This window comes from Plecotus auritus (assembly GCF_963455305.1).
Source record: "Plecotus auritus genome assembly, chromosome: 6".
Classification (NCBI taxonomy): Eukaryota; Metazoa; Chordata; class Mammalia; order Chiroptera; family Vespertilionidae; genus Plecotus; species Plecotus auritus.
In genome coordinates this window covers 168283119-168394886 of record NC_137773.1, presented here as the reverse complement: position 1 = coordinate 168394886, position 111768 = coordinate 168283119, and the positions used below count along the sequence as shown (strand labels likewise).

Below are 111768 nucleotides of genomic sequence, written 5' to 3'. Positions count from 1 at the left end.
TAAGAAATGTCACAACCCAGGTCTCTATCTCTGAGTGCAAATTAGGAAAAGGATGGTTTGGGAGGTCAGAGGCTTCCAGACCCTCTTCTGTCTGGCACAGCATTGGCAGGAACACAGATCACCTGGGGCCACAACCAAGAGGCTGAACTCAAGGTGTGCCCTGGAGGCAGGACTGGGATTGGCAACAGGGCAGACTCTTTCTGCTGTGTCTGCAGGAGATGGCCCGGCCCCAGGCTAGGGATGTGCTCAGCTAGACACACGCAGAACAGCCCTCCAGGCCCATCTGCAGAGGAAGCAGACGTAAGGGTAGGTATGCCCAGAAAAGGAAGTTCAAACCATCTATTATTAACATTCATTCATTCATTCGTGCCAGAATTGGTGGGGGCCATGAGGGACACAGAAGAGGGGTTCATCTTTGCCATCAGGAGCACATGGCACAAGGGGACACAGGTAGACACTCCTATCAGGCCACCTGGGAAAAGCAAGGCAGGTGGGACCCAGAGGAGGAAAGACCAGCCAGTTCCCATCATGAGGGTTCCAGAAGAGTTTGAAGAAGAGCCTTTGACCTGGGTGCCTGAAGGAAGGAGTAGTGTTTCTACAGAAAGAGTATTCAGGCAGAAGAAATAGCCGAGGAAATAGCCAAGGAAATGCTTGGAGCACAGACTCAGTGACCAGTGACCGATTACCTGGGCATGAGGGACAACCAAAGGTCACGCTGAGCTTTCTGGCCCAGAACTCTTGCTGGAAAGATTAACATCATCTCCTCTACTACTCTGAGCTCCATCTCCTCTACCCTGGACGGCTCCTCATGCAGATCCTACGGGCACCTAAATGCAAATAGGACTCATCCACTTCCTCCAGCCCTGCATCTTCTCTCATATTCCTACCACTTTCCACCAGATCCATCAAATGAAGAGCCTCAGGGTCATCCTCAAGTCCTCTGGCCAGCTAGTCCTGTGTGTGCAATGGGCACTTGATGGTCAATATTGGGAGAACAAATGAATGAGTGAGGAGGAAGAGGGACAGGAAGTAGGCAAAGGCTCCTGCTTGCTGCGTGTCAAGATTGAAAAACAGCGAGGCCAGGGCTGGCTAGGCCAGGCTTCCCAGAGCCTGTGTACATGCAGGAGCTGGACCAGATCTTTTTTCTTTTTTTTAAATTTCTTTATTGATGAAGGTATTACATCTGTGTCCTTATTCCCCCATTACCCCCACCTCCCATTCATGCCCCCATGGACCAGATCTTGAAGAGCCTTTAGGGAGGTAGGATACAGGTTTCCAAGTGCTGAGACAGTGGTATGGTGTAAATATACAGTACAGAGAAGGTGGCCATGGGACAAACAACCACATAATGACAGGAGCTGGTTAACAGGCAGGTGGGGAATGCTCACTCTCTCCCCCCACTCCCTCTCCACCCCTGAAATTCACCCTTTGACCCTCTATCACCTCAAGGACTGGCCCACGCTAAGCCGTCCCAACTGATGGGCAGTAAGCCCCGCACCCTGCCTGATATGGAGGCCTCTAGCTTCCAACCCCAGGAGGAGTTGGGAAGGAAGGGTGGGATCTGGGCAGAACCGGTTCCAGGTAGAACAAAGGAGATCTGCCACTGACCCCTGACCCCTATCCAGTGATCCCTATTGTTACTGATCATTTCTTTGCTGACCACCCTGAAGAGAGTGAAAAAGAATAAGGAAGAGATGGACAGAGGGCTCCCTGCTTCTTGACCAATGTGATAACCATGATTTCCAAAGCAAGGCCTTCACATTGGCTCCCATGCATAGAGCCAAAGGTGCTGGAGAGTCTTTGGGTGTGCCTGTGGGTAGGGGGAGTGGGTGCCATCAGGAGAGAGCTCAGCTGATGGGCAGCAGGAAGGAAAACGGTGGCTTTATTAACTAATATGTCTAGTTGCCAAATGTTGCCTCATTTATGAAGAACCCATAGAGACAAAGAGCTTCTATCTCCTTGGACAGCTCTTCCTCCTCCTCCCCCTCTGCCCCTACCCCTCCTAATCATATCCCAGGCTTCCCATTTGCCAGACTTCAGTTCTCTTGGCCAGGGTAGCACTCCACACCCCTGGCGGAAATCTGATCTCCATGGGCATCTAATCACCACAGCCACTGAGATGAGAATGTGCAGCAGGCATGGCCCAGGGGGGCTTCCGGGATGGTGCCAGCCAAAGGCACCCTGCATGGTGGTGTGTCTGGCACAGGGCCAGCCATGCAAATTTCTTCCCAGAAGGAATGAGGTCCTTGTTCAGGGAAATCCCCAGGTGGAAGCACTGGCCCTGGGCCCCTTTAGCTGCCCCTCCCCTGCGGCTGCATTCTGGCAGGAAGGGGGCCTGCTCTGCTGCCTTCAGCATCCCTGCCTGCTCCCTATGGGAAGGTCAGTGGCCTTCAGTGAGAAGGAGCTTGAGCTGGGTCCTCAGAGGGGCAAGGAGCCACCCTCTTCCTCTGTTTCCATGGATGAGGCTGGTGCACTGACCCAGGGCATCCTGTCCACTCATCTTTAAGTTCCTGTGTGTTCACTGGCTGGTGTGGCTCAGTTGGCTGGGTATCGTACCACACACCAGAAGGTTGCCAGTTTGATCCCCGGGAGGGGGTGTGTAGGAGGCAGCTGATTGATGTTTCACTTTCACATCGATGTTTCTCTCTCTCTCTCTCTCTCTCTCTCTCTCTCTCTCTCTCTCTCTCTCCCTCCCTCCCTCCCTCCCTTCCTCTCTCTCTAAAAATCAATTTAAATTTTTTTTTTTTTTAAAGAAAGTGACTAGGTGGGTGAGGGCCTGTGCTGGGGGGTGGGAGCAGGCAGGGAGAGGTCAATGTGGGGGAAAAGAAGACATGTGTGATACTTTCAACAATAAAGAATTGAAATTTTTTTTAAAAGAAAGTGAGAGGAGGGGCAAAGAAGGGGAGCAGGTGCCCCCTTTTCTTGATCCACCAAGCAGATTTTGATCCTGAGCAAAGTCTTTCTCCAAAGAGTATTCATTTCAAGAAAAATCCATTTGGGAAGAAACTCTAAACGTTTGGCCACCTGGTTGACCCTCTTGAACAGAGACTTGAAGTCCCTGGAGCATTTGGTGTTTGTAGGGGATTAGGAGGAAGCTGAGGGGGTGGGGGCAATGGCTCTGAATCAATAGTGCTGTTGCCCAATGTTGCCCCATTTGTAAGGGAAACTCAGCAATCAAAGAGCTTTTCTCTGCTTGTCCTTCCTGCCCCTTCTTCATGTCTTCCTCTTCCCTCTCTGAACCCCTGACCCTCATTATGGCCCTCTCCTCAGCCCTGTCTGGCAAGGGTAGGCCCAGGCTCTCAGTCGCTATAGGTCAATATCTTTGTGTCCTTTCCAATTGCCCTTCTCCTTCACTCACGACATGCAGTCTAGTTCCCAAACATACTAGTGCTATCTTCCTTCATCCTGCCTCTTGTGCCCACACATCCCTTTTCTTCCCATGGTCATGAGATGGCCTTGGGCCCCTGATCACTCTCTCTGCCTCTTGTCTCTTTCACTGCAGACCATCCCTCGGGGAATCTTTCAAGACCCCAGGCTAACAGTGGCTCCAAGGCACTGCTCTGTTCCCCTCCTCTCTTCTCCTACACTCTGTCCTTGAGGAATTTCATCCTCCTCCCTCCTCTGGAATAAACTAAGGCTTTCCCAATAAGCCAGATCCACACACCGACCACCATTCACTCTAGTCTGGTTTCTGTTTGATTTTATTATAGACTGTGTTTATAGAATTACTATTCAATTAGAATATTGCCTATTGAAAAAAAAAAGAAAAGGGGGAAAGAAAAGAAAAGAGGAGCTTGAGTTCCTCCCAAGACTCTAAAACCATGACTTTGAATAAGCACCCAGCTAGGCCAGGCCAACTTATTTGAGAAATGCAGATGTAAGTGTGTGTGTTTGGTGGGGAGGGGGAGAAGAACCATTGTTCTTTGGGTAAACTCCCTGTGAGAAAAGTTCACTTTCTTCTTGTTCTCCCTCCCACATCTCTCCTTGTCTTCTCACCCCTGCTGTCCTGAACCACGTGGCTCTTTTGATCTGGCTACAGACAACTGACCATTATGGATCACCTAACTCAAGCTGCCCAAATAATATTTTTTCAAAAAATTTCTAAATGAGTCTCATACAGAGAAGTGTAAAAACATCCACGTACAATTCAATTAAGTTATCTCAAATAAAACACTCATCTAACCACCACCAGGTTACAAAAGGAAACATTGCCAAGGTCCAGAAAGCCTCTGCTCAAACCAGCACCCTCTCCCATCCCCAAAATTAACTACTATCCTAATCTCTAAAGCTATAGTTAATTCTTATAAAGGGAATTATACAATATGTATTCTTTGTATCTGATTTCTTTCATTCTACATGTTTGCCAGATCATCTACTTTTTTCATCTTCTGACTTCTATTTCATTTTCTTATAATTTATATGATCAGAAATACAATCTATTTTTTATATTATCCTTATATCTGGCAACCTCATTAAATTCACTTATTAATTCTAATTATTGGGGAATTTCCACAAACAGTAATGAGAGCTTCATTACTTCCCCCCCCACCCCCATCACTTTGTATGAAAGAGACTTTGAGTACAATGTTGAATAGATGTGGAGACAATGGCATCCAGGTTGGAAAGCTTTCAACATTTCCCGCACTAAATATTTGTAAATTAAGGCATTTCCCTTCTATTCTAGTTTTTAACATAAATGAATGCTGAATTTCAGCATCTATTGAGCTAGTCATTTGATTTTTCTCTTTTGTGATAAATTGCACTGATTTAGTTCTGAATGCCAAACCAACTATATACATTGAGTGGCCAGATTATTATGATCTCTGAATGCATAATAATCTGGCCACTCAGTGTGTGTGTGTGTGTGTGTGTGTGTGTGTGTGTATTAGAGGCCCGGTGCATGAATTCATGCATGGGTGGGGTCTGGCCAGCCTGGCGGGGGGCAGGGGGGGGCGGCAATGGGCAGTTGGCCGGCCTGCCTGCTGGTCGAACTCCTGGTAGAGGAGACAATTTGCACATTAGCCTTTTATTATATCGGATATACACTGAGTGGCCAGATTATTATGCGTTCAGAGATAATAATAATCTGGCCACTCAGTGTGTGTGTGTGTGTGTGTGTGTGTGTGTGTGTGTGTATAAATAAAATAGATAGATAGATACTATATATATACTATATATACTAGTATATATATATATATCCCAGTCTGGTAATATTCAGCTTTTAAAAGTAAACTTTTTGTTGAAATGAAACTTACATAACATAACAAATGCACACATCATAAGTATACAGTCTGATGGATTTTAAAAATCTGAACACCTCTCTAGACAACAGCTCCCAATTCAAGGAACAGAATAGCACCAGCCCCCAAAAGCCCTACACAGGCCTCTTTCCAGTCACTACCCCAAGGGGTGACCACTATACTAACATATCACACAATGTGTTAGTTTTGAGTATTTAAGGTTTTTTTGCCACCTCTACTCCTTCCTTTACTCCACAACATCTCTCTCCCACCTCTAAGGTTCTCTGGGCTGCAGGGGGAGCCTTCCCAGAACCCATGTGGCCACTTGGTCACTTCCCCGAGAGCTGAAGGTCACAGTGTTAGTGACTAAGGACAGGTGATGGGCTTTGCCTATCAGCAGGCATTGGCAGGGGCCATGGAGCGTGCACATGAACTCCAACGGAGGCTGAAGCTTTGCTCTGTACAGTCATGTCTACTGCAGAGCCTGCCTCTGCGCGTTTCACAACTCAGACTTATTTGTAGCTGGTTATTGACCACACCGTGGCCTCTCGGTGAGAAAAGGAGCAGGAAATGTTTACCCTGGCTGCAGGAGAACAATGGGCACGTTCACAAGCCTCAGAAGGGTTTGTGTGCATTTTGCACAATATTTATTATTGTACAGATCACTATGTTGCCCACAAATGTCAGCGCACCAAATAATTCATTGAGATTGGATTTGAGCAGTGACATGTAAGACGTGACAATCAAACCTGTGAGAGATCGAGCTGGTTCTTGCCATCATCCCCTGGCTGTCGGGGGACCGAGAGGAGGCTATGAAAGCAGAAGATGATTCGTAGGATGAGGAACTGGTCGGCAAAGCCTGGGACCTGGTAGATGAAGCAGAACCCGACGGCTATTTGGAAATGAAGGAAAGTGTCAGGGAAGTGAGCAATTTCCAGGACATTTAGAAATACTCTGGCTTGAGGTTGCTCCTATGAAATAATTTGACCCCCAAAATCAGATGGTCTCAGAGCTGAATGTTTCCTTTGATGCCACTTTACAAGTGAGGTCTCCAAGCCCAAAGGGGGCAGGTGGCCTACTCAGACCTGCCCTGGGAGGGCTACCCAGAATCAGCCTCTTTGTCAAGTTGGGGGTGGGGGTGTCACTCCAGTTGAAACCATCCTCATGGGGGGCTGGCTTTAGCTCAGATGTTCCTTCAAGTCAAGCCTTCGTTTACTATCCACTCTTGCTTGCAAGGGTTCTTCGAGACCTGTGGGAACCGTCTATAAACTAACCAATGAGAATGCACCAAATGCTACTACCTGCTCCGACTGGCTGGATCATCCCACAGATAGATTCCTGAACAGAAGGGGACAGACACAAGGAGCACCTCCCACCTGACTACCTGACCTGACCTGACTACCTGACCGCATTTATAGGGAGCTCAAGAGCAGGTCCAATAAGCCTATGATGTCACCAGATAGGAGAGAGGTAACTTTGGGGATGGGGGCAGGAGAGTGATAGACGGGGCAAAAGTGGTGCTTCAGGGAGCTGGTACCATGGCGTTTTTCTTTCTTTCTTTTTTTAAATTGATTTCAGAGAGGAAGAAAGAGGGAGCGAGAGATAGAAACATCAATGATGAGAAAGAATTATTGACCAGCTGCCTCCTGCATGCCCCCTACTGGGATTGAGCCTGCAACCCAAGCATATACCCTGACCGGGAAACCAGGACCTCCTGGTTCATAGATCAACGCTCAACCACTGAGCCATGCCAGCTGGGCAACATAGGGTTTTTCTTGACTCGGGTGGTGACTGAATAAAGGTTCATTTTGTGATGACTCACCTAGCCCTGCAAGTCTTAACCCACATTCTGCATGTATGTTACTCTCCAGTAAAAAGTTTGTTTTAAAAGGCACCGCATGGAGGCATGCATATGACTGCAGCTCTCTGGGTAGTCTCCTCAGCACCCAACATGCTGTTCTTGCTTGGGAGGTATCAGAAATGCTTCTCTGGGGGGCAACCCGCAGAACAAAGCTTTTCTGGAAAAACAACCTCCCTCAAACACCAACCCTTGTCAGTGGCTGAAGAGAGAAGGGAGGAGAGGGGGGGATGAGTATTTGTAAATGGACGAAAGTTATGGCACCCCAGTCGACAGTAGGCCCCACGGGCTGTTCCCTCCTGGCCATACCCCACCACTGCCCCCTTAGAAAAGGAAGGGACTGTGGTGTCCCTGCTGGGAAGTATATGTCCCTACTGGGAAGGCAGTGCCCAGAAAGGCCTGGAATGTTCTGCCCCAGAATGTCCTGCCAATGTTCCCACACTTGCACCACGCCCTGTGACTTGAGGGCCCCACCACATGGCTGCCCATCAGCATTAGCTGTGGTCAATGGAGCAGGGACAACAAAGGAGCCGCAGGAGGGATAAGGAAACAAATGAAAACTTGGGTTTTCAGCCAGTGCTGATAACTAAGCTGTGCTATCTGTTGCGTGTCGCATCCCCACCTCGCCCACCCCCATCCAGGCAGGGCAAGAGCCCACCACCCTGGGGCAGAGAGGCCAATTCTCCACACCCTGGGGTCTGTGGAGTGAGCTCAGACTGGAGCTCATGCCCTGTGGGCCTGGCCCCTGAGGCCGCTTCCTCCCTGGCCCGCCTCCAGCCCCCCCAAGCCTCTGCCAGCTCCCCGAGGAGCAACCCTTCTTCCTTTCCTTTTGTTGATTAAATTCTGGATCGGCTCAGACCTCAGGCCAGGGTCCAGCTGAAAACAGGGGATCAGGGGAGCTGGCATCAGAAAGTTCAGGGTGCAACCTGGCTGAACCAGGGCAAGTGGCCTAAAGGTGGTGTGAGGTCTGCTGGCTGGGCTCCAGGCCTAGTTCTCCTGGGCTCTGCTGTGCTCTGGGCTCAGACCAGCCCTGAGGGCAATACTGCCCCTCGGAGGGGAAGCAGAGCTCCCTGCTAGGGAGTAACGGTGGGCAGGGACGGGGATTCTGGGACAAAGAAGCAAACTGTGGTGCAGAATGCCCACCCCCAGGTCCCGTGTCAGCTGCTGGTGGCAATGGCGAACCGTGTGCTTGATTAATGTCAATCCTGGGGATGCTGAGGTCACAGGCCGAGGTTGGCAGAGGTTGTGACTCTGAGGACACTTGACTCCTAGAAAGAGTATGGGGCCTCCTCTAAGGGAAGTTTGTAGGAGGTGCCTGTCACCTAGAAGGCCCTCCGGCCACATGCTCGCTCCCCTGGGCACAGCCCTCACTCTGCACAGCCCTCTCCTGCTGACTAGCTCCTCTGCTTCCTCCAGGTATTGGCCATCACACAAATAGTCACTACCGTTTGCTATGCGTAGAAACCAACGACTAGTCAGGACCATTGTCAGTGGGGCCAAGGCCTCTGATAAAGTTGGGTGTGTGCTGTGGCCCCTCTGTGCAAATGTGTGACGTGGGTTCCAGTCCACGTGCTGGGCTCACATCTCCCTGAACCAAAAGCAGTTGGGTTTTTATAGTGAAGACAGGGAAGCTGAGCAAGGACATCATTTCATTGGCTGTAGCTGCAGCAGTTGCCTTATTTAGGAAAGCCCAGTGGGCTGTTTGTGATTGGCTGCTCAGGAGTTTCATTTTCTCAGTTCCACACATGAACTCTGGCTTAGCTTGGGTTGGCTAGACTACCAAGGCGTTAGAGCCCCTCTGCTACTTGCCTCTTTAATTACCTCAACAGAAGACTGAAAAAAAATACATATAGTTTGATTCTATTCATGGAAATACATATAGTTTGATTCTATTCATGGAATATTTTTTAAAGACAAAATTAAAATGTAGGTTAGAGTTGCCTACACAGGTGGTAATTATTACAGTAGAGTTAGCAGAGTGGCTGCTTCTTCTAGAGGAGAGAGTTTGATAGGAAGGGACACTTGGGAGGGGGGCTTCTAGAATAATGACGATATTCCATTTTTTAATTTGTGGTATTTGATTTATAACTATTCATTATGCTGAGTATATGTGTTTTATCCACTATTATGTCTGTATGCTGCATGAAACAGTTTTGAAAAAAAGAAAGTCAGGTCTTAAAAGCCAGAAGAGACATGGGATGCAGAGGTGGCCCCTTGCACTTGGGGACAGACCTGTGAGGCAAACAGATACAGACAAATGCACAGGGAAACTCATTCCAGCCACGAGAGCAGCCTACCTTGTCCTTCACTGGCCAAGCAAGGATTGCCAGGCACCGGGAAGCATCAGTAACAGAAAGAAAAAAATTAACGGAACTACCACCTCCAGAGAAAGCAGAGCTGTAGGATAAAGAAGAAAATTATTTTTAACATTGTAATTAGTATCTTCAGAGAGATTTAAGAGTAAGTTTCATTCAAAGACTACTTTGGTTAAAAGGTTAATATTGAATTGGGATTAAGTTCAGCTTAAAAATCTCATTATTCTAATTATAAATGTACCAAATTTCAAGAAATTATTTTAAAGAGATTTTTTATAACTTCACAAAACTCCCTTTAAAATATTTGAAATTGTTGCATTAATAAATGTATCTATATTGATTTTCTTTATAAGTATTCATGTATTTACCAGACTCAAAAAACCTTCCAATTACTTATGTAACTCCTTATTTACCAAAGGTTAAATTTAACCAATTAAACTTATAAATAACACGTATGCTAAATATTCCAATATTGTTTGTAAACAATAAACGTTCAGTTTAAGAAGACAAATCTAAATAAATTCTTCAATCATAACTTTTAAAATGAATCCACTAAAAGAAACACAGACTCAAAGGTTGAGCTGCCTGAACCTGGGCAGCCTTGGCCTCTCACCTTCCTCCCCGAACACGAGCTTCAGCACTCACTCCACCTTCTCCAGCACCCAACTCCCGGGCCCGGGCTCCCTGCAGTCACACAGCCACTGGCCCGGCCCCGATGGCCAGCAGCGTGGCCAACACCTACGCAGGCGCCAGGGACTCAGGCTCCAGGATCTCCATGTCCCACTTCAGAGCAGCTGGGAGTCCCCAGGCTTGGCTGTGGGGGTGGCCCAGGGTCTAGCAGGCATAAGGGGCATCTAGAGCAAGAAGGAGACTAGGCAAGGCCTGAATGACTACCTGGCCTCCTGCCTGGAGAGGATGAGGAGCCTGGATGCTGGTGATCAGAGACTGGAGAGTAAAATCCAGAACACCTGGAGGTGAGACCCTGGATCAGAGACATTCATAGTTGTGATGGCAAACAGGTTTGATGTCATGTGTGAACTCAGCTGATTGGCAGAGTACTGAGTTGCAAAGTGTTTCAGTAAGTTGTTTTCATTGAAGGGCCTCACATGTTCACCCTCGGTGAATTCACATGTGTGATGTTTGAACACTTCTAAAGAATGTAACAACATCCACAAAACCTAACTAAAGACGATCCCAAATGAAGTCAGGAGGAAACGGTTCTACAAGAGATGGTGTGAATCTCCCCAGCCCTGAGTTCCAAGTTTGGCCCAGGTTCTGACAGAAGCAGAATGCGTGCAGGTTGCCATTTCTGCCCTGGTATCTGTACCGTCACCATGAGGTGATGTTCACATGTGTGGTGTTTGAACACGTCTAAAGAATGTAACATCCACAAAACCTAACTAAAGAGGATCCCAAATGAAGGCAGGAGGAAACTGTTATAAAAGGGGGACGGGAGGAATGCGGATGCAGCTGCACCCACCCACCCTCCGTGGAAAGTGTGTGTTAGGCACGACTATTCCATTTGCCTTTGACATTTCACATTTGGGTGAAGCCCAGTTTTGAAATGCAGTGGCCTCCGAGTGTACTGGCTGGGAGTGTTCACCCATGCATCACATCTCTGGACTGTTTGCGGAAACGATGCCAGGCAAGCTAAGCAAACAGCAATCTGAAATGTGTCCATGTGTTTGGCCCCAAAGGCAGTTGAGAGAAAGGTTGGTCCTGAAATGTATTTTCAAGAGTGTCAACAATGTGGACAGTAAAACCAACATGGAGTACTGAATAAAGGGACTAATTACACATGACCTAAACGTTCAACAGTGGAGAAAGGGGTTAAATGATAGCATATGCATAGGATCAAGTATTACGCAGCAATTAAAAAGTTTAAAGGAAATTTTGATGGCCAACAATGTAACAGACATATAAATGTAGGCATGTATGCGCGCGCGCACACACACACACTTCTTCCATATAGCTATTCATTCTTATTAGAAAAAATACTCCATTATTAAATGCACCAAAGTAACAGTGGTAATAGTTTTTAAATCTTTTAAAAATTTTTATTGAATTTATTGGAGTGACATTGGTTAATAAAATTACATAAGTGTACAATTCTATAACACAGTGGGTAATATTTTGGTGGGGGATTCTGGAGGATTTTTTAAATATATATCCTCCAAATCATCTACAATGAGCCCAAATTTCTTCCTCTCTCTCTAAAAATCAATTAAAAGTATATATATATATATTTATATATATTTTATTGATTTTTTACAGAGAGGAAGGGAGAGGGATAGAGTTAGAAACATCGATGAGAGAGAAACATCGATCAGCTGCCTCCTGCACGCCCCCTACTGGGGATGTGCCCCGCAACCAAGGTACATGCCCTTGACCGGAATCAAACCTGGGACCCTTGAGTCCGCAGGCCGACGCTCTATCCACTGAGCCAAACCGGTTAGGGCTAAAAATATATTTTTTAAAAATGTCCCAAACAGGGGGAATGGCTGGGGAGAGGGGGTCAATTGGGAAAAAGAAGACAAATGTAAAACTTTAGACAATAATAAAAAAAAAAAAGTCCCAGACAGATCTGAGACCCCAGCACTGAGCACAATGTAAGGCTTTCTCCTTTTTGCTGGAAAAGTAACAGGAGAGAGTATCACCACTATTCTTAGTCATGCCTGCACTGAGGAAAATGAGCAACTTCTGTTCATTCCTGACCCGCTCCGTGTCTAAAATCCAGCTTGTGCGCTTTCTCTGGGGTTGGCAAACCACAGCCCGCAAGGCAAATCCAGCCTGCCGCCGGTTTTTGTAAATAGTTTTATTGGAATACAGATAATGCTCATTCATTTATGTATTATCTGTGACTACTTTTGTACTGCAGTGACAGAGGTGAGAGGTTGTCACAGAAACTGTATGGCCTATAAAGCTGAAACCATTTACAATCTGGCCCTTTACAAAGAAAAGTTTGCTGACCTCTGCACTCTTTGATATGCTCGTCTCAAGAAATGGGCTAGGGAGAAATTGTTGGAAGTTGTAAATGGATTTCACTAAGGGTCGACAATCCACCCTAGGGAAAGACATTATGTCTGTTGTCAGAAATTCTTCAGTGGGACAAAATTTCACTCTTAAGAAAATCTTGATTTAAAAAGAAAGGAAAGTCCTGGCTGGTTTGGCTCAGCGGATAGAGCGTTGTTGGCCTGCGGACTGAAGGGTCCCAGGTTCGATTCCAGTCAAGGGCACATGCCTGGGTTGTGAGCTTGATCCCCAGTGGGGGGCGTGGAGGAGGCAACCATCCATGATACTCTTTCATCATTGGTATTTCTATCTCTCTCTCCCTTCCTCTCTAAAATCAATAAAATATATATTTAAGAAAGAAGAAAGAAAAAGAGGGAAGGAGCAAAGGAAGGAAAGGAGGGAGGGAGGGAGGGAGGGAGGGAGGGAGGGAGGGAGGGAGGGAGGGAGGGAGGGAAAAGACCCTCTTCCCTTGCTGGAACAATAGCCCTCCAAGCAGTCAGCTGTGGGCTATGGGAAGACCCCTGGTCATCCACCCACTCAAGCCCCCTACTCTTTATCACAATACGATACACAGCAAGGCTAAGGTCCAACCAGGGGTCCTCAAACTTTTTAAACAGGGGGCCAGTTCACTGTCCCTCAGACCGTTGGAGGGCCGGACTATAGTTTAAAAAAAAAACTATAAACAAATTCCTATGCGCACTGCAGGCCCGGGACGAGTCGGCTGCTAAGCAGGACAGGCAGCGGCACCCGGCGGGCCGGATAAATGTCCTCGGTGGGCCGCATGTGGCCCGCGGGCCATAGTTTGAGGACGTCTGGTCCAAACTGTCTGGAAACAGATTCCACCCTGAGGCAGAGGTTAGATAATGCCTAGAAACTGAACACTGTATTTGCTAGAATATCAAGAGTGTGTGAAACCCTCTGAACAGTTCCATCTCTTGGTGTCCAGAAATGTCTCTCACTAAGTTTAAAAAACTCAAGAGTATGGCCTAGTCCAGGAAGAGAAAGCGTCTCCAGGTTGGTAGACGCATACCATCTAGAGCATACCATCCGTGGCCACGCTAATTTTGAACATAAAAAAACTTTCCAAATACTCATCTTGACAAATAGTTCATTATATTCACCCAGATAGAAAATAAGGTCTTAACTATTTTGAAGTAGATTTTAACATAGAAAAAAAAAAGCATAATCAGAACATTTTATATAGTAAATAAACTTTATTTATCTGTTCTTCCGAGATGACATTGCCAACAGTCACAGGTTTGCATACAATAGTTAAGTGTTGACTATTTACAATTTACAGTAGTATTTTTTCCTCTGAAAAATATAAGTACAAAAGCTAAGTAAACAATGAGGTACTGCAGTTTGGATTTCTCGTATGTCATAACTTAAAGAACTAGTCTTCAGTAAATTTCAACAAATCAATCTGGATAAAATAGTAAATTAAATGCTCTAATTTATCAGAAAAAAAAACAACACTAAGTTTCACCTCAAAATGTATTGCACAAGTCTTTTTTAAAAATCACTCTAAAAATAAATAGAAAAGGCAAGCAGTTCTTTTAAAAGAGAGACAAAAAGAATGAGAGAAAGGAACATTTAGTGAGCCCATAAATCAGGTTAAGTTATTTTTAAATTTTTAAACAACACAAAACTCTTCCCAGGAGAAAAAAGAAGAAAGAAAAAACTACCACCATTTCCCACTGATACAACCTATTTTAAAGGCTAAATGTGGGCCAATGTCAGATTTTTCTTGGTCTTTTGGCTACAGGAAGAGCCCTGAAAAACAGCTTTTCTCAAAGAGCAGCAATGTGCAGCCTTCCAACCTTGCCCAACACGATTCTCCTCATTTCTTCAAGATGAAGACCGAAGCCATGACTGGAAAAGGAAAAGGAAATGAGGATAAAGAAAAACACACCTTTAAAGGCAACCCTTTGGGAGATTAGTTGTTTCAAGTTAAACTTAAATTATATTCTATGGCCTGGGATTGAAGTAGAAATTTTCTAAGAATTAAGTCCTACAGAAATCTTCTAAAAATCAATGTCCTTGGAATGATCTGACCTAGAGTCAGCAATCCTGACAAACAGTGTTTGTAAGTGACACTGAAGCTGTAGCCTTTCACCATATATTGAATGCCACCAGGTCATAGATAGATAAAGCTGAGTCACCATGCTGACTCAGCAGTCTCTCTGGGCTGCAGCAATTCAGACTGCATTACAGAGGAGAGAGTCCCTCCCTTGCCCCAATGTGTGGTTTTCCTACATACTGCAGTTCTCAGGGGTGGCATGCGTGGTAGCGAAGGACAAACAGCATTTGGTGTAAAAGCTATGCCTCACCTGAAATTAACAAACTTAACTTTAAAAATGGAAAATGTTATGAGAAATAATGCCAAACCTTCCTAATAAGTTGTCTTAAAATGCTAAAATCTCATAGTCAGATCAAATATGAGGTTTAAAAAAAGCCATAAAAATAAATTACCGAATAAGACTAAGTAAATGAGACAAACTTTCATATATATTTACTAAAAAGAGAAACTTTTAAAGTCTTCTCAATTTGTAAATGAACAATATAATCCACCACTTATGATGTACTTCAAATAGCTTCATATTCTTTATAAAACTAGCTCAATTATCATGTTGGCCCTAGAAATCTAGACAAGAAAAAAAAACCTCCTACTTAAATTCCTATGTCAGTTATTATTTCAAAACCTCACTTGAGCTGTTGCAGGAAAAAATTCATGGATGACCCAAAAATGAATGTCAATATCACGAAAGACAAAATGGCTAGGAGGAGTTCTCTAATTTAAAGGAGAGACTAGAAAAACATGACAATAAATGGCAATATGCAATCTCTGAATGGATCCTGAAATTTAAGAAATTATGGAAGACACTGGAAAAATGTAAGTATTACTATATACTAGATAACAGTATTATGTTAATATTAAATTTCCTGAGAGTGATTATTGTACTATGAGTATGTAAGAAAAGCCTTTGTTCTTAAAAATATTTGCTAAAATGTTTAGTTTATGTTTGCAAGCAACTGTCAAATGTTACAGAGGGGAAATACACATGGCGAGAAAGAGTGAGAATGAGAGCAAGTGAAAAAATTTGGCAAAATGTTAGTAATTGGTGAATACAGATGAGGGTATATAAGTGTTTATTATACCATTTTGCAAATCAAACTAAAAGTTGAGGAGACAATCAATCAATAGAATCATTTCCAGTGATTAATGACAGTACTTAAATGCAATAATGTAATAAGCATGATGAGATATTTATATTATTAAAAAAGGAAAATTTGCCCTAGCAGGTTTGGCTCAGTGTATAGAGTGTCAGCCTGTGGACTGAAGGGCCCAGGGTTCGATTCCGGTCAAGGGCACATGCCCAGGTGGTGGGCTCAAACCCCAGTGGGGGGCGTGCAGGAGGCAGCTGATCAAGGATTCACGCTCATCATTGATGTTTCTACCTCTCTCTCCCTCTCCATTCCTCTCTGAAATCAATACATATACATATATATATATACATTATAGTATACAGTATATACATATACATATACATATACATATATATATATATGTATATATATATATATATATATATATATATATGTTTTAAGGAAAATTTAAGACTTACTGAATTTGATATGGGATTTACATAACCAAGATAATTCTAGGTAATCACTAAAGCAAGTTAATTGATATATATTAAAATCAAAATGAGCCTCAAATGTAGGCAAAAAGAATTTTTAAAGCTATACAGTTTTTTTAAATGCTGCATATTAGAATTTTAAACCTTGATACTGTTAGCTGAATACTAGCCAAATTAACAATCATAGGAAGTCTTTAATTGTAATTAAGTTTATTAATTGTGATCAGGTTATTTGTGATTTGTGAAAATTCTAGCTAAGTTTGAGGTAAAAATGTTCTCTAAATTTTTAGGGGCTGCTAAATCAAGCTAATTGCATAAATAATATGTGGAGGTAACTGAAGGGGTGTTGAAATAGTGAAGACAGTTAACTGCTTTGAAGTATTTTAGATGCCTCCATTTCACTATAACAACATGAAATCTATATAATAAAAGCCTAAGCGACCATTACAGTGGAAAGACCAGAATGACTGGTCGCTATGATGCTCATTGACCACCAGGGCGCAGATGCTCAACATAGGAGCTGCTCCCTAGCAGTCAATGCGCTCCCACGGGGGGAGCACCGCTCAGCCAGAAACTGGGCTCATGGCTAGCAAGCACAGCAGCGGTGACAAGAGCCTCTCCTACCTCTGCAGCAGCGCTAAGGAGCAGCGAGCAGTAAGGAGCGAGGGGTCGCAGACTGCGAGAGGGCGCAGGCTGGTCTGAGAGACCACCCCCCAACCCCCGTGCACAAATTTCATGCACTGGGCCTCTAGTTAGAAATAGCCATCTTCAATTAAAGCAGGCTGCCTAAGGGTCTCCACAGGACAAATGTGTTATTTTGTTGATCCCAGGAAGTAATAAAACTGCATTTATTTTTAAATCAACTTTACTAATTTTCATTATTTCAGACTAGCCTTGACTCTAAGTAAGCTTTACAATATTTTAAATTCTGGATTTGTGAAATATATCACTTCACTTTTACCTAGAAAATGATTTTTCATTTCTTTCTTACAATCTTTATTGGCTTCAAAGAACATTCTTGGGAATTAAAAAACTAAAATGAATATAGAATGCGTAAGTACTTTTTTTGGATTCTTTAACAAAATTTCAAAAGAGCAATTCTGAAACTTTCAAGTACTATTTAAAGAACTTAAACTCCCTAAAATTATATAATCTTACTGGTGGAGGTGATTGTTAATCTATTAAACAGAATTAATGGAAAACACCTGTAATTAACCCATAGCAAAATCATATATTCATTAAACAAAAAAGCAAAAGAATTCCAGAGAAATGGTTAGTATCATGCAACACAGAAGACACAAGACATTATTCTTCACTCACCACATGCTAACTAAGCACAGACTGATGGTTTACTCAGAAGATACCACTGCGAGGTGAAGTATACTACAAAGCCAGGGAGAAAAAAAGCTTACTGGGTTAGTTTTAAGATTTAATATAAAACATAGGTTATATGTGCATATGAGCTTCAAATGATTAAACAGATTCTACTTAAATTTTTCTCAAATCTCCTCAAATCAAGGACGTATAGGCAAAGTATAAGGAATCTGTAATACATACCTCCCTCCTATTCTAAATATAACACTACGTAGCTGAGATTTTTACTTGTAACTTTAATTTAAAAATTTAAACAACATAATTAAAAATGTACTTCCCACTTTAAGTACATATTGACATGCTACATTAATTAGAGTATAATTACTTGTTTTATAAAAAGGTGTATTTCATAATTTCATTAAAGTACACATTCAAATTTTGATTTACATAATCTCAATTGACCATCAAAAGGTTATGGGGAAATGTTGATAAATATGACTACAGTATATCTATGTCAAATTGTCATTTCAAATGTATGTCAATTTTATCACTGAGTAGTTCTCTTGTAATTCAACAGTACATCAGGAATAGTTTTAGGAAAGATGACCCATCCCAAATTTCCATTTAAAGGAACCCAATTTCAGCCCTTGCTGGTATTGCTCAGTGGATAGAGCGTCGGCCTGTGGACTGAAGGGTCCCAGGTTCAATTCCAGTAAAGGGCACATGCCCGGGCTGTGGGCTCAATCCATAGTGGGGAGGCATGCAGGAGGCAGCTGATCAATGATTCTCTCTCATGATTGATGTTTCTATCTCTCTCTCCCTCTCCATTCCTCTCTGAAATCAATAAAAATATTTTTTAAAAAAAGGGACCCAATTTCAAACATAGTTTTAATGCAGCAACCTTCTGCAGTAAATTTTATGTCCTGTTTTAAGATGGTCATAATCCAAAATTATTAACTAGCTTCCTGATTTGCTTTTAAAGAGCATCAGGAAAAGACAGGTGTTGTTTATAAAATCGGAGTCTATTCTTGGATAATGTGACCAACCTTAGAAGTACCACTTTACTTATTTATTTATATCTAATGTGAAGTTAGTAAAAAGTAGTAGCAAAATCAAAAGGCAAACTAGAAAATATTTTCAACACACACAACACAATAAGGTTAATATACTATTGGAAAACTTGCAAAATATATGTATATGGATGTTCCCCTGTGTCTATGCCGTAAGGATTGAAAAACTGGACACCACCTAAGTGTCCATGAATAGGAAACTGGTGAATTAAATTGTAGGACATCCATATAATCATAAAACCAGCCATTAAAAAGAATGAGGTAGAACTATTTATAATGAGGTGGCATAATATAAAAATAGAGTAAGTGAAAAAAGCAAGCTGCTGCCTACTCTCATTTTTATGAAATAATTAAGTGATGAAGGAATAATTATTAACATATTAATAAAACTTAGAAAATCTGGGACAGTCACCACACTATAAACAACAATAGTCTTGGCATGGTGAAAAGCTGGGGGGGGCTGAAGATCATGAAGGTCTCCCCTCCTGTGTAATTGTTTACAATGTGTTTTGACAATGATAACTTATTACATAATTATTTTAAAAATCAAGAGTCAAAACAACTTTTAAGATTATAAATCAATATTTTACATGTGCAATCTCTTTCACTATGCATCAGTTTTATGGGTTAGAACCAGAACAAATTACTGACCACTACTGAAAGGGAGATTTGGGCTTAAGATAAGCAAGAACTTTTCTAAGACACACACAGTCTGTCTAGATAAGGTGGAATGCTTTGAGAGATAATTACTTATTGGTTTAGTCCTTATTTCTGGAGATACTCAAATATAAGCTAACCCATCACTAAGGAGAAGATCTTTTCTTGCTTCGGTGAGGAGAGAAGAAAAAAGAAGTGCAGTACTGAGATCATGAAACAGGGCAAAAAGAGTTAGGCATGGAGAATTTTGCATAACTTATGAAGTGTGTGTTTGTTCCAATTTAATCACAGCTGACTTCACACAAGGGTTTCTAATAATTTCGTTATCTACATTTCTCTTGCAGGATATGTCACAAGCTCAAAAATGCTTAAATTCACGCAACCAGTGTGGTTCAGTAGTTGAGTGTCAACCTATGAACCATGAGGTCATGGTTCGATTCCCAATTTTGGGCTCGATCCCCAGTATGGGGTGTGCAGGAGGCAGCCGATTGATGATTCTCTCTCATCACTGATATTTTTCTCTCTCTCTTCCTCTCCCTTCCTCTCTTTGAAATCAGTAAAAACATATTTTTTTAAATGCTTAAATTCTTTCACTCATAATTACTATATATTTGAAAATCAACTAAAATAGAATAAAGAACTGCAATCTGTAAAACATCATTATATACTTAATGGTTATACCAGAAAAATGCCTTTTCTATCCTTCCTATAAATAGCCCAAATTCTGGAAATCCAATATAGCATATATGGGCGTCAACCTCATATTTGCTATTAAATAAGACAGTTCTTTCCTTGAAGACACCCATTCACATATCTGCCCTAACTTAAACTTTTTTATTGTGGATTCACTCTCATTTTTCAGACTATAGTATAATAAAAATAAATTTCTTTCTTTTACCAACTCAAAGTCTTTGTAAATAAGACAGAATAGAAAATAAGTAGACTAGAGTCCCGGTGCACGAAATTCATGCACGGGTAGGGTCCCTAGGCCTGGCCAGAAATCAGGGCCGATCTGTGGGGCAACCGGCGGGAAGATTGGGGGCCCCCGCTGGCAACCGCCTTGGCTGGCCTGGGGCCTGCAGGCTTGGGGCAGCTCCTGTGTTGAGCATCTGCCCTGGTGGTCAGTGCACATCACAGCGACCAGTCGTTCTGCCAGTTGTTCTGCCGTTCAGTCAATTTGCATATTAGGCTTTTATTATATAGGATAAGACAAAGTCATCTTCTATGAGTTACCTATTTTTAAAGCTTACCACTAGTCGAGCATCTTCTCTTTCCAAAATTTTCTGAGTCTGATCATCAGGGAACTTCAGTACAGTGGTTATAACTTTTGCCATGGTCTACAAGAAAAGCAAGAGATGATGACTAATAGACGTTAGAGCAGAAGTCTTGGCCCATTCTGACATGTCTGCTGGTGAGATTCTTAAGTGCTCTCAATGGAAGCCACGACCAAAGAAGTATGATGTGAAGGTATCAATCAAGGAAATAACAGCCAACACTAGAACTTCAATTTAAAAGGACTCCTCACAATGTCTGGCTGACATTATTTTAAGAAGATACAATTATAATAGCATGAAGCTATATAAAGTTCTAATGCTCTTGGCCCTTTGTCTTATTAATCTACAACTTTATTACTCATTCATTTTATGAGGCTTTTTATTTGTAGAAATCTATCTATTAAGTGATGTATTGCCAATACATATGCTCTAAATAATCAGAATTAGATACTCCCAAGTTCAGCTTTAACTAAATCACATCATATATCTCATAAAAATGGGCTACTGCATGAACATGAACATGCTTAGTAGGTATTTTAAAACATGCAGCACATCAACCTAATAGAAATACAAATTACATTTTAAATAAACACAAGATGTTTTGTTTGGTAGAAAACATGACGAATCAAACAGTACACATGGTGGCTTGCAAAACAAGATAATAAATTGTGCAGATCTAAATAAATATACCGTAATTCAGACTGTCACCCATAAGCTCGTGGAAAATTCTCCTCAAAGGTTGAAATTCCCTATTTTGTATCAAGATGAGATGTTTTGAGGGAGACAGAGAGGAAAGAAGATACCACTTATGAAATAAGTAGGACAACAAGTTTAGACCTTACATACAGATTCAGGTGCTAGTGCTCTCCTGAGGATTCCTACAGAGAAGGGAGGATCACCCAGAGAACTGACTCTAACATTCCTTGCTTATTGCTACACAGACTAAGTGTGTGGTGGTGGGGGTTGGGGGGTGGGAGGGTGGTTGGGGGTGGAGGAGATAGACTAGATTTCAGAGGAAAAGATGATGTAATAGAGTTAACCAAAAATTTTGGGAACTCACATCATTACAAAAAAAATATATAATTATTTCCAGGAAGGAAAGAAACTAACATTTTAAAACTTCCTATTATGTGCTAAAGCCTAAGCAAGGCACTTTACATATTTCTAATACTTATTTCAAGTAAGAGGTCAGCTAATAACACAAACCTCAACACAGCAAGATTTTAGTTTCAGCCTCCTTCTTTCTTTTTATTTTTTGCCTCTGCCATTTTTGATTAAAAAAAAAAATATACCACTTAAAACAACTTAGTTTTTGGAGAATTCCAAAGGCGTTTTACAAAAACCCTCATCCTTTAAATTATATTGGTAAACTGAAGTCTAGAAACGAAGCATAAATGTGGCAGGAAATGGCAAGAGAAATATTAAGTAGTAACTATTTCAATATTATTTTTATTAACACTCTGAAGCAATTTTAAATGTTTTCTGGTATATTAACTATGAAGGCTGTTTTTAAGAAATAATAAAAATTTAAAATTCAGGAATTTAGAGTTCCAAGAATTTCTTTAATTTCAATAGCTTATGAAGTTCAAAGTACCCAAAAGTCCATTTATATTCATTATGAAACCACATATACAAGGATACACAAGCATGTCTGTCAAAAAAACAAAAAAGCTTTGGCTAGTGTCTCTTCACATTTCTAGGTAATGGGAAATGGGAAATCCACCTCTACATTTGTCAGCAATTTCCTCAGAATATGCAGCTGATCATCCAGTAAAGGCTTCAAGCTCTTCCCTTCAAGCCAGAAAACACTAATGGAGAAGCCCGCCTCTCTGCCATACCTCGGGAAAGAAGCCAGACTGTCTATTCTCTGTACAGTATCCTCAGGCCCTGGGAGTAAAGTTCAAATGAGCCACCTGGTTTGGAAGTGGCCTCTAGTCAGGTTTGCTTTAGGGAGAGACTTCAATAAAAGTTAGGATGAGAAACAATTTCTATTGAAAAGGAGAACAGGTTGAATTTTAGTATCAGTAGTAGCACAAAGGATCAAACCCAAGAAAATGAAAGTACAACAACAGAAGAAAGAAAGGGAGCATACTTAACTTCACACTGTAAGTGTCTGACATGTGGTCTTAAAAAATCATCTGCCTCATGAAACTAACTAGAGACACTGTGTGCAAAGGCAAATGAAGAAATACGTGGGGTGACAGATCCTGCTAGACAAGAAACAACTGCAAATGAGAATCAAATTGCAGAGGCCAATAGGATTCGGGTTTATTCTAAAGCCATAATCTGGTCTCCATTTCCAATACGTTATTAATGTGTAAAAATTAGAAAAATCAGCCAAAAAGATGTCTAAGACAACTTTGATCTTGTCAACCCCTACTCAAAAAATTTCCAGGGCTACCCCCCAATATCTCCAGGTAAAATCTGAAAGCATTCTAGGCCCTCCACACTGGGCAGCCTTAAGCAGATCACTTCCACCTCACAGATCCAGTGTTTTAGTTGGACCAGACTACATGTCTTCTAAAACCCACCCTCAATTTCCTGCCTTGGACATCCTGTCTAGGCTTTCCCTCCTATCTGAGCTCATCTATCAAAATCTAAGCCCCGTTTAGAGCCCAGTAGGCACACCTGCTTCTCCATGACATTTTCCTTGGCCTTCCCACCCTGTGCTTATCTCATTCTGCATCACATTATGCTTCGCTGAGAACAGCTCCCCTTTCCTACGACTGAAGGTGCCTGACTTACAATGATTCGACCTAAATTTTTCAACCTTATGATGGTGCAAAAGCAATATGCATAATAAATAACATCAAATATTCAACACTTTATTATAAAATACTTTGTGTTAGATGATTTTGCCCAAATGTAGGCTAATGTAAATGCTCTAAGCATGTTGCTATGACATTCAGTAGGTTAGATGTCTTAAATGCATTTTAGACATGGTATTTTTGACTTGTGACAGTTTATCAGGAAGTAACCATAAGTCAATGAGCATCTGTATATGGTAATCTCCTTAAAGTTAGGGATGTCATCAAATTTCACCTCCCTATCCATCCTGGCAATAAACAAAGGGCCACAGGTAATAAGTGCTGAATAAATATGCAGTAAATTAAGTCGAAAATCTACTACCAATTTTCAATATTTATCTCTAAAATGTGAATGCAGAATGATAGACTACTCAGCACTTTTAGTGACTAGAAAAATGCCTTGCACGCTGAAGATTAAGAGTAGAGAGAGTACTCCTGGACAGGGATTCCCAGCCAGGTACTAGTTGGGGCAGCCTATACCTTGAGGACATCCCTCTCAGCTGTCTCCCAAGTCACAATCTAAAACTACCTGCAAAGCCTTGAAAACACAAGCTTAGACATGGCTGAACTGGCCCTGCCCCAAAATATGCCTTATGTCTGTGCTGGGTCTCTCTTCCGAAGGACTTAAATGCTATAGAGATTTCATCCCACATATATTCGCAACCTCCAAAAGAGACAGGCTGGGGCCGACAGTCTCTTCATTCCACAGACCAAGAAAAGGTTAAATAATTTATTTAGCCACAACACTGGGATCATAGCTTTAAATTCACAAATGAACCAAAGTTGCTAAAGTTCTGAGAAACTTTTTTTTTTTAAAGACATGCCTTTCCCCTTTTCCTGCAATAATAACAAGACAACATAAACTGTCTACCTCACCTCAAACACAGGCTACTATCCAATAAAGACTTAATAAGAGAAAGTTATATTTCATTAGCTTTGTTTTAATAAGTTTAGGAGAAAATTGGTTTTAGCTACCCTTTGAATTAAAAAGGAGTCCTTAGGAAACAGAGACACTGAATCACTATGAATTAATATAAACCTCCTGTGATACATTTCAGACTCACAATAGTTATTATTTTACTTTGAAACTATTTGATACAATGAAATGAGATTTCTATAGGTATCAAGGACTCAAAGGACTTCCAGCCCTATGTAACTCCTAGTGTTTAGCTGAATCTACAATCCATAAATTTATAATATTATTTTAAGAGTTTTTCTTATGCCCTTACATTTCAGGTTTTTAAATATATTTCAAATCAATCCCTGCACTGGCTTAGCAACCTATGACTCAGTAATCCCACAGACCTATAAATTAAAACACTGATTGCTTCAAAGAAAAGAAAACTCGTTGTTCCATTCTCGGCCAAGGTATATAGACAATGTAAAAGTTCATGTAAGTAAAAACTTGAAACAATATCAGAAAAAGAAATTGCTTTAAATGGAAAATTTTGTTTGAGAAAAGACTCATAAACTTTCCTAAATGGATTCAATTCAATTCAAGATATATTTACCAAAAGTCCAATATAAGGTTATTTTAAATGCATTATAGAGGAAATAAATACGCTCAAAGACCTTACAATAAATTTAACATTCTAAAAAACAAATTAGCCGAGCATTATTACTCATATGATATGGTAATTTTTAAATGATCAATATTCCTTATATGAAGGAATCATTTTTTACAGTGACTAATGTAAAATATTTGTAAATATCCCTAAGCAGTCAGTCTTAATTATGATCATTTCCAATTCTTCTACACTATCCTTAAGTTACCCTGAAAATGAAATCTGTTATTCTAACTTTAAGATCCTAAGTCAAAAATAAAAATAGCCACATGTTTGACAAAGTATTAAGTTAATGAAATCTTAAGTTTTAGTATTTAACATCATCCAACAGTATTTTTAAAATTAATATCATATAAAAATAAGAAATATAAGCAAAATCTTCCAATTAACTTCCGTAAATTAAGAGCAATAACACAGGTACCTGTCACCTACTATTAGCATGTATGTTCTGTTAATAGTAAACATATGGAATTAATATGCATATTAAAAATGTATTTCCTTTTAAATTAAACTACATGCCAAATCACTAGATATGATTTATACCTTAGTCTCTCGACCCATCATATACTCAAAAAGCACTTTTCGCAAATACTCAAACTCAGTAGGTTCTCCAAAGAGTGAGACATCAGTACGGTACAAATTGCCACCTGTCAAATAAAAAACAGGTCAAATTGTAAAGACAAAACTAGATAAACTCAGAAAACAGACAAACTAAAAAAAACAACAACACACAATTGAACAAAGAGATGCACATTCTTGTATTAATTATATTGTACTAGAGGCCTGGTGCACGAAATTCGTGCACGGGGGTGTGTGTCCCTCAGCCCAGCCTGCACCCTCTCCAATCTGGGATCCCTCTCACAATGCAGGACTGCTGGCTCCCAACTGCTCGCCTTCCTGCCTTCCTGATTGCCCCTAACTGCTTCTGCATGCCAGCCTGATCACACCCTAACGACTCCCCTGTCAGCTTGATTGATGCCTAACTGCTCCCCTGCCAGCCTGTTTGCCCCTAACTGCCTTCCCCTGCAGGCCTGGTCACCCCTAACTGCCCTCCCCTGCAGGCCCGGTACCCCCCAACTGCTCTCCCCTGCAGGCCTGAGTCCCCCACAACTGTCCTTCCCTGCAGACCCAGTCACCCCCAACTTCCCTCCTCTGCCGGCCGGGTCACCCCTAACTGCCCTCCCCTGCAGGCTTGATCGCCCCCAACTGCCCTCCCTTGCAGGCCTGGTCCCTCCCAACTACCCTCCCCTGCTGGCCTGATAGCCCACAATTGCCCTCCCTTGCAGGCCTGGTCCCTCCCAACTGCCCTCCCCTGCTGGCCATCTTGTGGTGGCCATCTTGTGTCCACGTGGGGGCAGGATCTTTGACCACATTGGGGCAGCCACCTTGTGTGTTGGAGTGATGGTCAGTTTGCATATTACTCTTTTATTAGATAGGATAGAGGCCTGGTGCATGGGTGGGGGCCAGCTGGTTTGCCCTGAAGGGTGTCCCGGATCAGGGTGGGGGTTCCCTTGGAGCATGGGGTGGCCTGGGCGAGGGGCCTGTGGTGGTTTGTAGGCCGGCCACGCCCCCTGGCGACCCAAGCAGAGGCCCTGGTATCTGGGGTTTATTTATCTTCTACAATTGAAACTTTGTAGCCTGGAGCAGAGCCAAGCCTTTTGCTTGCTCCATGGCAGCAGCCATTTCTATTGGGATTTATGTATCTTCTATAATTGAAACTTTGTAGCCTTAAGCAAGGCCTGGGCCAGCCAGGGTGTGCGGAAAGCTTTGCTTCCTCCATCGCCGGGGGCAACCCTAGCCTCCTGCTCTTTCCAGCTCTGTGGTTGCCGCCATTTCTGTTTGGGTTTATGTATCTTCTATCATTGAAACTTTGTAGCCTTGAGTGGAGGCCTAGGCCGGCAAGGGCAGGTGGAAAGCTTGGCTTCCTCCATTGCCGGGGAAACCAAAGCCTCCCTCCTGCTCTCTGTGGCCGTAGCCATCTTGGTTGGGTTTATTTGCATATTCACTCCTGATTGGCTGGTGGGCGTGGCTTGGGTGTGGCTTGTGGTGTAGCAGAGTGATGGTTAATTTGCATATTACTCTTTTATTAGATAGGACTGCATGGTATTGTATTGTGTATACATGAAGCATTTCAATTGGTATTCTTCCCTTGTAAGAGAAAACAAAAATTATTATAGCAACCTTATTTCTCACATTTTTCCTCTTCCATCTCCTCCTCCTCTTTCTTTTGGTATGACAACTTTAAAAGACTATACAAAGATTCCTTAAATCTGAAGTATTATGTGTTGGCTTCAGCTATTCTACAATGATGATTAAATTTTAAAATTAACAATCACTTTTATTTTATTAAAAGTTTAGTATCTCAGAATAGTATTCTAGTTTTCCTAGTATCCCAAACCAAAAAGCACTAAGTTTAAATCAAGTTGTCAAAACTGTTTTTGAAACACAGGATAAATAAAATAACTTGAAAATGCATGAAACATTAATGCCATTATAATGATTTTCAAATATTTTGATTCAACATCTTAAAAAGACTGCCATAAAAAGTTATAGTTCATTTGTTAAGCTCTAGTTCAACCTAAAAGTAAAGAATAGATACAGTTCATACAAACGTTAATCTAATAAATTCATAATTATGCATTATGTGAAGTCTATACTTGCATCAACTTCCAGTAGTATGACACACTAGATAGTCTGAAAAGCACTCTGCTACAAGGAACATCTAAATGCTGCATGAAAACATTCTAAGATCACAGGAAAGCCCTACAGGGCTAGAGGAACACAGGAAAATAAAACCACAGAATTAATGGGAAGGCAAATGGGAATCTGGGGATGCCTGGACAGTAAAAGACCACGTTAAGAGTTTTATCAAGAAGCCAAAGACTAGGGAAAATGTTCTGATGCTTTAATATATAACAGTGGTACCCTTGGAAAAGAAAAGTGAGATAGGCGATTAAAGAGCAGCACAGGGCGCCTTAGAGGTACGGCAATGTTCTAGATGGCAGATTCCTAGGTGTTAACTAGTCTTCCTACTTGATATTTACATCGCATGTATGTGTATGTTTGGAATACTTCATTTTTTAAATTAAATTTATTGGGGTGACATTGGTTAACAGGATCATATAGGATTCAAGTGTACATTTCTATGACACAAGATCTGTATATTTGCACTGTGTGCCAACCACCCACAGTCAAACCATCTTCCATTACTATACATTAGGCCCCTCACCTCCCCACCATCCCTTCATTTTTTAGAAGTATGTATTTTTAGAAGACCCAATTCACTCAAACCACACTTTACCCAAGAACCAAATAATGATAATACACTATTTTCTCTTCAAAAAATAATGTGTTTCATCCTTCTAGACCAGTGATTTTCAACCTTTTTTATCTCATGGCATATATAAACTAATTCCTAAAATTCTGCAGCACATGCAGAGGCAAGATTTTTTAAAGGAAAGAAAAGGGGAAAAAATAGATACAGAAGCAAAGAAGCATTGAACAGACTGTCAAACTACAGCAGGAAGGCAGAGGAGGTTTTTTTTTGGTGGGGGGGAGCTGTAAGAGATCAACTGAAGGACTTCTACGCATGCATATAAGCATAACCAATGGATAAAAGACACTGGGGGGGGCAGGTAAAGGCATGTACTGGGGGGAAGGGGAGGGTGGGGGGAGGTCAATGGGGGAAAAAAGAGACATATGTACTACTATTTTTAATACTTCAAACAATTAAAAAAATAAAATAAAATAAAATAAAATTCTGCAGCACAGAATTTTTGCCAATCTGACCCCCAAAAAAAGGGTATAATTTTGATTCATTCACACTGGACAGCTATTGTTGTGTTGGCTGTTGTCATTTTTTTATTCGACAGACTAAGGGAAAAGAGGTAAGTGCTCCTGACTAAATAGTCAGGTACTGCATGTTTTAAAAATTCTTGCAGCACATGGGTTGAAAATTGCTGCTCTAGATCAACAAAATGCAAGAGTTCACAATGTTTTGCACTTTTCAGTAAATAACTGATTTTATTGTTTTAAACGTTAGATTACTTATTTATATCTATTTTCCTGGAGAAGCAATTAATACTTTTTCCTGCATGGTGGGTGTTCATTTTGCTCTTACTCTTCAAAGACCCAGCATGGTGAAGAAATGACTGTGCATATTCAACTAGAATACCTGGGTTATTGAGAGGATTAAATGAGTTGATACACAAAACTTATTTTATAACAGTGCTTGGCACTTAGTGTTATACCTATATGTGTTGCTTATTAAATAAACTATGTATGATCATTTTATAACTTCAACTGAGAAAAAAAATTATGTATGAAATCCTTAAGTTGAAACTACCAAAGAGAAGCAGTCCTGTTTCTCTGCACTGCTGAGCACTGACTCAACAACTCTATGCTGAAAATCACATATGTTGACCTAACTGTAGCAACTAATCTTTGCAGCAGGAGTCTTCTCTGCAATGAACTATAGGAAACTTCCAAGCTGATTTTCCCTTGTTTTTAAAAAGCATTTTGGAAAGAATCCAAAGCAAATCCTTATTTAATTTAATTAAAAATTGTGTTGTAGCTCCTTAAATCCTGGTTTAAAATTTAGTAATTACATCTTTATTGTAATAGTAAAAAACAGAAGCATGTAAAATATATAACTGTGTATGCCTGCATGCAGTGGATTAGATAAATGTTTGCACACATACAGAAGTCTGGAAAAATATACATAAATTGTCAACTGGGTCCATTTGGAGAATGGAAAATAAAGTAGGAACTTGCAGTTTTACTTATACACTAAATTTGAATTTTTAAACAACAAATATGCATTAATTTTGTTTTAGACTCTGCTATTCTTTCCTTAAAACCAGCTATTATTGGTGAATCACAAAAGTAAATATATTCATTGTAAAAAATTAGATTAGCAAAGACAAAAATAAAAATCATCAATAAATCTACCAACAACGTGATAACATCATTTGAGAGAGATCATTCTTACCTTTGTAAGGTGTCCCCACAGTTGTTGCACATATGTTCTTTTCATATTTCTTCAAACGGTCTTCTAAATTGTGAATCTAAAAATAACAAATATTTTAATCACATCATAAAATTCACATGGAGACCATATGTAAAAAAAAAAAAAAAAAAAAAGACTGCTGTATCCACTAGGTTTTTTTATCCCAAAAACAGAATATAGAGAGATAAAATACAAATGGTTTCTTAGATATGACACCAAAAGCATAGACAACAAATATATATATATATATATATATATATATATATATATATATATATATATATACTAATAAAAGGGTAATATGCTAATTAGACTGAACAACTTCCGGATGACTTTCTAGATGTCCTTTCGGACAAAGCCATGGTGGCGGGGCCGAGGCAGAGGTGGTTAGGGGCGATCAGGCCAGCAGGGGAGAGCAGTTAGGACGATCAGGCTGGCAGGGGAGAGCAGTAAGGGGTACCAGGCCCGCAGGCAGGAGCGCGGTTAGGAGCCAGCGGTCCCAGATTGCGAGAGGGATGTCCGACTGCCGGTTTAGGCCTGATCACTGGGGGATCGGGCCTAAACCGGCAGTCGGACATCTCCCAAGGCGTCCCCAATTAGAAAGGATGCAGGCTGGGCTGAGGGAACCCTCCCTCCCCGCCCCCCCCCATGCACAAATTTCGTGCGCCGGGCCACTATATATATATATATATATATATATATGTGTGTGTGTGTGTGTATATATATATATATATATATATATATATATATATCTCCTATATAATAAAAGGCTAATATACAAATAGACTGAATGATGAAAAAACTGGAACCGAACAACCAGTTGCTATGATGTGCGCTGACCACCAGGTGTCATATACAGAACATGGCGGGTGTTGGCTGCAGCGGGATGGTGGAAAAGGTGAGCAGGGGCGCCAGACCAAGGCGGGGTGCCGGCTGCTATCATTGGGGCGAGCCTCTGGTGGTTACTGAAAATTCTTTGCTCCCATGTACCGCAGTCCCACCTGGCACTCACACCTATTGCCGGCGCTGGCCCCGCTCGCACCCGCAGCCAGTGCCAGAGTCTCTGCTTGCACCCGCTGCCGGTGCCCAGCACTGGTCCTGATCACTAGGCGCCATCAGTGGGTGCAAGCAGCGGCTGCTGGCCCTGATCGCCCCTGAGGGCTTCTCCACCTCCCTCTGCTCCTGAGGGGCAATCAGGGCAGCCGCCGCCGCTCGCACCCACTGACGATGCCGGCCCCACTTGCACCCACTGCTGGCACCGGACCCAATCACTCCACTCTGTCAGCGGGTGCGAGCGGGGTCGGCACTGTCAGCGTGTGGGAGCATTGGAGGCAGGAGAGTGGCTGCTGGCAGACAGGGGTGCGGAGGATGGGCCGAGACCCGCCCCTGAGCCTACTGCAGCCTTGTGGCCCACAGTTCTTTCAAGGTGCACGAATTCATGCACTGGGCCCCTAGTATATATACACACACACACATATATATATACATATATATATATATGTATATATATATTGGACTTGAACAAAAGTAAAACTTTTGTGCCTCAAAGAACCTCATCAAGAAAGTGAAAAGACATTCTACAAAATGGGAGAAAATATTTGCAAATCATGTACCTGATAAGGGACTTGTATCCAGAATATATAAAGAACACTTAAAACTCAACAACAACAAATACAAATAACCCAACTGAAAAATGAGCTAAGGGCTTGAATAGACTTTGCTCTAAAGAAGATACACAACAGATGATTAGATACTCAACACTATTAGAAAAATGCCAATTTTTTGTTGTTGTTAAGCCTCACTTTAAGATAATTTTTCCATTGGTTTTTAGAGAGGGAGAGAGAGAGAAACATCGATATGAGAGAGACACATCAATTGGCTGCCTTCTGCAGGGGCCCTGGTGGGGGCTCAGGGATGGAATCTGCAACCCTTCAGTGCATGGGCTGAAGGGTTGCAGATTAAAACCATAATGAGATACCAATTCATACTAGGAGGGCTATAATAAAAAAAAACTGGTTGGTGAGAATGTGGAGAAATTAGAGTCCTTATACTTCATTGGTGGGAAAGTAAAATAGTTTGGTGCAGTGGTCGGCAAACTGCGGCTCGCGAGCCAAATGCGGCTTTTTGGCCCCTTGAGTCTGGCTCTTCCACAAAATACCACAACCTGGGCGAGTCTATTGTGAAGAAGTGGCGTTAGAAGAAGTTTAAGTTTAAAAAATTTGGCTCTCAAAAGAAATTTCAATCATTGTACTGTTGATATTTGGCTCTGTTGACTAATGAGTTTGCCGACTACTGGTTTGGTGGTTCTTCAAAAGTTAAACATAGAATTACCATATGATCTAGCAATTCCACTCCTGAGAATATACCCCAAAGAATTGGGAACAGGTGTTCAAATAAAAATTGTACACAATGTTCCTAGTACCAATATTCACAACAGCCAAAAGGTAAAACCACCCAAATATCCATTAGCTGATGATAAAGAAAATGTGGAATATTCATACAACAGAATATTACTCATTCATAAAAAGGAATGTAGTACTGATACATGCTACAGCATGGATGAATCTTAAAAACATCACGCTAACTTGCCCTAACCGGTTTGGCTCAGTGGATAGAGCATCAGCCTGCGGACTGAAGGGATCCAGGTTCGATTCTGGTCAAGGGCATGTACCTTGGTTGCGGGCACATCTCCAGTGGGAGGTGTGCAAGAGGCAGCTGATCGATGTTTCTCTCTCATCGATGTTTCTAACTCTCTATCCCTCTCCCTTCCTCTCTGTAAAAAATCAATAAAATATATTAAAAAAAAAAAAAAAAAAAAACATCACGCTAACTGAAAAAAGCCCGATAAAAAAGACCACGTATTATATGATTTTATTTATAGTAAATAGAACAGGCAAACCCATAGACCCAGAAAGCATATTAGAGGTTGCCGGGGCCTGAGGGAGAAGGTACTGAAGAGTGACTGCTCAATGGATAAGAGTCTTCTTTTTGGGGTGATGAAATGAATGGTGTTGTGAATGAACTAAATGTCAATGAATCATGTGCTTTTAAAAATGGTTCAAATGGCCCTGGTCACTTTTTCTCAGTGTTTGGAGCAGCAGCCCTTGGACCAAAGGGTTGTGGATTCAATATCTGGCCAAGGGCATGTATCTCTGACACAGATTCCCTACCCCTTGTTGGGGCAAGTGCGGGAGGCAACCAATCGATGTGTCTCTCTCACATTGATGTTTGTCTTTCTATCCCCGTATTATCCTCCCACCTCTCTTTCCCCCTCCTTCTTCCTTTCTACTCTCTAGAAGTCAATGGAAAAAAATATCCTCAGGTCAGGATTTTTTTAAAAATGGTTCAAATAGTCAATTCTGTTATATGTATTTTATCACTATAAAAATAATTAATATAAAAACTGTTATGTTAGGACAGTTTGAAGATTTGAGGATGGTAAAGAAGAGACGTTTAAAGCAATAACCTTGAGAATAGATGAGAAAAGTTACAGCACTAAGAATTAGAAAAAAATAAAGTAAAACTGGAACTTAGTCCTCAAATAGCATTGTTTCATTTAACTTCTTGTTATAGTATTGATGAAGAAAAAATTCAATTCCTGACAGGGCCCACTGTCTGTGTGGAGTATATATATATTCTCCATATCTGTGTGGGTTTTCTACAGGTACTTAGGTTTCCTCCCACATCCCAAAGATGTGCACAGCAGGACTGTCTACATTGTCCCCGTCTGAGTAAGGATGGGTGTGGGTGTGAGTGTGTCCTGCGATGGAAGGGCATGCCTCAGGTTGGTTCCCACATTGGGCCCTGAACTGCAAGGACAGGCTCCGGCCACACACAACCGTGAACTGCAATAAGAGGGTTGGAAAAGAATTTTACTTGTTTTTATTAATCTATCTTAAATATATATATATAACTCACATTTATTTCAATTTTCACTATTTGAAGTATTTTGGGTCTTTAGAAGTTTGGTAATATTTTTGTGATCAGAAATATGCCACAGCAACTTAACTCTTATTTAATCAGCCTATGGTAAAACTGATTTCACTAAATGTCATTTTGCTTAAAGTTGCACGAGAACCCACTGAAAATGTTAAGTGATGACTTATTATACCTATCTTTATAAATTTAAAAAATGTATATTATGAAAATTTTCAAACATATTCAATATAGGAAGCACAGTACAATTAATACCCATATATCCATCCATCACCTAGTTCCAATAATTATCAAGATTTTTATATGTTCAAATTTTAAGAAAACTGGAATATCCTTAGAGATTTAGCCTTCAAACTTAGCCTGCTGACCTGACTCACTATTCCTCCAGTTTGGAAAAAGACCACTAAAGATCATGCTCCACAAACGTGATACATCACATAAACAAATTGAGAGATAAAAACCACATAGTCATATCAATTGATGCAGAAAAAGCATTTGACAAAATCCAACACCCTTTCTTGATAAAAACTTTCAACAAGGTGGGAATAGAAGGATCATACCTCAACATAATAAAAGCCATATATGATAAACCCACAGCTAACATCATACTCAATGGACAAAAACTAAAACCATTTCCCCTAAGAACAGGAACAAGACAGGGATGCCCACTCTCACCACTCCTGTTTGACATAGTACTGGAAGAATTAGCCATTGCAATTACACAAGAAGAAGAAATAAAAGGCATCCAAATTGGAAAAGAAGAAGTAAAGCTGTCCTTATTTGCAGATGACATGATATTGTACATTAAAAACCCGAAAGACTCCATCAAAAAACTAACAAACTTAATAAATGAATTCGGCAATGTAGCAGGATACAAAATTAACGCCAAGAAATCTATGGCATTTCTATACACCAATAGTGAACTTACAGAAAGAGAGACTAAAAAAGCAATCCCATTTACCATCGCACCAAAAAAATTAAGATACCTAAGAATAAACTTAACTAAGGAGGTAAAAGACCTATACGCGGAAAACTACAGGACACTGAAAAAAGAGATAGAGGAAGACGTAGACAGATGGAAGAACATACCATGTTCATGGATTGGGAGAATCAACATCATTAAAATGTCCATACTACCCAAAGCAATCTATAGATTCAATGCACTCTCCATTAAAATACCAACGGCGTATTTCACAGATCTAGAAAGAACTCTCTAAAAATTCATCTGGAATAAAAAAAGACCCCGAATTGCCACAGCAATCTTGAGAAAGAAGAACAAAGTAGGTGGGATCTCAATACCAGATTTCAAGCTGTATTACAAAGCCACTGTTCTCAAAACTGCCTGGTACTGGCACAAGAACAGACATATTGATCAATGGAATAGAATAGAGAACCCAGAAATCAACCCAAATCACTATGCTCAATTAATATTCGACAAAGGAGGCATGAACATACAATGGAGTCAAGACAGTCTCTTCAATAAATGGTGTTGGGAAAATTGGACAGATACATGCAAAAAAATGAAACTAGACCACCAACTTACACCATACACAAAAATAAACTCAAAATGGATCAAGGACTTAAAACATATGATGAGTAACCATAAAAATACTAGAGGAATCCACAGGCAGAAAAATCTCTGACATATGCCGAAGGAATTTCTTCACTGATACCACTCCTAGGGCAATGGAAACTAAAGAGAAAATAAACAAATGGGACTACATCAAAATAAAAAGCTTTTGCACAGCAAAGGAGACCATCAATAAAACAACAAGAAAGTCCACTGCATGGGAGAACATATTTGCCAATTATATCAACGATAAGAGTTTAATTTCCAACATTTACAGGGAACTCATGCAGCTTAACAAAAAGAAGATAAACACCCAATCAAAAAATGGGCAACTGATCTAAATAGACACTTTTCGAAAGAAGACAGAAGGAAGGCCAAGAGACATATGAAAACATGCTCAAAGTCACTAATCATCAGAGAGATGCAAGTCAAAACAACAATGCGGTACCATCTCACACCTGTAAGAATGGCTATTATCAACAAATCAACAAATGACAAGTGCTGGCGAGGATGCGGAGGAGAAAAAGGAACCCTCGTGCACTGCTGGTGGGAATGCAGACTGGTACAGCCACTGTGGAGAACAGTATGGCGTTTCCTCAAAAAACTAAAAATGGAACTCCCATTTGACCCAGTGATCCCACTTCTAGGAATATATCCCAAGAAACTAGAAACACGAATCAGAAAGGAAATATGCACCCCTATGTTCATAGCAGCACAATTCACCATAGCTAAGATTTGGAAACAGCCTAAGTGCCCATCAGCAGATGAGTGGATTAAAAAACTGTGGTACATCTACGCAATGGAATACTATGCTGTGGTAAAAAAGGAGTTCTTACCATTTGCAACAGCATGGATGGAGATGGAGAGCATTATGCTTAGTGAAATAAGGCAGGCAGAGAAAGATAAATATCACATGATCTCACTCATTTATGGAATATAATGAACAACATAAACTGATGAACAAAAACAGATCCAGAGACAGAGAAACATCAATCAGAACATCAAACCTCAGGGAAGGTAGGGGAGGGTGGGGGTAAGGGAGAGAGATCAACCAAAGGAGTTACATGCATGCATGTAAGCCTAATCAATGGACACAGACAACAGGGGGGTGGGGGCATGAATGGGAGGTGGGGGGTAATGGGGGAGTAAGGACACATATGTAATACCTTAATCAATAAAGAAATTTAAAAAAAAAGATCATGCACCACAGATACACATATATTGGTGTTTCTATGTTCTGTGCATACTTCTAGGTGTATACACATGGTCCTATTTAACTCAAATTACTGGATAACCTGTGGACAAATCATAGTAAGTCAAGATAATCTAGCTACTAGAAAAAAAGTCATAAAGATTGATGTCAGTGTGTTTTCCCTCTGATAAAAGCAAAAATAACTTTTTCAGAACTTAAGTTATTACAAATTAAACACAAATTTGTATCCGAAATGTTAAGCATTAGAAATAAGATGCAAATGTTCTTGTTTAGGTATATACAATCATGAATTTAGAGAGATATCCTCTATAAATGTAAAACAAAATTGCAAAGCCAACTATTAAGTCAGTTCTTTTTTAATTAGTTAAAAGAGATCCAAGTACATACTAACATAAATTAAGGAAGGTAGTTCAAATAAAAGGTACCAATTAGACCTGTACCTGTTCTCTGAACTCCTGCTCTTTCAACTTTGAGTCGCTGATCAGACTAGTCTTCTGTGCTAGTTGTGTCTGAAAGAACAAAAAAATCATATGTGAAATGCATATGGGTTTCATCACTGTCCAGACACTTTTCTGAACTGCTTGGGAATTTTAAAAAATTAAAAATAATCTCTTCATGTTTTAACTTAAAACACAGAATGCTACTGAAAATGCACTACCTTCAGTGAAATTCAATGAAGATTTAGTCTTACCTGTAGCTCCAATATTGTTGCCTGAAAATGGAAAAGAAAAAATGAGTGTATACAATGACATTTTTAAGAAACAATAAAATAGAGTAATATGAAATTACAAGGAAAAAAGAATTCAATGTTATAGGCTTAAGAGAGTGGTCAGATTTGAAATGAGATTACCTGATACATTTGCTTTTAAACCTGGTCTATTTTGCTATACAAATTATTATATTGTCAATATACATAAACATTGGTAAACACAAGAAAAAAACTGAAAAGTCACTCATGGAACTTCTAACAATGATTACTACTTAGCAGGGGAGGTGTATTATCTGACTCTTTAACAACAAGAATATATTCATGTATTTGTTTATATAATTTGTAAAAATTAAACATATTACATCTATCTGAAGCATAGAGGCTCTTTAGGAAACATCTAAACAACTATTTATGGGAATCCACTCTGAGCTATAATCACAAATTATTTTTCGTTGAACTCAGTACTGATATGCAATTCAAGATATCACAGAAACAACAAAAGATGCTCGAGAAGAGGATAAAAATTTATGAAGAATAAAATAAAAAAGGTATTTCTTAGAGTAGGAATAAAAATTAAGGCTATTTTATCTGCTTTCTTATGACACAAGGTAAAGAACTCAGAAAACCTGAATATTAATCTCATAATCTTTCCATATTCTATGGCATCCCAACACAAATCAAACTGTAACATGAATACTTATTTTGATACCAAAGAAAAGAACATGTATTCTTCTCATAAGAAATAATATTTTATAGCACCTGGTTTATTCACATCATGATCAAATAGGAAAAAAAAAAACTAAAACAACTTAGTAGCTATTAAAGAAACAGAGAAAAGCACATTTAGCTTGCTCAGTGCTAATAAGATATAGGTATCAAATGGCTCAAAATAGCAAAGCCTTTTATCCAGGCTTCTTCTTTCCAGTTTGGGAAAGTTATCCATGTAAATGGTTTCTGGAAAATTGTTACCTGGTAACTAACATTCTGTAATGAATTATCTATAACTCTCAACGATGAAGACATGAATAGCGCCTACCTACTTTCTCAAGGCCCTCATGACAGTGCTATGAAAAGACCACACTGGATGAGGGAGAATATTTTCAGAAGTAGAATGGTACACTGACAGGATTCTCAAACTCAAGCTTACATGCCCTATAAGTGTACACTTATTGGGGTGCACAATGGGACAGGAAGCCACAGGGTAAATATGGCTCATCTTTCATAGAATCAACTTAACTTAAAGACAGGGATTGCCCAGCCAGAGTGGCTCAGTTGGTTGACCATCGTCTGGTAAACCAAAAGGTTGCAGGTTCAATTCCTGGTCAGGGCACATGCCTGGGTTGTGGGCTCAATCTCATGGTCAGGGCGTGTGCATGAGGCAGCAGATCAATGTTTCTCTCTTTCCCTCTCCCTTCCTCTCTCTAAGCATGTCCTCAGGAGAGGTTTTTTTAAAAAAAGATTGGAATTATAAAAATGCCTTGATACACAGTAACAGATCTCTTTGAATTCAGTCCAATATTTCAAAATAATCCTATTACATTTGTATCTGACCAAATAACCAAGGAGAAAAATAGGAAGTGTTTTGTTTTTTTTTGTAGAAATCACCCAAGGATATATTTTTATTGCTATTTAGAGAAACAGAAACATCAATGTGAGAAAGAAACAGCAATCAGTTGCCTCCCATACACACCCCAATGGGTATGTGTCCTGACCGGGAATTGAATCTGACATCTTTTTGGTGTACCAGAAGATACTCCAAACAACTGAGCCATTCAGCCAGGGCAGGAATTGTTTTTCTTAGTGGAAAATAACTAAAAAAATTTCTAAGTGACTACAAAGCTATATTATAGAGTAGCATTAAAATTCACATGAATTTTTAACACAAAAAATATAAACACTTAAAATTATCACACTTTCTATAGAGCATTTCAGCTATGCCTCTGGACTGTGGGGTTCACTTTCCTCTGTTGTTTTTTCCACGGAACAGGCTGAGAAGTACTAGTATAACCAAAATGGCTAGGCTTTAAAGTCTGGCAGGTTGAGTTTAAATTCCCAATACAACATTGATTGTGTGAGCTTGGACATTTTATTTAACCCCTTGAGCCTTAGTTTCACTGTCTATAAAATAAAGGCCAGGTTTTTGTTAGGATTAAATGAGGTAGGTATGTGTGTTAGTAAGGGAGTAAAAAACTGGAAATGACATTTTCATGAAATGTGTGACGCCAAGTCCTGTTCCTCTCACTTTATCATTGCCAGGGTTTTCTTCCTGCTGCAGCCTTTGCTGGTATTTCTTCTGCAGCTCCTCAAGTTGAGTCTGCAGGTCCAGTACTTTTGCAGTCATTTCTTCTTCACGAGCCTTTAGAATTAAAAAATGTGTTAATAAACATTAAAAAGAACACAGAGAGACAACACGGTATAGAGAAAACTACCTCTGTAGGAAAAAACAAAACAAAACACCTAAACATTTTTTGAGTCACATCTGTGCTAAAAGAACATTTGGAATTGCAATATTGTCAAATTTAATGACGACAGGACAAATGTCTGCTAAGTAAGAGTCTAAACAGGAAAAACAGCCGTAAATAGGTCTCTGACTTAACAGATGCTGACTTGCCAGAACCAAGGAATAGTCTCAAAAACAAATAAAACTAGATAGGCCCCATGGCACAAAATAAGGCAATGAACCACCATGGGATACACGGAAAATCTAATTTTAAATACCACTTGTCATGAATTTAGACCACCTGAAAAAGAACGAACCCCTTCTCTCAACAGAAGCAAAGCAGGGAATCTCCTTTAACATCTCCCCAGAGGCACACTTTAACCTAGTCACCATCCCTAAAATGCCACTAACCAGAAACTGTTGTATATACTTCATTGCCCACAGCCTTGGGTTTCTGTTTTTATTCTGCCATTGCGTATCCTGTGTGGATGGCTTAGCCTTATTTGAAAGGATCATCTCTTAGCTACTTATTCAGTTAGGCCCAGATTTTAATATGACAATTAGCTATGCCTGACATTTCCCTTGACAGTTATGGGATACCAATTTAAAGCAAGCCTGCTAAGAATTACAAAATAATCCTTAATGTGTTATTTCTAACTTAAGAAACAGTTCTGTATATTTCCTTTGTAAAAGCTTTCTAGTCTCCTTGAAGGACAAAAAGAACAGTTTGCTTGCTTTGAAATAAAAACAAGAAAAACTAGTTGGACTGAATATTTTTGCACATAAATGGAAATTATGTTTTAAAGACTAGTTATTATGCCAAAGCAAAATCACTAAAATACAATCACTGTCAAAAAGAAACCAGATTTGTAGCCAATGCAGCTTTAGGAGCTACTTCCTCCCAGTGAAATTGCTCTGAGGTTGGACTAAGCCATTAGGTAAGCTCCTTTACTTGGGCATACTCAACCCCTCCTTTGAGAGGTCACCACCTCTCTTCCCAAATAAACTCTTCCCTGCCCTACCACGTGTCACCTCCTTCAAATTTACCCAGTGTCTAGGATGAGCCAAGCATTTGGCTAGGGCCTCAAGACTAGAGATGAATAATAAAATCCCTGCCCACAAGATACTTATAGTCTAGGGGAGAGGACAGATACATTAACATATTTACACATGTATATATGACAAAAATCAGGTTATAAGTGAAATAATAAATACAGGTAAGTACCAAAGAAAACAGATGCAGTTAATTCCATTTAAGGGGCTTGCAAAAAAACTATAAGTGAAAAGTATATTTTATGCAGAAAAATATATATTATGCAGAAAACCATATTTTAAAAAGATAATTTTGGGTGGGAAAGAAAAATAAGAATGTTTCAGTTTGCATAATGAAACACTAAAATATTACACAAGAAACTAATGGTTATCTGTGGAGAAAGAAGGGGACAGGACATGGAAAACAGAGAATAGGAATAGGAACAATTTTCATTATAGACCATTCTCCAACTTTACTGTTTTATATTATTTTGATCTTTTTGATTTTTTAATACATTCCATTCAAAATTTTTTTCTAAGTGAAACCATTTTCAAGCTGTTTTGAAAAGTAAAAGGAGAGATGATAACAGCTGCAATAACACATGAAGTTTGGGAGCGTGCTCTTCAGGCACACAGAAAAGCATCAGCTTGAAATATGAACAAGCTAATGCCCAGTGCGGCTGGAACACAGACTGAACTGGAGGAGGTCTCACTGGAACAAGGGGAAGCCAATGGAGGCATTCAGGAGGGAAGTGATATGCTCACATGTTTGTTTCAAGATAGAAAATAATGCTGACAGGAAGAGACGAATATCTTAGGGAAAAAAGATCAGCAGCAAGATCCGGTGGGACATTAATATAGCAGACCAGACCATATGAAAGATGGCAGCCCAGATCGAGGCAGTAGCCATGGACTTCAGAGGAGAGGAACACGCAATGTAACTCAACGAAAAACTCCATCCTAAGAGCCTGCTTATGTTGAATACTGTGCTGGAGACACACAATTAAAGGGAGAAAGAAGATTTCTTTGCCTAGTAAGTCAGAGAACATAAGCAGATTTCATATCCTAAAGGTGTATGAAAATACACATACATGTGAGGGGCTGAGGAAGGTAGAAGGTGTGAATCAAGGATGACAAAAGTTCCTAGTTCCTTCACAGGGGAGAAGGAATGCTAAGAATGTTATCTAGATAGTAAAGGCAGGAAAATGAAAATGTTTCTGTGCTCCAGTTTGCTATTAACAAATCACAGAATTATTTTCATGGTGGCAAAAATACAGCATTTTATAATGTCATCATTAAGATTAATCATCAATCTGGATAATAGCTCTTGGGGGGGGGGGGCGGACAGCACTATGTAATACATACAAATCCCATATAAAACTCTAATTCCAGAAATTTCTAAATGGAAACAATGATAACAGAATAGTCTCAGAATCAAAGCAATATGATATTTGCTGAGAATTATTAATATCCTCTTCTAGTAATGTTTATATTTTTACAAAGAAATTCTCCAAGACAGAGTATGTCATTGGGTGTTTAGATGAGGACTATCTGTTTAATCTCCAAGTCAACCCTAGTAGACCTTGCAGTTGAAAGTCTGGGGCCACACTGTCCAATACAATAGCTACTAAATACCTTAGAACTGTGGCCAAAGGCACCTGAAATGTGCTAGTCCAAACTGAGGTGGATGGTAAATGTGAAAACATATTGATATCAAAATTTAATTCATATGTAATTTTTATACTGATTATATGTTGACAAGATAACATTTTTATATAATTAGTTAAAATATTAAAATTAAATTCACCTACTTATTTAATGTGGCTACTAAAACGTCTAATTACATATGTGGCTCATATTTGTGGCTTGCATTATATTTCCAATGGACAGTGCTGGTCTAAGACACAGGAAGGGACTTGAGGGAGACTGAACCCAATTCATTTGCCACCCTCCACTTCCTGCCCAATTGCTTTGCTACTCTAAGCCCAAAGCTTGAAGAACCATTCCCTTAATTTTCTGTAGTAAACAGCAGATTTTCAAGGATTAACCATACCAAAAGCTAACTTCTCTCCCTGCTCCCTCTTCCCTCATCCCTCTACCTACACATTTGTTATGACCTAGGAAAATCTACCTTCTGCTACTCCACACATCCAGAAACAGAGAAGTTCACAAAAGGGACTCTATAGCTGTGGTACAGTTTACCCCCTGCAAAGTGCTCTATGAAAGTATAAGAAAATGTGAAATTATTCCTATCTTTTCATAATGAGATCTAAAGCTCAAAAAGTATAAAAAGGTGGCATTTATATGCATGTGTCATACCCTAGAATTCCAGCCTTTTCAATTACATTTAAAATTATTAGAATCTATTCCTGGCTGAGACTTCTATTGCTGCCATAATCAGTTGAGGCATGATTCTCTGATTTATGCATTCTTAATCATCAAATGGTTCATCAAATAAGGCTTGTAGTAACTAAATAATCTGCAACCCAAAGAATAATAATTTACATTGTTTTACATTTTAAAATGTTCTGGAGTCCCTCACTAGCATTCATAGCTTATCTTCACACACAAAAATAACAATGATAATCCACCATTAGTGGAGTAAGTACATTGAAGTATTCTTTCACTATATATAAAAAAATCTGGCTGATGCATTCCATTTTCCCCCCATCTTTTTCATCCCTTGCAACCAACAAAACAAAACAAAATAAAACAAAAAAAACATGTAAATTGGGTAGGGATGAAATAAAGCTAACTGGTTCCTCTGGAAAGATCCCAGCCTAGCTAAGTAGCCACACTAAAACATACATTTACACTTTATCCAAGCACAAGCTCTCATTGCTTAGTCTAGTTCTCTCGCAATTTAGCCTGACTTTGGGAGAAAGACAACTAAGAGAATAAATTCTTTCCTTTAGTAACTCTATTGCTCCAATACCTGCCAACGGGGCTGTACTTTCTAGTTACCAGAATCTGATCAGGAACTACAGTCTTGGCAGAAATCAATTAGACTCCTTATAAATCTGCATACAGTGTAGAAACACAAATTTGGATAATATTAAAACAAGAAAACAGCCCTAGCTGGTATGGCTCAGTGGATAGAGCGTCAGCCTGCGAACTGAAAGGTCCCAGGTTCGATTCCAGTCAAAGGCACATGCCCGGGTTGTGGGCTCGATCCCCAGTGGGGGACTTGCAGGAGGCAGCCTATCCATGATTCTCTCTCATCATGGATGTTTCTATCTCTCTCTCTCCCTCTTCCTTCCTCTCTGAAATCAATAAAAATATATTAAAAAACAAACAAACAAGAAAACAAATAACAAACCTCTACATTAAACACACATACACACAACAGGAAATCTGACAGCCCAAGCCCAATCTTCTTTAGCACTACCATGAAATATCTTACAGCTAAATTTCAAAATAGAGAAAATAAGGTACATCAAGGATTTCTTCGTATCTTTTAGCTGTTCTTTTTAGATCATCTTCTTTGTCGGCAATTTTTTTATATAACTGATTTGTCTCTTCTTGATGGTTTTCCAAAAGTTCAGCCTCCACTTCCTGGGCTTTATCTAATAAATAAAAAATGGACACACACAAGCAAACACATTAGGTAAGAATTAATATCTATGTCCCAATTTTAGTAAGAATCCATGTTCCAAATAAAATTTTATAAAAATCAACTGATCAATGTGCCCCTCTCATAGAGCAGATGTGTCTTTACAAGGCAATTAATTTGCTAATGCTTCCAGGTTCATTTACCTGCTCCTCCTCTCAGTAAGGCAAGCCACGGCCAGGCAATGAAAGTTCCCATTACAGAACTAAATTGGGCAAGAATAATTTTTCTCCAATTTAATTACTTAAAGCACTTAGCACAATGTGAAAAGGCTGAGCTTAAATTACAGTCTCTGCTGATACTGATTTGTTCTTTATTGAATTTAAATTTTTCCTTACCAATGGTTTCTTTTAGAGTTGTTTCCAGCTCCTGTTCCTTTTGTGCCAGCTGTGTATGGAACTCCCTCATCAGCTGTTTCAATGTGGAATTGTGCTTCAATTCAAGATCTTCCTGCTCCTGCCTGGACAACAAAAGTAGAAGGTTAACTAATGCCATGCAAAAAAATAAGCTGTAAAGAGTTATCCAGTCTTCATAACAGTGCATACAATCTGATCTCAGTAGGGCACACATGAGTGTGAGAGTCTGTGTATGCATGTGTCAGTATGTGTGTCAGTATGTGAGTGCAAATGTGTGTATGAGTGTGCGAGTGTGTCTAGACACAGTAAACTTTGGAAGGATATGTAAACTACGATTATCTCTACAGAATGGTTGTGGAAATATGAAATTTTTTCTGTTCCACTTAAAATTCCTTGGGTGTGTACCTAATAACCTTGATCTTACAGGAAAAAATAAAGTTTTTCCCCCTAAATGGACATGGAGAAACACTGCCTCTGCCTGGAATTGTTCTTATTTCTCCTCAGTATTTAACTTATTTGATTTATTAATACTTCAGATAGGTGAAACTTAACTGTATTAGGCACAAAAAGGGGGCTTAATTAAGAAGGACTGCCTTAAAAATGTTCATGTTTTAATAAAAACTTACTTGATTTTCTCTTCCATTTCTTGTTCATATTCTTTCCTTGTTATATCCAATTCTTGCTGATGCTCCTTCCGCAACATTCGAAGATCTTTCTGCAACTTCACAATCTCCTTGCTCAGCTTCTGCTTCTCCTGCTCTGCCGCTGCTAATTTAAACTCCAGGTCATTGTGCTCAGTCTCCATGTTACTAAGCGATTTGGGTTGAACCACATGAGATTTGGACTTTTCTTCAGCACTTTCTTCCAAAATTTCTGTGGCTTTATTTTTTCCATCCCTCTGTTGTTGTGAAGCCTGTAGTTTTTCATATTTTGATGTCAACGCTTCCATTTCAACTCTATGTTCTTCCTTCTCTCTTAATAAGTAGGAATCCAGCTCTTTTACCTTTTGCTCCAAAACCTGACAGGTTAGTTCCTTCTCCTGGAGGGTTTTCTGGACATTGTCAAGCACATTTTCCAAGTTTTGCTTTGCCCCTATCTTATGTTTATCTCCGTCTTCTTCCATGTGCTGGGATACTATCAAGGAATATTTGCTTTTTCCTTCAAGTTCTTCTTGAAGATGATTAATCATAACTTGATCCTTGTGTTGCTTTGCTTCAGCATGCTCTAGCTTTATTAAGAGCTCCTGGTATTTGCACTGCATTTCAGAATGAGAAGAAATGGTCTCTTTTTTTTCCTGCTCTAGCCTCTGCAATAGCTTTCCTTTTTCGATTAAATTTCTTTGTAAAACACTGATTTTTTCCTGACATGCCTTCTGCACACAGCCTTGGGAATCTGCTTCTTCTTGCTCAGTACATGCTGCCACATTTTTTGCTGATCTGGGTACAACTGGTGTTTCTGACTGTGGTGAACTTTGCACTGATTTAAGTTTTTCTTCCAATATGTGAATTTCTTTTTCTCTTTCCTGCAATTTTGTATTTAGCTCACTCAAATGGCTTTCCGTATCTTTTTTATACTGCTGTTCTTTCTCTTCCATTTGAGATAATAACTGCTTCTTGATGGAAGCAATTTTTTGTTCAGCTTTCTTCTTCAGTTCTGCTAATTTTGCAGCACTCTCTAACTCAAGTCTATCTTCCAATGCTTTTAACGCCTCTTCTTTGCTTTTCACACTTGAATTCACATGTTCCAATTCTTTCTTCTTATCTTCAAGTTCAGATTTCATGAAAGCCACTTGCTTTTCAAGTCTTAAGACCTTTTCTTCAGCTTCTTTGACCCTGTTGTCCTTTTCTTCTCCTAGCTCTTGAATGTGCTGAAGTTTCTGAACCATTTCATTCTGTTCGACATCCTTTTGTTGATTATAATTTTTAAGAACTTCATTTAAGGACTCAATTTCATTTGTCTTCTGAGTAATATGCTCCTCTAATTCCACAATTCTTGCTGTTTGAATTTTTAACTCAGTCTCTAAATTACACTCCTTTTTCTCCATCTTGTTATTCTTATCTTCCATTTCACCCTTTAAACATTCAAATCTTTTATTTTGCTGATCAAGGTCTTCCTTCAATAAAGTTATCTGCTCATCCTTTTCACTGGCTTCCTTCGTTTTTAACTCAATCTGCAACTGTAATTCTTTAATAGTATTTTGATACTGTGTAAATTTTGACTGTGCTTTTTTCTTCCATTCTGAGAATTTGTTAGACAAGTGATCTACCTGTTCAAGAGCAGAAATTTTCTCTTTACTCAGAGTTTCAACTTTCAAAGATAAATCTTGCACCCGATCCAGCAATTCACGCTGTTCCTTATCATGTCGCTCACTTAGTGATGAAATGGCTGCATCTTTCTCAGTTAGACTGATACTGTTCTGAAGCTGAGCATTCAAATCAGTTAGTTGTTTATTAAGACTGCTGATCTCAGATTTTTTTTCTTTAAGCTCTTCCTTCATCAATGTGACAGCATTGATGTTTTCTGATAACTCTTTCTTCAACTGTGTGATACAAGACTCTTTTTCAGAGGCAGCCTGCTGCTGACTGCCGCCCTCCCTCTGTAAGGCTTCTTTTTCTGTTACAAGACCTTCGATATCGGCCTTCATGCTCTTAATTTGATTTTCTTTTTCTTCTAACTGGTGGATAGCCTGTTGAAAAGAACTGTTGAGTATATTTTGCTCTTCTGTTAGCTGTCTAAGCTGTGCTTCCAATTCAGAAACCTTGCAAGTTTTAATTCGTAGTGCCTCCTTAACTTTAGTTGTGTGATGTTGACAATGGGAAATTCTAGAGAGAACCGCATTAATCTTACTATTACTGAGGTTGATTAGTTCATTTGTTTTAGCTTGTAGTAAGGCTTCAGTTTTCTTTGCATAAATATCCAGCTGAACTGCTAGTTCCTCAGACAGGTTTTTGAATTCCAAGCTTTTGTCTTCTAGGCTTTTCTTACTTCTTTCATGTAAAGATTTTAAACTTTGAAATTCTTCATCTGTGGCTTTCAATTTGTCAGTCAACTCAGAAACCTTAAGCTTATCTTCTTCTGACAGTTTCTTCAGTTCAACTACATGCTCCTGAAGAAAAGCATTTTCCTTCAGAGAATGCTTCAAGTCACCTTCCAGCTTTTCAAGTTGTGCTTTCAGTTTCGTTTCATTTTGTGAGAGAGAATTTGTATGAGCAGACTTCTGGTGGATTTGTTCCTGTAACTCCTTTATTACTGTATCCTGTTTACCACCTTCCTCCTTCAGCCATGCTATCTCCTTGCTCATCTCTTCCTTTTCACACCCAATTATGAGGATCTTTTGCTTCAGTTCTGCTACCTCTTGTTCTTTTTCCTGTAACTGGATTTCATGTTTTTCCTGAAGTTCTTCAGCTTGCTGATGAAGTTTCTTCTCCCAGACTGAGATCACATCATTGAGTTCTCGCCTATGCACCTCGGTAAGACTTTCTATTTGCTCCCTTTGGTTTGTTTCCAGTCTTGACACTGCATCATTGATTCCAGCTGAGTTAGCCTGTGCCATTTCCAAAATTTTGGCATTGAACTGTTTTTCTTTCTGACTAAGCTCTAGAGCAGTATTTTCAAGCTCTTTTTTAAGTTTGGCTTCCTGATCCAACAATTTCTTCTTTAATGTTTCTTGCATCTCCTTTGCTTTCTGCTTAATTTTTTCCATCTTTTTTTCTTGATTTTTAAATTTGGTTTCATATTCTTCATGCAAAACACTAATACTATCCTCCTTGGCCAATAATTTCTGTTCGAGTGTTTTAATTTCTTTGCTCTGTCCTTCTCTCATTTGTAAAATTACATTTTCTTTTTCCATCAAGATTTGCTTTGTCTGTTCCTGCTCTATGTTACTATCTTTAAGTTGAGACTCATAGAGTTGGGTTAAAGATTTTACTTTTTCCTCCATTACACTATTCTGTTTTTCAAGTTGCTGCCTTAAATCTTGCACCTGGATTTTGTGAGTGTCTAACTCAGTACAAACGTCTTTCTTTTGTGTTTCAACTTCAGCCACCTGTTTTGTAAGAAGAATTCTTTCTGCTTCCAAATTCATCAACTTCTGCTGCAACTGGGCCAACTGCTCCTCATATGCTTTTGCCTGCTCATGTGTGGTGCTCTGGTGTGACTGAAAAAGATCCAGCTTAGCAGAGGCCTGCTGGAGTTCCCTTTCTGACTTTTTAATATCTGCCTCTAAACTTTCCACATGAGCCTGATGCTCTTTCAAATGCTTATCCTTTTCCTTCAGAAGAAGCCCAAGTTGATTAATTTCATCTTTCAATGCCTTCTCAGTTCTCTGGATAGACATCTCTTGCTCTTTAATAATATTGTCAACTTGTTGCTGGTGATGATTTTTCTGTTCATCCAATTTGGCCTCCAATTCCTGCTTCACTTTATTTGCTTGATTCTTTAGTATAGAAAGTTCCTCTTCTAGCTGGTCCCGGGCTTTTAATACTTCTGACAGTTCAGAAGACAATGACTCCAATTCTGTTTGCTTCACATCTAGCTTTTCTAATGTCCTTTCATTCATCTCTTCTATGTGGGCCTGGAAGAGACTCTCTTTGTCTTTCAACAATGTTTCTTTTTCTTGTTCATACTTTTCTCTAAGTTTTTCCATTTCAGTCTGATGCTGTTGCCTTAAGTCTTGGAGTTTTGCAGTCCAAAGGTTATCCTGTTGATGCTGCAGGCTTTCCAATTCTGTCTTGTGTTTTTCAACCATGATTGTAATTTCTTTATTGTGCTTATTTTTTTCAGCTTCCAAATGAATAGCCAAATCTTTTGATTGATTTTTGCTTTCTTGTAAGCTTTTTTCCAAACAACTTTCTAATTCAAGAATTCTCTGTTAATAAAAACAGATGTATTTTTATTAAGTACAGTCTTGTTTATTAGTAACAATACAAATGACCTGATGTCTACACCTATTTAAAGATTAAAATTTAGAAAATAACACTACATATCACACCAAATACTAGAAAGGACAAAGAATCTGTGCTCAATTCCTAAATGAATTACATAAAGAAAATATTATATTTTAAGCACAACTCATAATTCCAGATTCTTTCTACCTACATGGATAACTATTTCAACTACCTATATTTCAAGAATATTTTGAATGAATAGTCAATAAGAAATAAATTATAAAGTAGATAACAATAACTGTTGGTAGAAAGATGGGTATTTTTTCTGTGTTTTTTAAGGCCTATAATAATATTCTATTGCTTATATAATTTAATTTTGGAAGATAAATAACGTATATGATTTTTCAACCCCCAAAATTATTATTCAGGAGATAACTTGAAAAAAGAAGAAACTTACACAAATTTACCGAAGATTACTATTATCTCATAAAAATATCAACCCTGACTCTGAAGGAAAAGGAGCTAAGTAAGGCAGAGCCACAGAATGTCAGAACAGGTCTTTAGGAATTACCAAATCCAATCTCTTCATGTAACAGGTAAGAAAATTAAGGTAAAATTAATTTACAAAGCTAGCAATTGGAAGATCTAGGCTTGAGTACCCATTCCCCTCCATCAAGCTATCTTACATAAATGTTAGAAATGGGAAAATAAAGCAGTTTAGAATTACAGGTAAGTGTGACTGTTTCACTATCTAAATCAGAATAAAAAGTCTAAATAAATGACATCAGTCAATTTATTCAAAACAAGGTGTACATTTTACATACCCCTGAGGGATGGGCCCAAGGGCCTTAAAAATGTGCACATTGAGACATATATACAAATATGCTTATTATAAGGCCATGTTTAATATGGGAAAAACTTAAATGTAAAAGTGCAGCATTGGGATAACTAAACTGTGATACAAAGAATAAATTATGTCCAGGACATGACTGAGATAAAGCTGGACAGGCAGGAAGGTACCTACAAAGTGAAGCCAATTCCTAAGGACCAGGTGAGTAAGCAATGGAGTGGAGATGCTAACAGAGTGTGAGTGCAAAGAATCAGTGTGAGTGGTTGACAGTGCTGCAGCCAGCTACAGGCAGTGTCAGGAGCACCCTGCAGCAAACACCAAACCTCTCCCATTAATAGCTATTACCATCAAAAATGAAGTGCATGTATATGCAAATCTAACTCAGTAAAACAAAGCTTCTCTACAACTGGAGAGAGAACATAGTTCTCATATTCAACCAATTTGAGCTCTGGAACCTGAATATTATATAAACTTACAGTTCTGTAAGTCTCTGCTTCTTGCTGAATGTCCTGAAGTTTATTTTCACTCTCTGTGCGGATTGCTTTTTTCTGCAACTCTAACTCTTCCAGGGCCAGAGATTCTTGCTGTTCTTTTTCTTGGGTGATCTTCAAATATTCAGATTGACATTTTTCCTGTGCCAAAAGCAATACCACCTTAGACCCACATAAATCTTCAGCATTCCCAAAGTACTTCTATAGGAATCATACATTTCATTGGATCTGCACAGCAGCCCTGTGAGGTAGGCGGTATCATCACCTCTCTCTTCCCATGCTCTAGTCTACAGGAACAAGACACTGTGCCTTTTACAATGTGGTCTGGCCAGTCTTTGCCACAATTACTATTGATATGAAAAATCTTATTCCAGTAACCCCACTACATCTATTATTTTTCCACTACTTAAAATGTTGTGGAAAACACTGCTGAATGTGAAAGATCACACAACTGCCACTACCTCTTCTCTGTACTCCAAAGTTTCCTTTTTAAACTCTAGGCAGAGAAACTAGATTATAAATTTATGTAATTTATGAGAAACAACTCTTTATAATAGAAAGCCCCACATGGAAAACCAGTCAAAATCAGAGAATTACATAAGAATACATGAATTTGCCCTAGCTGGTTTGGCTCAGTGGATAGAGCATTGGCCTGCAAACTGAAGGGTCCTGGCTTCGATTCCAGTCAAGGGCACATGCCCGATCCCCAGTAGGGGACATGCAGGAGGCAGCCGATCAATGATTCTTTCTATAATTGATGTTTCTATCTCCCTCTCCCTTCCTCTCTGAAATCAATAAAAATATTTTTAATTAAAAAAAGAATACATAAATTTGATCCATAAAATTCATATAAAAGCCTACATAATTATTTTCGATGATCTGGGTTCTTTTACTGTCCCATCAATCCTGAAAAGCTTCTTCTTTAATTGACCTTATTATTTATCAACATTCACCGTTTGAAATGCTCTGACAGCCCCTTTTCTGCCTCCATCCTATCCCTTCTTGACTCAAAAGTCAATGCTGCCAGCAGTCTGACCCTGGAAGCCAGGGGTAAGGAAATGACAACTTATAATGCTGTGAAGTTGACCTATAGCAAAAACAAAATACTTACAAGAGCTGCTTTCATTTGCTCCTGAAATTCCTTTTCTTGGGTCTGAAACTTCTTGGTCATCTCCTGCTCTTTGCTGGCCAACTCTTCTTCATGAAGCTTCTGTAGTTTAGCAATTTGTTCTGAGGATTTCTAAAAATCAGCCAGATAGTTAAAGTGAAACATCCAGAATAAAATATGTAACTCTACAACCAAATAATGCTTTGTTACAGTTCAATTTTCAAGCTACAGCTTTTTAAGAAGAAAAAACAGAAAATATTTCCCACATAAATCAAGTCACCAAAGTCACAAGTTCAAAGAAAAATCAGTAAAGTATTGCTCATTTAATATTGCTGCTGCAGTAGTCAGTCCTGTGGGGTCAATGCCCCTTTTCCACATCTTGCAGGGATTCCCTCACCAATTGGGAAGTACAATAGAGGAAATAAGGATGTTCGCAGAGAGGGTGCTCCACTATGGTCAAGCTGCCCAGTCTGCACCAATCTAATTGCCTAGCTTCCCAGGCATGCACTATTTATCAAAAATGATTGACCTTGCCCTGGCTGTTGTGGCTCAGTTGGTTGGAGCATGGTCCCATACACCAAAAGGTGGTGGGTTCAATTCCTGGTCAGGGCACATACCTAGGTTGCAGGTTTGATCCCTGGTTGGGGACAACCGATCAATGTCTCTCTCTCTCATATCCATGCTTCTCTCTCTCTCTTCCTCTCACTGAAATCAATTTTTTTACAAGCTACTGACCTTGTTCTTTCTCTGACAGAAAGACTTAATCTTATACAAATGTCAAACCTCCCTAAATAAATGTAAAAATTTAATATGATCAAATAAAATTACCAACAAACTGGGGTGAAGGGTTCACTAGACAAAATAAAAATGTAAGAAAAGCTAATACTCTTCTGAAAAATAAGAGCAATAAGAGGAAGTTATCAAATAGTAGAACATATTATAAACTAAAATAATTATAACCATGTAATACAACACAGGGTCAGGAAAAGCCGAGGGATAGCAGAGAATCCAGTAGGGGGAAAAACATATATGTAGCATTATAATAACTCAGTATGTAATAAAGATAGCATGTCATGTCAGAGGCAGTAACATGAATTCTTTTAAAAAGTGATTTGGAGACTACTTAGTAGTCATCTGGAAAAAATTAAAATTGGCTCCCTACCTCACCCCTTATACCAAATAAATTCCAGTTGGATCAAAAATTTAAACATAGCCAAAACCAGTTTGGCTCAGTGGATAGAGCGTCGGCCTGCGGACTGAAAGGTCCCGGGTTCGATTCCAGTCAAGGGTATGTACCTTGGTTGCGGGCACATCCCCAGTGGGGAGTGTGCAGGAGGCAGCTGATCGATGTTTCTCTCTCATCGATGTTTCTAGCTCTCTATCCCTCTCCCTTCCTCTCTGTAAAATATCAATAAAATATATTTTTTTAAAAATTTAAACATAAAAAATAAAAGCATATAAGTGCCAGAAGAAAACATAGAATTTTCAAAAATGATCTCAAGTAAGAACATATTTTTAAAGGACAATAATCCAATAGCATTTTAAAAAAAGAACATTTTCCACATGGCCAAAAACAACTAACAACATAAACAAAGTCAACAAGTAAAAAACAGGGAAATTATTTGGATAAAAGCAACTTATATCTGAACAGATCATCCCTACCATAAGTAAAGAGCTTCTATAAATCAGTTAAGAAAAAGTCCAAGAACCCAATAGGAAAATGAGTCAAGGATTTGAACAGGTAGCTCTAAAAGAAAAACTACAAATTCTTTTTAAACATATAAAAATGTATTTATCATACTGGTAAGAGATATGAACATTAACACTACAATGATATCTTTTTTTTAACTAATGAGCTTGCAAAGATAACAAAGTTAGGCAATACCATCTTTGTGAAGGGGGGAACATACTCTAACACATTACTTGTGAGAATATAAACTGTCCTTCATGGAGTTTGTAGCAACTATGAAATAATTAAAAAATAACATAAATCTCTGCCTAATATTCCACTTCCAGGGAATCTACCCTGAAAAAATATATAAGTGATCAGATAAGAAAACTCATCTGCAATAGTGAAAAATATACTAAACGTCTATTAGTAGAAGACTGATTAAATTATGAGACATTTATATAATGAAATCCAGAGCAGTCTTTAAAACAAATGGGCATCATTGCCCTAGCCCAGTGGTCGGCAAACTCATTAGTCAACAGAGCCAAATATCAACAGTACAACGACTGAAATTTCTTTTGAGAGCCGAAAACCAACTTCTGCGCATGGGCCTCGAAGTTTCAATCGCACTGTACGTGCACGCCCACACGTGGTATTTTGTGGAAGAGCCACACTCAAGGGGCCAAAGAGCCGCATGTGGCTCACGAGCCACAGTTTGCCGACCACTGGGCTAGCCGGTTTGGCTCAGTGGATAGAGCGTTGGCCTGTGGACCAAAGGATCCCGGGTTCGATTCGGTCAAAGGCACGTACCTTGGTTGCAGGCTCCTCGGGCCCTGGCCCTGGTCAGAGGCAACCAATTGATGTGTTTCTCTCACATCGATGTTTCTCTCTGTCTTTCCCTTTCTCTTCCACTCTCCCTAAAAATCGATGAAAAAATATCCTCAGGTGAGGATTAACAAAAAACAAAAATAAATAAATAAATAAATAAAATAAAACAAATGGGCATCATTATCAATTACCAGTGATAAAGAATAATCTCCAAGGCAGATTATTAAGTGAAAAAGCAAAATATAGAACAGCATATATAACATGCTATCTTTTATATTTAAAAATTAAAGAGAAGTTTTTAAAACATAAAAGAGAAATTATATGCAGAGACTACCTCTGGGAAGTATATCCAAAAAGATATAAGCATTTCCCTATCAAAGTGCTTTTTTCCTATATCCTGAACATCATGAAATGGTCAAGTTCTAAAATACAAAATAACTCTTCTTTATATTCAAAGATTGTCAGAAAAACATAAGACTCAAGTTTTCAAATTACTGTAGCCCATTTCAATCTAGGATTATTCTTACTTTCATTACATCAACAACCTCCTGTTTCACCCGACTTAATTCCTGTTGAAGACTGATGCGTTCCTCCTCACTTGTTTTTTCAAGAGCTTTTAATTGTTCATCCATTTCTGCCTTCATTTTTCTCCGTGATTCTTCTGTTTTTTGGGCGGTACTCAAAGCTTTTTCAAGTTCCTCAAAAGCTATAATGAAAACAGCAGAAAACAAGTATCTCAAGAAATACTATCATTGAGCTAAAGTGTTTTACATTCAATTTAAAGAACTAAGAGCAGCAGTAGCAGGACAGGTTAAAAAAACTCATCAGTGTTTAAGCCAGGAGATACTTCTGAGTGGTTTCAACAAAGCCACAAGAAATGTTCAGTCACTGAATCCAATTTATTATTGAGTTCTGGGTTAGGATCGTACAACTGCGTATATGAACTAAAGCTCAGAAGTCTGAACCAAATATTTAATTACTAATGGTTCCCCACTCTACCCACAATTGCCCTTATGGATAAGAAACTCAAAGGCTTATACATACTTCTGTACTATGTAATTTTAATTGCTTCTTTTGTTTGATATGCAGTTATCTATTATCAATAATTAGTTAATATTATTATTTATTCACTAGGACATTTTTAATGTAAAAGTTATTCTTTGACTAATCTTACTTTTAAAAACCTGTTAACAATATAGTAAAAGAACAGAGTGTTGTTGTTTTTAACATTTACTGGCTGAATCACATAATTAAACAATGTATTTTGAAATGAAAACTACTTCCTATATAAATTTTGAACTAGGACCGGTAACTAGAAAATTTTACCTAATTCATTGGTGTATAGAAAAGTACTACCAGCAGGGAATTCTTAGGTGAAAAAAGTAAAAATTCAGGGCCTGCAAAAAACAAACATCTAGCCTAGAGCAGTGGTCGGCAAACCGCGGCTCGCAAGCCACATGCGACTCTTTGGCCCCTTGAGTGTGGCTCTTCCACAAAATACCACGGCCTGGGCAAGTCTATTTTGAAGAAGTGGCATTAGAAGAAGTTTAAGTTTAAAAAATTTGGCTCTCAAAAGAAATTTCAATAGTTGTATTGTTGATATTTGGCTCTGTTGACTAATGAGTTTACCGACCAATGGCCTAGAGTATTATTATCTTTAAGGAGGCCAAACAGCTCACCCAGATCAAACAAAATTAGATGTGTTGGGTGCAACAGCTGGGTAACTTGGCACCAAAAATATGTATGCATGTATGTTTATGTATATTTGTGTGTATATGTATATGTGTGTTTGTGTATGTGCATGCCCATGTGCAATGTATATGTATGTGTATGTACATGCACACACACTCTCTACTGGCATAATGATACCCTGTAAAAACCTACTGCTTTTATCATTCTAGATTATTTTCTCTAGCCCTCATAGAATAGAAGACATCAGACTTCTCTTTGCCACCGAGATGGTCTATAAATAAAACATCAATTATTAAGACAGGTTTTTAATCCAATCAAGAAATATATGTCGGGGGGATAGTTCATTGACATATGTAGGGCATTTTTACTTCCGGTGGCATACAGTGGTCAGCAAACTGCGGCTCGCAAGCCACATGCGGCTCTTTGGCCCCTTGAGTGTGGCTCTTCCACAAAATACCACGGCCTGGGCGAGTCTATTTTAAAGAAGTGGCGTTAGAAGAAGTTTAAGTTTAAAAAATTTGGCTCTCAAAAGAAATTTCAATCATTGTACTGTTGATATTTGGCTCTGTTGACTAATGAGTTTGCCGACCACTGGTATAAAAATGTGGAACTTTAACCTATGGCAACGCTGGGGAAAAGCCCTTTTATTAACCACACCATGGCTTAACAGAGAGTGGTTTAAGCACAGCAAGTTCATACCTAAAGGCAGAATCTGTTCTAAAGCATTTTCTTAATAGCAAATTGCATTAGTACAGAAAAAAGCAAGAAAAAGGCTGAATTCTACTAACAACTGGGAAACATAATTTACATTGCTTAACACTTAAACAAAAACTTCTCTGGACAACCATGTATCTTTGATATAAAAACAAATCTATCTAATTTATTCATTTTATATGTCCAAAGCATAAAACTAATGCTGACACTCTAAATTTCAAGGAAACATTAATTAGCTGAAATTACTTTTAAAGATTCCTATACTAGTTTTACTGGTATTTGTCTGCCAACAGCAAGATGATAATTCTTAAGATATAAATATGTTAGAAAATAAAGTATTTAAAAGACAATGTTGTCTTTGTTTAATTTAGATATTCCTTTACTATAAATTCTAGTGCTGCCCTGGCCTGTGTGGCTCAGTTAGAGCATTGTTCTGTACACCACAAGGTTGCGGGTTTAATTCCTGGTCAGGGCACATACCTAGGTTGCAGGTTCAATCCCTGGTTGGGCATGTTTCTCTCACAATCAATGTTTCTCCCTCCTTCCCCTCTCTCTCTGCCTTCCTCTCTTTAAAATTCAACAAACATATCCTCCCCTGAGAAATTTTTTTTTACAAATTCTCATGTCAAACATAAAAAATATCTCTTACTACTAACAAGAAATTTCATTTCCTAATTTCTTAGAAATCAAGTAAAGTGATCAATTATGAGAAAGAGAATCTGTAAGAGTGCTTACGGCTTAAATGTGGAAAAGAAAAACATGGGAAAAGGAATGATAACATTTTTGAATGCTTGAATTGGATGTCATCAGCATCTCTGCATTACTGTCATTATTCAGCATGTAAAATTATAACTTAGCATTTCAAAGCACTTCTCAGAAATATTTTAAATCAGGCTCTGGAGAACTCGAATATACTTTTTATATTCTTTCAGCAAAATAGAGTTTTAAATGAAAAACTTTTGTCAATTAAGCAAAATACAACAAAACTGTATACAGTCAATTCCAAGTGAATTTTCTTTATTTTCGTTTTTAAAATTCCAGAATCCAGTACAGTATTAAAATAGATGTAGTGCTCTCACTTTTTCAAACAAAAAAATCCATGCCACAAGTTCAGATATAATCTTCCAATAATGAAGTTTTCTAACCTCAATCACGAAAATTTTAGAATATCCCCCTGCATTAAATTCTAATTTTAGTGTTTAATCCACTGAAAAGGTTTTCTTAAGTCATTTGATTATCCATCGTAATAATTAAAATAGGATAGATCTGGTTCCACAGTTCTTTCCATCTAAATTCAATCTTCTCTCCCATCTTCTGCTACCATGTCAGAGAACCATATAATTTTACTAGAGGCCTGAGGCAAGAAATTCGTGCAAGAGTAGGCCTTCCTTCCCCCTGCTGCCAGCACCGGCTTCCCTCTGGCACCAGGACCTGGGCTTCCTCCAGCTGCCAGCAGGCAACTGGGACCTGGGCTTCCCTCACAGCCCCCACTTCGTCCGGAAGGTCGTCCAGAAGGACGTCAGATCTAATTAGCATATTACACTTTTATTATTATAGATACCTAGAGGTTTTTTTTTAAGTTTTTATTTATTTCAAAGAGAAGAAGGGAGAGAGAGGGAAAGAAACACTGATTGGCTGCCTCCTGCACATCCCCTACTGGGGAATGAGCCTGCAACCTGAGCATGTGCCCTGACTGGGAATTGAACCAGCAACCTCTTGATGCAAGGGACAACACTCAACCACTGAGCCATACTGGCCAGGCTACCTAGGGATCTTTTATTCAATGTCCTCATTCAAATGCAAAAACTGAGGCACCCAATTTTTTCCTCAGATGATAAATCAACTTGATGATAAAAACTTTAAAATTGTATTTAAGAAACAACCCTTACCTTGCATTATTTTTAAAAACTAAGAATGCTGACACTGATCAAGTTCAGGTGAGCAATAATATATCTTACTAAACCAGAATTTTTGGACCATGCAATTACTGATTGCTTCTAACTCAACAAAATGTAGCATGTTATACCTCAGACAGACACAAAAAAACTCAACTGCTTTCCATTCTCATCCTCCTTTACAAAAATGTTAAATACAAAAAAAGGCATTAAAACACATTGCATATATCCACACATAGGAAACATATTTCAAACCCATTCAGGATTCTACACTGTACCACAAATGAAGCCACCTCCTTACAGGAAGTCTGTCTCATTTCAATGCTGAAGGAGGATACACTGGGAGTTTACTTACTAACCAGAAACATCTCACTTTCTGATGTTGCAAAAGCCAGGTACAGTAAATTGGTGTCCCAAATGAAACTATGCTAGGACTTTAATGTGAGTACTAAAGAAGTATGTTCTGAACATCTACATAGTTTATCTTGTAATTACCAATGAAGGACAAGTGAGTGGAGAGAATGAAAGCATACATCAGCACAGCTGACAAGTCTCTGCCAACATGCAGGAGTGCTCAGGAAAACCACGGTCACAGCACACACAACGGGACGCTAAGCACAAACTGCCACCAAATGTTGCAAGAACAACTGTGTTCTTCCAAAGCAAAATTCAATGTATCTCAGGCAATTTTTGTTTAAAAAAAAAAAACTTTGCAAATATTTCTAAGCAAAAATTTAATGGCCCTCCGCCAAAAGTAAAATATGGAGGCCTTTTATTGCTAGCTCCTCACTTTCCACTTCAGATGAGGTTCATTCACATCTATGGGAATTATAAAAGGGACAAATGCTCACTGCAAGAGTTAAATGAGAAATGTTGGCAACAGCTCAATAATCCAACCATTCATTTATCATATATTTTGGATGTTTGCCATTTGCCAACCATATGCAAGGCATTGAGTGACATAAAGAAAAATTTTTCACACACACAAAAGTTGAAGTAGTAAGAAGGGGAGAGAAATAAAAGAATTAATCATTCGGTAAAGGTAGGAAGAATGTGGCATTTGCTTTTGCCACTTCACCACCTTTTCCTGTCCTCATCCTTAATGCCCTTACTCACTGTATAACAAAAGCCAGAATTCTGAGATTCCAGGTAGCATTACGGGTTTGTTGCACTGTTCCAGAGGACATGTTACTATAAGAATAACAAGACCCACTTCTACTCCCACTATAGGAAATAAACAAACATGCAGAAATGAGGAAAGGTTGCCAATCCCTCAATGAAATGTTGATCCTAAGACACTGATTAAGAACATCAAAAAATGAATAAGTAAGCTAGCACCTAAGTCTTTATCCCAGTTAAAAAAAAATGCTGTAAAATGCATGTGATATTAAACTAAAAAAACACAGGTTATACTACAAAATGAATAAAATGCAAATTAACAGAAAAAGCAACCAAAAGAATTTTTATTAGAATTCCCATCTAATCATCAAGACTTGTGAATAAAAGCAAATCTAGTGGCAGTTTTCAAAGTGTAATCCAAAGATCCATGGTTCCTGAGACCCTTTCAGAGGGCCTATCAGGTCTTTCCTTTTCCAAATACATATCTACATGAGGGGAGATTTTCTTCATATATTTCAAACAAAACATCATATCACAACAGATTAAATGCAAAAACAGATATAAAATCCAGCTATCTTCTATTAAGCTAAACAATGAGATTAGCAAAAATATAAAACAAGCCCACTCTTCACACAAAATTTTGTTTTGGAAAATACAGGTAATTTTCATAAAACTATTTAACTAATATGTAATAGGCTTATAATTGTTATTTTTAAATGAACTAAAAAACATTTTTAAATTTCTGATACAATAAATATCACTACATGTAACCCACATAAACAAAAGCTCTTTGGAATCCTCAGTAAGTTGTAAGAGTATAGAGAGGTCTATAAGACCAAAAAATTTTGAAAACCACTCCTCTAGAGTTTAACTGAAAATAAAGTAATACTACCACCCAGTGGCACAAACCAGACACTGCAATATTTATATACAAATTGGGGCCTTCGGATATTTAATAAACATTACATGTACAATGGAGATCTACTTTTTAAGCCACTTTCCAAACTGCATAAGAAGATTCATTCTGTAGATCAATTATGCTTTGACTTTTTAAAATGTATAGATCTATACAAAATTTCATGTACTTTATATTAACCATATAGATTTGTCTATTAATAAACTTTAAAAACGTCAGTCTGATCTTGGGAAATATTAGGCTGAAGCTGAGTAAATGAAGATATGATTCTGTAGCAAAGAAATGTGTTCTTCTGTTTGCTGATGCTTTTCAGAACAGTGACAGTGCCATAAACAAGTGCAGGGTAACCATGACTATCTTAGATATATGGGTGCATAGCTACTACTGTAGAAATGTGTTGAGCACCTACAAATACATGACTATTAAATAAACAATCTATAATGAATAAAACTCTAATTCCATTTAAAATAATACATTTTTCCATCAGCTATTCATTTAGTGCCAAAATAGGTAACTTATCTATCATGGCAGACTTAACTGTACTTTAAAGCATAATTTTTTCTTTTTGCCTGAGAAACATGGAATTTTCTTTGTAAAGCTTATCCTAAGCACCATGATAAGAAAACAAATAGCCCTTACCCCAGTCCTGTTCATACAAGGCTTGGGAAAGGCACCATGATTCACTTATTGGCATGTGTGGATGCACAAAAATAAGATGTTTTGTGAGACTTAAGACTCCAAGAAAACTCTGTTACATAAATTATCAACAACTAACAAAGCACTTAAATACACCTGTGATTTTTGTTTATTATATAAATATGCATAAATCTCATACTTTATTTAAATATATACGGTAAGCTCTATTTTAAAGGATCTTTCAAACATCAAATAACTACGTTCTACTGAATGTCTTTGGTGTATCAAACCTACACTATATAAATTAATAAAAAAAACTTATTTCCTACACAAACACAACATGGCAATAAAAAAGCAAAGAATGTCATAAGCTAATCTAAGTTTTTAAATGCAGCCAATCATATAAAACATGTAACTTCAGCAAAAACAGGGTGCATGAACGGGAAACAGAGCTTACAAAGATAGTGCACTCTGGAAACTTTCCTAATTCAAGCAGAATATTTTATTCATCTTGCATACTTCTAGGCAGGGACATTTTAAAGGAGGGATAAGAGTTAACATTCTGACATGAGTTCTCTTTTTATATTGGCTTTATTTAAATCACTTAAAGGTAATTACCAAAAATGGCTAAAAGTCTATAGGAAAGAATTAACCCTGAGAAAAAAAATGAAATATGAAATGGGGTGTATCACAGGGTTGTTATAGTATTATTCATAATGGCAGAAATAGAAAATAATCTAGACATTAATCGGTAGGGAAATGGTTAAGTAAATGATGTGCATGCATTCTGACACAGCCGTTAAAATGTTAGTACTTCAGCAACGTGTAAAAGTACTCCTAATATAATATTAAATGGAGAAAAAAGGAGCATGCAAATTTGTATATACAATATGATAAAATATTATTTATAATAATATAAAAATAAGGATTAGAAAAAAGACTAAATGTAAGTGTACTGAAACAACAGTGGTATACTTTCATTTTTTCTTTTTTCCAGTGTTTTTTGTAATATCCTGTATTAGTAACTAGCCAGCTACCCTCACCTCATATCCTGGTTGAAACACACACACACACACACACACACACACACACACACACACACCCCACATCACACCACACACAAAAAGACCTAGTGTGAATTTTAGTAGCATTAACATTCTGTACTGGTACTGTATTGTCTAGATAATATTCTAGACAATTTGTAATAATAACTAGCACCCATAAAATACAACATTATGCACTTAAGCTAAATCACCAGACTTCTCTAAGTTTAAAAATCTGTTTACTTAAAGATATGACTATCTGTTCTTAAGTGGCATCTAGAAAGAAATACTATCAACAGTTGTAGTAAAATGCTTATAAAAAATTGATTTATTTGGCTTTTCTTACCAAATAAAATAATTTTAACAGGACAAGAATGATATAGTATGATACTTTAAAAACATGCCTAACAATTCCACTAGAAAGTAGAATAAGTACCATAGGTTAATATAGCATCCTAAATTAGGCATGTTACCATGTTCACATAGTCTCAATATTTTATGATAAAATTTTCCTCTTGAAAAATAATAAACATCCAATCTCCTTTGTCCTCCAACATATGGGAGGCACTACAGTTCATCTAGAAAAACTAAGAAGAGCAGTGCAATAGACTGTTTCCCATTAAAAGTATGGGGAATGTAGTTGAACCAATTTTGACCTCCAGAATAAGCAAGCCAAAGAAATTAGTTGTCTACTAATATCTACATGTCAAAAATTATTAAATATATCAGAGTTAAACTTTATACAGTTGAAAATACATTAGGAGAATTTGTATTCTTTGGTAGAGGCCCAATGCACGAATTCGTGCATGGGTAGGATCCAGCTGGCCTGCCCTGATTGGGGGGCGGGGGGAGTGAAGGGGGACCGGGGCAGGACCAGTTGAAGGGAGGTGCCATGGGAGGTTGGCCAGCCAGCCCCGCCCCCTGGTTGAACTTCCAGTCAAGGGGACAATTTGCATATTAGCCTTTTATTATATAGGACAATTTACTTAGAAAAATCTTAACTGCAAGCTTTAATATTGTTAATGTTTCCTTCACATAGCCAGTTCTTATGTATTTAGCCTTTGAATTTTAACTCTAAGAAAAAGACAAATATTTAACAGAGCAATTGAATTCTCCAAGAACCAGATGATGCTCAGACTATTTCTAGAAACTCTACTTCCTTTCAAAGACCTTTTCTTACGTTTAGTGCTAAGTTGGAATTTTTTTTGTCAGTTGGCATATCCACTTTATATGTGAACTGTCCAAGAATCACTTTATATATGAACAATTCAGTTCAGACTCAATTATGACCATTAGATGAAATGCAGTTGGTGTCCAAAACTAGTTACCATAATAGACTTAAAAGCAGTATCTTCAGTGTGAAATGAGTCTGTTATAACTTTCTATCACAGCCCTCAATAATTATGACCCAAAATAAAATTTTAAATATCTATAAAAGCACTTATAACTGTGGTCCAAAGACTTTCCAAAGGGAATGTGTATTAAACAACTTTAAGTCTTAATCCTATCTTTATTAATTAATTTTTAATATTTTGATAGTACTATTAACAGAAAATTTTCTCAATTTACAGGCTATCAATTATTTACAAAAATATAGTCTTACATAAATCATATTTAAAGACAAAATACATCTGAATTTTGAAGAAGCAAGAGGAGGAAGACTGTATTATTAAAGAGGTGAGTAGAATAGTTATCTGGGAAATGTTTATCCCACATGTGAATTACCTACAATCTAGTTTCTACATTTCTGAAACTGCATCCTGGGAATCAAATCCTCACCAAATTCAAAGACCCTTTTTTTTAAGTTTTCATCCTATCTCCCCCACTTCTGGAAATGACTCTGATATTCCCCCAAAAAAGTATAACTTTCCATAATTCCTATGATTCTTGGTGCCTTTTTAATTGATTTCTCTCTGCTAAACTCATCTCTCTGGTTAAGAGCAGACTCTGGACTCAAAATGCCTGGAATCAAAACCTGACTATACACTTACGCTCTGTGCATGAATGTAAGCAAGTTACTTACCTTCTATGTTCTTGGGTTTTCTTATTTGTACAATGAGAATAATAATAATACCTACTTCAAAGGAATTGTGATGATTAAATGTAAGTACACACCCAGGTAAATATAAGTGAGGCATTTATAATAGAGCCTTGCATAAAATAACTGTTAGCTATCAGTAGGAGCAGCAGTGTATACAAAGTGGGTATATTAATCAACTGAAAATCATTCTGCCACTGGTTTTACTACTGCCACTGCCTTTACTACAATTGTAAAATCTCATCTTTTAGAGAAATCAGCCTCTCCTACAGATTGAATCATAGGCTTCAACCTTAAGCTAATGACTCCTGAAAGTTGCTCCATTTTCTTATTTCTAAACTAGAGGCCGATGCACAAAATTCATGCACTGGGGGGAGGGGGTCCCCTCAGTCCAGGACATCCCTCTCACAGTCTGGGACCCCTCAAGGGAAGTAGCAGTGCACCAAAGCGGCAGGCAGCCAGGGAGGAGCCTGAATCAGGGACAGGTGCTGCGCCGCTTGTGTTCATCCCAGCCCGCTGCCGCGGAGTCCGGAGAGGCTCCTGCCGTGGCAGCTGCGCTCGCCAGCCGTGAGCCCGGCTTCTGGCTGAGCAGCGCTCCCCTTGTGGGAGCACACTGACCACCAGTGGGCAGCTCCTACATTGAGTGTCTGCCCCCTGGTGGTCAGTGCGCATCATAGCGACCAGTCGTCCCGGTAGTTCCACCTTAACAGTCGCTTAGACTTTTATTATATAGACTAGAGGCCTGGTGCACAAAATTTGTGCTCGGGGGTTGGAGGGGCGGATCTCTCAGCCCAGCCTGCACCCTCTCATAATCCAGGACCCCTGGCTCCTAACCGCTCACCTGCCTACCTGCCAGATCACTCCTAACCCCTCTGCCTGCCTGCCTGATCGCCCCTAACTGCTCGCCTGCCTGCCTGATGGCCCCTAACTGCTCGCCTGCCTGCCTGATCACCCCTAACCACCTGTTCCTCAGCCCCTGCCACCACAGTTTCATCCAGAAGGACGTCCAGAATGATGTCCGGGAGGTCGTTCAGCTGTCCAGTCTAATTACACTTTTATTATTATAGATTCCTACAAGTCAATTCCATTTGAAAAGCTCATGATTGGCTCAAATTCAAAGCATTTAATAAGAAAACTCATCATTTCAACCCATTCCTCAATTTCCCCATTTGAATTTCCTATTCTGACTTCACACTATTAATTCAGTTTCCTAAGCTGAAAATTTGGAGTCATCCTAGATCCCTCCTTTTCTTCTGCCTCTCCGAGTTGATGAAATACCAAATTCTGCAGACTGTACACTTCCTCCTTCCCAGGCCACAATCCTAGTTGAGGTGGCCCAAAGCACTCAGTCCCTCAAACCTGGATTTCTACCTTTGCTTGTAAGTTTAACTTCCCCTTCATTTCTTTTCTCCATAAAACACTAGCTTCCATACATTGTACTTTCCTACTACTGGTTTCTTTTTGCCTTGTATAACAAATCTAAACTCAGCTACTCACCTTTTAAGATTTTAATAGTTCCTTCATAATCCAACTTTATTCCCCACTTTAGCAGGAATAGTTTTCAGTTGATTTACACACCCACTAAGGTCACTGTGCCTGTTTATGGTCTTGTAGCTTCTGAAATGTGTGCTGTCCCACCTCACTCGTTAGGCCCATCCTACTCATTTGAGGCCCAACTCAAAACTCACATCCTCACTAACCTAAAGGCATCAGTTCATTCTGCCATCTCCACTTTCTAATACCTCTCCTTTCTTTCCTAGCATTACTCAGTAATGTATGAGAGGGCTGGTTGGGTCAAAAATACTATGCTGGTCCCTACACTTTACAGCCTAGCATTTATTATGTCAAAACATAATGCTATTATGTGTAACACGAAATTATTCATTATTCCTTTAAAAAGCAGACGATAAAAAAAAAAAAAACAGTTAATAGCCTTGGCCAGTATTGTTCAGTGGTTAACAGTGTCAGCCTGCCCAGTTTAGGAGCACATACCTGGGTTTCAGGTTCAATCCCGGCCCTCGTCAGGGCACATGCAGGAGGCCAGCAATGTGTCTCTCTCACTTTAATGTTTCTCTCTCCCTCCTTCCCTTCCACTCTCTCTAAAGAAATATAAAATAAAATAAATGGAAAAAATATCTTCGGGTGAGAATGAAAAAATAAAAAGCGGACTATATCTTATACTTTGTTTACTCTAAAGCATTTATAAGGTAGCAGTTATTTAATATGTACTTTAAGGCAGTGATCAGCAAACATTTTCTATAAAGAGCAAGACAGTAAATACTTTAGGCTTTGCAGGACACATATGGTCTCTGTTACATATTCTTCTGCTTTTATCCAACTACTTGAAAATGTAAAAATCATTACTAGCTGAGAATCCTACATAAATAGGACATAGTTTACCATCCTCTGCCTCCTCCAAGGAACAGCCCAGTGTCTTATACAGAGTCTCTACAGTTAAGCATTTCTATCAATCTTTAATTTTTCTAAATGTTGGTTGGGAAAGTCGCACTTTACATGACTTTCGAGCTCTAACATAAAATGAGTAAACCCTGAGTTCTTACCAGCTCTTTCAGACTTTTCTTTCTGTTCCCGTAATTCCTCTCCCTGGGTAGTCATCTGTTTGATGCGACTGCGAAGTTGAGCAATTTCTTCTTCTTTCATCTCCAGAGTTTCATGCATCTGCCGTTTTGTCTCTGCTATTACCATTCCCTAAACAGAAGGGCAGACTCTAAAGTGTTTGCATAACAAAACTGCATCATCAATAGCATGTATCAAACTTACTTTAAAAGTCAGAAAACAAAGTACTTCTTAGTAAATACAGCATAAGAATTTTTTCATTATTTTATAAACTGGAGTCTGTGTTTTTCACTATATACTACACTGTCTACTGTAATAACCTTGATTACCTGACTTACCAGTGTATTTTTTATTTACTGATATCAAAATAGTAAGCTTAATCTTTTAAATATTAAAAACATACTTTAGTTTAAAAACTTATTTTATAATCTTCCTATGAATGTTTGCCATATTTCCCCATCTTAGTAAACAGTTTATAATGAACAAAATACAGCCTTTTGTATTTGGCTCAGAGCCATCATGAACTATAATTATGAATCTGCGCTGTAATGTGGAAAACGCCTCAGAGGCTGCTGAGAGTGTAAGGTTACAGCTGCCACAGTGGGTGGCCCAAGACCGTGGTGCAGATCTACCTGGTTTTTCTTTTCCCCTTGTGAAAGTCTATGTATCCACCACTAATTTTTATTATGTCAGTGAGGCACCTCCATTCCTCCAATTTGCTAATTGCTACTGTCCTCCCACTCTTGGATAACCTACACAAGAAATGAAGGTAACCAAGTTAGTCATTCATGACTAACAAAAAATGGGGTGGTTTAACTTGTCCTTGAAAAATAAGATTTTGTGACAGCGATTACCTTAAGAAGATTATTATTTTACTTTCAGGGTTTGTAAACCCCTGCTTTAATGTATGACTCGAGAGAAACCAAGATGGTGGCATAGGTAAACACCTAAACTGTTGCCTCGCACAACAATTTCAAAACTACAACTAGAAGACAAAACAGACATCATCCAGAACCATAGGAAAGCTAGCTGAGTAGAAATTCTACAACTAGAAGGAAAGGGAAAAGCACACTGAGACTCAGAGGAGCTGCAGGAGGCAGAGGTACTGAGATGCACGCGCGCGTGGAGAGGACAGGCAACTGAGTGCACAGCTGGCTTTCTCAAGCGGGAGGGAGACAAAAGCTCCCGACTGCGCTGACTCCAGTTCCAGGAGAGACTCTGGGGACCCAGACTCATACGGGGTGAAACTGGACTGTCAGGAAAGAGAAAAGCACACTGAGATTCAGAGGAACTGCGGAAGGCAGAGGTACCGAGGCGCGCGTGCGGAGCGGGCGGGCAACTGAGTGCGTGGCTGGCTTTCTCAAGCGGAAGAAAGACAAGAGCTCCCAACTGCACTGAACTCCAGTTCTGGGCAAGACTCTGGGGACCCAGACTCATTCGGGGAAAAACTGAACTGTTTGGCAGCACGCGGAACTCGAGGGCGGCTTTCTCTCAGAGGTGCTTGCAGCGATTACCATGGGACACTGAGACACAGGGGCCTATTAGGGCAGGGCTGATGGGAAACCAATGCTGTCTGCTCTTCCCTGAGACTCCGCCCCATCCAAGCTGAGCACAGAGGCTTTTGCAAGTCTTGTCTCATAAGGATGTCTCCAGCACAGAAGTTCTCCCAGCATAGACACAGCTGATCCTCACAGCCAATTGACCTGGAGGTCAATTCCTCCCAGTGATACCAACAACAATCAAGGCTTAACTACAACAAGACTGTGCACACAGCCCACAAAGGGGTGCACCAAGAGTGTCCACCTCAGGTAACTGGGGAAGCTGAGCCACTGGGCCCTATAGGACACCTAGCACACAAAGCCACTCTATCAACTCAGGGAAGCAGCCAAAATGCGGAGACAAAGAAACAGATGACAAATGAAAGAAATGGAGGAAATCAAATGACTGGATATAGAGTTCAAAACCACGGTTATAAGGTTTTTCAAGAATTTTCTAGAAAAGGATGATAAATTTAGAGAGACCCTCAAGGATATGAAAAAGGACCAACTAGAAATTAAGCATACACTGACTGAAATAAAAAATATTATACAAAGATCTAACAGCAGACTAGAGGATCGAAAGAATCAAGTCAAAGATTTGAAATACAAAGAAGCAAAAAACACTCAACCGGAAAAGCAAAAAGAAAAAAGAATCCAAAAATATGAAGATAGTGTAAGTCGCTTCTGGAACAACTTCAAGAGTACCAACATTAGAATTATGGGGGTGCCAGAGAAGAGAGAGAGCAAGATACTGAAAACCTATTTGAAGAAATAATGACAGAAAACTTCCCCCACCTGGTGAAAGAAATAGACTTACAAGTCCAGGAAGTGCAGAGAACCCCAAACAAAAGGAATCCAAAGAGGACCACACCAAGACACATCATAATTAAAATGCCAAGAGCAAAAGACAGAGAAAATATTAAAAGCAGCAAGAGAAAAACAGTTCGTTACCTACAAGGGAGCACCCATATGACTGTCAGCTGATTTCTCAACAGAAACTATGCAGGCCAGAAGGGAGTGGCAAGAAATTTTCAAAGTGATGAATAGCAAGAACCTACAACCAAGATTACTCTACCCAGCAAAGCTATCATTCAGAATTGAAGGGCAGATAAAGAGCTTCACAGATAAGAAAAAGTTAAACGAGTTCATCACCACCAAACCAGTATTATATGAAATGCTGAAAAGTATTCTTTAAGAAGAGGAAGAAGAAGAAAAAGGTAAAGATAAAAATCATGAACAACAAATACTTATCTATCAACAAGTGAATCTAATCTGATGAACAGAATAAACTGGTGAATATAACAGAATCAGGGGCATAGAAAGGGAGTGGACTGACAATTCTCGGGGGGAAAGGGGTGTGGGGGGTGTGGGAAGAGACTGGACAAAAATCATACACCTATGGATGAGGACAGTGTGGGGGGAAGTGTAAGGGCAGAGGGTGGGTTGGGAACCGGGTGGAGGGGAGCTATGGGGGGGAAAAAGAGGAACAATTGTAATAATCTGAACAATAAAGATTTATTAAATTTTTAAAAAAATAAAAAGAAATAAAAAATAAAAGAAAAAGAAAAAAAAATGTATGACTCTTCCAGATGGCTGATTAAATAGATAAAAACCAGGTGAGGCATTATTATATAAAATTTCAAAACAAAATCGTGGCCTTCAGTTTCTTCAAAATACCAAATCACAACAGAAAAAGAAAAGAGAGAAAGAGGGCAGTGAAACCTATAGATTAAAAGAAGTTTTAACAGTCATATCAATCACTTGCAATGAAAGAACCTTATTTGAATCCTGATTCATAAAAATGAAAAAATAATGTATGAGACAAAAGAGAAATCTGAAACTAGTTAATTGTATTAAGAAATTAAATTTTTAATGTGATCATGATTATGTGGTTATATTTTTATAAAAAACAGAGTCCTTTACTTTACATTAAAATACTGTGGAAGAAATGATAATATTTCTTGGATTTGTTCCAAGGGTTGAGGATAATGGGGGTTGGGAATGTACAAATAAGATTAGCCATGTTAACTGCTGAAGCTGGGTGATGGGTTCGTAGGAATTCATAACATTAATCTTTCTACTTTTGTAAGTGTTTTCATAATAAAAAGGCTTTTTTTTAAAGTGGGCCTTCATACATTCTATAGAGTAGAATCTAGCAAAATGATATTATAGAATGAAAAGATTGCCAATACATTTCAATAGAATGGCTCTGACATGTTCTTAATTGCATAGCTACTGTAGCTATAAAGCAGCATATTAAAGAAAATGGTGGATGGTGTGTAACCAACTGGGAGCAGCTTTTTAAAAAGGACCCAAGAACCTGGGACTGAAAGAGTTAAGTCAAAACTATTTGCCCATGAATTTTTCAGTTGTCATTGCTGCCATAGCTACAGCTGCAGCTCCAACTCTACACTACCAATCTCTTTCTATTTATGCTAATTATACATTACAACTTCTGTATTTTTTAGGCAATTTATCTAAAAGATTATTCTGTTTCCATCTTATTTGAAAGACAATACTTTTATCATCCACATTTAGCAATGCCTTAATTATAAATAACTTTTCTCTGAAACATGTTATATACTATAAATAAATTTCTTTTGCAACAGTTATTCTAATCTATAAATCAAAATACTGAGATCCAGAAATCAGAGAATCAGCTTCACATGACACAAAACTAATGCTAACAGTTATATAAATCTAGAAATTAAAACAAAAATGTTTTTCATGGAAGCAGCTGCAATAATTTTGGAAAGCAGAGGTCTGAATGCTTCCAATTGCTTCCAAAAGTGAATTTAGTATCATAAGTATTGTTTACCTTATCTTGTTCAAGCTGTTCAATTAAGTTCTTTGCATCACGTAACTGAGTGATAAGTTTAGTCTTCTCAGCCATATGAAGCTCCTAAAAATTTTAAAAATTTTAAAAATTCATTTCCATCTCTAATAAAGCTTCTCCTCATATGAGAACTCTAAACATTTTATCTAATTTGGATACTTCTCATAGTCTAGAAGAAAAGTACACAGGATGTCTCAGAAGTATTGTAACTGATAAGAAGCCCAGAGCACTTGGGTGCCCTCTCCATGCTGTCTACAGGGGAAGGGAGAAGGCTTTGCAGAGGAGGTGCAGGCCACGCTGGAGCCTGTGCATCTAGCTTGATGGGGCTACGTGAAACAAAACCCATTTGCTCTTTACCTTAATCTTTTCTAGCTCTTGAAGTCTTTCATCTAGTTGTTCCTGCAGTGCTTCTTTTTCACTGGTTAATAGTGTACATTGTTCCTTACGTGACTGAATTGTTTCCTTACAACGCTGCAGTAGGTTCTCTTGACGCTTAACTCTTTGCTGAAGTATTTCCAGTGTGTTAGCAGAAGTTCCATCTCCAACTAGTAACAATAAAGCAGCACAGCAGGGGCAGTCAGTAAGGAATATAAGGGCTTTCTGAGAAGAGTTAATTCTGTTAGTACATAGGACTGTCCCAATACTCTGCTATACTCTAAACCAGATCAACAGAGAGAGGCACACTTCCTTTGTCTTAGCTCCCATCCCAAAAGGATTAATTAAGTATTCCTTCCAATGTATTCTAATCTCTTCCAGAAAAAAGTTCTGGTAAGTACACCTTTTTCCATTTCCTTACATTTATGAGTGAAGTTTTCACACTTCAGGGGAATTTCAGGGCCCCTACGGGATGGTTGCTCAGACAGACAGCTACTGTGGCTCTGGCTAGACCAAAAGTTTATCATAAATCTCTTGGAGACAAAGAGCTGGTAAATAAAAAGTAAAAATTTCATTGAATATGCACCTCAAAGCCTCAAAGAGTAGGGAGGACTATACATGGATTTCAAGAAAAAAATTAACTATTCTTTTCCAGTTAGATAGCAAATAATAGGGCAAGAACAGACATCTTTGAATACAGAAATATGTACTGTAAGTAATATTACTTAAAAAATTATAAACAATTACATATTCATTAATCTTGAGTAGAACTATCCTGTTTATATGAAATTTATTGCTATCAATAAAACAGTATAAAAAATAAAAAAGTATAAGATAATAAATTTATTTCAATTATAATGAAAATGAGGTGCTACTACTCACAGATTGTCAAGTCTTAAAACAATTACTTACTTTCTCCTGAATAACAACAAAGAACAGAAAAAAACAACAAAAACTCTTGCATCTTCCTGGAAATGTTAGGATCAAAATACTTTACTTCTATGTTGGCCCATGTCGAATAGCTCATATCCTAGAGTCTGGCAACACCCTCCCTCTGATTTTTAAATTAACGTTTTGACAAGATGAAGCTCACCTACTGCCGCTACATCACTCTCTGTGTTTTCTTCAGTGACGCCTTCAGCCTGTGGTTCCATTTGAGGGAGTGGTTTTGTTAAATCAATATTCATTGGGCCATTTCGTAGCCGTTGCTTCAGCAGAGAAACCTAAGAAAAATGTGCTTCATTAGAAAAAAAAATGATTCAAAAGAAAATATAGCAGTAGTACATTCTTTACCACAGAGAGGACAGAGTAAAGATACTCTTTTTGCTATACCAAGGGAAACAATTAAAATAAAAAGTTTAGCCCTAGCTAGTTTGGCTCAGTGGATAGAGCGTTGGCCTGCAGACTGAAGGGTCCCAGGTTCTATTCGGCCAAGGGCACATGCCCAGGTTGTGGGCTTGATCCCCAGTAGGGGACATGCAGGAGGCAGCCAATCAATGATTCTCTCTAATCTTTGATGTTTCTATCTCTCTCTCCCTCTCCCTTCCTCTCTGAAATCAATAAATATATAAAAATAATAATAATAAATAAAAATAAATAAATAAATAAATAAATAAAATAAAAAGTTTACTCCCAATGCAGTTGATTTTTTGTTACTTTCAATTATATCACAGTTAGCCAAAGGATAATAAATCAACAATTATCCTTAAAATTAACTAAGGAAAAGCAAAGAGTTTTAAAAATACCCCATTTTTAAAAACACCCCATTTTTAAAAACATCTAGAACCTATTACATATCCCATCAAAACTCCTTTTATTTTTCTTTATTCAAAAATGTCACACTTTTAATTTTTTACCTGAGTCTGGAGAACACTGATATACTGATCTTTTTCCTCTAAAGATGCATCAAACTCCTCTTGGAGATGTTTCTTTGCTTGCTGGTCCATTTGGAGCTCCTAAAACATAAAGGATTTTATAGGTAGTTTTTAGCATAAAACAAAAAATACAAACTTGAAGTTTTCAAAATTTAAAAACATAATCTGGATTTGCATTCCTCTTAAGATAAGGTATCAACAACAATAATTAAAAGATAATCAGCATTTAAAACATTAGTATTTAAAAAAACATTAATATTTACACCAGCAAATAAATTTTGATCCTTCAAGAATATGAAGATCCAAGAATAATATTTGTAGTTGTAATGACTGCTGAATTGAGGATAAAGAAAAATTACTGAGAATAAAAAAAATTCCTGAAACTACTACTCAAAATGCTGCTTTCTTTAGGTCCTTAATGAGCCTTCCTAAATGAATCCATTGATCTTTACCTCCGTGCTATAGCAGTCACCATAATGATCTCCTCAACGTACCTGCTTTCCATGGCTTCAGGGCTCTTATCTATATTCCTGCCTCTTTCAGTCTCCTCTCTGCCCCTCCCTGATTCCATTGGCCTCTATCACTCTGGGCTCAGTCCTGTGTCCTCGGTGCTTTTCCCTTACACTTACTCCACTGGCATGCTAGAAACTAACTTCTAGAACAATTTAAATATCCCATCAAAACACCTATATTTTTCTGGGATTCCTACTTTTCTTACCTCAAGTCTTCCTCTGACTCGAAGCATCCCTCACACGTTTGCTAGAAAATTTTCCTCAAACAATATTTTCAAGGACTTATAAGCAACGCCCTTTTCTTACACTGTTTCAAATTTACTAATTCTCAAAACAATGAAGCACGAACTGTCCTCTATTCCCCATCACACCCACAACACCCAAGATCTCTAAGTTCATTTACTGGTTTTTTCACTAAAGACTTCGAGCTTGACTTTCCCTCACAGTAGCAGTTTCCTAATGATGGTCTTCCAGAACATGTCCAGAATGAAGTTTTCATGAATCCATGGTGAAATAAGAAACAGAGGTCAATGTAGAGAGTTTTTCTTAGATCCAAATCTTTTATTTAAACAGCTGTACTTTATTCTAAAAATATGTCCTTCCTAACTTTTCATTTAAAAAAAAAACCTTGCCCTGACCGGTTTGGCTCAGTGGATAGAGCGTCGGCCTGCGGACTGAAGGGTCCCAGGTTCGATTCCAGCCAGGGGCATATACCTTGGTTGTGGGCACACCCCCAGTGGTGGGTGTGCAGGAGGCAGCTGATCGATGTTTCTCTCACATCGATGTTTCTAACTCTCTATTCCTCTCCCTTCCTCTCTGTAAAAAAATCAATAAAATATATTTTAAAAAATAAAAAAAAAACCTTTATGAAATAATGAAAACAGAAGAATCTGGTTCCTTATTCTTAATGTCCACACTTGAAGAAATAAAAGCAGCCCTATGACAATTCTCCGGTCCCCCATTTCTGGAAAGAACTGGAGATCATTTTCCAGCCCACGAAACCCACAAGTCTCGAAAGAACTGTCTTCCATGACTTTGCACAGGCAATCCTTTAGTCTGGAATGTCTGCACTACGATACCAGACTCTGTTACGCGGCATCCCTAACAACCCATAAAAATGCCTCAATTTATGCTACGGTTTTCAGATTTTCAATGTTGTTGTTTTTGTTGTTTTCTAAACATTCTAACAACTTGACTATATCCTTAAAAAAAAAAAAAAAGTAATGCCAAGTACTGATTCTAAAGTCCAGTCTTAAAATTCAGTATCTTATGGGGGCGGGGAGGGGAATCTGCATGTTAGCCACTTAGAGATAAAAAAATATGTTCAAGATTTACTATCATCTGACAGTTTATGTATCAACCTTAATCACCCAAACTATTTTGTTAAAATGTAAGTCTATAGAAGAAAAATAACTTTCAGAAATCTAAATAATCTGTATTTCCAGTTTAAGTTTAAATCAGTAATGATTTTAAAACTATTTTCCACTCAGTTTATCGCCATTGAATAAAGTCAATAATGCTCCCTTCAGTGAACTGCTTAAACTAACCTGTCCAAGTCACAAGAATAAGATACTGAAGTATAATTAAACTTTTTAACAAAATAAAAAATGGCTATAATGTTACTAAATATGACAGCTAAATCAATAATTCTCCTACTATTGACCATTTTGGCATACCTTGGGATTAACATTTACATATATGCGTTAAGTTTTGCAAAGTCTTGCCCTGACCGGTTTGGCTCAGTGGATAGAGCGTCGGCCTGCGGATTGAAGGGTCCCAGGTTTGATTCCAGTCAAGGGCATGTACCTTGGTTGCGGGCACATCCCCAGTGGGAGGTGTGCAGGAGGCAGCTGATCGATGTTTCTAACTCTCTATCCCTCTCTCTTCCTCTCTGTAAAAAATCAATAAAATATATTTTTTAAAAAAACATTTTGCAAAGTCTTTTCTGATTAGCTTCTTACAGAAAAATTTTGATGAGTGGAATGTATCAAATACCTTAATTGTTTCACTATATTTATCTCAGTCCTATGTTACCCATTATGTTCCAAGGTGATTTCAGATGGAAAAAAATGAACCCTCCCTCCCTGAAGTCAGCTTTGAGAAAAGCAACTGCTTACAACAAATAGCATTCAGATGAGCCTGGAAAAAGTATATGCCATACACAGAGAGAAAGACAGAGAAAGGAGGAGACATCTAAGACAATGTCTTCATTTATTCCTCATTTAACTGGCCTTAAACTGTTTCTACTTACCTTTTCACTTCTTTATCTTATTCATTAAAAACACCTAACATGCTAGGTACTAACATAATATTTGCCTATAGAGATCAGTTGTTTTGTTTGTCCTCCAGAAAATACTAGGAGAGATGTTCATGAACTCTATTTATATATATATATATACTCATAACCACAAGGGGAAGAAATAAAACACTAATAAATACTTTCTGAATACCTTAATAGAGCAAAATAAAAGTATTGTACCCAATTTTGGTCTGTCTAAATCAGTAAAGTACTACAGAAAAGCATGCATGAGGATTAGGGCATGCAGTGGAGAGGTTGGGGGAAGTAAGAGAACATAGGATAGCCTCTTTCTTTGGCAAATATTAAATACTAGTGGTCCGGTGCACAAAATTTGTGCACGGGGGGTGGGGGGTGTCCCTCAGCCCGGTCTGCACACTCTCCAATCTGGGACCCCTTGGTGGATGTCCGACTGCCAGTTTAGGCCCGATCCTGTAACCGGTAGTCGGACATCCCTCTCACAACCTGGGACCGCTGGCTCCTAACCACTTACTTGCCTGCCTGCCTGATTGCCCCTAAATGCTTCTGCCTGCCAGCCTGATTGCCCCCTAACTGCTCCCCTGCCAGCCTGATTGATGCCTAACTGCTCCCTTGCTGGCCTGATTGCCCCCAACTGCCCTCCCCTGCAGACCTGATCACCCCCAAGGCTTTTATTAGCATAGATACCACAAGGATTAATAAGGAAAGAATATATACATAATGGCTTATGATCTAACCATATAGATAGATATGGAAAAAGAGTTTTTTAAATGGTGGAATGGGAATAGCATATAAAAATGTATTTAACTAATTTCAGTAATCATAATTCATGTTGGTATATTAGTATTGCTATTCCAAGACTGTTGGTTTATAATGTTAGGGTAAGACAAATGAATAGTTCTGGATGTTCTAATTTATCAGCAGATTCTTCAACAGATGAACAATAAAGAAAACAAAGGGATGCAGAAATGTGTACATTTAAAGAGACTTTAAAAATATATCAAAAATAGGACTTGTATGCATGCATATAAGAGTAACCAACGGATGCAAAACATTGGGGGGTGAGGGCAAGTATGGGAGTGGGGTTGGGGGGGGCAATGGTAAGATATGTACACATATAATACCTTAATAAAAAAAATTTAAAAAATATATATATCAAAAATATGCCCTGGACCCTAGCCAGTTTCGCTCAGTGGTTAGAGTGTTGGCCCTCAGACTGAAGGATCTCAGATTCAGTTCCAGTCAAGGGCATTTACCTCAGTTGCAGGCTCAATCCCCGGGCCCCTGTCAGGGCATGTATGGGAGGCAACCAATCAATATCTCTCTCTCACATAGATGTTTCTCTCTGTCTCTCCCCCTCCCTTCCACTCTCTCTAAAAATCAATGGAAAAAATATCCTCACTCGTCAGTTGAAGATTAAAATATATATATAATATTTTTACCTTGGCAAGACTATAGCGTCTCAAAGACACATGGTGATAAAACAAAGAGACACAACAAAGTACAATAAAAGACAGGATAATAGTTACTTTTGAAGAAAGAAAGGAAACTATGATTGGGTTAGGAAACAGTGAGGCGTTTTTGAAGTAACTGGCTTCTATTTCTTGACCTTGCTGGTGATTATAATAGTGTTCACCATACACTGTACACATAAGCTATATATTTTTTAGCATGATTTTCTATATCTGTTTTATTTTATAATTAAAAGTTTTTAAAATGTTCATAAGTGATGTAGCAGAGATACAGAATGCTATTCTCCAACCAATATAAGCCATTATTGTCCATCCTTTTCAAGACAGGACAGAAGCAGAAATTAGTAAAGCATTATTTCAAATAATAAATATTTGCCTGAATTCTAATATGTCACTATAAAAATTATCCCCCAAAATTACAATAAACAAAATGTTTATTTTATTTTATCAAAAAGATTGTTGGTTAGGAAAAACAAAAAGAAGCCAAAAACACCTAATAGAAGGAACAGTTTAGCCTTGAAAGCTGCCACTGACTATTCATGCAGGTAAATGATATTCTATTGCTAAGACTCCTATTTCACTAATTCCACAAACAATATACAGGCTGTAACAATAAATGTATACTCTCTTTAACAGCTGATAGCCCAATTTTGAAAATGAAATATATTTTAATAAACACTGCATATATATATATATATATATATATATATATATATATTAAAATAATCTGGCCACTCAGTGTGTATATGCATACACACTGAGTGGCCAGATTATTTTGCGTTCAGAGATCATAATAATCTGGCCACTCAGTGTAATTATTCAAAGTGTGTATACATTTTGGGGGGACACCCTATATAGCTGAGGAAAACCACGCAAATAAAAACTGTAAGAATTGGCCCCTGGTTTTGTAGCTTGGGTTGGTTAGTTATTGCTATAGCTACTGAAGTACATATGAAACTATCCCAGCATGTACAATAGTTCTGATAAAAACAAGAGATTTAATTACTATTCTCAAAGTACTAATCACTACAACTTACCTCTCTTAATTCAGAAATTCTCCGAAGTGCTTTATCCTGGCTCTGACTTAATATACCCTTTAATTAAAAATAAAAAAAAAATAAAGTTGGGTCAAACAACTGCATGACATAATAATACAAAGCAAGTACAAAAGAATTCTTTTTTATATATATTTTATTGATTTTTTACAGAGAGGAAGGGAGAGGGATAGAGAGTTAGAAACATCGATGAAAGAGAAACATCGATCAGCTGCCTCCTGCACACCCCCTACTGGGGATGTGCCTGCAACCAAGGTATATGCCCTTGACCGGAATCGAACCTGGGACCCTTGAGTCCACAGGCCGACACTCTATCCATTGAGCCAAAGCGGTCAGGGCAAAGAATTATTTTTACAATATTACAACTGTTTATCCAAAAATAACCTGAGGATGGAGAACAGGACTGAAAATCTTAAGGATATAACCATGTTGAAAATCTGTTAAAAAGTTAAATCATGATGCGACAGAAGTGTTCTGCATCTGGCTATGGTAGTGATTACACAAATCACATGCAAATCACAAAAGTCAATTCTACTATATGTTAATTTTAAAAATAAAAAAAGTTGTTTAAATCAAATTCCAAATGCAATTCAATTTATTTCATTGTACCCTATAGTGGTACAATGATTGGTCAATTACCAATCTGTTTAAAAGGGTTTTTTGTAATTTAAAAACTATATTAAAAAAAAAAGAAAAGCCTGGCCAGTGTGGCTCAGCAGTTGAGCATTGATGCATGATGCATGAACCAAGAGGTAACCAGTTCAATTCCCAGTCAGGGCACATGCCTAGGTTGCGGACTCGATCCCTAGTAGGGGGCATGCAGGAGGCAGCTGATCAGTGATGTTTCTCTCTCATCTATGTTTCCATCCATCTACCCCTCTCCCTTCCCCTATCTCTAAAAATCAATTTTAAAAACATTAAAAAAGAAAAGTCCAGGAGAAAACCACAAAGAGAACTATAGATTGCTAAATTAGTAATCATATATAAAACTCAAGAAGCTAAGAGAGTAAAAATGAAAGGTGAAGAGATTCATTCATTCCTGCAAGGAGGGAAAGGGAGAGGACAGGAGACAGGTGCTTTTCACTAAATTGAAAATTAAACCTGAAAAGTTATGGTCTATGGAAACAAACTGTATATTCTTGCGCAATATATAGAGAGGTAAAGAAATGGGGTAATTTGGAGCTTCACTGGTCTGTGTAAATTAATAACAACAAAAAACAGAGATACAGGTAGGCAAATGGTTTGCTTATATGGTCCAGAAGAGTATGACTGGGTTGTATTTGTGGGGCTTGGTAAGTGAATAAAACAAAAACCAAAGGCTTTTTCCCATAAAGCCATGAACACAAGTTTTATTTGGTATAATATAAAATTTTTAAATGCAGGAAAATGCAGTGCTGAGAGAGATGAAAAATTGCATTGCATTATTTACAAGCACCCGCTCTGCCATCTAACTATCATGAAGGGATCCCAGCTCTCCTCCCTATCGCTTACAAGCTGTGCAACAATAAACAAGTCGTTATTCCTCAATTTCCTCACAGGAGAGGTTTAAGGACTAAATACACCATAATGCCTGGCACCCAGTAAGAGAGCTAAATAAATGTTAGGTAGTATGAACAGTACTGATAATAGTGTTGGCAGTACTTACAATTTTAATTTCACTGGGTCTACTGAAAGGATGTTTGTCAATTTAATAAACAGGTTTCTAGGCATGTCAATATGGGCATGTACAGAGATGTAGAAAAAAGGCAAAAGTTACTGCGTTTTATCTCTAACACTCTTTGTATTTGGGACTATGCAACCACAATTCTCTACCGCCACTTAGTGGTAGAAATACATACCACCTAAAAATAAAAATCCATAGACAATCCATAGAAACACAAGCAAGGAACTCACAGAATGTGGGAATAAGATGACCTTTTGAGAATGAATTTATGTAATATTAATAATACAATGAATTAAGTCAGAACCACTCCCCCCCAACTGGTGTGGCTCAGTGGTTGAGTGTCAATCTATGAACTAGGAGATCACCATTCAATTCCCGGTCAAGGCACATGATTCCTAGTAGCGGGCATGTAGGAGGCAGCCAATCTATGTTTCTCTCTCCCCCTCTCTTTTCCTCTCACTCTAAAAATCAATAAAAACATATCTAAAACAAAAATTTAAAAAGGTGCAACCTGCAAACTAAGACACTAGGAAACATGTCTAAAAGAGCAAAACATGCCTTAAAGCGAAACCTCTGAAGCACGTTAGGGATCAGAAACTGAAAGACACCCATCCCTACCATGTAAGATCTCTGGGATCCCTCCCTTCTCTTTATCAAATCTCAAGTAACAGTAAAGCAGATTAAATACTTTAATCATATGATTATTACAAGTGAGGATAGAGCTATTTTACTATGAGATCCTTTCTAATTTCAACATTATGTATGAATCAATATCATAGCCAACAAATCACTTACTTGTAGCTTTTTCTTCTCTCTCTGAACAGTCTGATAAGCTGTTACAAGCTAAAATAAAGAAAAAGTCATCAATAACATGTCATTCCTAAATAAATGCAATTAATTATTCTAAACTCCACTAAAGCATCTTGTTATAAAAGTCAAAAAAATAAATCATAATAATTCTTTTATATAACAATTCAACCTAGTTAGATGCATATACAGCCAAACTAAATAACATAGGAAATATAGTTCTAAAAAATAAAAGGAGACCTCAACTCTATAAAGAAAGATATTAAATCTCCTTTTGATTTCACCTTAGACACGTACTTCTTTAAATATCAGGACCTAATTCATAGGTGGGAATTAGAGCCAACTCACCTAAAGGCAGAAGACAGCTCAAACAACAGTCATAGACCAGTACCATCAGAAAGAGCATCTCCTGGGAGCTTGCTAGAAACTGAAATTCTTGGGCCCCACCCCAAACTAACTGAATGGGAATTGGGGGAGGAAGAGCAGAGAAACACAGGAATGTGTGTTTTAACAAGCTCTCCAGGTGATTTTTTGCTTGACCATTGATCTCTAAAAGTTCCTTTTGGTTATAGGACCTGTGACCATGGCTGTGTAAAAATCTGATGAAAAGAACTCATAACCAACAGTTGAAAACTGGTTCCTAAAGAAATGTTTAACCACGTAATCTAACTATGATATTTAAACATTCTAACACAACTTGATGAAATTATATATTGACAAATCTTTTAAACCTGTAAACCAAGCATGTCAAACTCACGGCCCACGAGCTGCATGCCTCATTTATTTGGCCTGTGTTAGCCTTTGAGTTTGACAGGCTTGCTATAAACTATATAGCACTACTCATCTGAAAGCTAAGCACATGGCCTCAATTTAGACCTTACTTTAGAAGTGCTAGTGGCCTGTGAAGAGATAGGCTGCAGCTTTAGGAGAAAGAACTCCCCTATTCTGAGCCTTGCCATTTTCCTTGGAAGGCTGCTCTGTGCCCCTAAATTGCCTCTACAGAAATATTGAGTGAAGAGGCAGATAGCATCGGCAACAGAGATTATGAATACAAAAGAACACACAAAATGTTATCTAAGACTAGGACCCTCCCTTTCTTATTACCTTAAGACCAGATAGGGGAGGAAAGGTAAAGGCAAAGTCTGTGGGCTCTTTTCCCTAATGAGTTGCATAACTCTGAGGTAGCACAAATATCAGAACAACCAGAAAGACAAAGAATCAAATAGGACTCTGTCAACTGCTACCTATGTGACCTTAAGCAAGTTACTTAATCTCTATGATTAAGTCCTATGAGTCTCTTCTAACCCCTATTCTACAAACAAGAGTTAATTGATATCTACTTCACAGAGATGATGCAAAATTAAATGGCACCATAAATATAAAATACATAGTGTCTTACACTCTTAAATATTAATTTACTGTTGCCCCAGCTTCAAACTTAAAAGCCATGAATAAGCTAGTGGAAATAATATAAATTTAAACAAACAAAAATGAAGACCATTATTAACTTTGATAGAAATAAAAAAAAAATTTTTAAAGAAAAAAGTTGCCTGATTTCACAAGTGCCTCCTGAGATACATGGCTTTCCTGCCCTATTTACATCTCTGGGTTCCAGCCAGCCTATAGCTTTTAGCCTAATAATTCCTTCCTAGTTTGCCAGTATTCTATAGTTTTAAAAAAATACTTTATATATTTCACCTAGGGGTTTTTGTTCTTTTTGGCTGCAGGGTAACACTACCCATATTGTAGCCATAATTGGAAATAGAAGTTATGGCTAACTTTACATACTAACTTTGAATTTTATCATTCATTAGTTAAAATTAACTACAGGGCTGATTTACAAACTGTTAAGACAATAAACTGTTAGGCATTGTAAAAAAATATAATAAGTCATAGGCAACTTGCTGTAGAAAGGTTTTCCTTAGGAAACATTGTTTCAACTGCACAAGATGGGGATAACTAATACAATTCATCCTGAAGGGAAGATGCTGAAAAGAGAGATGGGCAGCACTACTTCCTCACTTAGACCAGAGAGTGTCATCCTCAGGGGGATAGAAGTTAAAAGATTCATTTGAGGCAAAATTTAAATGTAGGTACAATGAGAGTGAAACAAATGTGTCAGAAAATCAAACTACTTAAAACATAATTGGGGTCTGTAATAATGAAAATCTGGTTAGCAGAAGAGGTCATGTTGCAGCCACAGCACTTAGATGAACAAGGGAGAGGATGTGAGGAGGAAAGATAATGAACTCTGCACAGGGCGTCCAAGCAGAAAGGCAGAGTGTGAGAACTAGAAGGCTACAGACAATAAGCTCCAAAACTTTACTAAGAGTCTTGCCACAAAAGACCTGAAACACTGAAAGTCTTTAACTAGATATTGCCAGAGATTACCCAGCATTAGTAGCCAGCATATCTAAGGAATTGAGTTTTGCCAACCACAGGTATAAAAGCCACACAGTAACATGAATTAGAGAACAAGGGGAAGAAATTTTCCTGTAGGCAGAAAAGGCATGCTCCTACCTCAGAACATTTCCCTTTGTAGCTATTCAACCTTCGTTCCATTCTTCGCAACCATTGAATCAACTGTTCTTTGTTGAGGCTGTCGAAGTTCCCTAGCGAATCTTCAGCCTCGCTCTCCATATCAGAGGGTGGATCAAAGGTGGCAGCAGAGAGGTCCAAGTCAAGTCGATTCAGGGATTCTCTGGAAGACGTTCGTACCAAAGACTCTTTTGAAGAAGATCGGAATAGAGATTCCTTTATTGGACTTCGAAACAAAGACTCCATGGAAGGCACCCGGAGCTGGAGTTTCTGTGCAAAAGTCTGTGTGTCACCTGACTGTAACCAAAAACCACAGAATATGTGGGTTTAAAATACACATTTAGACTTCTATTATTCCCTATCACCAGCAATAACCTATTAAAAGCTCTAACATATTCAATTAATATCCCTGACATTTAACATAATACATTGTTTTCTGAAAAATAAGAGACACCTGGTTATTTCTGAAAAAGTGCTGGACCTGGAATCAGAGGACTGGGGTGTAGGTCCCAGGTCTGTCACCGAGCAGTGGAATGACCTTCACTAAGTCACTTCCTTTCAGTCTGCACATCTGTAAAAAAGAAGGAAGCCTTCTGTTCTCTTGTCTCAAATCTCTTACCTACAAATCTGCCCCTGTTACACTGTCACCAGTCTGATGGTTGCAAGAAGGGAGGGGGTGGGAAGGTGGGTGAAAAAGGTGAAGGAGAATATAGTCAATAATATTGTACACAACAGTTTAAACGAACTGAACTTTTCTCAAGACTAAGACTGGTTTAACGAGATATATAACAATTTACCAACCCAACTCCAGGGAAGTTTCAGAAGAGGAAACTATGGGGATTCAGAATGAGTCATCCCAAGATATGCCTCTGTGCTTCTGTGGTATGCCGACTGTTTTGAGCTAAAGGCAACTTTAACAGCAGGCCCAAGAGAAAATTCTACCTCTCCCTTAACTACCTAGAAGAACTTGAATTAGAGGTCTTGCCCATAAGAGATCAGATAATCTCTTTTGACCTATCCATAGGGCAGGACAAACTCCTGTTTACCAAGCATTCTCTCTTCTTCTCATCCTGCAATGACCCTTTGAAGCCCCCCATGGCTCCCTACCTCATTCCTAGCTCAGGATGTCTTATATGCCCATGTTTCCTTTCTATCTCTGAACCTGAATTTGAGTTCTCGGGCTCTCTCATGTATATAGATTCTCATACACATGTATGTATTACATTTGGTCATTTTCTCTTACTAAAAATAAATTTAAAAAATAATAATAATATTGTGATAAGTTTGCATTGTGACAGATGATTATTAGACTTAGTGCGGTGATCACATTATAAGGTATATAAATGTTGAATCACCATATTATACACCTGAAATATATACCAACTACAAATAAATAAATAAATAAATAAATAAATAAATAGCACTCCACCTCTTAAAAACAAAAAACAAAAAGTAAATATTGAGAGACAGATAGAGGCATGTATACATAGATAGGTTTGTGATAAAATAAATATGGTGAAGTATCAATGATAAAATCTAGGTAGAAGAACAAAACAAAAAAATTTTAAAAAATCTAGGTGGAGGGTATATAGCTATTCACTTTAAAGTTCTTCCAACTCATATATGTTTGAAAATTTTCGTAATTAACTATTGAAAAATAAAAGAAAAGGGCAGTATTCAAAAAACAGCAACAAATAATTTAAAATGCAACTTTAATACTGTAATTTATTTTATATTTAAAAATTCATACATGGTTATCAAAAGAATTTTCCCAATAATTAAAAAAATAACATATGAAAACTGACATTTAAATCCCTGTATTTTGCTCTACTGAATGTAATCAATTCAGTTCTCATTCTGTTTTAATAGCATACAAATTCAAATGAGGCAAAACATGGTAAAAAATATAGCTAGAGTGATGTTTTGTGTCTAGCAATGATAATTCCATAGTATTATCAGTAACTAGACACTGGTCATTGGGAAAATAATTTAAAATTTCATGCCTGATATCTCATCTATATAATAAGTGAGTAATGCTAAATCCTAGATTCCTCCTAAACTGCTAAAATACTAACATTATGATTCAATAAAACCGTTTTATAGCTTCTCAGATAAATGCTCAAATATTACCTATGGTTTTGTAAAAATGTATTTTTCTCTATTGTGTGGTGGCATGTACTAATTATTTTCAAAGATCTGAGTTTTATAAGTCTGTTTGAAGTAAAAGGTCAGCTCTCCACATTCTCTTTTGGAGATAAATGAAGAATCAATTTCACTAGCTGAGTATTCTAAACTGCATTATACTAACTGCATTATAATTTAAAATTTAATGGTATTTAATAGAAATTTTTCTAAACTATACACTTTTCTGCCTTCTTAAATAAGGACAATGAGCAAACCTTTAAAACGATGTCCATGCCACCATTTTTATATTGTGTGCCAAAATTATTAATTTACACAAGATGTCCTACCCAGCATTAAGAGGGTCATAGACAGCTATGCCTTATGAATTCCTGGGCTTGTTTTTACCATCTCTTCTAGCTTGGTATAAACTCTGATTTCCTGCTGCTGTCAAGATGCCCAACCATAATAAGCATTCTACCCCCTTCATCCACATACACTGTTCCTAATTTGCTAACAACCAAAACCCAATTTGTCAGAAATTTGTTTAAAGGTAAATAGACTCTAAGTGAAAACATCTCCTTGTTATGAGAATTAAATGAGATCATATATATATATATATATATATATATATATATATATAGGTTAATAATGTCTGACACAGAGTAAATACTCAGTAAATGCTGAGTATTTATTTTTTTAGGGAAATATTTGCTGTTGTTTTTTTAAAGTTCAAAGCCTTTAGTGAGCCTTACTTCCTGAATATCACCCATGTTCATTTATTTAACTTAATTAAAACTTAAGTCTCTCCCAAATGGTTATCTTTCATTTTACTTTTTGCATTTGTAACTGTATTTAGTCTTTTTAGACTATTCTATAAGAGAAGGAAAAAAGTATCCAAAAAATATTCTTTAATAATATTCCTTAAAGATCATTGGATCTGTCCAGTACCATATTATTATACACCTGAAATATGTAGATTGGTGGCTCTCAATTTTTACCCTTACCTCATGGCACCTAAAGAAAATGATGTATTTGTAGAAGACGTGGGATTTAGTGGGTATGCTGCTCAAGGCCAGAGTCCACAGGCCCAGAGACTCAGATTAGGGCCAGAACCTTATCAGCCTCCCCAAAGGATCTCAGCTCACAGGTGACCTTTTCATGGAGTTTGGGAAGCTGTCATTTATACATTTGCTAGACAATACTTTAGAATGTTTAGTCTACATAATTTAGTTCATAAATCACTTAGGTCATAAATTGTATACATTCATGCTCCAGATTCACAAAATTAGAAATGTTATTTCCCTACAGAAGAGACTCCTGAGAATAGCCAGGTCAATGATAATAATCATCACTAAAGCCAAAGTAAACGTTCATTTCAGACACTGCCATCATTATTATGTTTTTCATAAATTTTTTCTTTCTTTTTTGGAAGGAGTCAAAAGAATGTCACTTAGCCCCAATCTCCAAATAACTTTTGAGTATAAAATATAACCTAAATTCTCTGCATTAGCACATTTAAGAGCAAACTTTAAAATAAATTTCATTTCTTTCATAACCCCCTTTCAAATTATGTAACGTGACATATCTTTCAATATGACTTCCTCTATTTTCTTTACAACTATAAAGTCAGATGCCTTTTTTCAAAACATTTTCTCTTTACCACCATTAATTTTTTAAATGAGTAATAGAATCTTATATGACTGGTGTATATATAAAAATCACTTACATTTTTTTCCAAGAAACCATCAACAAACCTGGATTGGCCACACATATTGTATCAAATGTTTGGACATCACTGTTCCAATGTAAAGTCAAATGCCACTAATATAGATCGACCAACACTCTGAAAGGACTTGCCATATTTTTAAATAAAATTAATAACATACCTGAGGAGTCACCAGTTCACTTCCATTAATACTGTCTGGAGATTTTGTGGCTTGGAGAGATACATTCTAAAAAGAACAAAGAGACATTGTAAAGAAAAGGAAAAAAAGACTAAAGTTTTAAAACTGTTAGGAACAAAGGCCAGCTACCAAGCCCTATTAGGTACATTTATCAAACAAAATTAGTAATTGTTCATTTATTAGAATGTCTTCATGCAAGGCAAAACTAGTATGGTAAGTATTTTAGAAAATTCATTTTGCTGCAATATATATAACTAAATAGCAAAGATTAGTATGTAGCAAAACTTATTTCAAGCTAATCACATACCTTTCCCATTATAATGTCCCCAGTTTTTCCCCCACAACAAAATTAACGTAAGGGTTTCAATTAGCTAAACTCATTCAAACAGAAATCTATCCAGAAAAAGAAATAATATCAATAGTTCCCTACAATAAAAGAATATTCAAATTAAAGTTATTTGGGCTAAGCTCTGAAAATTATCTTGGTAACAAGAAATACAAATGCCTCATTCATTTGAAGCCAACAGTATAAATGACATTGTTGTAACAATTCTCAGAAAAACTTAAAATTAAAAATAATCTTATTCCACATGTGAATGTTTTAATTTTATCCTGTTCATATGACAAATGCTCCAAATTAAGCAACATTCTGCTGATTACATCATAGTGGCATAGGTTCTATGATAATGGATGAGATTCTTTGATATTCAAAATTCTATATTGCATTCATAATACACTAAATAGCTAACTGAAATTACAGCTTTAGAAGTAGCTCATGATAAAATAACCTCAATTCTTTTAACAAAAGCATTTGACCAAATACTAGCCACTACCAGTATGTTTCAATAACTTGGTCTTTAAATAGCACATTTCCCCTACAACTCTACAGCTGACCAAGAAAAGGTCAAATATCTGACCTTACTTATTCTAAAATACAAGTGAAGGCACACAGCTTTGCAAAAGTGTTCTCAAATTTTTGAGCTCTCATTAGGTATTTGATACTAAGAAATTGTTAATTTTTAGGTATGATAAATGTATAGTGGGTCTATATTTTGTCTTTATCTTTTAGAAATATATACCAAAATATTTAGATGCAATAATAGTTCTGAAATTTGCTTCAAATAATCCAGTGGGGATGAGGTGCCGATAGGCTGCATGTATGGAGAGGCTGGTAATGGTATTGTTAGGGAAGTGGGAAGGGATCCTAATAAGATGGGCATGAGTTAATCGTTGACACTAGTAATAGACACTATAGGAGGAAAAGAATTCTTATACCACTATTGCTACTATTTCCACTTTTATAATATGTTTAAATTTTTCCCTAATAAAAATGTAAATACCTTCTCCCTCTAATGTAAAAAGTTATCAAATTTTACTAGTCCAAGACATTTTCTTAAAGTTAGACAGGAGAGAAAGGTTGGAAAAACTTAGTAATTAACTTTTATCTTCCTGTTCTCTGCCATTTCAAAGAATTAAAAGTTGTATACATGGCATATATTTGTATAACATCATAAGTAATGTTTTCTAGCCCTAAAAATATACTACAAACTATAAAATAAAAAAACATTTTATAGGGATCAACAAATCTCTCAGCCAATCAGTACAGTGAAAAGCAATAGTTAAATTATGCAGAAAGGAAATGAAAGAACTCCCTAAGATATATAGGTTAGAAGAAATAGTGGCAAGAGAGTCCATATTCTATTTTAAGTAAATTACTTGACACATGATTGTAGTCCACACAAAAAAAGCTATTCTACGATTGCTTGAAATATCACCCTATCAAACACAGCATAACATTTAAAACCTTTCCTCCCTGTGTAATATTTCAGTTTATATGTTATACCATATATCTAAATATAAGGAAGACAACTAAGGGAAGTATTGGCCTATGTTTCCCTGAAATTTAAATTAGGAATCTTTAGAAGCAAAATTAGAGATTTTGTCACTACCTGTAATGCCTTCTCTATTTCTGTCCAACAAATGCCCTTTTTTAATAAAGTTTCATATGATTTGCCTGAAGGACTAACACATTCCCTACATCTGTATTTTCTTCTAGTAAGCCTTAATTCCTGTGTATTGTAAGTGTACTAGTATGTTGATATTTTTATCTCCATATTAACTTATAAAATCTTGGAGAGCAGAAAACCTTGCATTTTCGTCTTGGTCCCAGGACCTAACATCTTGAGGATTGGTAATACAGGCTCAGTAAATGCTTGTTAAATCCTATACAATTACTTCCTTCAGTGAAAGAAGACTTCTGAAGGCTTTCTCCCACACAGAAGCCTAAAGAACTCGCTCAATACAAGTCAATACTCAACAGTCATCAATACTTTCTCCTGGAGGCAATTCCTAGATACAGGAAAACTCTTCAAAAGTGCGTTTAATTTAAAAGCACACACAGGTTCCCTGCCAGATTTGTGTTCAATTATGTTTTGTTCAATATTTATTCGTTGCTGAGCACTAAGGATACAATAATATTTAGAATTACAGGTAAAGATACGTTTTTTTTTAAAAAAAAAAAAACTAAATTAAGGAAAAGTCAGCAGCTGGTGAACTCCTAATGTAATGAATTAAATTCAATAACCTAGGTTATGCTATAGTTTCCTTTTGTTATGTGGGGGAAAATAAGTTTTTATCTGAACAAAACTCAATTTAAATAATATTATAAAGACTTTTAGTCTACTTAAATTACTTCTAATGTCTTCACTTAAAATTTTTTAGCATTTCTTTCATGATGGCTAGGACTCCATACAAATTACTTTTATGTACTTACTAGAGGCCCAGTGCACGAATTCGTGCAAAGGTGGGGTCCCTCGGCCTGGCCGGCAATTGGGGCCAATCGGGATTGCGAGTAGTTGGCCGGCAGGGAGAGGGGCCGTGGGAGGTTGGCTGTGGGAGCACACTGACCACCAGGGGGCAGCTCCTGCGTTGAGCATCTGCCCTCTGGTGGTCAGTGTGCATCATAGCGACCAGTCAACGGGTCGTTTGGTCATTCAGTTGTTCAGTAGCTTAGGCTTTTATATATATAGATGGAAGTGGGCCTAGGAGAAGCTCTTCTTTTAAAAAAAAAAAAAAGTCTCTATTACTACTACATGAAGTGTAAAGCAGTATCATTTTGTTTTTAAATAAGCTGGTAATTTATCTTTAAGTGGGATTCCTGTGTCACTCTCAAACCAGTTTTGAAAATAGTGAGTTGTTACTTGTAGCCAGAACCAAGGAGACCTCTTTCCCTAAGTTCCAAGCAAAGGCATCACCAGAACTCTGAGCTGCTTTCTTTTCTAAAACCAAGGTTAGAATGTAGTTTAGGATTGCTAGTGGCTATATACAGACCAAGTCTTTCCTGGCTGCAGGGATTAGTACAGAAATGTTCCAATTTCATCAACAGCTTAATAAATTCAACCAATTCTCATTGTTTAAAAAACAAACAAACAAACAAAAAAATCAATCCTAGTTCAATGTCCAATTTAACACCAAAAGCTACCTTATTGAGCAAACACCTCTAAATTTTAATTTGCTAAATTAAGAAATTAGATACTTGAAGAAAAAAGTCCACTTTCCCAAAATTATATACAAGACTCAAAATTATATGAATTCAGTCAGTTGAAAAATAATGAGATCATTATTTCTTTTCAGATATTTAATACACAGAAAACTTGTCCTCTCCCAAAATAAGATGCAATTATTTGTTACCATAAAATCAACCTACCTACTAAATGTTATTTAATTATGGATTTACACAAATGCATTTTTTCCCCTAAAAATGTAAGTCACATTTCAAAATATTCTTGGCCTCCTACCAGAGTTTTCTAACAATGTATACCTCTTTAGTCAATGAACAAACATTCCCTAGGAATAAAACTTAAAGAGTTTAGATCAAGTGAAGGTAATCTTCACTACATTAATGAAAAGTGTTATTTTGTTGCTGTTAAAGAGTTACCAGAAAACACACCAGCCATCAGAATTCAGCAATTTACTCTTATTTTTTAAAGCAGGGTTAGCAACAGGGCACTGAAGGTGCTTTGAGAGATGGTAAGTGACAAGCAACATGAGATTTGCTTCTAGAATTACTAAATTACTTAGCTTCCCCACAAAGGGAATGCAGAAAGCGGTGGAAGGACTCACCACACTGTCAGTCTGTGTTTTAGGCTGTTTGGAGGAATCCAAAGCAAAGATAGTATACTCAGAGAGAAAAGCAGGCTCTGCTATCATCCCGGCTAGTAGCTGTCTCATTCAGTGTAACAAGCAGATGTATAAAAATAAAACAAATGATGAAAAACAAATCATAAGGGCATGTTGCAAAGTGTTCTCACCACACAGCATGCACAACACTATAATGGCCTTGTAGCACCACTACTACCACCGTCGTTCCACCCCCAAAATAATAAGTGGCTGGGAAAGGTCTGGAATGGAGAGGAGTTGAACTAAAGATCGCAAAGCCCAACTTTAAACAACTTGCTTATTGGCACATAAATAATATATATAGCAGGCACCACAGCACAAAACATGTCATTTGGTATAAGAGTCTATACCAATTAGAACAATACATGATAAAGAACACAAAGCTTTAGCATAAAACAAATACTGCGCCATTCATTTTTATACATTCAAAAACATAGCATGGAAATTTATGGGGGGATAAGACACATAAAACTTTGATTTTTTTATTTTTTTATTTTATTTTTTTTGAGAGAGAGAAACACTGATTTCTTGTTCTACTCATCAATGCATGCATTGGTTAATACTGGTTGATTCTTATATATGCCCTGACCCAGGATCAAAACTGCAATCTTGGTATATCGGGACAATGCTCAAACCAGCTGAGCTACCCAGCCAGGGCCAAGACATAGAACACTTTAAATAATCATTTATCTGTACTTATATTCAAAAGGTTTTCTCCAAGTCATGACCAAGTAGGTCAGTTCGTTAGAGCATCATCCCGATACACCAAATGTTGTGGTTCAATTCTCTGTCTGAGGCACATATAAGAATCAACCAATGAACGCATAAATAAGTGAAACAACAAATTGACATCTTTCTCCCTCTCCCCTCTCTTCCTCCTCTTTTTCTCTCTCTGCCTTCCCACTTTCTCTCTCCCTTCCCACTCTCTCCCCCTCTCTCCAAAATCAATTAAAAGTATTCTCTAATACACACAGAAGAAATTTTGAAACTGAAATTTATAAGTTTTAAGGATAAATTCTATAATATTAGTTCTTTTTATTCTCTTCTGTGCTTCAGTTTTCTTTCAGAAACAGTACAATACATACCAAAATACTAATAATCATAAATTAAATGTATAATAGATTATAATTAAAATGAACTTCTTGATGGTGGAGGTTATACAAATATACACATGACAAAACTGCATAGATCTACACATATACACATACACACACACACACACACACACACACACACACACACACAAAATCTATATATATATATAAAAGCCTAAGTGACCATTCGACCGGTAGCTACAATGCGCACTGACCACCAGGGGGCAGATGCTCAACGCACAGGCCTAGAAACATGGAACAGACTGATGAATCTCAGAGGGAAGCGGGGAGGGCGGGAAGAGATTAACCAAAGATCGTATATGCATACTAGAGGCCCAGTGCACAGGTTCGTGCACCGGTGGGGTACCTCGGCCTGGCCTGCGGGGATCGGGCTGAAACCGGCAATCTGACATTCCCCAAGGGGTCCCAGATTGCAAGAGGACGCATGCCAGGCTGAGGGACCCCACCGATGCACAAATCCATGCACCAGGCCTCCAGTGATACATATAAAACTGGTGAAATCTGAATAAGCTCTATGGATGTCACATAATTTACCAATGTCAATTTCCTTGTTTTCACAGTGTACCATAGTTTTACAAGGTGTTACCTTTGAGAGAAACTGGGTGAAGGGTACACAGGGCATACCTAAAAAAATTTTTGTAACCTCCTGTGAATCTATGATTATTTCAAAATACAGTTTAAAAAATCCTTTGAGCCGAAACCAGTTTGGCTCAGTGGATAGAGCGTCGGCCTGCGGACTGAAGGGTCCCAGGTTCGATTCCGGTCAGGGGCACGTACCTTGGTTGCGGGCACATCCCCAGTGGGAGGTGTGCAGGAGGCAGCTGATCGATGTTTCTCTCTCATCGATGTTTCTAGCTCTCTATCCCTCTCCCTTCCTCTCTGTAAAATATCAATAAAATATATTTTAAAAAAAAAATCCTTTGAAACATTAATTTAGCAGCTAATGTGTGTTATATTACCTATTATGTGATATTATAATAAAGAACTTATATCAGAAAATAAATATCTACAGCGGGATGGAGGGGATCAATGGGGGAAAACAGGGAGACATCTGTAATACTTTCAACAATAAAGATAAATTCTTTAAGAAATAAAATATACAAAAGGAAAAATATAAATATCTGCAAAAGCTTAAGAGCTTATTACACTTTTCATCTCAGTACTGTAGAGTGATGGGTACTAACTAGAGCCTTTACCAACTCTTCATCTGGTCCTATAATAGAGACCATCTAATAGATAAGGCAAACGTTTTTTAAGTCATTATTTTTGTGTGTTTATGTTAACTGGTACTCCTTGGGTAGGATTCAAGAACTAACTTTATACTAAATCCTAAAATTTAGTATTAGTACTAAAATATACTATTATGCCTGTTTGGCTCTTGAGAATCATCCAATCCAAGTTTCTACTCTTGCTGAAAGTCTACTCCCCTGGGAACTCAGCAAGCTTTGAATGAATGTTATTTTAAGTTAAAGGCTACACAAATTCAATTTTTTAAGCTTCCAAAATTAATTTTTGAAATGAAGTCACTCTTGCCCACACAAGGAAGTAACTTAAAATTGCAAATTTAAGAGTATATTTGAAACTTTAAGAGAAAAACACAAAAGCTAATTAATACCCAGTAGAGAAAAACATGTTGACCAAACATTCAAAAGGCACTGTCAAACAACAATTTACATTCTGGCCCCATAGCAAAGCACATTACATTAAAATTAGTTCCCACTGACAGCTATCTCCCTCCACTTTTCCTTGTCAATTGCTTCTTATGTTCATGAAAGTCCCACTAGCATCAATTCTCAAATATTCCTCCCAATAAAATTCAACCTCAACTCGATCTCTTTCAAACTGTTCAAATTCTGACCTAATTGTGCTAAGAATTTAATTTGGCTCTTCCTCACTGAAGCCATCAGTTGAACTTAGTGACTGAAGTTGTACGTGCCTAAACATTCATGAAGCTACCTAAAAACTCATATTACATGTGTGTTGAAAGCTTTTAATCTATCCTCCAAGTCTCTTGCTCTTAGAAAAAAAATTTTTTTTTCTTTATCTCTATCTCTGTGTGTTTTGAGTGGGACTACTTGGTATTCTTTTAGAATTCCCTAATTTTCTCTTGAACTGGGACTAGTGTGAGTTTCATTTTTACTTATATTTTTATATGATTTTTCTTTCATTAGTAGCATTTCTACTTAGTTCTTTTTCACATCTACCTAGTCCAGTTCTATTTTTTCCCCCACAATTTTCTGTTCTTAAGAAAAGTATTAATTCATCTATCTTATTAAAGATACTTGCTTTAAAGGCTTTTCCAAATTGCTCTATTTTTTTAAATATATTTTTATTGAATTCAGAGAGGAAGGAAGAGGGAGAGAGAAATAGAAACATCAATGATGAGAATCATTGACTGGCTGCCTCCTGCACACCCCCGACTGGGGATCAAGCCCGAAACCCAGGCATGTGCCCTCGACTGGAATCGAACTTGGAACCCTTCAGTCTGCAGGCCGATGCTCAATCCACTGAGCTAAACCAGCTAGGGCCAAATTGCTCTATTATTTTAATTTCACCTGGAGTAAATTTATATCCCAATTCTTGTTTTTATTGGCTGCCTTTTTAGCATTTGTTTTAGAATTTTCATTTATAGGCTCATTTTGACAAAGTATTATTTTTCTCCTTCCTTCTGTGCTCATCCTTCCTTATTCCTCAATCTTATTCCCTAGGTCCCACTTTTGGTTTCCTAACCTTTGACAATACACAGATTATCACAGACCCAATCACTAAGCCATTATGAGGTTTGGTTCAGTTCTTAATCATGAGGCCTCCCTATGGACAGAAGCTTCTTATAATAGGCCACAGAGAGCTCTAGGCAGCAGTCAGCAAAAGCTTTTTTCAACCTCCTTTCACCAGTGCTGGGAGCCCCACTTTAGCCTCTAGCATGTAGCCCTAAATCTAACACTGGCAGCATAGAACCCTTCCATCCTTTTTTTTAATGTATTTTTTTTAATTTATTGATTAAGGGTTACATATGTGTCCTTATTCCCCCATTACCCCCCCCAACCCTTCCACTCATGCCCTCACCCCCCTGTTGTCTGTGTCTATTGGTTAGGCTTATATGCATGCATACAAGTCCTTTGGTTGATCTCTCCCGCTTACCCCCACCCTCCCCTACCTTCCCTGAGGTTTGATGGTCTGAATGTTTCTCTGTCTCTGGATCTGTTTTTGTTCATCAGTTTATGTTGTTCATTATGTTCCATAAATGAGTGAGATCATGTGATATTTATCTTTCTCTGACTGGCTTATTTCACTTAGCATAATGCTCTCCAGTTCCATCCATGCTGTTGCAAATGGTAAGAACTCCTTTTTTACCGCAGCATAGTATTCCATTGTGTAGATGTACCAGTTTTTTAATCCACTCATCTGCTGATGGGCACTTAGGCTGTTTCCAAATCTTAGCTATTGTAAATTGTGCTGCTATGAACATAGGGGTGCATATATCCTTTCTGATTCATGTTTCTAGTTTCTTGGGATATATTCCTAGAAGTGGGATCACTGCATCAATTGGGAGTTCCATTTTTAGTTTTTTGAGGAAATGCCATACTGTTCTCCAGTGGCTGCATTCCCACCAGCAGTGCACGAGGATTCCTTTTACTCCACATCCTCACCAGCACTTGTCATTTGTTGATTTGTTGATGATAGCCATTCTGACAGGTGTGAGATGGTACCTCGTTGTCATTTTGATTTGCATCACTCGGATAATTAGTGACTTTGAGCATGTTTTCATATGCCTCTTGGCCTTCCTTCTGTCTTCTTTCGGAAACTATCTACTTAGGTCCATTGCCCATTTTTTGATTGGATTGTTTATCTTCCTTTTGTTAAGTTGTATGAGTCCCCTGTAAATGTTGGAGATTAAACCCTTATCGTTGATAACATTGGCAAATATGTTCTCCCACACAGTGGGCTTTCTTGTTATTTTGTTGATGGTTTCTTTTGCTGTGAAAAAGCTTTTTATTTTGATGTAGTCCCGTTTGTTTATTTTCTCTTTAGTTTTCATTGCCCTAGGAGTGGTATCAGTGAAGAAACTGCTGCGGCATATGTCTGAGATTTTGCTGCCTGTGGATTCCTCTAGTATTTTTATGGTTTCCTGTCTTATGTTTAAGTCCTTTATTCATTTTGAGTTTATTTTTGTGTATGATGTAAGCTGGTGGTCTAGTTTCAATTTTTTGCATGTGTCTGTCCAATTTTCCCAACACCATTTATTGAAGAGACTGTCTTGATTCCAGTGTATGTTCATGCCTCCTTTGTCGAATATAAATTGAGCATAGTGGCTTGGGTCGATTTCTGGGTTCTTTATTCTATTCCATTGATCTATATGTCTGTTCTTGTGCCAGTACCAGGCTGTTTTGAGAACAGTGGCTTTGTAATACAGCTTGAAATCTGGTATTGAGATCCCACCTACTTTGTTCTTCTTTCTCAGGATTGCTGCAGCTATTCAGGGTCTTTTTTTATTCCAGATGAATTTTTGGAAAGTGCGTTCTAGGTCTGCAAAATATGTCGTTGGTATTTTAATGGGGAGTGCATTGAATCTACAGATTGCTTTGGGTAGTACATTCCATCCTTCTTAACCAGAGTTCAAAGAGAAAATTAATGCCTGTTCTAAGACATCTGCTAGGATCCACTGTATATAATGAATTAATGTGTCTCCTATGAATTAATGTCTCCTATTAGGGAAGGGACCTAAAAAATTTAGTAGCTCAGGAAGTGTATGTCTCTCTGCCTAAAAGAGGAGGTTCTGTTTCTATCTTCCAAACACTGTTATATATAGCTGCTAGTATCAGCACTTACTATTTTTTTAATATATTTTTATTGATTTCAGAGAGGAAGGGAGAAGGAGAGAGAGATAGAAACATCAATGATGAGAGAGCATCATCAATTGGCTGCCTTCTGAATGCCCCCTGATGGAGCCCCCAACCCAGGCATGTGCCCTGACCAGGAATCGAATTGTGTGTGACCTCCTGGTTCACAAGTTGACACTCAACCACTGAGCCATGCCAGCCGGGCCAGATGCTATTTCTTGAGTTAGACTTATAAGCAAAGATTTTTTTAGTATTAAAATTTAGAAATTAGAGATAAATTTAAAAACTTTAACAAAAACATAACCTATTGTAAAGAATGATCAAATATGCCTTTCAGAAAGGATTATTTTGTAAATATATAGTCACTTAAAACATTTAAAAGCATTTTAGATAAATCCTTTTTTAAAATAGTAATCAAGTTATTTTCAGGGTTTCAACTGTACTGTATGTAAATCAATAAACTACTATAGTATCAACCAATATCCTGGGTATAAGAATGATACCATTAACACTGATTGTAAAAACAGTATTGGTACTGCAACTTTCATTCAAATTGGTTACATCTATAAACTTAAACTAAGTTCAATACCATTAAACTTCAAATCATAATGTTAAAGAAATGCAATATTGCAAATAATGCACAAAAAATGAGATCTCAAAGAAAAGTATGCACATTCTTTATACTTTTAAAAAATATATGTTTTTATTAATATAGAATGAGAGGAAGGGAGTGGGATAGAGAGATAGAAACATCAATCAGCTGCCTCCTGCATGCCCCCTACTGGGATTCGAGCCTGCAACCTGGACATGTGCCCTGAGTGGGAATCGATCTGGTGACCTCTTGGTTCATGGGTCAATGCTCAACGACTGAACCACACTGACTGGGCCATACTTTATACTTTTATACATCTTTGTAAGATCATGTCAATATATGCACCAAGGACACAGTATCACAGTATATATGCCATTGAGTTTTAATGCAAAAACTATACTATCAAGTGTTTATTTTGCTATCAACATATACTAAATAAAAGTTTTAAAATTGTTTAGTTTAAAGTAACCTTCAAGACAATTTAGAAATATCTTTCCAATTTTTAAATTTGCCTATGATTTAGCCATCCCATTCTTAGAAATCTATCCTACAGAATAATAGCATTATAAATGTGTGTGTAAAATGCTCAGTACAGTACTACCTCTAATAACTAAGATATTCAAGAGAACAAAGTGAGCGCTATGGACTGAATGTTTATTCCCCCCAAAATTGATAGTTGAAGCCCTAAACGTCAATGTGATGGTAGAGCCTTTGGGAGGTAGGGATAGATGCAGTCATGAGGATGGGGTCCTCATGATGGAATTTTTGCCCCTTATAAAAAAAAAAGAAAAATGCCCTCACCAGTTTGGTTCAGTTGATAGAGCGTCCACCTGCGGACTGAAGGGTCCCAAGTTCAATTCTGGTCAAGGACACATGCCCAGGTTGTAGGCTCAATCCCCAGTAGCGGAAGTGCAGGAGGCACCTGATCAGTGATTTTCTCTCATCATTGATATTTCTATCTCTCTCTCCCTTTCCTTTCCTCTCTGAAATCAACAAAAAATAAATAAAAAAGAAAGAGACATAAGAGCTGCCCCTCTCCCAATTCTCCCACACCTCCACCTTTCCCTAGGCACCAAGGAAAGGTCATGCTAGGATATAATAGTAAGATAGCTGTCTGCAAACCAGAAAGAGGGCCCTCACCACAGAATCTGCTGACACCTTGATCTTGGTCTTCCCAGGGGCACTTGCGGGAGACAACCAATCAATGTGTCTCTCTCACATCAATGTTTCTCTCCCTTTCTCTCCCCTTCCTCCCTTCCTTCCACTCTCTCTGAAAAGCAATGGAAAAAAATATCCTCATGTAAGGATGAACAACAAAAACAGAATAAACAAAAAAACATACAATAGAAAGTACACTTCAGTGGTACTATAAAGAGAAGGAAAGAAGAAAATACCAAAAAGTCAGTAATCTTTTGGGGGGAAGGAGAGGCACCACTGTAGCTGACACTGTCCTTTTCTAGACCTGAGGGGTGGTTACATGGGGATTTACTTTGTAATAATTCATTGATTTGTGCATTTATGATTTACCTTCTTTTCTGTTATCTGTGTCAAACTTCACAAAAAGTTAAAAGGTTGAAAAAAATCTAAGCTGAGCTATGGTGCCAGGTGCAAGTCACATGGAATGAGTAAAGTTACTTCACAGTTTCCAATCATTAGCTTGAAGCTATAGGACTCTTCCCCATATAATGCAATTGAACAAATTGTTATCAAATTATTCTAAAAACTTCAAATATTAAATGTAGAGCATATTATACTCTCCAATTAAGATTCTCAAAGAAAAAAAAAGATTCTCAAAGAAAACACACTTTACAAAAACCTAACTACTATTTGCAAAAAAGAATACAATACCACCCAGCTGATGTGGGTCAGTGGTTGAGCACTGACCCAGGAACCAAGAGGTCACCGGTTCGATTCCCGGTCAGGGCACATGCTCTGGTTGCGGGCTTGATCTCCAGTGGGGACCGTGCAGGAGGCAGCCAATCAGTGACTTCCTCTCTCATCAATGTTTCTATCTCTCTATCCCTCTCCCTTCCTCTCTCTCTAAAAATCAATAAAAATATTTTTTAAATAAAAAGAATACGCCTCAGAATTAAAAATTGACCTGTCAAAATAATTTCCATTTTGTTATCAACAGTAGCATTACATTTTAAATTAATAAGTTTCTTGTGAGAGGTTTATTAAAGAAGAAACTTAAGACTTACCTCTCTATTGGGTGTACCTTCATCAAATTGCTCTGTAAATGAAGATGTCCTGCTCCTGGTTCCTGTTGGTGTTGAAGAATTGGAGGAAGCCTAGATTTAAAAATTATTGCACAAATTAGAAAGACATTGACTAGTACACTATGGGCTGAGTAGTCATTCTCTCAATCCATGATCAAAGAACCCAGGAAAAGGAAAAGAACAAATACATGATAACAGGAAAGGATAACTAACACATAATCAACTAGGAAACCCAGGCTACCTACTGGGTCCTTGGTCTGACTCTGCGGGCAACTAGAATTATGATCTTAGCTAAATTAACTTTTAGAGGGCTATGTGTCCTCATCTGTAAAATAAGACTGTGATGGTAAAATAAGATGGTAGTATTAGAGGAAACTAAAACCAGTTGAGGAGTATATGAAAACTCTCTGTATTATCTTTGCAACTTTCCTATAAGTTAAAATTATTCCAAAACAAAAAGTTCATTTAGCCCTGGCCCATGTGGCTCAGCTGGTTGGGAGTTGTCCAGTGCACCAGGAGGTTGTCAGTTAGACCTCCAGTCAGGGCACATGCCCTGTTGTGGGCTCCATCCCCAGTGCCAGTGCCGGTGCCGGTGCTGGGTCGGAGGCAGGAGGCAACCCATATTTCACTCTCTCCCTCTCCCTTCCTCTCTTTCTTTAAAAATCAATAAAACTATTCTAAAAAAAAAAAAAAGTTCATTAAAAAAATGAGATTGTCAATTCCATCTTTAAAGTGCCTTCCAGATCTAATACGCAATACTATGAAATGCACAGGTAAGCATCTCTCTAGTAAAGGGCCATGCTTTGAGCCTACCTTACACACTACAGCTAGATAGTGAGAAGCCAGTCCATTTATTTTTTTTCACTAACTAAAAAGTTATTTTTTTATTTTTTATCATTATTGTTGAAATGATTACATGCCCTCTATTTCCCCAATTGACCTCTTCTACTCCGCCACACCACCCCACCCCAGGCCTTCACCACCCTATTGTCAGTGTCCCTAAGTGCTTGTATATGCATACAAGTTCTTTGGTTGATCTCTTCCCACCTACCCACCCTCCCCTGCCTTCCTTCTGAGGTTCCACAGTCTGTTCCGTGCTTCCATGTCTCTGCTCAGAATGTCTACAAGAGGGTACTATTGCAACTCCAAATTAATCTATAATAAAAGCGTAATATGCTAACTAGACCATACGTCCTTCCAGACGACCTTCCAGAAGAAGCCGCCATGGCGGGGCGAGGAGGAGGCAGCTGCTGCCCCAGTGGGGGCTGAACACCTTGCACAAATTTCGTGCATCGGGCCTCTAGTACAAAATAATATTGAATGTAACGTGATTGCAAAATAAAATTTTAAAATAATTACATTTTTTAAAAAGACAGGTGTCCAATAAATGGTGTTGGGACAAATGACCATCTATATGGCGGGAGAGAGACACCAATCAGACCCTCACTATATTTTTGAGGGCTATGTGTCCTCCTCTATAAAATATTAAGCTATATTACAGCTTTAAATGATCTTTTAAAATTAAAATATAAAAGAATATATGAGAGTATATTTCTATAATCTCTGAATAGGACAAAGATTTTTATGTCAAAAGCAGAAATCAAAAGGAACAGTTTAATTGGGAGGAGTGGGAAACTATAAAAAAAAAATGACAAAAACTTAATATCTTTTTTTTCCTAAACAGTTCTTATAACTCCCCAAGTTAAAACTCAGAAAACCACTGACCCAGGCTTCTTTGCAGAGAGGGCAGGTGACCAAAGAACACACCCACATGAGTCAAAAGTGAGTTATGTGAGGCAATAAACATTGAAAACTAAAGTTCACCAGCTGAAGAGTATGGAGACCGCTTCATGTCATTGTACACAGGAGCTGTGCAGGGGGAGACTCAATGCTGCTGCCCAGCTGAGGCAGCTGCAACACTCTTCTTAGTGCAGCCCCCACGTATGGCTGGACATAGCAATCAGCCCAGACTTTCAGGCCGTCCTGGAAATCTGTAAGCTACCAAATATTCTTTAATAAATTCCTTTTCTGCTTAACTAGCTTACAACTAAAAATTCCAACACACACACACCTTCTAAAAGATGAACAACAAAATCAAGTGATAGATGAAATGAACTATATGCAGAAGTTACCTTAAGGAACAAGATATCCTTTCCCAGGATAAAAACTGAAATAGTAACATCTTAACATTTTAAACAAGAAAATGTTTGAATGTGAAATGAAGCAAAAGCCTAAGTATTACTAAAAGTCAATATTGTGCTTAGAAAATGGGAATGGAAAGCAGTCACTGGATAGTGTTTATCCAGGACTGAGACTAAAATGCAAATGTTCAGAGCACTTCAGAAACAGTTTTCACTGAAAATGAGAGAATTCAATAAATCCTTCCTACACCCAGAGCCATAAATTTCAAATCATGCCCGCTTCAAAGGCTGTAGATACTTCAAAGGCTGACACGATGAGAGGAACTCCATTTCTATCTACTTTTAAATGTCATATGTAATATCTCCTTTAATAAAAGGACCACTGAGGGGGGAGACAAAAAGATAGGAAAGTAACTAGAAAAGTACTACAAGACTAGAAGGAATAGCTCTTGACCTCTCTGCTGTGATTCCATCATCTCCAAGTAATCTTTGCCTTGATAATTCAGCTTTCCAATTGCCCAGATGCCAGAAAGGGCTACTCCAGACAGTGACCTTCCAATCACTTGAAAAGTATACCACCACTGTGAATTTTAAAAATTGGCACTATGCCCAACCGGGTGTAGCTCAGCAGTTGAGCGTCAACCCAGGAACCAAGAGGTCACTGGTTTGATTCCCAGTCAGGGCATATGCCCAGGTTGTGGGCTCAATCCCCAGTGGGGGGCATGCAGGAGGCAGCCAATCAATGATTCTCTCTCATCATTGATGTTTCTATCTCTCTCTCCCTCTTCCTTCCTCTCTGAAATCAATAAAAATATATTTTAAAAAAATTGGCACTGTCTTTTTACCATGGCCACATGTGAGCCTAATCAGTAACTGAGATAAAGGCCCAGGCCACGCCCACCTTCAGCTCTGGATAAACTTGCAAGGCTCTAAGATACACTATCCTCAGAAAAGTAGTACCACCTGGCAAAATTTGGCCTGATAACTTGTAAGTCTTCCTCTGGAGTTGCAAGAGTACAGATCACATGAAGGAATGGATGTGACTACAAAGTATAAAACATGCATGAAAAACTAACTGTACTTGAGCATTTATCCCAAGGTCCTGGATCCTTAATGGGTTATCCTCACTTCAAAATATAAGAGGATTTAGATTCGTTCAAAATAAATTTGGTCTAATTAGTTTTCATAGCCATGAGAAATTTGACAACAGATTTCTAGGCTATTTGTCAAGAAGCCTGATGGTTATATACAAGCTCACAATTAATATTTTTATTGCCAACTGACTGGTTATTATTATAACAAAGGCCCCAACTTCAGTATAAGAAAAACCATTTTAGTCTGCAGTACGTAGAATTCTAAGATGATCCAAATGACCCTTGCCTTGTGAGTCTGATGAGATATCATTCTCCTCATTATCTGACCCTACATAGCAAAAGGGATTTTGTAGGTATATTTAAGGTTATTAATCAGTTGACTTTGAATTAATTAAAAGAAGATTATCTTGATGGGTCCAACCTAATCACATGCCCTTCAAATATGAGTCCAGAGTGCAAAGGCAGAGGCAGAAAGCAGAGATGCACTCCTGCTGTCCTGAAGAAAGCAAATGCCTATGGGGGGCCAAGTGGCAAGGAACTCTGGGCAGCTCTTAGGAACTGAAAGTGGTCCCCTTCAACAGTCAGCAAGAAATAAGGATCTCAGTCCTACAACCACAAAGGATTAAATTCTACCACAACCATCTGAGTATGGAAGAGGACCCGAAATTCCAGATGAGAACACAGTCTGGACGACACCCTGATCTTAGCCTTGTGAGATCCTGAGCAGAGAACCCGGTCAGACTATGCCAGACTTCTGACATACAGAATGTGAAATAATAACTGGGTTACTAGACACTAAGGTTGTGGTAATTTGTTGGGCAACATTAGAAAACTAATAGTCACCTTTAGAAATAATAAGGCTTAAATGCCTTGTCGGTATATACCATGACTTTTCATTATCCACCAAGACTCTACTCAGATGTCACCATGACTGACCCTTTCCAGAAATGCCTTCTTACTAGGATATGCTGCCACAACAGCCTGTGAACACTACCACCATGCTAGTACATGTCTCTCAACCCCATGGTAGAGAAACTACATCTACCCTTCAAGGCAAATGTAACACCCAGCATAGCACCTTAGCAAGCTCTATTAAATAAATAAGTGCTCTATAATTACATCTCTTATCTCTTTTGATCCTCACAACCAATCTGAAAGGTAAGCAAGGCAGATAGTATCTCATCCCCAATTCCCGATGAGAAAATAATAAGTCAGAATGCTTATGTGGCTTGTCCAGAGTGCATACTGCAAGATCTGGGTTAGCACACAAGTCTTCTGATACCCTTATCCACTTCCCCAGTATTCTTTAGATGACTGTTTCTCAATTTTTCCCCCACTGGGGCTCACAGTTAAAATTTTTAACAAATTAAAAAGAATCCATTCCACACAGGCACCTCTAAAACGAAAGTTTTATAGAACCTTAATCTTTATGACATAAGATACCATATTTTCTGATCTAATTTAGTTCTTCATTAAAATAGAAAAAAGCTAATCCCAACCCACTTGAACTGCTTTTACCTTTAAAAAAAAAAAAAGATATACCAAAAAATTTCTCCAGAAAGACTAAGATTCAGCCCGGCCAGCATGGCTCAGTGGTTGAGCATCGACCTATGAACCAGGAGATCACAGTTCCATTAGTTCAGGGCACATGCCTGGGTTGCAAGCAGTCCCCAGCAGGGGGTGTGCAGGAGGCAGCCAATTGATGATTCTCTCTCATCACTGATGTTTCTCTCTCTCTCTCCCTCTCTCTTCCTCTCTGAAATCAATAAAAAAATTTTTTTTTAAGTAAAAGAATAAAAATGGAAAAACTAGAAATTTTCTAAAATCAAGGGAAAAAGAGAATATTCAAAGACCTGTTTAACTAACAATGAATAAAGAACAGGTTTGGAATTAGACACAGATTAGGGAGAAATATATTCAACCCCACCTGAGGGAAAATTTTTAACCTAGACCAATAACAAATAAATCCTCTTGAGTGGGAAAAAAAAAAAAGGCCTTTCACGCCCTATTAAATTCTTTTTTTTTTTTTAATGTATTTTATTGATTTTTTACAGAGAGGAAGGGAGAGGGATAGAGAGTTAGAAACATCGATGAGAGAGAAACATCGATCAGCTGCCTCCTGCACACCCCCTACTGGGGATGTGCCCGAACCAAGGTATATGCCCTTGACCGGAATCGAACCTGGGACCCTTGAGTCTGCAGGCCGACGCTCTATCCCCTGAGCCAAACCGGTTAGGGCCCTATTAAATTCTTGAGGGCATGGTGCCTTCACCACAAAATAATTTATAGCCAAAAATGAAAAAATGATAATATACAAATTCAAGAGCCTTGCTTAAGAAAACAAGAATTTGTGTAATCTGTTGCAAAAGGATTGTCATCAAAAAAGGTGTTTTGTTTTCTTTTTCAATTCATGCATGCAATAAATCCTTAACTCTCAAAACAATAATCCAGAACTACTCATCCTGAAGGGTTCTGGATAAAAATCTGAGACCAGAACAGAATCCAATTTCTATCAGTAGTTGGTCAGTAATGATTTCCTTTTGCATTCTGGATAAATAAATATATATATTATCAAATGGGAATGTTTAAATCTTTTGTACACAAAATGATTTTAATCTAGATGCACCGTCTCATCAGAAGCAGCTACCTATGGAAACTGGAAACTCTAACGTGTTAGCTTGTAACTAGCTTTTTTACTTCTATTCTAAAAACAACCTCTTTTTACTAAAGCATAAAAGCAATTAATTTTCATGAAGAAAAACTAACATTATAAATAAGAAAAAGAATACTTATCTCACCAGCACCTTTGGGCATATCCTTCCTAAACTATTGTCACTGTTTGTATATAAATATACTTATATACATATTTTTCCCACAAAACTGGGATATGTTGCTTTTTTTTTTTTAATCCTCACCAAGGATATTTTTCCATTGATTTTTAGAGAGAGTATAAGAGAGAGGTAAAGACAGAGAGAAATATCGATATGAGAGAGACACATCGAGTGGATGCTTCCTGCAGGATCCCGGACCAGGGCTTGGGCTGGGAGGAGCCTGCAACCTAGGTATGTGCCCTTGATCGTGGCCTTGATCGAAATTGAACCCAGGACCCTTTGGTACACAGGCGGACACTCTATCCACTGAGCCAAACGAGCTAGGGCATATGTTGCTCTTTAATCTGTCTCTTAAAACAAGTATCTCTGCATGTTAATAATACTTTTCTGTAGGCTCTCACACTAGCTATGTGATATTGGGCAACTTACCTCTTTGGGTCTCACTCCTTCATCTATAAAAGATTATCTTCCTCATAGGTTTATAAACAAATAAAATAATCCGTGTAAAATAGTAAACAAAATGCTTGGCACACAGTAAGAACACAATAAATTCTGGTATTTTTAAAGGCTGCATAATTGACCAACTAATACAACTTTCTATTTTGATTGAGCAGTTTTAGCCAATTTTTACCTATTAAAAAAATTGAAATGAAAATCCATGTGTATAAATCTTTAGCACATCCTAAATGTTCTTAGACTAAATTTCTAGAGATCAAATCTTGGATCAATGATATTTTACACTTTCCCAAATGTAAACATCTCATGACATTCACTAACATGACCACTTCCCTACATTCTTCATTGTTTCTTAAGTAACTGTGTTTTGTAAAGTCAGAAAAGTACATGGTATGAAAAGTAAAATATTTACTATTTAAATTTTAGTCACTATTTACATTTTACATGAGAATGAACAAGCCGTCACTGTCCTGCACGCCTGTTCCAGTGTATTTCAAACAGTTTTACTCTACACAAGCTTTAAATTTAAGAGAACTTCCATTTCATAGTTCAGAACAAACTCAATGCAATATGTAGTTGTACGTAGTTGTTTAATAGCTTTAGTTACATAAGATAAATGTTTTTAAGTGCATTATAAATGCCAAATTAGTCAAAACACAGTCTTCCTTGTCAAAATTAAAATTAAGAGAGAAATTTGCTCAATCTGTTGAGATTCAGAAAGGCTGGGAAGAAATTCTAGCAGAAGCGCTCATCTTCATTGTCGAGACCACGTTCTGCCGCCACCTAAACACACTTCCATTGGTGCTAAGGAGATGGTTCCTTTAAATTAACACGCCCCCCTTTTCCGGGAAGCTGTCATTTCCTGAAGCAACAGCATTCGTGAAAAATAAACGTATCAAGACTCTTGAAGCAGCAGCAGCCAGGTCGTGGACAGGCACCAGCCCGGCCGGGCCTCCGTGTCAGCCCCTCCACCCGCCCGGGATCAACTAAGTTATGCGAAGTGACTAACTCGTGACCGCCTCGGGCGCTGGACCCCGGCCACGCCGCCGCCTCGCTTCGGTCCCGACGCTCCTGCAAGCAGCCTGGCCTGGAATGGCTCGACCCCTGGCCCTCACCCCGGGCCCAGGGTTGGGAATTAGACTTCCATCTCGGGTCAGGAGTCCTACGGGATCCTGGCCCCTCGGAGAGGGGACTTCAGCCAAGAGGTCAGCTACTGCAAGGGACCAGGTTTTCCCATGCCGCCCTCACCCCTGCGACGGGTCTCAGCTGGTGGGGGAACCTTCGAGATGGGTCCAAAATCCTGCAAGTCCAGAGCCCCTCTCGCATCTTCTCAGGCCGGGGTCGGGCATGGGGGAGTGGCGGGGTTGGAACTCTAACAGAGGTCAGCGATCGGGACGGATCCGGCCACCCCCACCCACTCTCCTGAACGGAGTTCTGCGGGGGGCGGGAGGGAGACCCGGGTCAGGAATCATTCCCAGTCCCGGGTGTAGGGGGCATCTTCGGGTTAGAGGTCAAGGGTCACAGAAGAACCTCGCCTCCTGTCAGCCCGGAGCCGGTGTCGAGGGGTATGGGCACGGGGGACCGAGGCAGCCATAGTACCTGAGTGGAGGCCAGCGCCTGCTGGAACTGCTGCTGCTCCTCGCTGACCTTTTGCTTCAGTTTCTTGAACATGGCGCAGCGCGGGGTGGGGGTCCTGAGTGTGATTGAGACCTGAGGGGCGAGTGCCCGGGAAGACCCAGCCGCGGCAGCGACGCCGGTTTCTTACACCCAGGACCGCGGGGGCCGGGCCTGGCCGCCTACTCTCTGCGCTCGGAGGCGGTTCGGACTGTCGTCCTGCGGGTGTTGGCGTCGCCGCCGCCGCTTGTCTTTCTTCTGGGTGTCCCTGGCTGGCCTCGGCCCCCCATCCAGCCCCGACAGCGGCGGCGGCGGCGGCGGCGACAACGGCAGCAGGTGAACTGGGTGCCAAAGGCGCCTGCGCGGCCGACGTGGAGCTCGCCCGGGGAGCATGTACGGAGCGCCGTAGGGGACAAGCACAGGCGCGCTCGAGTGTCGCTGCGAACGCGGGAGTGTGTTCACGGAAGAACCTGGGTTCTGTGCTGCCACTGCATTGCGCGTGGAGATGCGCTCAGAGCGGGGCCATGGCCCATCGCAGCACTGCTCCGCGCGCACCGGGTTGGGCGGAGAGGGCGCTACTTCTGTCCTTGAACAGGGCTGGCGGGCCCGCTGCTGCGAACCACGTGTGTGAGCGTTAAGGTGGGAGAGGGGCCATCAGGGAACCTGCTACGGGCTCTGAAAGACAGTGTACTTGTGTTCCGTATTCATGGTTAGGATTTTGTATCTTCAGTGCCTAGTACTCCTACTGTTCCCCCAGAAAACTATATTCTACAAACACTGAATTTCACTGTGTAAGGAAGTTTTAAATAAAAATTTAAAACCTGAGGTTCAGAGAAGTTAAGAATCTCACTGAAAGTAGCACAGCTTGGACATAATAGAGGCAGCATTTGAACCCAGAACCTTCGTGCCTTTAAAGCCTATAGCCACAGCACCACCATACTGCTTCTGGGTCCCTTACTGCGTGAGGCAGAGACTCCCATTAACACTGTTTCTCTGTGTTCAACTCTCTGCTCCCAAACGATCTACAGATTCTTGATTGCAAAAAAAATATGTATTTTATTTTCTACCTATATAATCAGAGGATTATCCTCAAATGTGAAAGTGCTACAGCTGTGTTGTTCATATGCCAGATTTGCCAGCATTTGAATGGGATGGAACACACACACACACACACACACACACACACACACAACACACTTGGGCTGTAGCAAGTACCAGAGATCCAGAATAGATAGAAATATTTGTATTACTACATACACTGTGTTAATGTACTTCATTAGAACACCTTAAAACATATCATGTTTTTGTATTTACTTTTGCAAAAGAACACACTATGGCATATAAATTAAAGTTATAAAACCATTGGAAACCTCCCATGAAAGAAAGTTCTGCACATCAGTGCCTAAACCTAGATCAGTTGTCGGCAAACTCATTAGTCAACAGAGCCAAATATCAACAGTACAACGATTGAAATTTCTTTTGAGAGCCAAATTTTTAAACTTAAACTTCTTCTAACGCCACTTCTTCAAAATAGACTCACCCAGGCTGTTGTATTTTGTGGAAGAGCCACACTCAAGAAGCCAAAGAGCCGCATGTGGCTCACGAGCCGCAGTTTGCCAACTACTGACCTAGATGATGACTCTCCCAGGAATTTAGCCAACTTTTCAGCCTGAAGCTTTTCCCTTAAATAATTTTTTTCTATCTTTGTTTTATTTATTTATTTTTTATTATTTCAGAGAGGAAGGGAGAGGGAGAGAGAGAGGGAAACATCAATGATGACAGAGAATCGCTGATTGGCTGCCTCCTGCATGCCTCCCACTGTGAATCGAGCCCACATCCCGGCATGTGCTCTTGACTGGAATCAAACCTGGAACCCTTCATTCCGCAGGCCCACACTCTATCCACGGAGCCAAACCAGCTAGAGCTCTATCTTTGTTTTCAATTGAATTCCCCTTGTAGGCAGAAAGTAAGCAAACTAGGGGAAAGTGAGGGGCTGCATTATTATTGCTATTGCCCATGTTACACACAAAGAAAAAGAGCAAAAAATGACTTTCCCAGAGTCATCTGATCCGTGGCAGAACTGGAAGCCGACCTCAGGCCTTCTTGCCCTTTTCCTGGCCTCCAACTGAAATATGTTTAACACTCCCTTCTCTTCTGAGACACGCCCTGCTCAATTTTTAACAGTTTTATAATTGTTTACATGTCAAGCCTAGGTCTGTTTACACAGCTGATGACAACAGTTTAATGAGAAAAATCATTTGAAGGGAAAACCCAACACTGGGCTGAGAAAAAAAACATCTTATTTCAAGAATGAGGCTTCTTGGAAACTAGAGGGTTGATGAAATGAAGGGAGAAGGTGTCAAATTCCTTGCTCCTTACTAAGTAAGGACTTGATAATCAGATTCCTGAGTAAACAAACACTTGAATAGAGTGTTTGTGTTGTTAAAAAATAAAACAAAACAGCACTTGCCTCATATTCAAGATGTGTGGGTGGATTCCCCCAAAGTGGAAAGGCTGGGTAGTGGAATGAATAACCACATAGACATTAAACTCAACAGGCTGGGTTCAAATCCCGGTTTTGCCATTTATTTGTTCTGAGATGGGGAAAATTACTTAACTTTGGC

The 111768-nt window shown here is 38.4% G+C and overlaps 1 protein-coding gene across 7 annotated transcripts; it reads right to left on the bottom strand.

The window, feature by feature from the left end:
• Positions 1-13616: 13616 nt before the first annotated feature.
• On the bottom strand, positions 13617-109709 carry GOLGA4 (golgin A4). 7 transcript variants are annotated; one of them, XR_013960782.1, is made up of 27 exons: positions 109130-109709; positions 100991-101080; positions 92185-92283; positions 88045-88110; positions 84017-84331; positions 81485-81532; positions 79009-79065; positions 73695-73793; positions 72932-73061; positions 71821-72008; positions 71446-71529; positions 67074-67221; positions 54987-55165; positions 51966-52094; positions 50840-50995; positions 45254-49494; positions 44610-44731; positions 44097-44227; positions 39432-39545; positions 37172-37192; positions 36921-36989; positions 29744-29819; positions 25297-25400; positions 21072-21130; positions 20358-20444; positions 17387-17449; positions 13626-14297 (listed from the first exon to the last, which is right to left on the bottom strand). XR_013960782.1 is itself a non-coding variant. In XM_080671767.1 (26 exons), exons 1-25 carry the CDS (start codon positions 109199-109201, stop codon positions 17420-17422), a joined length of 6855 nt encoding a protein of 2284 aa, XP_080527893.1. In that variant the 5' UTR covers positions 109202-109709; the 3' UTR covers positions 13624-14297; positions 17387-17419. The 7 variants fall into 7 exon arrangements, 5 of the variants coding, with proteins under 5 accessions (XP_080527894.1, XP_080527896.1, XP_080527893.1 ...); XR_013960781.1 differs by lacking the exon at positions 17387-17449 and having other exon boundaries at positions 13624-14297; XM_080671767.1 differs by lacking the exon at positions 21072-21130 and having other exon boundaries at positions 13624-14297.
• Between the last annotated feature and the right edge of the window lie 2059 nt (positions 109710-111768).

What these genes read in the sequence shown, in the direction of transcription:
- GOLGA4 (XM_080671767.1), bottom strand. Translation starts at nt 109,201, where the DNA reads ATGTTCAAGAAACTGAAGCAAAAGGTCAGCGAGGAGCAGCAGCAGTTC. An exon ending in AGCAAATGAAAGCAGCTCTT is followed by an intron (nt 50,996 to 51,965) that starts GTAAGTATTTTG and finishes CTTTTGGCACAG; the next exon opens with GAAAAATGTCAATCTGAATA. An exon ending in AAGCAGAGACTTACAGAACT is followed by an intron (nt 49,495 to 50,839) that starts GTAAGTTTATAT and finishes TTTTATTAACAG; the next exon opens with AGAATTCTTGAATTAGAAAG.